General features: G+C 45.9%; 2 protein-coding genes across 10 annotated transcripts; both read left to right on the top strand.

Annotated features, from left to right (window-relative positions):
• Window positions 1-9,796: 9,796 nt before the first annotated feature.
• Window positions 9,797-72,282, top strand: LOC146050395 (uncharacterized). Of its 9 annotated transcripts, XM_083167383.1 has the most exons (23): window positions 9,802-9,988; window positions 16,854-16,994; window positions 18,239-18,346; window positions 28,622-28,888; window positions 33,573-33,629; window positions 33,982-34,038; window positions 36,308-36,421; window positions 37,957-38,040; window positions 39,635-39,664; window positions 40,770-40,814; window positions 48,673-48,738; window positions 50,636-50,719; window positions 52,482-52,547; window positions 54,261-54,326; window positions 56,033-56,098; window positions 57,622-57,705; window positions 57,789-57,848; window positions 63,198-63,287; window positions 65,105-65,160; window positions 65,353-65,415; window positions 68,925-69,011; window positions 70,381-70,440; window positions 70,946-72,282. In XM_083167383.1, exons 1-22 carry the CDS (start codon window positions 9,925-9,927, stop codon window positions 70,405-70,407), a joined length of 1,782 nt encoding a protein of 593 aa, XP_083023509.1. In that variant the 5' UTR covers window positions 9,802-9,924; the 3' UTR covers window positions 70,408-70,440; window positions 70,946-72,282. The 9 variants fall into 9 exon arrangements, 7 of the variants coding, with proteins under 7 accessions (XP_083023514.1, XP_083023512.1, XP_083023513.1 ...); XM_083167386.1 differs by lacking the exon at window positions 56,033-56,098 and having other exon boundaries at window positions 9,800-9,988; XM_083167385.1 differs by lacking the exon at window positions 54,261-54,326.
• A 17,044-nt stretch (window positions 72,283-89,326) lies between these two features.
• On the top strand, window positions 89,327-100,423 carry LOC146049840 (immunoglobulin lambda-1 light chain-like). The gene is made up of 6 exons (XM_083166484.1): window positions 89,327-89,502; window positions 93,334-93,669; window positions 95,201-95,503; window positions 98,410-98,529; window positions 98,860-98,903; window positions 99,681-100,423. Exons 1-6 carry the CDS (start codon window positions 89,469-89,471, stop codon window positions 99,735-99,737), a joined length of 894 nt encoding a protein of 297 aa, XP_083022610.1. The 5' UTR covers window positions 89,327-89,468; the 3' UTR covers window positions 99,738-100,423.
• The last annotated feature ends 43,756 nt before the right edge of the window (window positions 100,424-144,179 follow it).

The raw sequence follows: 144,179 nt of genomic DNA on the forward strand, positions 1-144,179 counted from the left end.
GGAGGGCATTCCACAGCGTGGGTGCAGCCCGAAGAAAGTCCTGCAGTCGGGAATGGGAGAGAGTAATGAGTGTGAATGAGAGACGCAGATCTTGGGAGGAGCGTAGAGGTCGTGTTGGATGATATTTTGAGATAAGAGAAGATATGTATGTTGGTGTAGTTTGGTTTATGGCTTTGTGTGTAAGTAAACTAATTTTTTATTGAGTATGGTAGAATACAGGTAACCAATGAAGTGACTGACAGAGAAGCTTTGCAGACCATGAACTTCTGGCTAGGGAGATTGGAACCCAAACACAAATAACAGTAAATAGAAAATAAACAGAAAGACACAAAAACTAGCGACCGTGTGCCACATTCTTAGGAAGTCATTATGAGAAAATACGTGAAAGGCAAAGTCACTATTCGTGGTAGTTTCAAAGAACCAATGGTTCAAAGAGAAGTGGGGTCAGATAGGCCTCATGGTGCAACACCAGGGTTAATGGTCGACACAGTGGGTATGACGGTGTGTAGGTCATCCTGCACAAGGTCGACAAATGAAAATGCCAACATGAGTGTCTCACATTATTATTTTGGTATCCATCAGACAGATATGTTTAAAAGACTGTGAAATATAAAACCAAAAAAGAATATAGGGGTAAAGAAACAAAATAAGTGAATCTAAAAAGGATATTCAATCCTCGCGAAGGGGGGGCCCCAGTGTCAATGTCCCCCTACTGTATTATTATTATTATTATTATATACACAAGAATGTCAGTGCGTCTTATCATATGTCTATATGTATATACGTGTATGCATAGGCAGTTTCAGCTTAATAATCACAGAATGACCCGGGGGTATTTCTGTTTTGCTTCCCACAGATAAGTGGTGCTATTACTAGTGTTTGGAGTGAAATTCTCCTTCTGCGCCTTCTCTGTGGGTCTAAAGGTCCATACACACTGGGAGACTGTGCCCTGTATGGACAGCGATGATTGCATTCATCGCTGTGGGGAAAGCCACTCAGTGCATACACACTGTGCAGCTTTCCCCCTGCCCGGCGCCGACGGAGGTGGGGAGGACGGCGTTGCATAGCGGAGCGCTATTAAGAGGAGCTTTCCCCTAACTATCGGCAGACTGAGGACTCAAAGGGTCGATTGGGAGCAAAAATCCCCCTTGTACACTCTGGTCCAACCCACGGACATTCACAAGCAGCACAGAGTGTTCCCCCTGCCGACGCTGATACACGGAGGACCGTGATCAGCCAGTCTGCTTCCTACAGCAGCACAAGTCTACCCAGAGTTGCGCCGCCGGAGACTGTGTACTTTAGCCTACAGTCGGCTTGCTGGCCGCTGCAGCAGCTGTAGCTTGCGCACCAAGGCAAGGCATATTGGTCAAGTGTGCCCACCCACTCCGCACTACACACTGTAGATTTGTGAGACCGTGTCAATCCTCCAGCCAAGCGACCAAGGCACCATCCCCAAACGGTCACCTGTAGCTGTGAGGGATTCACTCCATTTTTTCCCAGCGTTTACCCTTGCCGGGAGGATTACAAAAAAATATTCGACCAACACAGACTGTATTTGGGATTACCCCCCATGGAGTGACTGCTACTACTGTCCCATTTGGTCCAATCCAGGACTTGGTAACTATTTGTTACACATTTATGCTAACGCATTGATATGGCCTTCTTTTAATTGAATAGTGCATGCATGCAATTTATCCAATACCTTTTATCCTTTATTTTATTTTATTCTATGTGTGTTATTTAGTGATTGTTAATTGTGTATTAAATGTATACTGATATACAGGAGGCGCCTACTGGTTCTTGTTTCTGTGTGTGGGTTGCAGGTAGTGAAATAATGGTTGTGACTTAATAGGCTGCAGCATTGCTTATTACATTCAGGTGTATGTGTTTCAGTAGTAATCAGCGTTAATTAGCAGACCCAGGCGTCCGCTCTCATGCGGTATCTCTAGGGGTGGTCTGGAGGTATCGTTGGCGTCCACCTGTTTTATGTCCAAAATGCATGGTGCGTTAGCCGATCGAGCGGTTGTAGCACCGTACATTTTTGGTGCACACCCCCGTGTATGCCCATGTTTACGCCCAGTTTTCCTCATTATTTTGGCCGCTCCCCTCAACACGCCCCTATGCCGCCCACAATGACCGTGCTGTTGCGGACAGGGTTTTTTGCACGGAAAGACCTGTCCGTGAGCGTTGTGTAGTCGCCGTGCCTGCGCATTGCGAAAGGTACGCATGCGCAGAACAAAAAAAACCCCGATCCGACGGCGTACGGCCTGAACGCACCAAGCAGAATAAGGCCCCTTGTGTGGACAGACGTCCTATCACTTCAATGTTGCCGCCCGCAGAGACACCAGCGTACTACCAAGTGCCAGGAGGATAGACGAGATCACGGTGAGTATGAAGCATCGTGTCTCTAACCCTGCAATCACCGTAAAACACAGGAACCATGTCCGTGCGCACTATAAGGAATAAAATGATTATGGCAGCTCAAAATGCATTTCAAAGGGGAAGGGACACTGGGCACACACAAAAGGTGAGCTTCGTCAGGACCACAGGAGGATTTAGGGGGGGGGGGGGGGCACTCGGGCAGGTGCCCCCCTGTCACTTAAAAAAAAATTTAATCCGTAGGGACACGAAGCTCCTGGCCGACGCACACTTACATGAGCCTGCTGTGGAATGCTCCCGAACGCTGCTAATACACATTGACATGAGTTGGTGCTGCTGTGGAAAGCTGAAGGAGGCCTCCTCCAGCTTTCCAGAGCAGCACCAGCTCATATCAGTGTGTGGCAGTGGCGTCACTAGGGGGGTGCGGCCCGCACCCGGGTGTTACCCTCCACTGGGGTGACACCAATAGAGCCGCAATCGAACCTGCACCCCCAGGGCCTTGCTCAGTAACCCCTGTCCCCCCTCTGTAAGGGCTACCCACCACGGATCAGATCTCTATTACTGATCCGTGACGCTGCACTGCGCTCCTTACTGACAGCTATAAAGGCTTCCAGCACTGTGCAGACTGGTAAGGACAGCTGAGCGACAACTCAGCTCTCCAGTGATATGATAATCTGCAGCCTGCGGCTCTGTGATTGGCTGGAGCACAGGCTGCAGGGAGGAAGAGAGGTGGGATGCCCGCCCCAGCATGGCTAACCTGGTGTGTGGAGAGACTGAACAACTGGGTGGAGGTGCGGTACTTGTTTCCTAGCACGGCGCCCACGATTTTGAGCTTATGCCATTGGGTCGATCAAAGCGCATGCGACCCGAACGCATGTGATGTGATGCGATCAGATCCGATTTTTAATTGTACAGCCACCCTGATGGGTGATTACTATATTAAATGCACCCCCATTGTTAACGCCACCCCCACTATCAACGCTAACCCGAAGCGTGGCGAGCGCAGCGGTACGCGTCCTCCGACCTTTTCATACCCCCACTATCCACGTCAGCGTGGAGTTGACTTTATATAGTGTGGCGAGCCCCGTGAGGGGACGCGGATGACTTCACATGTATTCCACGTTCCCTCGCGGGCCTCGCTGCGCACGCCACGCTTCGGGCTCGATGGCTCGCTGCGCTCGCCACACTATCTAAAATCAACTCCTCACTGACGTGGATAGTGGGGGTATGAAAAGGTCGTAGGACGCGTACCACCGCCCCTTGCGGGCTTGCTGCACTCGCCACGCTTCGGGTTCGCATTGATAGTGGGGGTGGTGTTAACAATGGGGGTGCATATAACATATTAATCACCCATCAGGGTGCCTGTACAATTAAAAATCGGGTCTCATTGCATCGCATCACATGCCATTTTAATGGCATTCGATGTTAAAATTGTACAGTCAGGTCTTAGGACCCGAAAATCGGGTCCCATCATATGCCATTGCATACCTTAATTAGTGGTATACGATGCATACGACGGGCGCCGTGCTAGGAAACCAGTACCAGAGGTGCTAACAGGACGAGAGAGGAACATGGAAGCTATCACTCTCCTCCTGTTTAAAACAGCAAAAGTAAGTATTTTTTTTATGTTCATTTCTCTTTCGTCCATCCCGGTGACACAGCTAACCTTGGGATGTATGAGGGTCCGCAGGAGCCAAGGCACCTATGCTGAAAAGCTTTCCACTGGATGCAAGCTCCTCCCTTCTGCATCCCATCATGCTCCAGTTCATTTTAGGTGCCCATAGGAGTGGGTGCTATGCTGATCGGCTGCTGCTGCAGCAGGATTTTTTTCTGGATTTTTGACTAGAATAGCTGGTTTTTTATTGTTTTATTTACTTAGTGTTTTAGTGCAGGTTTTTCTCCAGGGGTGGACAAGAAAGTGGAAGGTTGCCTTAAATCAGTTTTAAGGGAGTGGGCTATACACTCCGCCCCATTATTGCCTCAGCTTGGGTAGCGAAAGCTATGATTAAGTGGGCTGAGGCTTTGGGAGATCAGCTGCGGCCTGATTCTGTGGTGTTTATCCTAGCAGAAAAACTCAGATGTGCAGCAGAGTACATCACTGAGGCTGGGGAAGAAGGCGCTAAGATGGCATCCAAGGTATCCGCCACATCTGTGTCTGCTAGGCAAGCCCTCTGGCTTAAGGCCTGGGATCAGAGCCGGATTAACAATGGGCCTGATGGAGCTATAGCTCCAGGCCCACTCTCCAAATAGCTGAGGGTCAGGGCTTTCCAATGAGACCAGCCCCGTGTCGCTAGCCCCCCGGGAACCAGAGATCCTGCCTGGCAAACCTGGAACGTTTTCCCCATAGGATAACATGTGACCCGCAAATTCCGACCTCCACCCGGTTCCAACGGCTGCCAGTTCCCCTACAGCATCACAGAAACTCGAGGTTGATCTCAGTCGAACCCAAATCGCTGGGCCTTCAATCTGATACCTGGTCCATATGGGTTCATTGGTTCTAGAGATATTGCAGGTAAAACTATTTTTTTTTTTCATTTCTGAAATGTAATTTCATGGCTGTTCATGTTGTTTGAAGACAGATTTCTCTGGAACCAAACGGCCCAGTTTCACGGGACCAAAATCATTCGAAGGCTACATGTAAATGGGTCAGTTGGTTCTGAAGATATAGCTGGTTGTTTAAAGGGGGGCGGGGGTGGTTTTCTCTCCCCCTAAAACCAGAAAATGCAGGGACTAGGCTGGTGTAAAAGGGGCCAGTCCGAGAATGTCCCTGCATGATCCTGGGACCATATTCCCTGCATTTTCTGGTATCAAAGGGGTATTATTTCAAATAGCCGGGACATGCAGTCGGGCATGCAGCCAGGTAGCCCCCTGCTCTCTGCCCAGCTGTTAATGGCTGTCATTTCTGCCCGGCGGCGACTGTCCCCCAGTTACTGCGAGCATGTATTCCCCCTTGGCAATGAGCATGTAATCCCACATGGCAACAAGCATGGAACCCCTGGCAATGAATATGGAGCCCCTGGCAATGAATATAGAACCCCTGGCAATGAACATGTAGGTAAGCAACACTTATGTAGCATAATTTTTAATAGGTATTATGGTGTTTGGCTTAATACATAATGGAGATTATGGTGTGAGGCTTAACATGTAATGGGCATTATAATGTAAATTTTTAATGTGCGCCTTTGGCGCGCAATGCCCCTATTTATGAAGCATATTGTGCATTATTGCTCAATCTGTTTGGTATAGTGCAGGCATGTCCAAACTATGGCCCTCCAGCTGTGAAACTACAAGTCCCATCATGCATTGCCAGTTTTGCAATTAGGGAATGCTAAACTATGTCAAGGCTTGCTGGGACGTGTAGTTTCACAACAGCTGGAGGGCCACTGTTTGGACATGCTTGGTATAGTGTGTATTTTGGCTCAATCCATGTGGCAAAATGTGAATTTTGCCTTAATCTGTGTGGCATAAGGTGAATTTTGACTCAATCTGTGTGCCATAGTGTGAGTTTTTGCTCAATCGGTGTGAATTTTGTCTCATTCCATGTGGCATAATGTGTAAGAGGCAAGTACAGTATAAGGGGGTTACTATTGTGTTGCATGATTTGTATAAGGGGTATATGGTGTGGTAAACTTAGGTGACCACATAAAAGGTGCTGACATATTGTCTACCAAGTTTCGATTTTCAGTATTTTTTTTACGACTGGAGTGCCGCCTCACCCCACAAGTATCTTAGGATATCAGCGTCCTGCGGGTGCACCTTTAGAGTGCACCCGCCAATATATCTCCCTGCATTTTTTTATGCCAGCCCCCTGCCTTTTCCAGGCATATATAATTAGTTGAAAGTATTTACACAAATAGAGACACACCCATGAGCAGACCACCCAACCAGAACACTGGTCATGCCACCCACATTATTAGGTGCTGGCCGCAACCCCTATTATTGCGCATAATAGGCCCTTGATCATTTTCAGATCCAGGCCCATTTAGACCTTAATCTGGCTCTGCCTGGGATGCAGACAGCGAATCAAAGAAAGCCCTTGAGACTTTGGCATTTAAAGGGGAGCTGCTTTTTGGTTCTGAACTGGAGTCTATCATAAAGCAAGCCACAGGGGGAAAGAGTACATTTCTTCCTACCACTGCAAGAGCTTCAGGCTCAAAGTTTGGAGTGTTTAAGCCTACTTTTCACTCTTCCTTTCGAGGGGGAGCATCCGGCCGTTGGTAAGAAGCAAGTATCAAAAGGAGAGGATAAATCCTCTGCGTGACGGGGTGGAGGCTCCCCGTTCTGGTCTCAGAATGGGGGGTTGCCTCCTGCAGTTTCGGGACAGGTGGAATATTCCAACCTCAGACCTTTGGGTCCTTTCAATTGTCTCAAGAGGTTATCGGATAAATCTCAGGGGGATCCTCCACAGAAATTTCTTCCAACCCCTTTGCCAAGGGAAGCCAGTTTGTTCACGGTCCTTTTGGGGGCGGCGTTGGCTCTCAGGGAGAAGGGGGTTGTGGTCCCGGTTCCTCAGGAGGAACACAAGAAAGGTTTTATTCAATCCTCTTCTTGGTGCCCAAACCAGACGGGTCAGTCAGACCTATACTAAATTTAAGGTCTTTAAACCAACACCTTTGGGTGGATCACTTCCACATAGAGTCCCTGCACTCAGTGCTTGGCAGCATAGAGCCAGGGGAATTTTTGGCATCCGTGGACATTCAGGATGCATATCTGCATATACCCATATGCAAAGAACATTAGTCCTTACTTCGCTTTGCGTTAGGGGAGATCCATTTACAGTTCCAGGCCCTACCCTTTGGTCTGGCTACAGCACCGAGGGTATTCACAAAGGTGATGGATGTCATGGCAGCGTCACTCAGGCTGAGGGGGATAGTGATTATCCCCTACTTAGACGATCTGCTATTCAAAGCAGAGTCAGAGGAAAAATTACAGAAACATCTATCAGTGGCGACACAGTTCTTGCATCAAGCAAGAGAGTTATTTTGGGAGCGCACTTCAAAGGAAAAAAAATATAAATAAAATTTAACTTTTAATGTGTCATGTTCTTAAAAATCCCATTATAGGAAATACTTCTCCTGAGGAAGCCGCTGAGAGGTCTGTGAGGCGGAGAAACGCGTTGAGAGGGGACACTGAGGCTGCCAATAACATCGGGCTGATTACCAATCTCGGATATGACCTATTGCTAAAGGTCGGAGAAAATCGCCATTATCTGCAAGCCATACTTCACATACTTATTACAAAATAAGTATACCACTTTAAAATGTGCACATTTCTGTGGGGACTGAACTCAGTACTAACCTACTAACTGGCTCTATATATGAGTAAAAGCTACTAACTGGCTCTATATATGAGTAAAAGCTACTAACTGGCTCTATATATGAGTAAAAGCTACTAACTGGCTCTATATATGAGTAAAAGCTTCCGCAATTGCATCTAACAAAGCCTAACCAGCACCAGTTATATAAGGGGGAGTTCTGTGTTTTATGTATGTAAGTCTTGTCTGTCTATTATTGACTGTTATAATATGTAAAATTGCAATTTTTTATTAAATTTATATATATTCAGTACAGCGCTGTTCCTACCTCTTTTTTTCTTGGATATGATAGGAGGCCGCAGTGAATTTTTAGGGGTTAAAACCACACATACAAACCTATATACACACAGATGGTGTTTTAGTGAAAAATTAGAAGAGAAAAGTGATCTTAAAAAGATATGTAACTAAAAATGTCAATTTTATTTATTTCCAGCATATTCAGTGATTAATAGATTTCTTCGGTAATAAACTTTTTTTTTACTCAATATGTCTACTGTTTTTACTGGTGCTCTTGTATTTTATGATTTTAATTGCCCTCTGCTGGTCAGCTGAGGGATCTTAGGCACTTTTATGTACAAGAGCCAGGAATAGATATATATGTATGTCCCTGTGGTATAGTCTAATATAAACAGCTAAATTCAGTCACCTAAGTCAGGGACTGGGTGGTTTTAGTAACTCTGGCTATGTTGCCTCTATTATTGCCACTAAAAAGCTGTTTTTATAATCAGATCTAAGCAAGCACAGCAGTGTACTGGTTAAAATACTGTACAGGCAAGGGTGCCCTCTGCTGTTTAGAAGGAGAACATAACCTCAAATCTTTTCCAAGAATAGATATACTGTATGTATGTCCCCTTTAGTATAGTTTAATGCAAACAACTAAATTCAGTCATCTAAATCAGAGACTGGGTGATCTTAGTAATTCTGGCTATATTGCCTCTATTATTGCCACCAAATAGTTGTTAACAGGTTTAGACAAACGCAGCAGTATAAACCTATCTAAACCTGTTAACAACTATTTGGTGGCAATAATAGAGGCAATATAGCCAGAAAGCTGTTGATATCGCTAATGTAGCTGACTCCCCTTCTTAGCGGGACCATAGACATCACACTCTCTTTATTTTAAACATAATATGCATGCATACATAGACACATGCATACATGCACGCATGCATACACACATACATACATACATACATATACACACACACACACATGCATATATATTTATATAAGGTGGTGTGGGGGTGGGGGGACACCAATATTTATCTTGCCTCCGGGCAATTGGGACGAACTTACACCACTGATGAGTCTAGCGAGGGTATTCACTACAATAATTGGGGGTCCATGTCCACAGATGTTTACTCAGACACCAATAAACATAAAAAACTCCTATTTTTCCTTTTCTGGTATTGACAGTCACCATGTCAGCCTTTTTACTTTTGTGCAGTGGGGATACGGTCGCTAGGTTTACAGCACGATGGTCGACAAGCAAGAAGGTGTTAGGTCGACAGGGTCATTAGGTCGACACAAGCATTAGGTTGACATGGGGAAGGTCAAACAGTCGACACAAGGTTTAAAAAAAAAATCAGCCGACATGTGCCGACAGGCGGTATTTCTTGCCCTACCGTCCACTAGGGTGTGGTGGGAGAATGAAGTAGTGTGCCTGAAGCATGGCGAGCACACGTGGTGTTACGTTTCAGTGTCCATGTCAACTGTGTAGAATATTTGGGACAAAAAAAATGAGAAAAACCCCATGTCGACCTTTTGACTGTGGACCTTCCCCATGTTGACCTAATGACCCTGTTGAGCTAACCCATGTCGACATTTTGTCATGTCGACCGAATGGTGTCTAGTTAATGCTTGTCGACCATCCTCCTGTCTATCCAATGAGCCATACCTGTGCAGAGAACATGAAGAGATCAATGTTGCTGGACTTGCATTCACTGAGTTCCTGTGTTGTCATAATTGCATGGGGGCAGGGCTGGGGCGGGTCTGGGGCATGATGAGCTGATTGGCTGGCACTATACAGAATATTATATTAGCATTCCACTCCCACGGCTTCCTGCACGTAGCTAGGAACTAGGAAGTACTTTACTTTAGAGCACGCAGTAATCTGTCTGCACTGTGCAGGAAGAGACGTCATGATAACAGAGTTCCGGTGAACACGTGACAGTGGGGCGAGTTAGAGACTGCTGTGCCTCCATTTATCGAGCACTGCCAATGTTTCCATTATGGGCGTTAGACAGATTCCTGCGTATTTCACACTGGGTGCATTGATCTTCCTCCTTAATATTGGTGAGTAACATACTGCAGTTATGATATCAGGGGCGGATTGGCCATTAAAGTCACCGGGAGGTTTCCCGGGAGGCCGGCTGCCCCTGAGGCCGAAAGCTGTACTGCAGGTGACGTCATGCTCCTCTTCCTGGCTGCTTCACGCATATGCACAGTGTGAGCAGGAGGAGGCCAGCCAGAACGAGCAGCAGCTCATCAGGTAGTGGAGCTGCTGCTGGGAAGACAGCGGGGATGCCACAGGGGGATTGGGCAAGTATCATCACACCCCCCCCCCGTGACACACAGGACCCCCTTTCCTTTCCCCCCTGCTGCTGCTGCACTCGGTGGCTGCCGATGTCTGTCACAGTACAGGCAGCAGCATCAAGCAGAGCAGACAGCAGAGGCTGAGCTGAGAGCTAATTCCCAGCTCCCAAGTTCCAACACCCCTCATCTACATCAGTGTCTAATGCTGTGTACACACTAGTACAATCTGCATAAGATCCAGATGCGATTACAATTTAGACTATCTGCATACAATTTACACTATCTGCATTCAATTTAGACTATATAGTGCAGATCTGCACTATATAGACAGGGCAGCCAAGACTTTCTGGTTAAGATATGGGAGCGCGCATCTTGAACGCATCTGGATCGCTTGGGATAAAACCCATACAATCTGCATGAGATCCAGATAAGATTTGGACTATATAGTCAAAATCTTATCTGGATCTTATGCAGATTGTATCAGTGTGTACACAGCAAAAGTCAGCAAAGACTGGACAGGGGGCGGAGCTACACGGGACGCGAGTGGGCGGGGCTACACGGTCGAGGGGGCGGAGCTACACGGGAGAACACCAGCAGGGCTGATGAAAGGAGAGGGTGAGCTGCCTGGCTGCCACACAGATTGCAAGGTAAAAAAAAAGTTTGTGAGAGAGAGTGTACTGTCATATTGGTGTGGGCATTATGTCCAGAAGAAGCCATTCTCATTGTACCTGTCCCCAGCGTGCCAATCGCCACGGTGCGCTGAGGATTCTAACATGTGTGCGTCTCCAATGCCCGCCCCATTCCCGGCAATGGACATGCGAGTGTCCGAAACGTTGGCGTGTCCATGTATGCTGGTGGGCCACCTGCTTTTTTGGAGCATCTGGCGCGCCAGCAGCAACATTGAGGCTGGCTCCATCTGTAAAAGTAGCGTAGTACTGTGGGCAACTGGTGTGGGCCTTGCGTATAGGCAGCGCTACTACTGTCATCAACTGTTGTGAGCATAACATATAGGCAGCACTACTACTGTCTGCAACTGGTGTGGGCACTACATACAGATGGAGCCGGGCTCTTGCTGGCGAATCGCCAGAACGTCACCGCTGGCGATCCGCCAGCAGCCCGGCGTCCATCTGACTGAGATACGCGTCTCAGTATGCGGGCGGCTGGGCGACGGGAACCCTGTCCGTCTCCGCTTCACCGAGACGGACAGGGTTAGGGGGGAGCGGGGAGGCGGTGGGGACCCCGGGTGACCGCCGACAAGCCGGCGGAGACCCGGGGGAAGCCGTTGGAAGGGGACGCGCATGCATCTCGTTCGCGCGTGTCCCCTTTCGCATATACAGATGGCGGCTGGCATCGCCATCCCCTGCAAAGAAGAGACCCTCTCCATCTGTATAGGCAGCACTACTACTGTCAGCAACTGGTGTGGGCACTAAATATAGGCAGCACTACTACTGTCAGCAGCAGGTGTGGGAATAAGGTATAAGAAGCGCTACTACTGTCTGCATCTGGTGTGGGTGTTACGCATCACTACTTCTATCGGCAACTGGTGTGGGCATAACATATAGGCAGCGCTACTACTGTCAGCAACTGGTGTGGGCATAACATATAGGCAGCGCTACTACTGTCAGCATTACGTATAGGCAGCACTACTACTGTCAGCAACTGGTGTGGGCATTAGGTATAAGCAGCACTCCTACTGTCAGCAACTGGTGTGGTGCATGTATAATGTACGTTACGTATGTGCGGGCTCGGATTGCCGGGGATCCAAGCGTCGTTCGTAGTTTTATTTTTATTCTTATTTTTATCTTTACTTATTTTTATTTATTTTTATTTGCACCTTTATAATTCTTTCTCTGTATTATCCTTACCCCTCCAACCCTTATCCTCCACCCCCCCCCCCCCCCCCCGACAAGCGCCTAATAATCCTATTGCTTTCAGCAATAAATACCCCGCACTGTATAGTTTACTCATTGGGCTGCTCCACCACAAAGCTCAACATTGTTTGGGAAACCCCCAAAATCTGCAAGTCCAGTGTACCATATCAGTCCAGCTGTGCTACCCAGTAGTATCAGTCCAGGGGTGCTGCCCAGTGTCCCCATTTTTTTTATTTAAATAAAAAAAATTTTTTTTTTTTACCTGCAAGGGGTGTTAAGTGTCCCATATCAGTCCAGCTGTGCTGCCCAGTGTCCTGTATCAGTCCAGGGGTGCCCACATGTGTGACGTATAATTCCATGGGTGCCCCCATGTGTCCCGTATCAGTACAGGGGTGCCCGCATGTGTGCCGTATAATTCCATGTCTGCCGCTATGTGTGCCTTATCAGTCCAGGGGTGCTGCCATCTGTGCCGTATAATTCCAAGTGTGCTCTATCAGATCAGGGGTGCTCGCATGTGTGACGCATAATTCCTGGGGTGAGCAAAGTGTGTCATATAATTCATGGGTTGCTGCCAAGTCGGTTGTATAATTCATGGGGTGCTGCTAAGTGTGTCGTATCAGTCCAGGGGTGCCTGCATGTGTGTCGTATAATTCCAGGGGTGAGCCAAGTCTGACATATAATTCATGGGGTGCTGCCAAGTGTGCCGTATTAGTCCAGGGGTGCTGCTGTGTGCCGTATCAGTCCAGGGGTGATGCTAAGTGTGCTGTATCAGTCCAGGGGTGATGCTGTGTGCCGTATTAGTGCAGGGGTGATGCTGTGTGCCGTATCAGTCCAGGGGTGATGCTAAGTGTGCGGTATCAGTCCAGTGTTTGTGCCGCCCACTTGTGTCGCTTATCATAGTCATCCAGCTACTTCGGTGCAACCTTTTGGCCTAAAAACAATATTGTGAGGTGTTCAGAATAGACTGTAAATGAGTGGAAATGAATTCTGCGATTTTAGCAGTTTTTATGCTTTTTTTTTTTTTAAAAAACCTGAAGGTAATCAGAACCCAAAACATGAAAAGTGTCCGGTGTACACCCCTATATATAAGTAAATGTAATGTGAATAAGGGGCACTAGTTGCTGTACAGGGCAATAACTAGGTGTGTGCCAGTAGTGCCTTGCTTATTTGCACTGTGGGTACATCATGTGCTCCAGCAGCTGCAGTTATTGATTGGCTGTCGGACCGAGAGCTCTGATTGGCTCAAAAGCTGGTGCCCTATTTGAAAATCAATTCAGTGCCTCTGCTGGGCTCAGGACTGGACAGGACTGTATTACACAGTGAGCAGTACTGAAGGCATACTGCAAAAGGCACTTCTCTGGCCATTGTGTGTATAAGCAGGAGTACTTGGGGCATTACGCATAGCATAATGTCATATGGGCATTAAAGTGTGCAACATATTGTGTAAGGGGAATTTCGGTGTGTGGCATAATGTGTAAGCGCATCACAATGTGTGTCATAATGTGAAATAGGCAGTACTGTGTGGCATTACCATGTGTGTCATAATGTGTAATGGGCATTACGGTGTTATTGGTACTGTTATGTTGCCACGCCCCTTCCCCATGAAGCCTAGGTGGAAAAGCATGCATCTTTCAGCTTCAAGTTTGGCAGCTATACTGATGTAGTAACCCCGCCTACTGCTATGGTGGCCCCACACATTTTGTTTTGGTGCCGCCCACATGAGGCCGCTTCCTGAGATTTTCCAGGGCCACTTTTGGTCCCCAATCCGCCCCTGTATGATATAATTATGTCTCATAGACTTTATCCGGGCTATCTCGTTCCAGGAGTTGAATGTTTACTTGTGAAGGTTTTTTTTTGTGGTTTTCATTGCTGCAGTGTAGCGAAGGTTACACCTATGTTCCGCATGTCTGTAATGTAAACAGCAGCCTCTGATATACAGTATGTAGTACAGTATATTAGCAGCGCTTCCCTTGCCTCTGAGCTTGTGGTCTGGACACACAGTTTTTTTTTCTTTTAATTTGGTGGCGAGAGCGCCGGGTCTGAGTGCGCCGGAGTCAGCTGTTCAGCAGCGGCATTGGGAGTGCGGATGTGGGCTGGGGTGGGGGCAGCAGCATCACAGAGGTCCTTCTGAGTGTCGTTCCACTCTCAGACTCCAGGGCATAACTTGGGAGTTTACCGTGGCTCGGTGACAGGAGGATACTTAGGGTAGGTAGTTCCTGGGTGCCGGGAGGAACTGGGTCAGAAAGAGGCCACCCCCCGCGGGAGTACCACCCACTCCGCAGAATCCAGCCCGCTCCGCTCCCCACATTTCCACCCCAACCGCCACCAGCAGCAGGTGCCAGTGCCATATCTCCAGCCCAGCAGTCCCAGACCACCCACCCATGTCCAGGTCACTGTGTTCCAAGGTGGATGGCTGGTTTCTCTGTGTCTGCTGCCTCCCTGCATGCTGCTGGGGCTGAGATCCGACTCTGGAAGTCAGCATGTAACCCCTGGCAGAGCATGTACTGTAAATCCATGGTATGAGCATGTTAACCCCTGGCAGAGCATGTAACTCCTGGCAGAGCAGGATAATCCCATGTCAATGAGCATGTTAATCCACTAATTTGCAATGAGCATTTACGGTGTGTGGAATAACGTGTCATGGGCATTATGGCATGTGGTAAAATATGTAATAGGTATTACGGTGTATGGCATAATGTGTGCTGCCCACTATGTAGTGTGGCATAACGTGTAATGAGCATTATGGCATGTGGTATAATATGTAATGGGTGCAGTGGCGTAACTGTGGGTCCGCAGAGTGTGCAGGGAGCTTTGTCCGTGGGGCCCCAGGAAGTTGTTCTCTTGGCGGCCCTGATACTAGGAATTAGTTTTGGAGTCTTATAGGCCAAGAGATAAATCCGATCGATTCGAGACATAGGCGATTCTCTTGGCTACAACTCAAAGTAACATAATCTGTATTACTAACAAAACTCCCATAAGTCATCAAAAGTGATTTTTGGAAATCAATGAGGGTCTGGTTTTGGGTTTGGAAGTAACTGGTGCAAATCATGTGAGGGGTGCAAACACCTTTTCATGTGTACCTTCTAACACTCCCTAAATATTGGGGAGACTTCCTGCAATAGACTCCCTAACTCCCTGCAGAGTCGAGCAATCTCCCTGATTCTGAAGTACGGTTGCAAAAGGAAGCGATAATTTTATTTATCAATGCTGCTGACACTCAAAGTTCAATGAACACTGGACAAGTGTATTAATGTCAAAGTTTCGGGCTGTTATGCCCTTTATCTTCTTGTCTTAATAAAGGGCATAACAGCCTTTCACGTTGACATTAATACACTTGTCCAGTGTTTATTGAACTTTGAGTGTCAGCCAGTAGCATTGATATATTTTTCTTATTTGGAAGGTGGGTACCTGGGATAGATAGATATGTATATATTGCACATCCCAGCATGCCTTGCATCAGTTTCAGCATGGCCACATAGCAAAACTAATGCAAAGCATCCTGGGATGTGTAGTTCCTCAACATCTGGAGGGCCGCAATTGCCCAGCCCTGTATTATCCCTATAGATTGTAAGCTTGGGAGCATGGCCCTCCTACCTCATATAAGAACTCCTACCCTCCCACCTCATATAAGAAGCTGTAAATAAATAAATAAAAATTATAAATTATATCATATTTATTTATATTTATAATATATTTATTTATAATATATACTGTATTTGCTGGCGTATAAGACTACTTTTTCCCCTGAAAAAACATGTAGTAGGGCAAACAGTAGGGGCAACGGCTGTTTCAAATGCATAAATTGCACTACGTGCAATTATATGGAAACAGGCGATACCCTCCGCCATCCATTCACTGGCAAATGATACAAGATCAACTGGCCTCTCACCTGCACTTCACGCTATGTGGTATATGCCATCATGTGCCCATGCGGGCAATACTACATAGGCAAAACGGAGTGCCAGTTCAAGACACGCATGGCACAACACAGGCAGGCCATCAGGGCCGCTCTCAACTCTGGCGCAGGGGAACAGCCGGTAGCACGGCACTTTGCCGAAGCTAAGCATAGTATGGCCATGTTAAAATACAAGGTCATTGACCATGTGCCCCCCAGTCTACGTGGGGGGGGGATCAAGGTAGGAAACTCCTCCAGCTCGAGACACGCTGGATATATAGATTGGGCACAATGCGCCCCAAAGGCCTTAATGAGCATCTTGGCCTCATCAATTTCATCTAGAGCTAGGTATCTGACAAGTCCAGGCAACCCTCGCCCCATATGCCTCAATGTAAAAAAAAACATGGGGACCGCATATATCATCAGGGGGACAGTATAAAGCAACAGGGCGACATATGGGAGCAGGCACCGTGCCTGCCTGCCAGCACCATTAGCAACATTAATAGTAGCTTGGAAGCTACAGCAGTTTTGCATGGCATTCTTTAGGCACCCATCACACTGTAAAGCATATACCATGACCACCGCCAATGAAGAGGGGACGACATTGCGTGTCGACAGCTGCCAGCAAGTACCGAGGCTGTACACCTACAGCTCCGGAGAGGCTGGGCATAATAGATAAAGCCAGTCTCTCAGAATTAAGAAAAGTTTTTATGAGCACTACAGTGGGCACAAGTAATTCTTATCACGAAAGCGGCACAGCGCCGCCATCCCTGGCAATGCATAAGAGATGAATTTTAGCCACATGAAGCACGATAAAAACTGTTTATGATAATCTTGGGGTTTTGTTGTTGTTTTTTAGATTGTAAACCCTGCTGTAACCATGGGAACCTGCAAGCAGGGGGCGACGCGCATCCGCCGGAAGCTCCAGCTACGAGACGGACACGGGACCGCCTTGCCAGGCCGGAAGCCGGGATCTACGGGAGGGGCAGCACGGAGGGTGGTAAGTTGATTGTCTATTTAGATTTGGTTGTTAGCACTGTGTATTTATCCTGACGAAGGGGGCATGATCCCCGAAATGTTGAGTGGGCATTAAAAGCACTTGTTTTCTACAAACTCCACGTGTGTACTTGTGCAGTCTCCGAGTGCCACCTGCACTGTCTATATATATATATATATATATATATATATATATATATATATATATATATATATATATATATATATATATATATATATATATATATACCTAGCCTGAAGAACACCAGATTACAAACAGGCTTTATTAGAGGCAGGAGTATAGGGGACAGAGTAGTAAAAACTGACATTTCAAAATTGCAAGTACAGGCCAAACACTTCCTTTCCCACAAAGGGGGCAGCTACAGGTGTACCGGCTGTGTCACGTGCAGCTATATGATCTCTGGGACATCCTTCCGACATCCCTACACGGGCAAGATTTTTAACATTAAACCAATCTTGACCTGTATGTCCAAATATGTCATCTATTTGTTGACATGCCCGTGTGGGTTAAATTATGTCTGCAAGACAATCGGCACCATCAAGGAGCGCATGGCAAATCACTGGACTGCCATCCGCTCTGCATTAGAGAAGGGCCACAGTGAGCAGACTGTGGCCAGACACTTTTTGGATGCCAGACATGGGGTGGCCAATTTACGATTTCAACTAATTGATCAGGCTCCAGAGTCCTTAAGAGGGGGAGACAGAGGTAAAAAAACCTCCTGCAAATTGAGAGAAGGTGGATCCACACCTTGGGGACCCTAAAACCAGGAGGCCTCAATGAAAGAATGAATCTGGGCAGTTTCTTGTAGAACATGACAGATTGCTTTGCAGATATTGACGTAAGCAGTTAGGATCCGGTGAGGAGCAGGAGAGCTCTCTCTGCATTTTTTTTATATAGTATTACAGTGCAATCATCAAGCATGCACTAGTTATCTAGATCCGAGTAAAACACCTTGCTAACACAGAATTAGACAGTTACAGAAAAATTATAATAAGCAATAGTCATATGTGTAAAATCTGGAATATGTCGTGCCACATCGCCATCTAGTGGCCGGTTGGGAATAAGACTAGGAAAAGTCCATTTTTTATGTAACTATTTTAGTACATGTTGTTTTGTTATTCTCTCACAACCGCATTAGCACTATATATTACTAAGTAAGTTTGTATATATGCACAAAGCACTTTATGATGTTTATTAAAGTACTGGCACTGTTCACTTTTCCCTAGTGTGGCCTCCTCCGCTGCCAGGACGGACGGGTCACTTCCGGGAGAACCCGGAAGTTGTCATCGGGAGTCCCAGACGGAGGAGGGCGCTACACGGCGGGTCCCCTATAAGTAAGTTCATTTTTTTGTTACACACTGTTGTTGCACATTGTTATAACTTCTGGTCCTGCCGAAGGGTTAATACCGGAAACGGCGTTGACCGTAAGGAAGGAATAAACTTCACTTTGCTTCACCAAGTCCCGGAGTGACGCCCATCATATGGAGGTTGTATTGGTGGTGAGAGTGCCACAGGGGAAGGCACCCGTGCGCACTATAAAGTCAGCAAGCGGGGAGTGCCGGACATATAAAGGCTATATATATATATATATATATATATATATATATATATATATATATATATATATATATATATTATAATAGTACCAATAATCCTCTCCGTGCTATATATGCAAATCTAATTCAGATACTGTAGTAAATGGCTGCCTAACCACAAAAATCCCTAGAGGGTTCAGGGACAATGAAAACAACAGAAAAGACAATTGTGGTATGGCGCCTAGAATTGATAAATAAAGTCCATATGTATGGTGATCACAAAAAGCAGTGAAGCAGACCAGAAGATTTCATCCAATTTCTTGTTTATTTTCGTCAACTTTGTCATCGGCAAAACCGTGAGAAGTATCCCAACGCGTTTCGTCTAGAGCGACTTCATCAGGGGTAACATCATAAAATTCTCTTCATTCCAATGATAGGAGAAAAGTGTTTTTACTCCTCCAGTAAAATCGGGGAGAAGGGGCTGTTCTTCCAGACCAATTATCGCTTTATCTCTATAGAGTAGAATATAAGCTGGTGATACGCTTAATCGTATACGTGTGTGTGAGCACCAATAAAATTCTGGAAAAAATACTTTTCTTCCCTGTGTAGTGTACCTTTTTCTAAAGGATCTATCTCCAACAGGGAAGAACAGCAGACCATTTTATGATGTTACCCCTGATGAAGTCGCTCTAGACGAAACGCGTTGGGATACTTCTCACGGTTTTGCCGATGACAAAGTTGACGATAATAAACAAGAAATTGGATGAAATCTTCTGGTCTGCTTCACTGCTTTTTGTGATCACCATACATATGGACTTTATTTATCAATTCTAGGCGCCATACCACATATATATATATATATATATATATACTACAGTCCCATTGCGCCGATTTCCAGCTCCAATAAGACAGGCGGCACTCCAACGGATAGAGGTATGAAAGATAGTTTTATTCCATAAATGCCTTTGCCGGGCAAAGGCATTTATGGAATAAAATAATCTTTCATACCTCTATCCGTTGGAGTGCCGCCTGTCTTATTGGAGCTGGAAATCGGCGCAATGGGACTGTAATCTACATTATTTGAGGAAGGCACCACGGGCAATTCTTGTATTCAGCAAGAGTGTCGGATTACAAATACCTGTGTGTGTGTGTGTGTGTGTGTGTGTATATATATATATATATATATATATATATATATATATATATATATATATATATATATATATTGATGAGGCTAAAGCCTAAGGGCCCCAGTGATTAGGAGCCCATCAATTTTTTGAGGCACTGTCACCGGTGCGCTAGTGCTACAATGGTTAAAGACACTTTGTGCCATAGACAGGAAGTGCACTAGAGCTATTTCAAAATACAAAAGGAAGAACAATTGGCCCCAGCCCCGATGGTCAGAGTTTGCGCACTTCTGCGCATGTGCAACCCCGGCACCCAACGGCTTTGGTGAGGGAGGGCCAGGGGCAGACGAGGGGTGGAAACAGGTCTGGAGCAAGGGAACACCCAGTATTTTATGGGTGCCCCCATGAAACCGCTGGGCGTTCACCTGGGAACACAGGTGGGCGGCTGACGTCACAAGACATGAAATGCCCTCAAATCGCCACATGATGTCAGTGCCCGCCGCCTCTTTGGCGGTACCAGAAGGAAATAAGTCAGTTTAGACTGACTTTTACTCCTGAAGACAGGCCAACAAATGATTTTTATTGTTGGTGGATGCATGCGATGGGATGTGTTAGCGAAAACATCTCCTCGCATGGTACCGAGGGGATTTGGCGGGGGTGGGTGTTCCAATGCTGGAAGAAGTATATACAAACTATTTCTTTCCAAACCAAATTGGCGGTCAAAACCACCAATCCACCTCACTTATGGTACACTTATCAACTTTTGATACCTCATTGCTATTTAATTTCCTCTTCTATTTTCACCCTCTACCTCTCCATTCTCTTTTGACTCCCTTCTTTTGTACTCTTTGCTGCTTGGATGGATCGGCCCATGGATGTATCAACGACTCTGGACTTTGGGTAGGCATTTATACAGTAAGTCTCTAAGGGCCTTATTCTGGTTGAGTCGGATGGCTCTGAATGCGGACGGACGTGTTGTTTGCGCATGTGCAGAGGCGTATCTGTGCATGTGTGAATGCCGCGCACATCCGAATACAGCGTGAATTCTGTACAGAAAACGATCGGTTGGAACAATCCGAACAGGGGGTGGAGAGGGGCGTGAAGGGCTGTTTGGGCTCATTACCATATGCGTATGCCCCACGTTTCATGGACGTTCACATGAAAACGCTGGGCGTACGTATGGTAATGCGGCCGTGACGCACGTGTGGGGGGGGGGCGACATATGACATAGGCAGATGCCAGCTGCCCGCCCATATGCCTGCTTTTGCACGGAGAAATGCCCGAGTGGTCTGGAGCACTTGGTGCTGCCTGACCACACGGTCGAATGATGGGGGAGGTTCCCACAGATGGAGGAGGTGTTCACATGAAGAATCCACTCGCGGTCCATTCGGTCGGCATCTTACCGCATTCGGACAGTGTGAGAGATCCGTACGGAAGGCGGGGCTAAGAACACTCGGTTCCTGTCCGAAAAATATGCATCCGATTCAACTAGAATAAGGGCCTAAGTTACTTAATTTAGTTTTGTGATTATTAATTTATTTTTATTTTCTTTATATCACATCATAATGGCTGTTAGCTAAATGTTATATGCTAAGTATATGTTTGCTAGAGCCAGTTTTCCTCTTGTTTGAGATATTCATTTTTTTCTCTTTACTCATGATGTAAGGCAGTGATTTTCAACCTTTTTACCTTGTGGCACACTAATACCCCTTTTCCACTTGCAGTCCCGGGTCAGACCCGGGAATGTGTACCAGGATGCTTCCCGGGACACTACCCGGGAATGTACCCTTTCACACTGCATTCAGACCCGGGATCGACACGGGACAGCCCCATTCATACTGATTCATACTGATCCCGGGAAATCACTGCAAATACCATATGAAATGGTCATTTTAACTAAAAAAAAAAGTGATGACAAGGGTGTTTAAAATTATAATTTTTTTATTTGGTTTAGCACCTTTGGATTATAGGTGCAATTTTTATTTGCCTTTCATTTTGCCTTTGTATAGACACTACAATAAAACAATAAAACAATAAAGAAACCCTCCTCCACCCGTACCACCCCCATCCCAACCGCCCCCGTCCCAATCCCCCCATACCAACCCCCCGTCCAAACCGCCCCCATCCCAACCTCCCTCGTCCCAACCCCCCCATCCCAAACAAGAATTGCTTGCAGTTTAGCATTTCAAGCTAACCGAATGCACAACCAGTTGTGCATTAACACTTTAGTCAGGCATGTCCGACGTTGGCCCTCCAGGTGTTTTGAGGCCGCACATCCCAGTATGCTTTGCAATAGTTTTTGCATTCTCTAATAGCAACACTGTGGCGGAGCATGCTGGGATGTGTGGTTTCGGAGCGTCTGGAGGGCCAACGTTGGACATGCCTGCTTTAAGTGCAAAACAATGAACTACAGGTACATAAACGCATGCCCTCCAACATGGCCCATTCCATTAGGTACAAAATGCTCTGTTTCTGGACTTTCCTGCAAGTGGCAGTTGCAGAGTTGGAGCTGCAGCACAATCCAATGTTCAAAAAGGGGAGCCACACCTAATGCCACTCCAAACATCACTGTCCTGGACTCACTGACAGTTGATGTGACCCCCCTCTTTGAATTGTGGACTATGCCGGAGTCCAACCTCTGTAACTGCCACTGGCAGGGAAGTCCAGGAGCAGAACATTTTGTACCTAATGGAGTGGGTCATGTTGGAGGGTATGTAAACACTGAGGTAAACTAGTGCCGAGGCACTTTAAGTGCAACACAAAATGTACTAGTAGTGCATAAACACTGAGGTAAACTAGTGCCGAGGCACTTTAAGTGCAACACAAAATGTACCAGTAGTGCATAAACAACGAGGTAAACTAGTGCCGAGGCACTTTAAGTGCAAAACAATGAACTACAGGTACATAAACACTGAGGTAAACTAGTGCCGAGGCACTTTAAGTGCAAAACAAACAAAAAAAATTAAGTATGTGCCTATAGCTTTAAGACAAATTGCGAAAAACTGAAAACTCTGAGGTTTGCTCATTTGCAGCATTGCTTGAACCAAAGTATGGTCCATGATGATATGTGGAATAACCCGGTTCAGGGTATTGTGAGCTGTGGTGTTGGCTTGGAGCTTTTGGATTATTGAACAAACGTTCCAGGAACGCCATGTTCATTTGCTGCAATTCCCTATGACGCTCAAGAGCCTCTCTATTCATGCGTTCCTGCATTGACAGGATTTTAGAAAGAAATGAGTCCTGCATTTCACGCTCGGCCTCTAAAAATTTGTCGATCCTTGCATTCTCCTGTGTGGACATAGCATTGTCCATTTCTCGGAGCTCTTCAACAAGGGCACTTGTCATGGCTCTAGCTGCTTGCCCCGCTTTGTTCATTTTCTTCGTTCTAGGTGGAACGTTGTAAACTGTAAAGATAAGATATAAATTCAAAATGACCATACATAAAAATAGCAGCTTTGGCAAACTACACTGCGACATCACTGCAGGTTATACTTTGATAACTGTATATTATGTCACCCCCCCCCTTCCCACAGCCTACAAGTCCCATCATGCCTTGCCACAGTTTTGCTATTAGGCAATGCTTAAACTGTGCCAAGGCATACTGGGATATGTAGTTCCACAACTGCTGGAGGACCACTATGCTGTGCATAACCCTATGCTCCACCTCCACCCCACCCCCAACCTAACCCTATAGTGTGCTATGTGTCTTTAAAAAATAAACTTACTGTTTCTCTGCAAAGTTGGGGAGACGGCACTTTGTGGAAACCCACTGTCAGTGGTCGCAGCTTCCACGACCTCTTCAACGGTGACGGATATGCTGCCATCAGGGCTGGGCAGGTGGGTGGATGTTTCATGCTCACTACAATCAGGTGTGTCCTCAATTAGCAGGGGTGATGAGTGGCAGACTTCACTTGTCTGTGTATCTTCAGGGCCTTGGCTGCTTTCTGCAGCAATGTACTGTGAACTTGAAGACAGACTCACAGGATTGCAGAGAGCTGTGTGCCCGAAGACGGTTGCGCAGATGCATACCTCCCAACTTTTCATGTGAAAAAATCGCCGAAAAGGGGGCGTGGTGTATGCAAATGAGGGCGCGGCTTATGCTAATTAGCCGCGACCTCATTTTCATACGAGAATAGACGCTGTGCGCATGCGCACAGCGTCTATTCTACTACATTGGGGGGTCTCCCAACTGCCACCCCCCGCAGCGGGACAATGCCTGCCGCGGGTGGGACGTCGGGACAGGACCTGAAAATCGGGACTGTCCCGACGAAATCGTGACAGTTGGGAGGTATGCAGATGTCATAATATTCCCACTCGATGCGGCCAGCCCCACTCTTTTTACGGTTGTTGTCATGCACCTTCATGAACTTCTTTCTCAGGGTCTTCAGTTTATTGACAACTTGCTGTTGTGTCCGGATCATGCCTCTGGCTTCAAGCAGCTTTGATATGTTTTTATAAACCACGGCATCTTTGACTGTGCCAGTAATTTGGCGTTTTATCTCCTCCTCGCCCCTTATGCTCAGGAGCTCTTTCACTTCCTGGTCCGTCCAGTTTGCCATGATGCCCGTCTGCTCAGATCTGCACATGTCCAGGGCTTCTCTTCCGCTTTCCAGTGCGATTACAGATGACATCAGCATTGTGAGCCCAAACAAAGCTCCAATCAGCAGCTTTTTTAAAGTCCCGTGTACCCGATCCCGGGTACGGGACCATTCACACTGGCCGCATCCCGTGTCGATTCCGGATCCTACCCAGGTCAGGACCTGGGTAGAGATCCCGGAATGCTGAACACGGGATATCCCTCAAAGACCCTTTCACACTGCACTAAATCCCGGGTTGATGCGCGTTCATGTGCAAAAACCCGGGATATTTTTGCAAGTGGAAAAGGGGTATAAATAAGATTTTAAAATTGCCAAGGCACACCATGAGATCCCCACAGGGCAAAACACATTCGCCCCCACAGGAAAAAAAATAAAACTATTGGCCCCCATATAGAAAAAACAATCACACTGGTCCCCACAAGTAACAAAAAAAATAAAAGTACATTGGTCCTTTAGAAAAGAAGAGACCAGTAAATAACAGTTGAACTGGTGGTGGCTGTAAACTGGTTTGGGCATCTCTAGATCTGGGGGCACACTTGAGAACAGCTCAAGGCACACTAGTGTGCCACGGCACAGTGGTTGAAAAACACTGCTGTAAGGTTTTGGAATATGTTAAAAACTGTTTTTTTGTTCTTTGTCATCTCAATTACTCAAATACATGATTATATATGACATTTGAGGCTCAATCAAAGTTTGCCACCCAATATTGAATAATTTTACCATGGAACTACAATTGTTTCCTACCATTGATGGTAGCTGTGGGGCAAATGTTTGTGATGCAGCTGCTACACAGGGGTACTAAATGGTCAGCCAGCTGCCCAGCACCGACCCAAGTTTACACACACACACACATAAAATGCATAATGGGCGTGATTCTGGTTCACTCGCAAATGAAAATTCTCTCTCTAATGGACAAACCATGATGCATTGCAGGTGGGGCAGATGTAACGGAGAGATGACTTTGGGTAGTTATTTTGTTTCTGTGCAGGGTAAATACTGGCTGCTTTATTTTTACACTGCTATATAGATATCCATTTGAAGTACAAACCCCACCCAAATCGAATCTCTCTGCACCTGTTACATCTGCCCCCTGCAGTGCAGCACGGTTTTGTCCATTAGAGAAAGAATTTGCTTTTGTGAGTGAACCACAGTCAGGGCCTATGTGTGTTTGTATGCCGTGATGTGCTGTACACCTGGGACTTGCATCTTATCCATACCCTTTGACCCTATTTGGTGTCATCCACATTTCTAACTAGGGCTTGTATATTCATACATGTACCTGTGAGCTCTCTGTTGGGATAACTAGAAATTTGCATTTTGCAGGTGACTTTGCTCCTCGCACTTTCCCATAATTGTGAAAATATGGCACACAGACCAAATACCAATTGGCATATTTCCAATGTCCAGCTATATACACTTTTAGTAGATCTTGCAAAGTTAGACAGCCGACTTGATTACGGATAGCTCCCAACTGTCCCAATTTGCTCAGGACAGTCCCGTTTTTTGGGGACTGTCCCACATCCCACCCACGGCGGAGGCAGGGAATAGATGCTATGTGCGCATCATCTATTCTCAGAAGCAGAGAGACAGGGGACATGGCCAGCAGTTCACAAGAGCGCTGGACTTGCCCTCACTGCAATCAAAAAGTATTAATGTGTTGCCAACATGGAAAATTCACATGCCAATAACTTGAAAAAACATACTTACGACCTAACACAAGCTTATAAAAATTCAAAGTGAGGCACGTCCTCCTCTGCCTCCAGCATAGCGGAATATATGCCTGAGGAGAAGGTGGGTTGGCCAGCGGCCTAGTCAGCAATAAGGCTGAGGTCTGGGGTAGGTGAAATCTCCATTTCCAAACTTTCACTCTGTGATGTGAATACAATAATAATAATACAACATGTTTAAATACATATATTCATTATTTCACTTTTTTCTTTTAACTGCTCCCTGCAAGCACTTCAGAATGGCTAGCCTTGGCAGAGGAGTTTGCCACCACCTGGCATTCCCATAACTGTGGGAGAGCACATGATGTATCTAATGTGGTCCCAGCTAGTTTTGTTGGATCCAATAAATCCTTAAGGCCCCCATACCTCGAGGCGATTTGGTCCGATTTTCGGCCGATTGCGACCAATTGGCCTGTTAAATCGGACCAAATCGCCTCTTCCTGACATGCCGTCAGGTCCGATGCGTGGTCCCGTGCGGTAGGCTATCCGACCACCCGTTCCTCCAGGCGGCGAGGCGGGCGGGAAGCAGGGACGCATGCGATCCATCGCAACGGATCGCGTGTCCCTGCCGCAGGGAAGGTCCCAGCGGCTCGCACTCTGTCGGGTGTCCGTACACTGCTGTGAGACGTAGCAAGCAGTGTATGGCGCCTTTAGTGTAGCACTTGCGATCACCGACTCCGATTCAATGCACACGGGACAGCACATCTGATCAGAATCAGAATAAAACACATAATATCTGATCATTTTCACATGATTTCTTGTCTGGATCGATTGAAATCTGGTGAAAATGACCTAAATTGGGAATGACTAGTGTACAGGGATACAATATTTCCCTCAGGCCAATAGGAGGAGTTAAATCAGAGCATCCAGGTGATAATTGCACAGCGCGTACACTGCAATATTGGAGCAATCTCTTGCAACGGCCAGATGTATCAAGCTTCAAAAAGTGATAAAATGAAGAGTGCTAAACAGCCAGCCAATCAGCCCCTAACTGTCATGTTATAGGCTGGGTTCGAAAAATGACAGGTATTGTAGGATCTGATTGGCTGGTTGTTTATAACTCTCCACTTTATCACTTTTTGAAGCTTGATACGGTACAGCTGGCCCAAAGTGAGAGTTTGTTGACCTTTGAGAAACATACAGCATGACCCAGCTCAGTGTTTTGTTGCAATATAACTCAGGAATAGTATAAAACAGTAAATACGGAGTGTACAGCTTTAAGAAACTTACTTTCCTTTATCTGCTCAGCCTCAGACATGTGTTACAACTTCCTGGATCCTTCCCACACACACACCACACACACACACACACCACTGCAGTTTAACCCAAGAGCTTCCAGGTGCCAGGATCGGATTCGGTATGAAATCCCGACGGTCAAAATCCCGACGGTCATAATACCGACAGCAATTGACAGAAAGTCAAAATCCCGACATGGTCAAAATCCCGACATTTAAAATCCCGACATGGTCAAAATACCGACAAGGTCAAAATACCGACATTTAAAATCCCGACAAGTTCAAAATACCGACATATAGAATGTAGACAGGTGAAAAAGTCAACATGACTTTCGGGCGACAGCTCGCGAGGTCAATATGGGCTTTTCACAGTTTTTTTACCTGAATGTCGACACAGTCGACATGGACACAGTTGGAAGTCAACCGCAGCCCCTCGCATAGCTCGCTGCGCTCGCAATGCTTCGGGCACGGTGCCTCGCTACGCTCGGCACACTATTTTATTCTCCCACCACGCCCTAGTGGATGGTAGGGCATGAAATACCGCCTGTCGGCACATGTCGGGTCAAGAAACAGTGAAAAACCCATGTCGACCTCGCGACCTGTCGCCCGAAAGTCATGTTGACTTTTTCACCTGTCTACATTCTATATGTCGGTATTTTGAACTTGTCGGGATTTTAAATGTCGGTATTTTGACCTTGTCGGTATTTTGACCATGTCGGGATTTTAAATGTCGGGATTTTGACCATGTCGGGATTTTGACTTTCTGTCAATTGCTGTCGGTATTTTGACCGTCGGGATTTTGACCGTCGGGATTTTGACTGCATCCCGCCAGGATCCCGTCCTACACACACACACACACACACACCCCACGGGAAACGGTCATCCATCAGACCAGACTTAGGTCGACTAGCCCCAAGGTCGACAGGGTTAAAGGTCGACATAACTTAAGGTCGACATGGCCCAAGGTCGACATGGGGTTAAGTCGACAGTCATTAGGTCAACATGGGTTTTTTCACTGTTTTTTGAGCCGACATGTGCCGACAGGCGGTATTTCATGCCCTACCATCCACTAGGGCATGGTAGGAGAATAAAAAAGTGTGCCGAGCGTAGCGAGGCACCGTGCCTGAAGCATGGCGTGCGATGCGAGGGGCTGCGGTTCAACTTCAACTGTGTCCATGTCGACTGTGTCGACATTCGGGTAAAAAAAAAACAGTGAAAACCTCATGTCGACCTAATGACTGTCGACCTAAACCCATGTCGACCTTAGGTCATGTCGACCTTGACCCATGTCGACCTTTAACCCTGTCGACATTGGGGCCAGTCAACCTTCCTGGCAGTAGGTAACATGCGGAGATAAAACTAATGTTGTTCATTTTATTCTTTTTAGGTGAAAACAACTCCTGGTATAATGTAACCGTCATTCGGAACCAGTCTGTGGAAGTTACACTACCGTATTCCATTAATGATTGTTATCTCGTTTTGAGCATTCATACTAAAGAAGGAACATTTAGAATAAGAGATCTACAGGTGGACCCAACTGGCCGAGTACTCCATTTCCAAGTTCTGAGGCTGGAGCACAGCGGGATCTGTACTCTTACAGTTACTTTTCCAAACCATTCCATCGACGAAATACATTTCCCCCTCCCGGTACATGGTATGTCTACTCCTTATTATGTATATAGATATAAAATGCAATAATCACTGTGCAATGATTCAGGATTTGTACAGTATTATGCAGCTCTATGTAGAGACATGCTGGTGCTGTATATATGGGGCACTGCTTGTAAGTTTACACTGCTGCTGGCCTGCAGGAGACGTCTCCTGAGAACCCAATGCCAGGTTTTTGGGATGACATCACAGCACTGTACATAAGTGGGCGAGGGCTGTGTGCTGTGTCCCCCGCGTAACCTCACTCCCAACCCCAACCAAAATCATGCACAGAGACAGTACCTGGGATTGAATCATTGGCCACAGTTTATTTAGAACCTCCTACTTACATTTTGCAGGGTAGGGACAGAGAACGGTGGTCAAACCAAGCAACCTGTCAATGACCTTCAATGGCCTCTGATGTGGGGCGTGCCCCCTGCCTATGCTGTAGGCCCACGGCTACTCCCCCTTTACCTGTGAGCCACCCCCTGCCTGGCGCGCAGCCGGCCGGCCCACCGTCGACAGCTAGAGCCCAACCGAGGGTGAATCTGCAAACCTCAGCTCGCTCCTCCTGTCCCAATGACTTGCACACTGCTTCTTCCCACCACTGAGGCCGCCCTTAGCTCAAACCTCCCGCGCCTCATGCTGCGCATTGTTGAACAGGACTATACCGACCTCTGATGGATGCACCCCCGTCGCCCCTGCTGCACTGCTGGTCACCGGACTTACATATAGTTTGTAACGATCTGACTTCCACCTGCCTATTGCCCTCCTAATCCGCCTTGGATCCATGCACTTCTAACAGCACCGCATTGCTGGTTACCCATGTGGGTGGCCACACCTGCGCCCACCAATCTCCTTGTCCGTATGCCCCTAAGCCTGTGGCCCTTGCGGCATCCGTAAATATATGCATCACATACCACATCAGGTCTTCCCTGAGCTCCCTAGTGATGCGAACAAAGTGGTGTCTCTTTGCTACCCTGGCGGTAGCTTGCTCCCGCCACCTCTTAAGTATCCTGACCCTGGGGATCACCCAGCATGTGAAATTGAGGCTTCCCAATAAAGACTGCGGGTGCCCCAATGTCATTTTCTTTTCCCCAATGCCCTTCCCTATTTGCCATCAAAGCTCAGACCCGTAAGGCTAAAGCTTTCCGGATGCGGGGAGAGCAACGTAAAAGCTGATTCAATGCCTAACTTCGCCCTCAGCGCTCCCCCGCCCTGTGCCCATGCACCCTGTCTGCCGAGTCAAAGGACTGCTACTTCACTGAACATTACTCCCTGTCTAGTGCGTCATTTACCGACCCCTCCTCAGGATATGACTGGTGTTGGAGGCTTCCAAGCTGCCTTCTTTGGGACCCCAAAGGTGATATAATCAGCCCTGGAACTGGCGGGCCAGGAATGGCCCTGCCCTCCTGCCCAATACAAGTTACTTGCTCATTTTCCAGCGCACCACCCCTGGCTGTTCCGTGATGGACTTTAGGTTACTCGAACTGCCTGTGGACGCAACCCCCTGGTGATTGGTATACCTCAACCCTCCCTCAACTCTACCCGTAGCACTTCGGCTTCTTGCCCTCTGGGATATCTGGCTAGCCACGCCAGTATCCTGTCGACATTGACAGGGCTAACTGCTATTGTCACCTCCTGCCGATGCGGGTACCTTCTTCCTGTAGTTACCCCCTTGTCTGTACACTCCTTGGCTGCGTGGTTAGCTTGAACTTGCACTGAGTGCGGGTGCAGCGCATATCGTTTAATGCCCAGCATTTAAGATCCTGCTCCTGCGTGCTAGGCCTCCCTGTGGCCTAATTTCTGCGGCGCTGCTGCCTTCTCTGCTAACCCTGCCACCTGCGCATTAAGCCATAAGTCAACGTCCCTAGAACCGAAGTCTATGGGCTTTCCGCCCGCAGCCTTTGCCCTAAAATCCTTGTCGTATTTACGCCATACCATTCCCCTCAGCTCCTTGTATGCAGTGTAAATAATATCTGTATACCTTGATAACCCTAGCCATGCCTCGGGGTAAGCCTCAGTATATCAAGCTGTGTAAGCGAACATGCTGCTCAGCCAATGCTCAATTGTCTTATAGCTCTGTGTCGTGGACAGGACCTGCTGTATTACCATCTCTGCTTCAGCTGAATGCAGCCTCCCCCGCCGACTCGGCCATTTAACCCCCTCCTGGCTCAGCTCCCCCTGACTGGCTGGCCGGAGCCCTAGGTGTGAAAGGGGGTCAGACATACCTGCCTGCCCCCTGACCTTCCTGCCGTTCGGACCTCGGTCCACCACTGACCCGCCCACCTATGCCTCTCCAGGCTCCATCTTTAGCTGCTACGTTCCCTGTAACTGTGGTGTACCGCACTAGTGTTGCACTGCTACCGGCCTTGCATGCTTGGGAAACCTGGTGGGAGTTAGGCTAAGTTCTAACATTTGACGAGTGAAGGAACATGAGTATTGCAAAGCTCAGCAGCTGCAGTTATCTGTAACGGAAGCTAGGTCATGTGTGCCTTGTAGGTGCTTCTTGCTGGAGGACATGCAGATGACTGGTTTGGGGAGGATGTGGTTCTCTGCATCATTAGGTATATATATATATATATATATATATATATCCAACAGTGTCCGGCACAGCCTCTTTAGTAGGTAACTTGAATGGGTGCCCGTGCAACAAATACATACAATACCATATAGTCACGGCACTCCACTACTGCAAACACAACTTTTAATGACAGACAGTTTCAATTCTGTAGTATTGTCATCAGCCATATGTGGTCTGTGGTGGGCGCCGCTGGCTGAACTGACAGGCGACCCAGGCAGCAGTGAGCGCTGAGCTGGTCCCGCCCTGTACATATCTAATGAGCAGTGCAGTGCATATTGAATGAGCGAGTCCCCGCCCAGTGCATATGTAATGATTATGCACTGCACTGGGTCCCTGCTCATTATATATGCACGGAGCGGGACCAGCTCAGCGCTCACTGCTGCCTGGTTCGTCTGTCAGCTCAGCCGGCGGTTCATGTTGTCCATCGCCTCGCCCCTTCTTGGGGCACTGGTTTTTTTTTTGGCAGGGGGGAGAAAAATTTCTAGCTACGCCACTGAGCGCACGCATATTCCGCAGCGCTGTACAGAGAATAGTTGAATAGTCACATCAGTCCCTGCCCCAGTGGGACTTACAATCTACCACAGGGGTGGCTGGACTTTTACAGTCCGGGAACTACTTTTTGTACACTTACTTACCGGGGATCTACTGGCATCTAACCCTGTGTAAATTTTACCCTCCAAATGCAATACGTTCCTTACACATTATGCAACACGGAATGAGACAAACTTCACACTACAGTAATGCCACACAGGCAGCAACTGGGATGAACATTTGTAAACAGAGCCCCTCCCCCTCCCACCGCATAACACAGTTTATAACCCCCCCCCCCACCCCACATGCAGCGCACTTAAGTAAACTGTAATGCCGCCATTTGGGTGCAGCTTTTCTGCTGCCACTGTGTTCTGCGCTCCCAAGTCCCGCCGCTGATGAGCCTCCAGTCCCTGCTGCCACTGTGCGCTGCGCTCCCAGCTCTGTCCCACCCCCGCTGAGCCTTCCAGTCTACTCAAACATGGGCTTCCTGCTTCTCACCTGCAGTGCACGGTTGACGTCGCACGTGCACCCGCGCTCTGCATTCCTGGGAACACTGAAACCTCTGTTCTGTGTCAGAGGCTTCAGCAGCTATGTGTGAACATGATTGCGATCTACCAGCGGGAACTCTGTGATCGTGATCAACCTTTTGGCTACCCCTGCCCTACCACATGTACACACGCCATGTACAGCTGGGCATTTTCAAAACTGACAGTACAAATACAGGTATTGATGGTGATGGGGAAAGTTGTTGCAGATGTCAAACAAGGTGTTATAATGACTGAATATCAGATTAAGCAACCAGGGGTTGTATGTTGCTTGTAAGGATAAAGTGAAGTCACTCAAAGTAGTCCTTTGGTTGTCAGAGTTGTGGTTGTTTTTGTCCTTCTGTTTCACTTTGGTAGAACGCCGGAATAATGCTGCAGTTAGGTTTCAATTATGCCAGGCATGTCCAAACTATGGCCCTCCAGCTGTTGTGAAACTACAAATCCCAGCATGCCTTGCCATAGTTTGAGCATTTCCAAATAGCAAAACTGTGGCAAGGTATGATGGGAGTTGTAGTTTTCCAACAGCTGGAGGGTTATAGTTTGCCAGTCCAGCACATGGGGAATTAGGGTTTTGGCTATGGGGGAATTAGATTTAGGAGGTGGGGTATTTGGGTAACAGTTAGCCAATAGTTGGGAGGGTTAGGGTCAGGGGGAGGAGATTAGGGTTAGGCTGTGTCGGGGTGGGGGTGTTAGGTTTAGTCAATGGATTTTCAGGGGGTAACGGTTAGATGCTATTGGGGAGGGTAAGGGTCAATGTGCAGTTGATATTAGGGTTAGGCTGTAAGAAAGGCGGGTCCCGTCAGGATGCCAGTGTTTGCATTCTAGCTGCCAATATCTTGACTGTTAATCATCCATATATACCTTATCTTGATAAAGGATGTTACTGCCGTAATGGTCATGTTATGCTGAAAAATGTTTCTCTTCTTACTTGCTCATATTGTATTTATCATATACTGTATGTGTACTTGGTTTTGGATTAATAAGGACTTAATGACCCTACAGAAACTATAACAATCTGTTGTTGATTTCAGATTTGTTGGCTAATGATAATGTTGGAAACCTGACGGAACGCAATACTCATGCAAGAGGTAGGACATCAATGGATTTTCAGGGGGTAACGGTTAGATGCTATTGGGGAGGGTAAGGGTCAATGTGCAGTTGATATTAGGGTTAGACTGAGAGAAAGGCTGTAAGAAAGGCGGGTCCCGTCAGGATGCCAGTGTTTGCATTCTAGCTGCCAATATCTTGACTGTTAATCATCCATATGTAACGTATCTTGATAATGGATGTTACTGCCGTAATGGTCATGTTATGCTGAAAAATGTTTCTCTTCTTACTTGCTCATATTGTATTTATCATATACTGTATGTGTACTTGGTTTTGGATTAATAAGGACTTAATGACCCTACAGAAATTATAACAATCTGTTTTTGATTTCAGATTTGTTGGCTAATGATAATGTTGGAAACCTGACGGAACGCAATACTCATGCAACAGGTAGGACATCATCACTGGCCAATCACTGGACAGGAGGCTAAGCTGTATCTTCCACTACACATCATATAGCCCAGTTGGAACTGGTGGCCCAGGATACCCTTACCGATAGTTTCCACAACTCCACCACTAGAGTCCTGGTTTTATAATAGGATATCCATGCTTGAACACAGGTGATATACAGATGTAGAACCTGTCATTCTTGCAGGGGCTGGCGGTAGATTCGCCAGCCGCCGGAGGGGAACGTGCGTGCCTCCTTACTATGGAGCTCCCAGCCGGTCCCCACCACTTCAGCACCGGTCCCCGCTGCCCGATCTCAACTCACCGCTCCCCCCTTAACCCTTCACGTCTCCCTGAAGTTTAGATGGGCAGGGTTTGCGCCCCCTGCTGCCCGGCAACTGGGACACGCGTGCGTCCCAGTCAGAGCGCCAGCAGTGGCATAACTATAAATTTAGCTCCCCCCTCCCTAGCCCAAAAAATTGTGGCACCCCCCTTCTAGTAAATTATGACAATGGTGCAGACTGGTTACCTGGGTGGCGCCATGTGTAGTGCTGCAGCTCCCCAGGAGTGACGTGCGCCCATGCGGCGTAACAGGGAGGACATCCCATCCGCTGACATACAGTAGCCTTCCGTCACCAGCCTCAGCTTCCAAGGACTGACCGGGGATACTAGCAAAAGTGTGTGCGGGTAATGACACTGGCCGCCCCCAGGAGCAGAGGAGGCAAGGAGACTGGGGAGGGGGGACAGGCTGTCACCTACAGTATGCAGCTACAGTACACAGCCACCTGCCGCCCACTACTACTGAGTGACAGCAAACTGTGTAATCGTATAGGACAGCAGGTATTTTTCAGTGCGCCCCGAGACCACTGGCTCCCCCAAGCCACAGCTGGGGCTGTAACACCATACTTACGCCACAGAGTGCCGGCTCACCAGCGGCGGCATTCTGGCAAGTCCCAGCGCTGGCTGAGAGGCGCTCCATCTGTAGTGCAGTCAATTTGATTTAACCATCTGGCCTCAATCATGGATATCCATAAAATTTTGACTGTAATGTCGAAGGTTTTACAAATGTTTATCATTTTCTCTAGGAACCAATGAATGATGCCCCCTACCAGTATGTTAATTTATAATCCATTTATTTTCTGTTTATGGCGATATCAAAGCCATCCAAACATAAAATAAAAATAAAAAGAATAATCAGTTCATAGAATGTAGAGTATTAAGTTCATCAAATAAATTCAACATCTGACAATCATCTACCGTCCAGCTAGAAAGGTAATCCAGAAAGTGAAAATAAAGCAAAATATTTAAACAAAAATTGGACCATGAAGCATACCTACCTACCCTCCCCAAAACTGCAGGAGGTTCCCAGTTTTTTGGGGTAGTCCCCGACAGCCCCAGAAGGGTAGAAAGCTCTCCCATATCGTGCCAGCTTCCTAGTGAATCACCAGCAAGGAAGCAGCAGGGCTAAATGACTTTGCACATGATTTGGATCCACCTCTTCACAGCAGACCCCACAAACAGCAGGTTTTTTCCCTATGTTGTTAGTAAAGACACTCTTTGGCCCCTCCCCCCAAAGTGCCCTGCAGTTGTCTCCTCCCGATTCTTCCAGAGAAGAGATTTACAAAGTAGGTAAGTATGTGTTAAGCACATTTGCCTATATGACCCTCTCCATGAGGAAAAAAATGCTCTGTTCCTGGACTTCCCTGGTAATGTCTGATTGCCATCACCTGTGGGGATCTAGGTAATGGATAAGAAAGGTGTCACCACAGGTGATGGCAATCCTACATTACCAGGGAAGTCCAGGAACAGAGCATTTTCTCCCTCATGGAGAGGGTCAGGTAGGCAAGTATGGTGTTAAGTATTTACACTCCAGTATATATAACTTGTGTCTGCTCATTCATTATTGATTTGAAACCTCTGCATCATACAGTAATAAGAATAAGCTTCTGACCAGAAAGCAGTGTGGTAGTACTGCACTATCAGAGTGCTCCCAACTCTTCATCAGGACGGTGAAAATTGTAGTCACATCTGCATTAAAAATATGGGTTGAAATACATAGAGTTTAAAGTTTAAGCTCCTACCATTGGATGATGGTAAGTGGGGCTTATTCAGAGTGGTGCTTATGCTTTTCACCAATATTCTGTGTACAGCCACGAAGAACTAGGTATGGATCTTAATATACATTTTATAATATTCATTAATATCTCTCTCTCTCTCTCTCTCTCTCTCTCTCTCTCTCTCTCTCTCTCTCTCTGTACTTCACTAACTACAGATAATGTTGGCCATAAAATTTTCAATAATGTGATCATCTCGCTGGTGCTGGTGGCAGGGCTCATCATCTTCATCACCATCATTGCGGTCCTGGTTTCGAAAAAAATGAGAAAAGGTATAATGTACAGATTTATTACATACAGTAGCATCATCATTTCCTTTTTTAATGCCTGGATATACTGTAAATCACGCTAAGGATGGAGAGGCCAAATTACCGGCACCCCGACTTGTTGTCCAACCAAATAACTGAGACGAGATCACGTAGCTTTGGACAATTTAAATCAATCACAGATTTATTTATTAATCACATAAATCCCAACCAAAACCAATCGCAGGGTGAGGAAAGGGAAGCGGTTTGTAAAGTCTCCTCCTATGTTGTACCACCTGGGACGTGCCGTCCCCACATAGGGGGTACATGCCCATGCCCCCTACCACCTGAGACATGCCTGTCCCTACCTTGGGGGTACAGAACCACGCCCCCTACCATTTTAGGAGCAACTACCATCTGCACAGCACCCTCACCTGTCGCGCGACCCGTATGGCCATGTAGGGTTACACCTGTACAACAGCCTGGATAAGCGCCATTCCTCTTACTTCAATTGACTTATGGGACTCCCTCAACACTGTAGTTAACTGCTATGCACACTATCTGTGCTACAGATCTGAGTGTCCTTAACCTGACCCCCTGTCGCTAACAGCAACCGCATTACATATGATGATATGAGGAGGAGGGGGTGGGCGCTCACTTAGTGGTATACGGTTGCAGCAGCTAGGCTCCAAAAAGAGGGAAGCCACCCTCTTAGAGGTAGAATAATAAATGGAATAATGGAGACCTGTGCTTGATGGACGTGTGTGTGACAGGATGACACTATCAGCATCTATAGACTACAATGGGTGAAGGACAATAATGTCTTAGTGCAAAAAAACTCTTTATTGGTCACAATGCCAGTAAAATACAAGTGAAATTGCAAAAACAAAGGGAAATGATCGAAGTCTCACAATTACCGTTACACCAAAAGGGTGTCTGCAGTCTAATTGTCTGGTGTGCTGTGTGGGTACTGTATGTCGTGGGCACCTTGCCAGCGCTTGCAAATGAGCCTGTGTCTCTTCACAATTCCCCCATCCGCTTACCTACTGCACATGCTCGTTGTCATAGGGGGTTATATCCTTGTGGACAGGGGTTCCATTCTCGTAGCCAAGGGAGATTACATGGTTGTTGCCAAGGGGGACTTAAATGTGCGTTGTTTACCATATACCTGGGGTCCCTCCTTGTGTACTGTACTGGGGTGCCGGACGCGGTCCCGGCAGTCGGGATCCCGACTGTCAAAACTCCGACAGATGGTTGCCCGACAGCCACCCGCTATACTCCATCGTTGGGGTCCACGACCCCTATAGAGGGAGAATAGAATAGGTGGCGAGCATAGGGAGCCACCGTGCCCGCAGCATGGCGAGCACAGCTAGCCCGCAAGGGGCTTTGTTGCACTCACCACGCTGTCTGAGTCCAGCCAGTCGGGATCCCGACTGTCAGAACCCTATACCACAGCCACTCTACTGTACTGTATAACACCTGGGGGTCCCGCCTTGTGTACTGTATAGTACCTGCGATCCAACCATTTACAGTACTGTATGTTTATTTTGTCTGTTTTATAGTTACACCAGCAGAGCACCCCACCCCCACCCAGGAGGCAGAGGCGGAGGACCATTGTGGGCAAGTGGAGGGAAGCTCCGACATTGGTAATCATTGTTACAGTCACTATTTTCCTACAGAATTATTGTCATTTGCTTATTTTACAATACTTGGTGTCTTTAACACACAGAACGCCTCATTACTGTAACTGTGGACAAGGTAAATGGTTGCTAAGGAACTGTGCACTCAGCTATGTAACCCTGTGTCTTTGCTCTAATGTTCCTGCCTGGCTGCTGCAGCGATCAGTGGCGCCTCTGATGGCTGCCTAGGCGCTGTGCAGCTCGGCGGGTATGTGTTCCCTATGTGATAAACTGTACCGTCCCTGCTTATATTGTCACCTACCGGCTGCTGCAACGACCAGTGGTGCCGCTGATGGCTGCTCAGCAGGCATGTGTTCCCTGCATGTAATGTTTTAATGTAATATTCTAATGTAATGCATGCAATGTCCTCTCCCCCCCCCCCCCCCATCCCTGCTTGATGCTGCACTGTAATCCGCAAAAAAATTCCTAGTGTGCGCATGGCCAATAAAGTGGATTCAATTTGATTTGAAAGTTGATTCGATAACTGTAAAAAAAAATCTATAGATATATTTGCCCAGATCGGTCACTCTGTGACTGTGTGTATAACACTGGGTGGTGTCATAGTGACAGATTGGGGGGCGCAATCACCCCTCCCCACTCATGCTGCCTCCCTTCCCTGCAGCTTGCCGTGCTGGCTGCCGCTAGTCATGCTGTATCAGTGTGGGCGTGATTGTGCCCTGCTGTCACTACACACATTACAGTGACACACACTCACAGCCCCATTACCTTACATGCTGAGTACACTCCCAGCTTCTTGACACGGGGAGCAAAGCTGCCCTTTCTTCGCAGCAATTCTGAGTGTGCTGCCAACACTGCGCCTCTCCCAAACGGACTCTCTGCTCTCTGGGGTGATCCACCAACTGCTGCTGGGTCTACCATGGCCGGAGACACCGTACTGGCTGAGCTGCTACCAGAGCCTGCCTCTGCAGCCACCTCCGACATGGCAGAAGCCCTGGACCTTGCCTGAGGAGGAGAATCCCCCCTTTCCCTCCTCCGGTGCACAGATCTCTGGGGAAGGTGACGGCACCACCTGCTGCTCCCCCAGCAGTGAGGCAGCTACAGCAGCACATCACCGCCTCCCCCGCCTCTCCTCCTCCCCTCCAGGGCTGCATCCCCAGACAGACTCTCCGCTCCCCGGGGTGCTCCATCAACTGCCGCTGGGGCTCCCATGGCCGGAGGCACCACACTGGCCAAGCTGCCACCAGAGCCTTCCTCTGCAGCCACCTCCCACTTGGCAGAAGCCCTGGAACCTGGCCAGGGAGGAGAATCCCCCTTTCCCTCCTCCAGTGCACAGTGCATAATGAAAACAAAACAAAAATCCAATGATATGTAATATACCATATATACTCGAGTATAAGCCTACTTTTTCAGAACATTTTTTATGCTGAAAAAGCCCCCCTCGGCTTATATTCGAGTGAGGGTCCCACTTGAGTCAATAAGTTTTCCCAGTTTTTTGTTGTAAAATTAGGTGCATCGGCTTATATTCGGGTCGACTTATACTCGAGTATATACGATACTTGGAATTATTTTCTAATGTTTCACTACCTTTCTTTTTTTACAGGTTCTTCTTCTGTCTTTTACCACAATTGCGGTAAGTATAAGTAGTTTATTTTATACTAGGTAATTAATCATAAATATGCAACATTTAAAGCATTCGAGCTGTCACAAACTATGCAGCGGAATAATTACAATTTGGGTTATGTGACAATACATTACATATTCACTTATCTTGAAAATTCAGTATTAATGACTCAGTAGTTACCTTCAACACCCATAAATAGTATAATACAACCAGCTTTATACAGTTACGGTACACTGTCCTCCCAGGGTTCTGGGTCTCCTGTTAACTGGCTTTATAGTTTAGTTCTGCTGCTACTTTGTATAAGTCTTGTAGAAAAGTCCATTAACCCCTTCCCGACGCAGCATGTTTTTGCCTTCCAGACAGAGGCCTTTTTTTCAAATCTGACATGTATCACTTAAGTGGGGATAACTTTTTTTTGCTTTTACTTATCCCAGTGATTTTTAGATTGTTTTCCCGTGACACATTGTACTTTAAATTAGTGGTAAATTTTGGTCGATACAATTTTTTTTTTTTTGTGAAAAATACCAAAATGTCGTAAAAAAATGGAACATTTTGCTATTTGCAAAATGTTACATTTTCTGCTTGTGAGACAAATAATCATACCACTCAAAATAGTTAATAACTAAAAAGACCATATCTATACTTTATTAAAAAATCATTATTTTAACCTCCTTTATTTTTTTTGGACACTAGGGGGCAGCAGCGTCTAATTTTTACACATCACACATTTTAACGCTGTTTTTGGCTGTTGGGCAATGAGGGAGGATGTCTGCTGTCACCGCGTCTCTGGACGCGGTGGCACTTTAAAGTCATGACGTATATATACGTCATGTGTCGGGAAGTACATCCCGGCCATGACGTATATATACGTCAAATGTCGGGAAGGGGTTAAATAACAAAGTATTAATTACACACTATGCTCTGGGATCCTTAACGAATTTCTCTCTGAAGTGGCAATACTTTTGCTACAATGTATAGTCCTGTAATCCGGAGTGTAATAAGTCACTAGTCCTTGCTGATTACAACTGAAGAACAATGTATCCTTTCCCTTTCTATTTGTATCCCAACAATTTGTAAAATGCTTTGCTTTATCCTGTCTGGCTTGTATTTGCAGTAACTGAAATCACCGTTCCTGAGGATATGCAACCGCTCCTGTCAGGCAAGTATCCCGTGTAATAACAGCAACCCGTTATCTTTCACAGGACGGATCACCAGTTCAATAACAGCCTCTATCTGTGTTCCTCTTTCGATACTCCCTGCGACAGCATTCGTTCACATCTTTTTACATCAAATAGGACAATCTTGCAGATTCACACTCTGGGCGGTATTCAATGAGCATTTTGGCGGTGTGCAGCGAATCTCTGTTTAGGATTCGCTGCACATTCGCCTTTGCTCGCCGCGTTCCGGAGCCTCGCCGGCTCCAGTATTCAACGAGTCAGGGGCTCGCTGCCCCTGACCGGCGAATTTTAACTCCTGCGGCGATGCCGCAGGGAGCCTGAGGACGGTGGCAGGCAGGGAGATGGAAGTCTCCCTGCCTGCCCCAGAACGTTTGTGGGGGGGAGGTGGGCTCCCCGGGAGCCAGGCAGCACAGGCTGCCCCCTGGAGGTGCCAGCAGGGGACGGGGATATTCACTACACCCGATCATGCATATGTAATGATCGGGTGCAGTGAATATATGAATATCTAATGAGCGGCTTGGCTCCCAGCCCCCTGCTGGCTGGTCTGTTTAAAAAAAAAAAATTAAATATATATTCATGTGCTTACAGCACATGAATAAAAATAGCATGCCCCTCCTCAGAATAAAATTCCTGATTTTTTGACACCAAATGTAAAAAACAAAACACTTTATTTTAATAGTTCACATTCCACTTCACCATAAAAAGATAGCGATTGCTACTCGGTGAATCATGGCGAAAAAAAACCTTGAAATGTATTCGCCATCTGGTCATTGAATAGAAGGATTCACTGTTTTAGTCAAAAATTCACCTTACAGCACAAAATCTCCATAAAAACCTGGCGAATCAGTCTCATTGAATACCGCCCTCTAACTCCTGCATCAGTGAGGTTAACTGCACTGGGTTAACTGTACTGTGACTGTAGCAAAGTCTATTTCTATGGTCGTATATTCTATGGATAATCAACCGTAGCATTGCTATATGCAGCCTGTCTCCCTTTCAGCTACGTGCAAAAACTGTGGCAGTGGGCTGCAAATTTGCTCTCTTTAGCCTGTCACTGTCACTGGAATAGGTTGTTTTAATAAGTGGCTTGTCTTAAGCTGGGCGCCTCCCTAAGTGCTCAGTAACACTGCTATAAACATAGTCCTGGAATGGCTTTATTACCCCTCTAATGAGAAGGCAGATAACTACTATTCTGCAGGGCTTGATCTTTCCCCAAGTCTATCAGCAGGGGGGAGGGCCTAAGTGCGTCACTGCACCTTCATCCTTCCAAGGAACATCGGTCGGTTGCAACTCTGTTCTTACAAGACCATGGGTGGATATTAAATATCCCGAAGTCTCCTCTGATTCCCACCCAGAGACTGAAGTTTTTGGGAGTGGTTCTGGATACACACCAACATCGTGTTTTCCTCCTGGAAGCAAAGGCCAGAGACATCCGTCTGTTGGTGCTTGCAATTCTCCAGTCTCCTAATCCTTCGTTATGGCAGTGTTTGAAGTTGCTGGGCAAGATGGTGGCAACCTTCAAGACCATACAGTATGCAAGGCTTCATTCGAGGCCCTTCCAAGCGAACATCCTCTCCAGTTGGTCAGGGAATTGGGTCACTCCCTTCGGTCATGGGATTGGTTGGTGGTCACAACCGATGCCAGTCTCAGGAGCTGGGGGAGCAGTGACCCTGAATCTAAGTATACAGGGTCTGTGGTCCAGCTCGGAGACAACTTTGCTGATCAATATACTGACACTTCTGCAGGCAGAGGAGTTTCTGAAGGGGTCTCCCATTCGAATTCAGTCAGTCAATACCATGACTGTGGCATATCTCAATCATTAGGGGGACACTCGCAGCAGGATGGCGATGCTAGAAGTCTCTCGGATATTTCCGTAAACGGAATCAAATATTCCTGCTTATTGGCGGTTTTCATTCCGGGAATTCTGAATGTGGACGCGGACTTCCTCAGCAGAGCAGATCTGCTGGAAGGGGAATGGGCGTTATATCTGGAAGTGTTCCAGGACACTGTATCCCTTTGGGGGCTCCCAGAGCTGGATTGATGACGTCCAGACACGATTGTCAGGTAAACAAGTTCTGTTCGAGAACCAGGGATCCGACAGCATGGGCTGTGGATGCCATGATGGTTCCGTGGTGTTTCAGCCTTGCATATGTCTTTCCACCATTTCCCATGATTACTCGGGTAATTAAAAGAGTGAGGACGCAGGAGTCAAGGGTCAACCTGATAGCTCCAGATTGGCCCAGGAGGTCTTGGTATTCCGACATACTAAGGTTGTCGATAGCGTCATGGTCTCTCCCTTTTTGACCAGAACTACTCAAGCTAGGACCTTTTCTTCACCAGGACCTAGCTCGTCTCAATTTGATGGCCTGACTTTTGAAACTTCCTTGTTAAAGAAGAAAAGTTTCTCGGATGCAGTTAGTACAAAAAGGAATAGTCTCACTTGCGCTGAAAGTAATGTCCCAACAAAATACTGATCCACTTGATTTCCAACTTTCTCTCCAATTCAGACGTTTGAATATGTGGAAAAAACAAAAGAATATACAATAGTGTAATGCACTGTACCTTAAGCCCAGATAACACATACATGACTGTGTCACATTCATAGACACTGTAGTGCAGATGAGGATATTCCCTATATTAGCCCGGGAGTCCGCCGCTGCCGCTCTCACCCTGCATCACACAACCAGATGCCGCCAGAAGACAGCCTAAGTGACGGGAGCGTTTCTGCCACTGCCTGCAGAAGGCTGCCGAATCGCCCACTGCTCCTCAGCTGGTGGTAAACAACACAATCAAGCCAGATAGTGGTCTTATTAGATATTAAACTGATAAAAACAGATACACAGCTCAGCAGACTCGCAGACCAACTCAGTGCTGCACCAACCGCCCACTGATCCTCGGCTGGTGGTAAACACGATCAAGCCAGATAGTGGTCTTTTTGGGGCCTAGTTTTTCAAACTGCCATCCTGTCATGCCACTGCAGTGCCACTCCTAGATGAGCCACGTGTTTGTGCCGCACACTTATGTGGCTTAGCATAGTTATCCAGCTACCTCGGTGCAACGTTTTGCCCTAAAAACCATAAAGTGAGCTGTTCAGAATAGACTGGAAATGAGTGGAAATGAATGTAGGAGCAAAACACAATAATTCTGCAATTTTAGCAGTTTTTATGCTTTAAAAAAAAAAAATCAGAACCCAAAACCGAAAACGTTTAGGGTGTGTTTTGGCAAAACCCATTAGAACCCAAAACCTGAAGGTAATCAGAACTCAAGACCCAAAACGCGAAAAGTTGCTTGTGATAAAATGAAACAAAGCCCTTTTATGAATCGAACTCAGGCCTACAACATGCAGAGCAGAGCGCTTATTCCCTAACCTACGAAGAGCGGCCAGAGCTTCCACTCGGATGCATCCTAGCATTAGCGTCTGTGCCCGTGCAGATGAACGGAAAGCTTTATAGGGAAGCAGGATATTTTGTGTGATAAATATACTGACCTCACATGCACTCGTGCCATATTCTTGGCGAAGTACTGTATTACTGTAATTGTTCGCTCAGCATTTCCCACTCCATAGCAAGTTATAAAATAGTGTAATGATATGCTCTTCAATGCAAAACAAATTTTGTGCGTGTCTGAAGTTTTGCGCTAAAAGCAGCTATAAATAGTCTCTGGAACTTGATAGGACCTACACCAAAAGGTCCTGAGGTTGTTTACAAATGGAAAAGGTTTTTAAGATCCAGAAACAGTTCACAGCGCTAATAAACTAAATAAAAAATCAAAAATAAAATATAAAAATAAAAATAAAAAACTCGTGAAAAATTAAGTGGACAAAATCAATGTGCACAAATGTAAGATCTAAGGTACTTCCCTTTCATATGTTTCAATGGGAGGGAGGTAAAGGTATCGGTCCTTTGAAGAAATTCTTTTAAAGTGTTAGATCCGTGTGTTTTCTTATTTTTCTCAAAAAAAGCATGAAATGAAGAAAATGTACATTGTGTAAACAAATGAAATTCAACACAATTAAAGCATGAATAATAAAGTTCAAAATGTTGGCAGAGGAATTGGTTTTCTCCTGATTTCTAGATTTTGTCACGAAGTTTACTTCAGGGGCGTACCTCTACTCACTTAAATATTATATATTATAATCCCATAAAGGTATCTTTTCCAAAAAACACAATTTTCTGTCAAAAGTGATGAATAAGCGTACCCCCACTCACTGGTTACTCGGTGGGTTAACCAACACCCACATTGAGAGATTCTCTGTGGAAATAAAGATCCCCTTTTTGAAACTACAAAGAAACCTTGATGCGTCTGGCTCCAGTCTAAAACACCGTGAGTGTGGTACGCCATCTTCTTTAAGATTTCCATCCTGAATTTATATAAAAGATACCTTGATGTGCTTTTGTCCACCATCTTGGATGTGAGTGGGGGTACGCCAAACATACACTCATTCATCTGATATATAAAGTTTTGGGATAACCCCCACAAAAGATACCCTGATGAGATTTAACCCACCGAGTAACCAGTGAGTGGGGGTACGCTTATTCATCACTTTTGACAGAAAATTGTGTTTTTTGGAAAAGATACCTTTATGGGATTATAATATATAATATTTAAGTGAGTAGAGGTACGCCCCTGAAGTAAACTTCGTGACAAAATCTAGAAATCAGGAGAAAACCAATTCCTCTGCCAACATTTTGAACTTTATTATTCATGCTTTAATTGTGTTGAATTTCATTTGTTTACACAATGTACATTTTCTTCATTTCATGCTTTTTTTGAGAAAAATAAGAAAACACACGGATCTAACACTTTAAAAGAATTTCTTCAAAGGACCGATACCTTTACCTCCCTCCCATTGAAACATATGAAAGGGAAGTACCTTTGATCTTACATTTGTGCACATTGATTTTGTCCACTTAATTTTTCACGAGTTTTTTATTTTTATATTTTATTTTTGATTTTTTATTTAGTTTATTAGCGCTGTGAACTGTTTCTGGATCTTAAAAACCTTTTCCATTTGTAAACATGCTCTTCAATGCAATTGTATTTAAAAGTGTCTACAGTATGTACAGTACTGTCGCTTACTGAACAGTACAGTAGTAGCAAAGTAGTTCCTGTGCTGCAGAGCTTGTTAATGCTGTAGTCACTTCACGCACAATCAATACGGTTTCTTCCACTAAAGCTGTGCAGCGCACATTCCATGCATGCCCAGAGAAGATTTCAAAAAGTGACATCCTAGTGGATGATCACTGGTATTGCACTCATCCGGTAACGCCATAGCCAATCGCCAAGCTGTGAAATGTTTGAGCTGCCTTGCGCTGTGGTTTACCATAGGAAGGCTGAATGAGAGGTTCTACATCTGTATCGTGTACTAATTTATTATATACAGTACAGTTGAATTTTATGTGTTTAAAAAGTGCAGTTTGCACCTGAGTAGCTGCTCTTTAGTTAAAGAAAATGGGAAATATTTGAAAAAAAAAAAGCGCTTGGTTATAAATGGTATAAGTACTGTGATTTAGAATGTGTGCATGCCTTAATAAAAACAATATAATGTACGCTACTTTGCATTATGAAAATCCAATAAAAATCATTAAAAGAAAAATACTAAAGTCACTGAGATCCACTCTGTGATACCCCCTTTCACACAGAAAACCAAATTACCGGGTGAAGCACTAAACTCACCATCGGCAATCTTTATGCTCCACACTTTAATAAACTTATCTAAAACCTTAACTAACGTAACACTAAAATAACGAGACAGACACAAGTGCTGGCGTTTCAAAATATGATGTCAAATTTAGTTATTGACAGCTATAACTTGACTATAAAGGGTGGCGGCCCTAAAGAACCGTCATAGAAAAGAAAGATCACAACACACCATTCATACATCGTTGGTGTCCAACTCTCCCCTCGCGACCCGCCCGTGCGGATGGTGCAGCCCATCCCCTGTCCAAGGGGCATGGGTTAGCGACCTATCAATTTAGGGAGAGTGCACCCCACTATCTTCATACGATATTCATTTAAAGAAGGACCGTTCTTTACAGTCGCCAAGAAAAGAAAGTTAGGGAGGGAGGGTAGGGAATTTCCGATCATAGAGAGGCAGTTCACCTGACTTCCTGACTACTCCTAGCTCGAGGAACACCTCCCTTGATCCCTAATTGGCCAACACTGATCTTGTCATAACCCCTAGCAAAACAGCCTAAAGTGCAGGCAGCTCGAATGCCTTCAGTGGTTTATGTCACCTCTTACTTAATCAGCCCTCGGTTTTCTTTCTAACCAGTAATTTACCAGGGTCGAGGGCTCAGGATTTACGAACTGGTGTCACAGACCTGGTCGGCCGATTCTCCAGATACCTCAATATGAGAATCGCCACCAGAGACTTATGGATTCTCCAGCATGTGCGAATGCTAAAATTCATAAACTAATACTGCCACCAGCAAAAGTAAAATAAACATTTATAAAAATATGGATATCCGATAACCTCTTGCCCTTATCTGTATCTGGGCTTACCCATTGCAAATCTCACTTATGTAGCGTTTGGCTTCACCGGCGCATAGCTTTGTTAAGGACACGGAGAATACGCTAGAATTAATTATTTTTTAGTTCAAATAAAATATGCCAAGGTATGATTATAAACAGACAGGAAATACAGTACATAGAAATGTCATAAAAATAAAAAGAGAATAATATGTCAAAACCTAACTCACACCAAGTAGGAATCTGTTGTGGGGGACTGCACAGAATACACAGGGTCACTTCCCATCTTCTCGCTGATCGCCACACACTCAGGTTATGGACAGGGAGACAATTATACCTTGCAGATTTATGCCCCCACACTTTTGTTTTTAACCAGACTGCTCCCAGCAAAATGACCCATCACACTAAATGCCGGGTAATTGCTGGGTTGTATGTCTGAAAGGGATAGAACTGAAGTCATGAGAGATGAGGAATTTACAATCAAGAGCTAAGACAAAAAAATCATCTAAAAAGGATACTCGGATATGGGGAAGGTCTAACTTCAAAAGGTTGACATGGGGCTTTTTATGTGCCGACAGGTGGTATTTCATGCCCTACCATCCACTAGTGCGTGGTGGGAGAATAAAATAGTGTACCGAGCGTAGCGAGGCACCGTGCCTGAAGCATGGCGAGTGCAGCGAGCCATACAACAGGGCATGGTGCTATGTTTCTGTGTCCATGTCGACTGTGTCGAAAATTCGGGACAAATAAAGTGAAAAACTAGTTGCTGTCTATCCAGTGATCCATACCCCGGCCAAGTGTACCGTATATACATGGGATCTTGCCAAATGTATCGTATAATACCTGAGGTCCCTCCATGTGTACCGTATAAAACCTGTGGTCTCGCCATGTGTACCTAGGGTCCCGCCAAGTGTACCGTATAATACTTGGGGTCCTGCCATGTGTACCGTATAATTCCTGGGGTCCCGACAAGTGTACCGCATAATACCTGGGGTCCTGCCATGTCTACCGTATACTACCTAGGGTCCCGCCATGTGTACTGTATAATACCTAGGGGGCCGCCATGTGTCCCGTATAATACCTAGGGGGCCGCCATGTGTACCGTATAATACCTAGGGGGCCGCCATGTGTACTGTATAATACCTAGGGGGCCGCCATGTGTACCGTATAATACCTAGGGGGCCGCCATGTGTACCGTATAATACCTAGGGGGCCGCCATGTGTACCGTATAATACCTAGGGGGCCGCCAAGTGTACCGTATAATTCCTGGGGTCCCGCCATGTGTACTGTATAATACCTGGGGACCTGCTATGTGTACTGTATTTTAAACACTGTATAATAACGTGTTTATTTTGACTTTTTTACAGTTACACCAGCAGAACTTCACCCCCCCACCCAGGCAGAGAAGGGGCAGCCAGGCCCCAGCACAGATGGTAAGTATTGTATACAGTAATACCTGGGGTCCCACCATGCAGAGGAGTAGCTTATGCCTACTGAAGTGCGGTGAGGGTAGTGTCAGGTGAGGCAGGAGCTTTTAGGGAGAGTGACATTGGGGGATGGGGGAGTGACAGTGGGGGACATAGGGCTGAAGCATTACTTACTTTTGAAGCCTACCAGGGCTCCAGCGGCATTGGCAGCAGGAAGAGGGGATACAGCCACAGATCTCATCATGAAGGCAGCCAGCCCAGGCAGCGGTGGAAGGAAAGAGGGAGGGGAGCCAGGCCTTCCGGCAGGTTCTGGAGTTACCGCTGCCAATCATGAAGAGAGCTGGCCACGGCAGCTGGAGTAGGGTAGGAAGGCAGCCCTTCCGGCGGGGTCTGTGGATAGGGCCACAGCATAAGAAGAGAGCAGAGTCACCCAGCGGGGTCGAGGCCGTGGGAGGAGGAGGGAGGTTAGCCGGACCACCCTGAGATGTCGGGCAACTGTACCCGCTCCTTCCCCTCTCCGCGCCACTGCAGGCAATACAGCTTTTCCCGGGGCCTGTCTTGCACCAGATTTCCGGGCGCCCTCCGCTCCCAGCACTGCAAGTTATCGCTGGCAATGCTGAGCGTCCAGGGTAGGCTCTGCTCCAGGCCATGCTTCTGCCTTTTTAGCCTCTTTTTGTGCCCCCAACTTAGCCCGCCCCTGCTGCTGACAGTTTTAAACTGTCAGTTGGAGGCCCAACTCCCGCTGCCTCCCAAAGCTCACACAGCCTCTTACACCATAAATTAAAAAAAAAATACAAATAAGATATTAATAACACAGCATATGTGTTATAAATATCATCTTTGTATATTTTCATTATTTGACAGGTGAGGCTCTGCCTCCCCTGACTGCACATCCCTGACTGTAGGTGACATGGTGCCCGGATCAATGGTATGATCCCCCCCAGCACACACACACACACAGTCATATTTCCTTTCTATAGTAATCCTCCTTACACATTATGCCCCACAATTTGTAATGCCCATTACACATTATGCCCCACACCGTAATGCCTAGTAGACATGGTAATGTCTAGCCACATGGTAGTAATAGTAATGCCTAGCCACATGGTAATGCTTCAATAACTTTATGCCACACACCCTAGTGTCCATTACACATGCTACACACTGTAATGCTTAATTCCTTTTTATGCCACATCCTAATGCCCATTACACATTATGCCACACACCGTAATGCTTCAGGGTAATGTTATACAGGTGCAGTACACGCAATAATGTACTATAATTAAAGTATACCGCCCATTGCATTTTAATGCCATTTATACATGATGCTCCTTGTGGTGCTACTATAATTGCAGTACACTTATAATGCCCCCAGCAGGTGCCCGCTAACACACATAATGGTTCCAGCAGTGGTGCTTACACATATAATGCCCCTACTACTGCTGTTTGCAAATATAATGCTCCCCTGTAGTGTCGCTGCCTTGCACACATAATGCTCCCAATAGCGTCACTTACACATAAAGTATAATGCCCCCTGAAGTTCCGCTTCTCAACTGTACATGCTCGTTGCCAAGGGGGATTACATGCTTGTTGCCATAGGGGGTAACATGCTTGTGGACAGATGTTCCGTTCTCATAGCCAGGGGAGATTACATGGTTGTTGCCAGGGGGACTTAAATGTGCGTTGTCTGGGGGAGTTAAATGCTCGTGGACCAGAAGGCACAGGGTCTCTGTAATGCTGTCAGAGACTCTGCGCCTCTGCAGTGGACATGTGTATGGTTTATTTCCTTGGGTGACTCCAAGTGTACCGTAAAAAACCTGGGATCCCGCCTTCTGTACTGTATAGTACCTGCGGTCCAACCATTTACAGTAAGTACTGTGTGTTTATTTTGTCTATTTTACAGTTACACTAGCAGAGCACTGCACCCCCACCCAGGAGGCAGAGGCGGAGGACCATGGTGGGCAAGTGGAAGGAAGCTCCGACATTGGTAATCATTGTTACAGTCACTATTTTCCTACAGTATTATTGTCATTTGTTTATTTTACAATACTTGGTATCTTTTACACAATGCCTCATTACTGTAATTGAGGACAAGGAGGAAGAAGAGGAGGAGGAGCCATGTCTCCGTAAGTACAGTAAACCATTGGATAGTGTTGATAGTGCTGCGTTCATCTTCTTTGTAGTAGGGATGGCCATCGACCATCGTTGATTAGAAAAACGGTGTAGCACCCAGTTCTCTATGCGTCACCCTGCCGTGTTTTTATAAAAATAAAAAGGGAATAATATGTCAGAACCTAACTCACACCAAGTACTTAGGAATCTGCTGTTGTGGGGGACTGCACAGAATACACAGGGTCACTGATCCCCAAGGAGTCACACTGCATTATGGACAGGGAGACAATTATACCTTGCAGATTTATGCCCCGATGCGTTTGCTTTTAACCAGCTCACTGCTGAACAATGGACCCTGTAATTAACCAACCCCCTCACCTAAGTATCTGTAACCTGAGGATTTATATGAATGCAAAGACAGCCTGCCTGGCAGGGCTGCCACTAGGAATTTTGGGGCCTGGGACTGATTTCCAGTCTGGGCCACTCCTGGCCCCCCTATTGCCCCCCCTCATCCCCCCCCCCCTTTACCACCCGACTACTGCTCCCTCATCCTCTACTGCTGAATGCAGCAGGTCTCGCAGCACAGGGTTCTTCAATGCAGAACGCCGGTGGCCAAAAAAAATGCTGATGTTTTGTTGCCTCACAGCCTGGAATAATTAAAATGGATTGTCTGAAGGTTTGCATGATTTAATTCACAGAGCGTTATAAGTCCCATTATAAACGTAACGCAATGTTGTAATTTTAACCTACAATACTACTTGCTGACCACCAGATGTCACTTATCCTAAACAGTACAGTGCATGTCTCAACGGAGCATTGCTAGTACCACTTGCTGATTAGCAGACATTTACAGTATTGTGACAGATAAAGAACCAGTGCCACATACTGTACATATACAGCAATATATTTGTTCATGTGGTACAGTACACAGTATGGCATGCCAGATCCCGCCAAGTGTACTGTATGATACCTGGGGTCCCGCCAAGTGTACCGTATAATACCTAGGATCATGCCATGTGTATTGTGTAATACCTGGTGTCCTGCCATGTGTACCTTTATAATTCTGGGGTCCCGCCATGTGTACCGTCGAATACCTGGGGTCCCGCCATGTGTACCGTATAATACCTAGGGGGGCGCCCTGTGTACCGTATATTACAGTGATGGCTAACCTTAACAATCCAGCTGTTGTTGAACTATACATCCCAGCATGCCCTGCATCAGTTTTAGCATGTCCAAATAGTAAAACTGATGCAGGGCATTGTGGGATGTGTAGTTCAACAACAGCTGAAGTGTTAAGGTTAGCCATCACTAGTATAATACCTAGGGGGCCGCCATGTACCGTATAATACTTGAGGTTCAAGTGTACCGTATAATTCCTGGTGTCCCACCGTGTATACCATTGAATACTTGGGTCCTGCCAAGTGTACCGTATAATTCCTGGGGTCCCGCCATGTGTACCGTATAATAGTTAGGGGGCCGTCATGTGTACCGTATAATACCTAGGGGGCCACCATGTGTACCGTATAATAATACCTAGGGGGCTGCCTTGTGTACCGTATAATAATGCCTAGGGGGCCGCCATGTGTAGTGTGTATTAAACACTGTATTATAATGTGTTTATTTTTACTTTTTTACAGTTACACCAGCAGAACATCACCCCCCCACCCAGGCAGAGCCGGAGCACTCAGGCCCCAGCACAGATGGTGAGTATTGTATACAGTAATACCTGCGGTCCCGCCATGCAGAGGAGTAGCTACTGTAGGTGACATGGTGCACGGAGCAACGTTATGATTTCCCCCCCCCCCCCCCCACACACAGTAATTTTGGTAATGCTCCTTAAACATTACGCCCCCCCAATCTGTAATGGCCATTACACATTATGCCCCACACCGTGATGCCTAGTAGACATTATGCCACACGGTAATGCTTAATTCCCTTTTATGCCACATCTTAATGTCCATTACACATTATGCCACATGCTGTAATGCTTCAGGGCAACCTTATACAGGTGCAGTACACGTAATAACATACTGTAATTAAAGTATACATTTTGCACCCCCTTATGGAATTTAGTGCCATTTACACATGATGCTCCTTGTGGTACTACTGTACTTGCAGTACACTTATAATGCCCACCAGCGGTGCCCGCTTACACACATAATGGTCCCAGTAGTGCCGCTTACACATATAATGCCCTGATAGGGGGGGTATGGTTCTTGGGCTCTGCACTGGGTTATACCCACCACTGGTGGGGAAGATCAAGAGAAGTCTCCCCACCCTGTGGTGGAATTCAGCCTAGGAAGCCTAGTACCAACTATCTGATATTAAACCCCAATGATGGGAGGATGATTTTTATGTGTTGGTGGTGCTCCACTGTGCAAATATGAAGAAAAAGAGAAAAAGAAAACTCTCTTGAAAAATGTATAGTGTGAATAGAAAATAAAACTTAACTTTTATTGTTTGCTTAATTTAAAAGAGTAGGACAATATACTGTAGCTTATAATATTTGACCAAATGTTAGTGCCAGTCTTGCAGTGAGCTTTGTAGTATATATGCTATGCGCTGGTGATTTGGTATCAATTTTGATTCCCAGTTTGGCAGTGAGCTTTTTAGTATATGCTTTACCACTGGGGTATTGGTTCTAAATGTGGGTACCAATTAGTTTTGTGACGTGAGACGTAGAATGCCCTCCCTGTAGTGCCACCTCATTACACAAATAATGCCCCCACTACTGCTGTTTGCAACAATAATGCCCCCCTGTAGTGCCCTGCCTTGCACACATAATGCCCCTACTAGCGTCACTTAAACATACAGTATAATGCCCGCATGAGTGCAACTTAAATACATAATGTCGCCTGAAGTTCTGCTTACCTACTGTACATACTCGTTGCCAAGGGAGATTATATGATCGTTGCAATGTGCATTCCCTGGGGGAGTTAAATGCTTGTGGACCATGAGGCGCAGGGTCTCTGTAATGCTGTCAGAGACTCTGCGCCTCCACAGTGGACATGTGTATTGTATAATTCCTAGGGTGACTCCAAGTGTACCATATAATACCTGGGGTCCCGCCTTGTGTACTGTACTGTATAACACCTGGGGTCCCGCCTTGTGTACCGTATAATACCTGAGGTTCCGTCAAGTGTACCGTATAATTCCTGGTGTCCCACCGTGTATACCATTGAATACTTGGGTCCTGCCAAGTGTACCGTATAATTCCTGGGGTCCCGCCATATGTACCGTATAATAGTTAGGGGGCCGTCATGTGTACCGTATAATACCTAGGGGGCCACCATGTGTACCGTATAATAATACCTAGGGGGCTGCCTTGTGTACCGTATAATAATACCTAGGGGGCCGCCATGTGTAGTGTATATTAAACACTGTATTATAATGTGTTTATTTTTACTTTTTTACAGTTACACCAGCAGAACTTCACCCCCCCACCCAGGCAGAGCCGGAGCACTCAGGCCCCAGCACAGATGGTGAGTACTGTAATACCTGCGGTCCCGCCATGCAGAGGAGTAGCTACTGTAGGTGACATGGTGCACGGAGCAACGTTATGATTTCCCCCCCCCCCCCCCACACACACAGTAATTTTGGTAATGCTCCTTAAACATTACGCCCCCCCAATCTGTAATGGCCATTACACATTATGCCCCACACCGTGATGCCTAGTAGACATTATGCCACACGGTAATGCTTAATTCCCTTTTATGCCACATCTTAATGTCCATTACACATTATGCCACATGCTGTAATGCTTCAGGGCAACCTTATACAGGTGCAGTACACGTAATAACATACTGTAATTAAAGTATACATTTTGCACCCCCTTATGGAATTTAGTGCCATTTACACATGATGCTCCTTGTGGTACTACTGTACTTGCAGTACACTTATAATGCCCACCAGCAGTGCCCGCTTACACACATAATGGTCCCAGTAGTACCGCTTACACATATAATGCCCTGATAGGGGGGTATGGTTCTTGGGCTCTGCACTGGGTTATACCTACCACTGGTGGGGAAGATCAAGAGAAGTCTCCCCACCCTGTGGTGGAATTCAGCCTAGGAAGCCTAGTACCAACTATCTGATATTAAACCCCAATGATGGGAGGATGATTTTTATGTGTTGGTGGTGCTCCACTGTGCAAATATGAAGAAAAAGAGAAAAAGAAGACTCTCTTGAAAAATGTATAGTGTGAATAGAAAATAAAACTTAACTTTTATTGTTTGCTTAATTTAAAAGAGTAGGACAATATACTGTAGCTTATAATATTTGACCAAATGTTAGTGCCAGTCTTGCAGTGAGCTTTGTAGTATATATGCTATGCGCTGGTGATTTGGTATCAATTTTGATTCCCAGTTTGGCAGTGAGCTTTTTAGTATATGCTTTACCACTGGGGTATTGGTTCTAAATGTGGGTACCAATTAGTTTTGTGACGTGAGACATAGAATGCCCTCCCTGTAGTGCCACCTCATTACACAAATAATGCCCCCACTACTGCTGTTTGCAAATATAATGCCCCCCTGTAGTGCCCTGCCTTGCACACATAATGCCCCTACTAGCGTCACTTAAACATACAGTATAATGCCCGCATGAGTGCAACTTAAATACATAATGTCGCCTGAAGTTCTGCTTACCTACTGTACATGCTCGTTGCCAAGGGAGATTATATGATCGTTGCAATGTGCATTCCCTGGGGGAGTTAAATGCTTGTGGACCATGAGGCGCAGGGTCTCTGTAATGCTGTCAGAGACTCTGCGCATCCACAGTGGACATGTGTATTGTATAATTCCTAGGGTGACTCCAAGTGTACCATATAATACCTGGGGTCCCGCCTTGTGTACTGTACTGTATAACACCTGGGGTCCCGCCTTGTGTACCGTATAATACCTGAGGTTCCGTTAAGTGTACCGTATAATTCCTGGTGTCCCACCGTGTATACCATTGAATACTTGGGTCCTGCCAAGTGTACCGTATAATTCCTGGGGTCCCGCCATGTGTATCGTATAATAGTTAGGGGGCCGTCATGTGTACCGTATAATACCTAGGGGGCCACCATGTGTACCGTATAATAATACCTAGGGGGCTGCCATGAGTACCGTATAATAATACCTAGGGGGTGGCCATGTGTAGTGTATATTAAACACTGTATAATAATGTGTTTATTTTTACTTTTTTACAGTTACACCAGCAGAACTTCACCCCCCCACCCAGGCAGAGCCGGAGCACTCAGGCCCCAGCACAGATGGTGAGTACTGTATACAGTAATACCTGCGGTCCTGCCATGCAGAGGAGTAGCTACTGTAGGTGACATGGTGCACGGAGCAACGTTATGGTTTGCCCCCCCCCTCCACACACACAGTCATTTTGGTAATGCTCCTTAAACATTATGCCCCCCAATCTGTAATGGCCATTACACATTATGATCCACACCGTAATGCCTAGTAGACATTATGCCACACGGTAATGCTTAAATAACTTTATGCCACACACAGTAATGTCCATTACACATGCTACACACCGTAATGCTTAATTCCCTTTTATGCCACATCTTAATGTCCATTACACATTATGCCACATGCTGTAATGCTTCAGGGTAACCTTATACATTTTGCATCCCCTTATGGCATTTAGTGCCATTTACACATGATGCTCCTTGTGGTACTACTGTACTTGCAGTACACTTATAATGCCCACCAGCGGTGCCCGCTTACACACATAATGGTCCCAGTAGTGCCGCTTACACATATAATGCCCTGATGGGGGGGTATGGTTCTTGAGCTCTGCACTGGGTTATACCTACCACTGGTGGGGAAGATCAAGAGAGGTCTCCCCACCCTGTGGTGGGATTCAGCCTAGGAAGCCTAGTACCAACTATCTGATATTAAACCCCAATGATGGGAGGATGATTTTTATTTGTTGGTGGTGCTCCACTGTGCAAATATGAAGAAAAAGAGAAAAAAAAGACTCTCTTGAAAAATGTATAGTGTGAATAGAAAATAAAACTTAACTTTTATTGTTTGCTTAATTTAAAAGAGTAGGACAATATACTGTAGCTTATAATATTTGATCAAATGTTAGTGCCAGTCTTGCAGTGAGCTTTGTAGTATATATGCTATGCGCTGGTGATTTGGTATCAATTTTGATTCCCAGTTTGGCAGTAAGCTTTTTAGTATATGCTTTACCACTGGGGTATTGGTTCTAAATGTGGGTACCAATTAGTTTTGTGACGTGAGACATAGAATGCCCTCCCTGTAGTGCCACCTCATTACACAAATAATGCCCCCACTACTGCTGTTTGCAAATACAATGCCCCCCTGTAGTGCCGCTGCCTTGCACACATAATGCCCCAGCTAGCGTCACTTAAACATACAGTATAATGCCCACACTAGTGTCACTTAAACATACAGTATAATGCCCGCATGAGTGCAACTTAAATACATAATGTCGCCTGAAGTTCTGCTTACCTACTGTACATGCTCGTTGCCAAGGGAGATTATATGATCGTTGCAATGTGCATTCCCTGGGGGAGTTAAATGCTTGTGGACCATGAGGCGCAGGGTCTCTGTAATGCTGTCAGAGACTCTGCGCCTCCACAGTGGACATGTGTATTGTATAATTCCTAGGGTGACTCCAAGTGTACCATATAATACCTGGGGTCCCGCCTTGTGTACTGTACTGTATAACACCTGGGGTCCCGCTTTGTGTACTGTATAGTACCTGCGGTCCAACCACTTACAGTACTATATGTTTATTTTGTATTTTTTACAGTTACACCAGCAGATCACCACACCCCCACCCAGGAGGCAGAGGCGGAGGACCATGGTGGGCAAGTGGAAGGAAGCTCCGACATTGGTAATCATTGTTACAGTCACTATTTTCCTAAAGTATTATTGTCATTTGCTTATTTTACAATACTTGGTGTCTTTAACACACAGAACGCCTCATTACTGTAACTGTGGAAAAGAAGGAAGAAGAGGAGGAGGAGCCATGTCTCCGTAAGTACAGTAAAGAATTGAATAGTGCTGATAGTGCTGTGTTCATCTCCTTTGTGGTAGGGATGCCACTAGGAATTTTGGGGCCTGGGACTGATTTCAAGTCTGGGCCCCTCCTGGCCCCCCTATTGCCCCCCCTCATCTCCCCCCCCCCCCCCCCCCCTTTACCACCCGACTTCTGCTCCCTCATCCTCTACTGCTGAATGCAGCAGGTCTCGCAGCACAGGCTACTTCTATGCAGAACACCGGTGACCAAAAAAAATGCAGCACCGGCTGGTTAGAGCTTGTGTACCAGCAGCCACTCTGATTGGCTAACAGTACACAAGCTCTGATTGGCTTAAAAGACTCTGCAGCATTGTAATTGGATGCCAACGTCCTGCATTGAAGAAGCCTTTGCTTCGGGACCTGCACAGGCAGCACAGCGGAGTCAGCTGGGGGGGGGGTTTGCGGTGGGCAAAATGAACTTCCCAGACACTTCCAGAGGCCGTTGCCCGTAACAGCTGTACCCACAGCACCCCCCTGTTGGCAGCCCTGCCTGGTTGTGAGTTACAATGTTTACTCAAAACCCCCCAGGCCTAGTTTATCGAGGAGACCTGGTTTGTGATGACAGATTCTTATCTCATCCTGACTCCAGGGATCTGTTCTGTACACCCTCAAAGTGACAACTTCCTAGCCCCCCCCCCCGGGTCACAGTAAGTGCACAGGCGGTACAGAAGAAATACATTTATATCACACCTAATAATAGGAATATCCATAGGAAATATAATTTCTGCGATCAAATCAGGTGATGAATCCTGACACCCGGGTTGACCCTTTCACATAGAAGAAATATCAGTGTGAAAGGAATCAGGCTGCTCCCAGCAAAATGACCCATCACACTAAATGCCGGGTAATTGCCGGGGTCGTATGTCTGAAAGGGCTAGAACTGAAGTCATGAGAGATTAGGAATTTACAGTCAAGAGCTAAGAGAAAAATTCATCTAAAAAGGATACTCGGACCAACTCCTTACCAGAGAAATGAACAAACAACCAAAAATTTACAGGAAAGACTTAAGATCTAATACAGTGCCTTGCAAAAGTATTCACCCCCTTGGCATTTCTGATGTTTTGTTGCCTCACAACCTGGAATTAAAATGGATTGTCTGAAGGTTTGCATGATTTCATTCACAGAACATTCCTACAGATGTGTCCTCATGCATCGTTGCTGCATACTGCATAGCGGGCACTTTGCAAATCGCGACAGCTCCTTGCGTTATAAGCCCTGTTATAAATCGCCTTATAAACGTAACATTCCAATTGTAACCTGCAATACTACTGGCTGACCACCAGATGTCACTTATCCTAAAAAGTACAGTACATGCCTCAACGGAGTATTCCTAGTGCCGCCTGCTGATTGGCAGACATTTACAATATTGTGACAGATAAAGAACCAATGCCACATACCGTAAAGGTACAAGCAAATGTATTTGTTCATATGGTACAGTATACAGTATGGAATGCCAGGTTGCCATGTTCACGCTACAAGTTTTGTCTTTACATTGGTTAAAAATTACTGGATTGTTTTCGCAAGAGCAGATTTGTTTTGTCACACGTCATTGGTGCGTTCTGTAATACGGTATAATGTAACTGATACAAACATGTATCACAGGTTGCTGTGGCCTAGCAGGTAGAGACACTGGCATGTGCTGCACTACAGTATGGCACCGGTTTGATCCACAGTGGGGTACACTATTATTTTTTTATTTATTTTTTAATATACATGCTTTTTTTTATCAATAAAGCTATCTGGTACTTTTCAAATTCTCTTTGAAAAAAAAAAATACCAGGCTGCCAGGTACACGCTATAGTTATTGTCATTACAGAAGTTAAAAATTACGGGATTGTTTTCACCTTTGTACATCTTTCAAGATGTTTTTTTTTTTTTATTGTGAAGCAAACAATAAATAGGACAAAATAACCGAAAACTTCAGCGTGCATAAGTATTCACCCCACTAAAGTCAGTACTTTGTAGAGCCACCTATTACAGCTGCAAGTCAGTTTGTATAAGTCTCTATCAGCTTGCCACATCTTGCCACTGGGATTTTTGCCCATTCCTCAAAGCAAAACTGCTCCAGCTCCGTCATGTTGGATGGTTTCCCCTTGTCAACAGTAATCTTCAAGACTGACCACAGATTTTCAATTGGATTGAGATCTGGGCTTCGTGTAGGCCAGGGGTGCTCAAACTATTTTGCTCTTTGACCCCAACAAACAGTAAAAATTATTACAGGACCCAGCAAGTTACTACTAAATGGCCTCCACATGTGTGGTCAGTGAAGTGAAGTGACCGCTTTTGTGACAGGTGGGTAATGGGGGGATGGAAAAGGTGACAGGGGGATGGAAGAGGGAAGCAGTGGGTGTTTACTTAATAAGTTATACCTTGTCCCCCCTCCACAGACACATTAGCCTGATGATCAGCAACATAGAGTCGTGACCCCATGCTGAGTTGATCGAGACCAACTTTGGGGTCAGGACCCACAGTTTGAGAACCGCTGGTCTAGGCCATTCCAACACATTTAAAGGTGTCATCTTAAACCACTCAAGTGTTGCTTTAGCTGTATGCTTCAGGTCATTTTCCTGCTGGAAGGTGAACCTCCGACCCAGTCTCAAATCACAGGCAGATTGAAACAGGTTTTGCTTAAGAATATCCCTGTTTTTAGTACCATCTATCTGTCCCTTGACTCAAATCAGTTTCCCTTTATCTGCTGCTGAAAAACATCACCACAGCATGATGCATGGTGTTCTTGGGGTGATGGCATGTGTTGGGTTTGTGCCAGACGTAGCGTTTTCCTTGGTGGCCAAAAAGTTCAATTTTAGTCTCATCTGACCAGAGCACCTTCCTCCATACATTTGGGGAGTCACCAGTTGCTTTTTGGCAGTCAAAACGTGCCTTCTTATTATTAACATTAAGTAATGTTTTTTTTCTGGTCACTCTTTTATAAAGCCCAGCTCCTTCAGGGTTACCTTTGGTCTCTGTGTTGCCTCTCTGATTAATACCCTCCTTGCCCGGTCTGTGAGTTTTGGTTGGCGGCCCTCTCTTGGCAGGTTTGTTGTGGTACCATGTTCTTTCCATTTGAAGATGACGGATTTGATGGTGCTCCGGGGGATCATCAAATATTTTGATATGTTTTTCTAACCCTGACTTGTATTTCTCAACGACTTTGTCCCTGACCTGTTCGGAGAGTTCCTTGGTCTTCATGGTGTGATGGTGATGCCTCTTGCTTAGTGATGTTGCAGCCTCATGGGGCCTTTCAGAAAAGGTGTGTTTATACTGACAGATCATGTGACACTTAGATTGCGCACAGGTGGACTTCATTTCAATAGCTACATGACTTCCGAAGGTAATTTGTTGTACTAGAACTTTTGAGGGGCATTCATAGCAAAGGGGGTGAATACATATTCACATGTCAATTTTTATTTTTAAAAATATTTTTTTATAAATATCTTTTTCATTTCACTTCACCAACTTAGACTATTTTGTGCAGATCCATCACATAAAATTCAGATAAAAAAATAAATTACAGGTTGTAATGTAACAAAATAGGTAAAAGGCCAAGGGGGTGAATACTTTTGCAAGGCACTGTATAAAGACAAAAATAACACAAATAAAGACCGACCTGCACAATTCATCACTCCGATTACAAACAGATTAAAGAGATTCTTGCAAAATATTGGCATACTGTATCTAATTACTGGACACAGAACTGAAAACAACATTGCCACCAAGACCGCAAATCTATACAAGAACTGACCCACAGCTTCGTACCAACTAATGATGCCTGAATTGTGTGCAGAAGAAAAAAAAAACAATCAACAAAACCATTTTTAACATTCGCATCAAATCAAACCAAAAAAATATGTAAACAAAGACAACGCATTATGTGCAATTCAAAAGGAATCATAAATCTCCTGGAGTCAAGTGCCCTTGTGGGCCCCAAAATGTGGGCCAAACGAAAAGATGTTTAAAAACACACATGGCCAAACAGTTCTATAATATAAAAAAGGACTACAAATGCACAGTCTTTTGCAAAAAAATGTTGAAAAGTATAATGAAAATCCGAAAGGCCTAATAATTAAAGTCATTGAAAGAAATTCCTGAAAATTGGAGAGGTGGAGACCATGTGACGGCACTAAAAAGATGTGGAACTAAGTGGATTTATCTACTCAAAACACTACAACGTTCAGAACTTAACATAGACATAGAATTGGCAGCTTTACTCTTAGACACATAAAACACACATTCTATTCTTAACCACCAAAAAAGAACAACTTCCTGTTTTACTACTAAAGTTTTCAACATGAGGAATAAAAGGAGAACATCAGCTCCAGCCATGTCCTTGACAAAGAGACTCAGTTCTTGAAATGCATTGGGTTGGGAGAGGGGAAGCCCGCCCGCACATTGACCGCGCCGCACAAGTGGATCTTCCAGTTATGGGAAAGCCGCTGCCATTACCAAGAGGACGGAGAAAGATCAAACCACCTCCAGGAAGAAAAGCCAGAGGTATAGGTAAGAGCAGCGAAAGGAAGTCAGCAAGCCACCCTCACACTAGTGCTGAACACCCAATATCGGAGCATCTCACCATATCCCACGCTGGGTCCCCTCCAACTGCTCTAATTAGAGCTGTAAATAATGACAATTGTCTGGTTATTTCATATTGTTTTTTAAAGTTTTTATTTGATTTTTGTATAATGCAAAGTAGCGTTCATTATTTTGTTTTTATTAAGGCACATTCTAAATCTAAATCACAGTACATATACCATTTATAACCAAGTGCTTTTTTCACTTATTACTGTATATATACAGTAGCATCATCATTTCCTTTTTAAATGCCTGGATATAAATTACACAGCACTGAAGAGCAGGGGGACACTTCACCTCCAACGTGAGTTTATGCCCTTTTAGTCCATCTCGGCTGAGGGTCATCCCAAATGTTTCCGGACCTCGTAGTAACTCTTCCACCTTATATAAACCAAAATATAGAGAGAAATAAACAAAATATTGAGTATTCCAGGACTCCAGGTATGTGACCCTATAGAGATGGACGTGGGTGGGTAAATGGACATGTGACAGAGGTTCCGCCGCTGCCTTGGTCACATCTTAAGAAAAACGTCCCCATTGTTCTTCTCAGTTTGGGAAATTTGTAACAAAACATCTAAAAAAAAAAGACCAGTGGAGAATTTGCGCATAAAAACCTCCAGCTTCTAGATACTGTATCTCTTGTCCTCTTTAGAAGGACCAATATATCTTCCTCCCATATGTTTGTCATCAGTGTGAATTTGGGTGATTATGGTTCATAATTATAACTGTTGTTGACAGCTGGCTGTGATCGGTTCTTGAAAACTGAGCATAAAAAAGATGATGATGATGATGATGATGAAAACTTGAAGTTCCCTACTCAGGAAACAGGTAAGATACCATCAGTGGTAAGTCATTGGACAGGAGGTAGAAGCAGATCATTTATTAGACCAGTGATAAGGGGTTTGGGAGTGCTGTGGTTCCCAGATTACTTTGGCACGTGTTCATGCGGGAAGAGATCCAACCTGCAGTTACAGAAGCTCCTCTGCCAGAAGCTATATCGATGATCTTCTGTAAAATGACTCGAAAGAGTAAGTTAGGGAATTGCTAGAATATTTTTTTTTTGCTCATCAAAATACCCAGCACACATTGTAAACCAGAGGAATGCTCCTTTCTGCACAAATGCATATGCTGGGTGGGAGCAAGCATGGCAAACTGCTAGTTCACCGTCCCATTCGCACCCACCAGTGCGGGCAGGGGGGGCATGAGTTGGCGGCGAGGGAACGCGACCATGGGAACGGCCAACGTAACATGGGTGTTCCCATAAATACACTGAGCGTTCCCATGGAAATCGGGCAGTAATATGGCTGCCAGGGGCAGGCAGCTGACAACACTGGATGTCAGCTTCCCTCCCTGTTCCCGAACAAGGAACACGCAAAACTAAGGCACCTGAGAGTTACTTAGGTTTGCGTGCACACTCCAAATCATTTGGTCCCCGCAGCCAAGACTCCGAATGGTTGTTTATGCAAAACATCCATTTGCAGCCGTGCAGGAAACACGGCGAGTGTGGGGGGTACGGGCGGCTGGAAGAGTGGTGTGCGGTGTTAAAATCAACCAGATCATCTTCCGTGATGAGCCTTAGGATAAAATATACAATATTTTTAGCTTCTAGAGAAGAACCAAAGTACAGAAGTATGATACTGTAGTTATTAAAGGTTCTCATTGGGTGGGTGTGACTAGTGATGGAGCAGATCTTAGTTGGTGGGTGTGAACTTAGTGGTGTAGTAGATCTCAGTGGGCGAATGTAATAAAAGGAACAGAGTGGATCTCAATGGGTGAGTGTGCCCTGGTGTCAGAAGAGACCTTGGTGTTTATGATGAGCTTCCAGTCACATGCAGTTCAATGGATAGAACTATTGTATTAATAACTATTTGAGAAACCTTAATGGTGAATATACAGTAAATTTAAATATTTACTGCTACACATCGATGTGAAATGCAGAAGATCCCCGGGGGTATATTTACTAAATAGAGCAGTGATTTTCAACCTTTTTACCTTTCGGTACACTAAATAAAATTGCCAAGGCACACCATGAGATCCCCACCGGGCAAAACACATTAGTTCCCACAGGAAAAAAAAACAAAAACAAACCTATTGGCCCCCATATAAAATACGATCACACTGGTCCCCACAGGTAACACAAATAAAATACATTGGCCCTTTACATGAAAAGAAGAGACGGGTAAATAACAGTTGAACTTGTGGTGGCTGTAAACCGGTTTGGGCATCTCTAGATCTGGGGGCACACTGAGAACAGCTCAGGGCACACTAGTTGAAAAACACTGACATAGAAGTGCAGATGTTGCCCATAGCAACCAAACAATTTCTAACTTACAGTATCTTTTAGAAGGTGCTAGATCAGGGCTGGGCAACACCGGCCCTCCAGATGTTGATAAACTACACATCCCAGCATGCTTTGCATCAGTTTCAGCGTGGCCACATAGCAAAACTAATGCAAAGCATCCTGGGATGTGTAGTTCATCTGGAGGGCTGGTGTTGCCCAGCCCTGTGCTAGATAAACATAAAGTAGGTTCTGTCTGGTTCCTAGGTGCAACATCTCCACTTCTATAAACTCTCACGTGTCAGTACATACTGTATACCCCCAGTCTCTTATTAATGTTACTGTATTTTCTGTGCTTCCTATTCAGCCCCATTCCAAAAGGATAATTCTGATGGGTTCATTGATATTCATGCCTTAACCCGGGTAGGTAGAATTATATCTTATAATAGTTTCTTTTTGTACATTTTCTGTTATATTTCATTGTTGACGGATGTGACCATTAATAGTTGACAGACATGTTATATTTTCTGATGTATATTACACACAAACATTGTCAGCTATGTAAATGTGATAGTCAGGGGCGAGATACTGAACACTTTGTAATACTGACTGCAGATGATTGGCTATAACAAGTATGAAGATAACGAGAAACCAGAGGAGAAAGTACCTTTATATGAGGTAAGTGATACGTGGATACCCTCAATACAGGTACATTGTACTCAAACATTCATTTTCAACCTGTATCATAGCCTTAGTATGACACATAATGGCCTCATTATGGACCAGATGTATCCAGCTTCAAATAGTGATAAAGTAGAGAGTTAACAACAGCCAGCCATCAGCTCCTAAATGTCAATTTTAAAACCAGCCTGTTAGGAGCTGATTGGTTGTTCATCACTCTCCATTTTATCACCTTTTGAAGCTTGATACATCTGGAGCACTTTAAAGCCTCATTATGGCCCCACATTGCCTTAGGGATGAATTTACTAAAGCTTCTAAAAATGAAAAGAGGGGATATTTATCACAGCAACCAATAAGATTATGGGCAGTATTCAACTGGCGCATGGCAGCTTCCGGCATCCTCCCTGTCACCTTATTCAACTCATCATGGGTTCGCTGCCCCTGACAGCGAAACAGATCAAATCCGGCGCATGCCGCACACGAGAACACTGCTTGATCCTGTACTGCTGCTTCAGCACGGTTATTAATATAGATGTCAGCGCTGGGGCTGCCGGAACCAGAGGTCAGGTTAACCAGTGGCGTAACTACTGTAAGGCAGCCCCAGCTGCCGCTTGGGGGAGCAAGCCACAGTGGGGTCTATGTGGGCACCAGCACCCGCTGGATGCACTGACATTCTGCTACCTTCCACTGCCCACTGGCTGAGCACCGGAGTCATCCGCAGCGCGTGTCATGGAGAGGACAAATCCCCCACTGATTCAATTGACTGTACACAGAGCCAGCTATTGGCTACTGTGTACACAATGGGCGGGAGGATGGGTGTGCTGGGGCGGCCTGGGATGCGTCAGAGCCAGGGGAAGCAGCAGTGTCTGCTGGTCTCTTCCTCTCTCTTGCTTCAGCTTCTCAGTTATGGCAACACACTGGAGAGGAGCCCTGGGGGGGCGCCACAAACTTTTTGGCAGAGGGGAGCAAAATTTATAGTTACGCCACTGAGGTTAACCCTACCTTCCCCCTGGCAGTGAGCATGTTAACCCCTGCATAATCCCCTGGCAGAGAGCATGTTAACCCCTGCATAACCCCCTGGCAGAGAGCATGTTAACCCCTGCATAACCCCCTGGCAGAGAGCAGGTTAACCCCTGCATAACCCCCTGGCAGAGAGCAGGTTAACCCCTGGCAGAGAGCATCATGTCAATCAAATGCAACATGGTGGGAATTTTTTTTTTTTAAATATATTAATGTGGCGCTTGTAAAGAAATAAAATAGTCAAGATCCTTCAAAAAATAAGTAAAAAAAACTTGTAGACACAAAAAAAATCAATAAAAAACATTTATTTTAGAAGTAGTAATTTCAGTCCACCTAAAAAAGATGTCGAGAGCAAAACAGCGAAATTTACCAAGAAAAAAAAAAAAGTGAACACACTTCTCCATTTTAGCATTGAATACACTTTCGGCGAACTAGGAAAAATCCCCATAGAAATACAACAGCGAATAGCCGTCACTAAAAAACGGCGAATTGGCCGACATTCTCTGTTCGCTTTTGGCGAACAGTGACCATTGAATACGGCGAACATCATTTTCGGTGAAATCATTTGCCATTTTGCCAAAAATCAGCCCTGTTCGCTGAAAAAAGTGGCGAATCAAGAGCATTGAATACTTCTCTATGTCTATCATTTCTTTATTGCCTCCTAGAAAATGTTAGACAGAATCTGATTGGTATGAGGGGGTGTGTGTGTGTGTGGGGTAATGAGGGTTTTTTCAGGGGTGTAGTAATAGATATATACAGTTGTGCTCATAAGTTTACATACCCTCACAAACTTTTATTTCACTCATAGTGGTTGGGTGAAGCCATTTATTGTCAACCAACTGTGTTTACTCTTTTTAAATCATAATGACAACAGAAACTGCCCAAATGACCCTGATCAATAGTTTACATGACCCAGTTCTTAATACCGTGTATTGCCCCCTTTAACACCAATGACAGCTTGAAGTCTTTTGTGGTAGTTGTGGATGAGGCTCTTTATTTTCTCAGCAAAAAATTTCTTGGCAAAAAGCCTCCAGTTCCTGTAAATACTTGGGCTGTCTTGCATGAACTGCACATTTGAGATCTCCCCAGAGTCAATGATATTGAGGTAAGGAGACTGAGATGGCCACTCCAGAACCTTCACTTTATTCTGCTGTAGCCAATGACAGGTCGGTTGTGTTTTGGATCATTGTCATGTTGGAACATCCAAGTACGTCCCATGCGCAGCTGATGAGTGCAAATTTCCCTCCAGTATTTTCTGATAACATGCTGCATTCATGTTGCCATCAATTTTGACTCCAGTGCTTTGCATCCCGAACAATTTTCCTGGCAGTTGTGGCTGAAATTCTTGTTGGTCTACCTGACTGTGATTTGGAGCGGGATGTTCTTCCATCCGCAGCCCAGCTCTGCCCCCCTTCGCAGCCCATCGCATACATAATTATCGCATATGCTGTAACATATGCGATAATTATGGCAAAGGACAGCTCTTGCGTTAAGAGCAGTCCTTTGCGGCGGGTCCCATCGGGTCCTGACGGCTCCCACCTCCCTCCCTTACCCGGCGCTGCTGCTGCGCCGGGCTCTCCTCCTCCCTGCACCCGGAAGAGGATCATAGTGCAGGGAGGAGGAGATCACAGGTCCGGGCAGCACAGCACTGTGCTGCCCGAACACAGGTGAGGGGGGTCGGTGTGGGTCGGCGGCGGGTTGCGGTAGAAGCCCATAGGCTTCTATGGGGCAATGCCAGATATTTCTGGCGATACCCCCGGTAACGGGGTTTTTGCCGCATTTTTAGTTTATAGAATCGCCCCCTTGGTTTCCACAGAATCCCTCATTTTTCACTTCTTATTTAGAGTTTGAACACTGCTGATTAGCATTCTCAATTGCTTGGATATCTTTTTATATCCCTTTCCTGTTTTATACAGTTCAATTGCCTTTTCTCGCAGATCCTTTGACAATTCTTTTGCTTTCCCCATGACTCAGAATCCAGACTCGTCAGTGCAGCACTGGATGGAAGATGCAAGGGTCTTTCAGTAGACCAGAAACTCACTGACCTCTTATACACACACACACACTGATTACAAGCAAACAGATCACAGGTGAGGATGGTTACCTTTAGTAGCCATTCAAACCCATTTGTGTCAACTTGTGTGCATGTTATCAGGCAAAAATCTCCAGGGTATGTAAACTTTTGATCAGGGTCATTTGGGTAGTTTATGTTGTCATTATGGTCTAAAAAGAGTAAACACAGTTGTCTGACAATAAATGGCTTCACCCAACCACTAACCATGAGTGTAAGAAAAGTGTGTGAGTTATCATTCATATTCTCTGACAAATGGCCCGAAAATCTCACATTCTGCTAGGGTATGTAAACTTATGAGCACAACTGTATAAGGTAGAATGAACTGTCAAGGTAGGCCGAACTCTGCCGTACATACAGAGTGACAGGTACATGTAGTAACACTAATACTGGAATATCTTATGTATTTATATAGCTCCAGCCATCAAAAGGTTTTGTGAATGTAAGGACTCGGAGAATGAGTTTTACACCAGAGGAGACTGGTGACTTGGAGCAAGCAGAGGTATGTGTTGCAGGGGCGGATTGGGCCACAGGGATACCATGAAAAATCCCACTGGGCCGGACCCATTCCACCCTCTGTTGGGCCGGCTAGAAGTCACTAGGGCCACCTGCATTGCTTTTGCGTTCCACCAACCCAGAAGCTGATCAGCGGGTGCTGATAGATCATAGAAGCAGCACCTGTCCTGTACTCTGCTCCTTGCTCCTGTCAGCGTCTTACAGCAGCATGTGACACTGCTGCGGATGATCCTTGTCAGAGGCTCTGAGCGTGCAGAGGGGTGAGGGCAGCGTGCACTGCTTTGATCCCCACTGCTAGGATACACAAGCAAGGGGGTCCTGGAAACTCATGGGCTGCATGTACTGTAACTATCCCCCGTATATCAGAACCGAGGGTCTCTTCAATGAGCACTCCGGTGTCTGAGCCCTCCCCCATTACATGCTGCTGCATGGTAGGGATGGCCATCAAAAACATTGATGCTTGATGGTCGATGTCGAATAGTTTTGCCACAGTGAAAACATTAGGGGTACCGATAATCAGCACAGCATGCTTCACACACTCCTTAGCTCACCCCCGACTGCCATTGGTTAGTTTTACAGTCTGGAGGCGGGCTTAGGAGAATGCCGATCCCTGGGTGAACCACCCAGCACATATATTATGTATATGATCACATGTATGTTTATATGTACTGAGCGGTACCCTCCTGTGCTACATAGCCGCCGCTGACCTCTGGCTTTGCTGTATAAGATAAACAGACCTGTACTCCACTTAGTCCATCACGGGAATACCACAAAGGATCAATGTGCACAGGGGGTAACTCCCAGAGGCAATGGAGACACCAGCCTCTGGGCTCCTAGCCCTGAAGGGGGCACCTGCATGTACAGAAGCACCTGTGTGGTGCACAGCGAGATCCAAATGTGACCTCTGCTCTTCCAATGAAGTTCTGCGGCACAAATAGTTGGTTCTATCTTCTTAAATTCCACACAACAATACTATCTTAAGACAGTAGATGGCATTAACACTCTATCCATGTTTATACATGTAAATTACAGTATGTTCTACTCAATATACATCTATAAAAACCTTTCATAGCGCTTTTATATATATAACCATACATACAGTATTAATTTTTGTGTGCAATGTGCATTCTAGCTCCCTGCACCTTTTAAAACTCATGCAATTCTCCTTTCCTTCCTGGGGTATTTTTTCTCTACTGTGGTGGTCCTAGCACGGCCTGGCCTGTATCTCTGTGCTGAGTTACAGAGTAGTCTGTGCTACAATCACCACACCACATGAACTTGTAATACTACACCTACAGTATAATTTAAGTTTACAAAACATTAATAAATAAGCAATCTTTTATTTGTTTTCTCAGATTCCAGAAACTGAAGATGAATGTTGAAGAAGTGATCAATTTTGATGCATCCAAGCCACCGTAAGCAGAGATTCCTTATGTTTTGCTTTGAATACGTATTGTCCCTCTGTCCATAGTGACAGAGAATACTGTATATGCCTTCAGTGGCTACTTCACAAACATTTAAAATTGCACAAGTGAAGATACTGTTCAGTGCAACCCTGACCTTAATATAATGTGATGCATTAATTGGGGAACATGTGCTCAAACCTACAAACTGACACAAAAAAAGCATTATTGATTTGATTGAGCAGCTTTCATTTTGTTTTATAACAAAAAAGCACGTCAACCCTCTGTATTGACTTTTTCAAGCGTCGACCATTTCCCCATGTCGTCCTTTTGGAGTTTCCCTATACACTGTCGATTTATTCATTGTTGACATAATATACCGCACCCCACTTTAGGTGCTTGCATGTAGTAGCATACAGCAAGAGTTTGAGACCTTACTCGGTGCCCTGTTCTTCTACCATTACATTGGTGTATTCTGTTTTATATCATTGAGCTGTTTCTTTCTTCCATTCTTCAGGCACACGGCATGAATTGGGAAAAGCAGAGGAACACCGAGATCACAACACAGATACTCCCACATCTACAAAGAGACTTGTAAATCCCCATATGTTATCTATCGGAATAACTATAAATAGTATATAACGAGAGAGAGAGAGATTCACTGGGCCAGATGTATCAAGCTTCAAAAAGTGATAACTTATATATAAGTTTGCAAATATATAAAAATGTTTACAGCTCTTAAAGTATTTTTGCGGGTGCTAGGATTCTGCCTGGCAGGACTGCGGAGTTCTGGGAACACTAAGGTTTCCCTATCATACGTTACAGATCTTTGCTGATATTTTGGGTGTACAGGGAAGCATTTGTAGGCTGTTCCTTCAACAAACGTGTGTGGATGGCTTTTTGGGCCCCCAAAGGGTGCTATGGATGTCGTACCGTCTTACCCCACAGTATTTTGTGATTGTAGATTGTAGTCTTATACCCCTTTCACATCGCACTTTTAAAACGGTATATTGCCGTTTTTTTTTTTTTTTATTTTAAAACGTTTAAGGCTGCAATGTGAAAGTGCCAGAGTTGATTTCTTCCCAAATCTCTCACTTTCTGAATCTCTCATCCTATTAAATCTCACCCCATGAGTTGATTTACCGGTTAAAGTTAACCTGTATTTCAACACGGTTAAAAAGCAGAGTCCTACATGGTTCAAAGCCGGTTTTTTGGCAGTTTGAACAGCTCTATTTCAATGGCTTGAAACGTGTCCCTTGGGGGTTAAACGGGTTGAATGTTTGAATGGTATTAAATGATTTTTAAAACGGTTTTCACCTGCAATGTGAAAGGTCTCAAGGCTCAGACCCGTTTTAAAGTCCCATTTAAGAATACCGTGTCATTACCCATTTCTGCAATGTGAAAGCAGTATTATATGTGCCAAGTTTGGTGTAAATTGCATTCCAGAGTTCTGCTGGAACATAGCTGTACATACAAACATAAATCTGATTATTGTTTATATTCTGATGGTTGTAGCGACACAAGAATAGCACTCGCCACTTCATCCTTAAAGGGAAGAAACCAGAGTGTTGATATACTGTATATACATTTCATTCATGTTTAGGGCATTAAGGGTATGGAACCCTTGCGGAGGAGGTAGTATGGGCACGTACCTTTAAAATAAGGTTGGACCAAACATTTACTGGAAGAAAAAAATATTCAGAGGTACAACCCACAATTGTTATTTAGCTCTAAGCTACAATAGGTAGATTATATTACAGTTAGATTTGCAAAAAAGGTTGAACTTGATGTCTTTTTATTTTTCAAACTCCACTAAGTTATGTCTACATGTCCCCCCCCCCTCCTCTTTTTGCCCCCAATTTATGTTGTATGTCTTGTATGGGGATGCGGTCATTTGGTCTACTGCATTATGGTAGAAAGTCATTAGGTCGAATCCATTAGGTCGACATGCTAAAAGGTCGACATGACTCTAGGTCGACATGGGAAAAGGTCGACATGATTCTAGTTCGAAAGGTCATTAGTTCGACAGGTCATTAGTTCGACAAGGTCATTAGTTCGACATTGTCTATGTCGACATTCACAAGGTCGACATGGAGTTTTTCACTGTTTTTTGAGCCAACATGTGCCGACAGGCGGTATTTCATGCCCTACCATCCACTAGGGCGTGGTGGGAGAATAAAATAGTGTGCCGAGCGTAGCGAGCGCAGCGAGCGATGCGAGGGGATGCAGTGCACTTTAAACTGTGTCCATGTCGACTGTGTTGACATTCAGGTAAAAAAACAGTGAAAAACCCCATGTCGACCTTGTGAATGTCGACATAGACAATGTCGAACTAATGACCTTGTCGAACTAATGACCTGTCGAACTAATGACCTTTCGACCTAGAATCATGTCGACCTTTTCCCATGTCGACCTAGAATCATGTCGACCTTTTAGCATGTCGACCTAATGGATTCGACCTAATGACTTTCTACCATAATGCAATAGACCAAATGATCCCAACCCCTTGTATGTCCTATTTAAGTATATAATTACATGTAAGTGCATATTTTTTAATGTATGTTATATGACCTTTTTATTAAAAGAAGGACATATTTATTTTCCCTAAATATTGCCTCATTGTTATTTATTGTTGAGTGGAGCAGCGCCACTTGGTGGTGATTTTCATTATCCCCACATACTTCTTTGGTTTCTGTTCACAGAGATACACATGCTCTCTGTATATGTGGCAGCAGCTCTACCCAACTGTATAAATAATAAAAGGGTCTGATCCCCCTGTCAAACAGCCAGCGCTACTGAGTGATTTATTCACTCCCCTCTCCCCTACTATGTTATGTATTTAATTATATATTTTAACTTTATGATGTACATTAAATGACTGTCTATAAATATTATGCTGCTGCGGCATATGAAATGGATACTGGGCCAGATTTGAGATGGTTAGTGAATCGCTGCCTCGACTCAGTGACTCAAATTATCAAGCCAAATGCATGATTCGAGTCACTCTCTGTTGGGTGAGCCGAGACAGCAACAGTAGCAGTGTGGCTGTTTGACTCTGGCTGAGAAGAGAAAGTTTTTGTGCATATTCAGTAACTGAGATGCAACCAATGATTATTAATAATATCTAAACATAACACTGAATCTATGTTAGTATATTATTAACAATCATTGCATAAGCACTGCACAATCAATATTAAACTGAGCCTCTGCAACTCACTAAATGTGATGTGAGCCCAGCACTGTCTCTCTGCCTGCAATTCCATATGAGTTGTGAGCCCAGCCACTGTCTTACTTCCTGTTTGCCAGCACACTGAGGGACTGAGCCTCTGCAACTCACTAAATGTGTTGTGAGCCCAGCACTGTCTCTCTGCCTGCAATTCCATATGAGTTGTGAGCCCAGCCACTGTCTTACTTCCTGTCTGCCAGCACACTGAGGGACTGAGCCTCTGCAACTCACTAAATGTGAGCCCAGCACTGTCTCTCTGCCTGCAATTCCATATGAGTTGTGAGCCCAGCCACGGTCTTACTTCCTGTTTGCCAGCACACTGAGGGACTGAGCCTCTGCAACTCACTAAATGTGTTGTGAGCCCAGCACTGTCTCTCTGCCTGCAATTCCATATGAGTTGTGAGCCCAACCACGGTCTTACTTCCTGTCTGCCAGCACACTGAGGGACTGAGCCTCTGCAACTCACTAAATGTGTTGTGAGCCTTGCACTGTCTGTCTCCCTCTGTGCCTGCAATTCCAAATGAGTTGTGAGCCGAGCCACTGTCTTACTTCCTGTCTGCTAGCACACTGAGGGGCTGAGCCTCTGCAACTCACTAAATGTGTTGTGAGCCCAGCACTGTCTCTCTGCCTGCAATTCCATATGAGTTGTGAGCCCAGCCACGGTCTTACTTCCTGTTTGCCAGCACACTGAGGGACTGAGCCTCTGCAACTCACTAAATGTGTTGTGAGCCCAGCACTGTCTCTCTGCCTGCAATTCCATATGAGTTGTGAGCCCAGCCACTGTCTTACTTCCTGTCTGCCAGCACACTGAGAGACTGAGCCTCTGCAACTCACTAAATGTGTTGTGAGCCCAGCACTGTCTCTCTGCCTGCAATTCCAAATGAGTTGTGAGCCGAGCCACTGTCTTACTTCCTGTCTGCCAGCACACTGAGGGACTGAGCCTCTGCAACTCACTAAATGTGTTGTGAGCCCAGCACTGTCTCTCTGCCTGCAATTCCATATGAGTTGTGAGCCCAGCCACGGTCTTACTTCCTGTTTGCCAGCACACTGAGGGACTGAGCCTCTGCAACTCACTAAATGTGTTGTGAGCCCAGCACTGTCTCTCTGCCTGCAATTCCATATGAGTTGTGAGCCCAGCCACTGTCTTACTTCCTGTCCTGCCAGCACACTGAGAGACTGAGCCTCTGCAACTCACTAAATGTGTTGTGAGCCCAGCACTGTCTCTCTGCCTGCAATTCCATATGAGTTGTGAGCCCAGCCACGGTCTTACTTCCTGTCTGCTAGCACACTGAGGGACTGAGCCTCTGCAACTCACTAAATGTGTTGTGAGCCTTGCACTGTCTGTCTCCCTCTGTGCCTGCAATTCCAAATGAGTTGTGAGCCGAGCCACTGTCTTACTTCCTGTCTGCCAGCACACTGAGGGGCTGAGCCTCTGCAACTCCCTGATTGTGCTGTGAGCCTTGCACTGTCTCTCTGTGCCTGCAAAACCAAATGAGTCGTGACTCGTGTGCCGAGTCACTGGGCAGTATTAAATGAGGATGATTTGCCATGTTCTATGACGAATGTGTGCTATTTTCATGCTCTAAGGCGAATCACCCTATTCAACGTGCAATATTCGCCGACGGCGAACAGTGAATGACGCACAATTCGCCGTCTGATAGTCTCCGCAATTCGCTGTGGTTTTTCAATGTGATTCGCAGTGAGTGCATTCAATGATCAGATGGCGAATTGCTTTCTAAGTGATTTTCGCCGTGTGTCAGCGTGTAGCAATCGCCATCTTTTTATGGTGAAGTGGAATGTGAACTTTTAAAATAAAGTGTTTTTTTTTTACATTTGGTGTATAAAAATCAGGAATTTTATTATGAGAAGGGGCATGTTATTTTTATTCATGTGCTTACAGCACATGAATATATATTTAATTTTTTTTTTTTACACATAACAGCCAGCAGGGGGTCGAGAGCCGAGAGACGCTCATTAGATATTCATATATTCACTGCTCCCGATCATTACATATGCACGATCGGGAGCAGTGCTAGCGGCTCCTACCTGGTCGCCTGCTAGCTCTCCTGGGGGGCAGCTTGTGCTGCCTGGGCTCCGGGGAGCCCTCCTCCCCCCCACATACATTCTGGGACAGGCAGGGAGACTTCCATCTCCCTGTCTGCCGCTGTCCCCCGGCTCCCTGCGTCCGCCGCAGGGGTTAAGAATCCCCATCAGGGGTAGCGAGCCCCTGCGGCATTGAATACTGTGACAACGAGGGCTGGCAGCAAAGGCTCCAGCCCTCCGGAACACGGCGACTGTGCAGCGAATCCTAAACAGGATTCGCTGCACATGCCGAGTATTCACATTGAATACTGCCCACTGACTCAACACACTTCACTGAGCTGAGCCTTGTGTCTTAACTCATTTCAATGAATCGTTTTGCCCATGACTAGGCCAGATGCACTAAACTTCAAAAGTGATAAAATAGAGCGTGATAATCAGCTCCTGTCTGACATTTTTCAAACAAAGTCTGTCACATGGCAGGTAAGAGCTGATTGGCTGGTGGTTTATCACTTTTGAAGCTTAGTGCATCTGGCCCACTAAATTTAAAGTGGATAACGTCTTCCTACAGGAAATTATGGACCTTATTCTGGTTCACTCGCAAAGGCAAATTTGTTCTCAAATGGACAAAACCATGTGCACTGTATAATTTGTGTGTATAAGTGTTATACATACACACACATAGGATTTCCATTTCTATTCCCTATGGGAGTAAAAAAATGGTTAGTTGAATGAAGCTCTCCAGAATCTCCAGCATAATCTGAGAGGCACCCCTGAGTCTGACTATCACAAAATTAAAGATGACTCTGGGAGATGCATCCTGGTTGGACATAATTTCAAATGCATACTAGAATACTTTTTAAAAGTAGAATCTCAGGGAGCAGGGAGATTAGTTGGATGCGCTATGTCAAGGGGGTGTGTAATACTTTGCTTAAAAGGTGTGTCTAGTTCCACATATGGGCATGTCTATCTTCACCAATGGGCGTGCCTATGTGTAAATATTTGTTGTGAGATCTTTCTGTATAACCATAGCAACAAAATATAATGGGAAGTACTGTATTGATACTAACATTTCTGCCTATAATATGAAGTTTCTTGTTTACAACTTTATATTTGCTGTGAGATTTATTTTCTTCTCAGTACAGTATACATGATACATGTGATGTCTATGCAATAAATTCCAACTGCAGTTTGACCTTGTGTGAATTCATCCCTAAGCATAAAAATATGTTTTCAGCGTATTAAATGTTCTTTTATTGTTATTTTTTGGATGTTCAATTCCATTTATAGCATTAGCCAATTCAGTATGGACACCAGAAAAAATGTGTTTAACTACAGAAAGATTACTCACAAAAATTGCTACCCTGAGTTACAACTCACTAATAGAGCAGCAGCTGGCTATGGATCAGTGCTCACCAGCACAGATAAGTGTGTTATCTCTGACAGGTGTTTCCACAAGGGAGCATGAGTCTTCAGCAGGGACTCCTGAGCAGCTACAGCAAAACAGCATATCACTACAGTGCCAACATGATAAGATTGTGAAGAACACCATTCACAGTTGGTCTATGCAGCTTCCTGTCTTTAGGTTAATGTAAACCAGTGGTGTCAAACTCATGGCCCTCCAGCTGTTCTGGAACTACATGTCCCAGCATGCCCTGCCACAGTTTTCGCAATACATTATATAGAATCTGTGGCAGGGCATGCTGGGATGTCCACAACAGCTGTTGTGTTGTGAGTTTGACACCATTGTAAACAAATCTTATTCTGTTCTATTTTAAAACCATATCTATGTTTTTATAGGTTAGGTCCCACCATCTATACATGATACTAAACCCAGGGTAGAGCATTTCTGATGGAAGGGGTCATGTTAGAGGGTCTTAAATAATCTGGACATAAAAACACAAAAGTATATGAAGAAAACATGAATGCTGTTCCCATTCATATTGCTGGGCCCTCAAACACAGGCTGTAGCCAGTTTATACTGATGAATTATGATACGTATTATCATCTTACATTTATACGGCGCCACAAGGGTTCAGCAGCACCTAACAAAGTACATCAGCAAATGAACAAGACAAGAACAAAATACTTAAAATACTTACAGTATAGGACAATGTAAAACAAAGGGAAGGGTTGCAGAAATCAAGGGCTACATTAAGTGCCATTGTAGGGATTATGGTGCAGAGTATAGTGTTCGAGGAAAAGCACATGAGGAGAGAGGGCCCTGCTCGTGAGAGCTCACATGCTGCAGGGGAGGTGGTGACAGTGGTGACAGACTGGGTAGAAGTGAACATGGGACAGAGGGTATGGGGGAAATGGCTGTGTTTGATGAAGTAGTGGGGTTTAAACGTTTGTACAGAGGTGGAGAGTCTGATACAGGGCTAGATTCTCTAAGATTCAAAAGTGATAAAATGTAGAGTGATAAACAGCCAGCCAATCAGCTCCTGTCTGACATTTTTCAAACACAGCCTGTGACATGGCAGGTAGGAGCTGATTGGCTGGCTGTTTATCACTCTCCATTTTATCACTTTTGAAGCTTAGACAATCTGGCCCACGGAGAGGTAGATAATTCCAGAGGTAGGGAGCACAACAGTGAACATTTTTAATGCAGGAAAAGTGGTGTACATTAGCGGATTGAAGAGAGCAGGTGGGAGTGTAAAGGGAGATGAGGTCAGATATGTTGGTGGGAGAGGAGTGGTTGAGGGCTTTGTAAGTGAGTGTGAGGAACTTGAAATGGATTCAGTAGAGTTGGTGGATGCATTGGGTGAGGAGGATGAGCCTGGAAGCAGCACTGAGGATAGATTGGAGTGGAGAGAGAGATGGATTTCATGGAGGCCACATAGGAGACCTGGTAGCATCCTGGATGAGAAAGGGTCTGATCCTGGAAATTGTCTGGAGGTGGAAATGGGAGGACTAAGATTGTGTGTTGGTTGCTATGGGCAACATCACCTATTATTATTTTGAGAAGCTTTAGTAAATGTTTAAGTGACTATCAATATAGGAAAAGATGTCGATCTTTCGGAGCTTATAAAATGTAACTCAGTAAAATCCATGGTGTGACTTCAGCATTTCCTGCAGATTCAGGTTTTCAGCAGAAACTCTGGGGCTTCATACCTGGCTAGTAACTGTCACACGCGTGGTCTGGTTTAATACAGGTCACTGCCAGGGGTGGGCTGGGCCGGGGGGCAGGGTGCCATGTGCCCCCCAGGCCGCTCTATCAGGAGTGCTGCGTGCCGCGGCCGCCTCACCGTCTCCTCACACTGTCGGCGGCCATGTTCCTGTAGGCTTTGAAAATATGGCCACGGCTACAGGAACATGGCCACCGGGCTCCAGTGCTACGTGGAGGAGGTCCCGGCAGCCTGTTCCCTTTGATGCGCCGTGGGTGACAGACGCTGGGTGTGGGCGCATTACGATGACGCCGCCCGCCCATGCGTCTGGAGCAGCAGCCAGCAGGCAGGCGGAGGAGTGGACGGGGAGCCGGGGACTGTGGCCGCAGGAACTTGGAAGCAGCAAACGCTGTAGAAAAACTGGGAGCCGCCGCAGCAGCAGGTGAGGATTAAACTCGCATACTGTATATATAAAAAAAATTCTGCTGTTTCCTAAAGTGTCCTCTTTTTAATGTGTTAAGTGGGATTAGCCTGTTGTGTTCTCCTGTTATTATGCAGGGGGAGCAGCCTGTGGTGTCAATAATGCCATGACACCACAGGCTGCTCCCCCTGTATAATAAAAATGCCATGACACCACAGCCTGCTCCCCCTGTATAATAATAATAATGCCACGACACCACAGGTTGCTCCCCCTGTATAATAAATTATTATGCAGGGGGAGCAGCCTGTGGTGTCAATAATGCCATGACACCACAGGCTGCTCCCCCTGTATAATAAAAATGCCATGAAACCACAGGCTGCTCCCCCTGTATAATAATAATAATGCCACGACACCACAGGTTGCTCCCCCTGTATAATAAATTATTATACAGGGGGAGCAGCCTGTGGTGTCATGGCATTATTATTATACTGGGGGAGCAGCCTGTGGTGTCATGGCAATTGGCATGATTATTATACAGGGGAGCAGCCTTTGGTGTCATTTTTTTTACTCAAGGGAGCAGCCTGTGGTGTCCTGTTCTTTATTTATGGAGGAGAGCAGCCTGTGGTGTCCTGTTCTTTATTTATGCAGGGGAGCAGCCTGTGGTGTCCTGTTCTTTATTTATGGAGGAGAGCAGCCTGTGGTGTCCAGTTCTTTATTTATGCAGGAGAGCAGCCTGTGGTATCCAGTTCTTTATTTATACAAGGCAGCATCCCGTGCTGTCCTGTTTATTTATGCAGGAGAGCAGCCTGTGGTGTCCGGTTCTTTATTAATGCAGGAGAGCAGCCAACGGTGTCCTCCTCTTTTTTTATGCAGGTGAGCAGCCCTGTGGCAGGGGCGAATTGCGGTAACGGGAAGTCAGCCAAATTTTCAGTGTGCCGTGTCCCGCACCCCTCTCAGTGGACATTCTCCTACCAAGCCAGGCTGATGCATACAAAACCTCGGCTGCCACAATCGAAGCTTCTGCACTTGCGCAAAATCTCAGTTAACCTGGAAGCATCCGCAGCCAGCTGTAAGCATGGCAGGGGGGTGGAGTGGTGTGTGCAAAAGCCCTCCGCCGGCTACTGTGAGTTTGTGTTTGCCAGTGCCTGGCTTTCCCTGATCCTTGTGCGGGTAGCAGCCTGCGGTGTCCTGATATTATACAGGGCCGCAGTCTGTGGTGTCCTGTTATTATACAGGGGGAGCAGCCTGTGGTGTCCTGTTTTTATACAGGGGGAGAAACCTGTGGTGTGGTTATATTTTTAACGAAAAACCTCCATTTTAATGATGCGCTGTTACTTATGGGCCAGTGCTCTGGACTTGCCCCCCCCCCCCCCAAGCTAAAAGTTGCCAGCCAGCCCCTGGTCACTGCCCTGTGTGCATTCACACGCGTGGTCTGGCTAATTACAGGTCTCTGCCCTGTGTGCCGTCACACGCGTGGTCCGGCTGATTACAGGTTTCTGCCCTGTGTGCCGTCACACGCGTGGTCTGGCTGATTACAGGTCTCTGCCCTGTGTGCCGTCACACGCGTGGTCTGGCTGATTACAGGTCTCTCCCCTGTGTGCCGTCACACGCGTGGTCTGGCTGATTACAGGTCTCTGCTCTGTGGGCCGTCACACGCGTGGTCTGGCTGATTACAGGTCTTTCCCATGTGTGCCGTCACATGCGTGACGAGGCTGATTACAGGTCTCTGCCCTGTGTGCCGTCACACGTGTGGTCTGGCTGATTACTGGTCTCTGTCCTGTGTGCCGTCACATGCGTGGTCTGGCTGGTTACAGGTCTCTGCCCTGTGTGCCGTCACACGCGTGGTCTGGCTGATTACCGGTCTCTGCCCTGTGTGCCGTCACACGCATGGTCTGGTTGATTACAGGTCTCTGCCCTGTGTGCCGTCACACGCGTTATCTGGCTGATTACAGGTCACTGCCCTGTGTGCCGTCACACGCGTGGTCTGGCTGATTACAGGTCTCTCCCCTGTGTGCCGTCACATGCATGGTCTGGCTGATTACAGGTCTCTGCTCTGTGGGCCGTCACACGCGTGGTATGGCTGATTACAGGTCTTTCCCATGTGTGCCGTCACATGCGTGACGAGGCTGATTACAGGTCTCTGCCCTGTGTGCCGTCACACGTGTGGTCTGGCTGATTACAGGTCTCTGTCCTGTGTGCCGTCACATGCGTGGTCTGGCTGATTACAGGTCTCTGTCCTGTGTGCCGTCACATGCGTGGTCTGGCTGGTTACAGGTCTCTGCCCTGTGTGCCGTCACACGCGTGGTCTGGCTGATTACAGGTCACTGCCCTGTGTGTCGTCACACGCGTGGTTCGGCTGATTACAGGTTTCTGCCCTGTGTGCCGTCACACGCGTGGTCTGGCTGATTACAGGTCTCTCCCCTGTGTGCCGTCACATGCATGGTCCGGCTGATTACAGGTCTCTGCTCTGTGGGCCGTCACACGCGTGGTATGGCTGATTACAGGTCTTTCCCATGTGTGCCGTCACATGCGTGACGAGGCTGATTACAGGTCTCTGCCCTGTGTGCCGTCACACGTGTGGTCTGGCTGATTACAGGTCTCTGTCCTGTGTGCCGTCACATGCGTGGTCTGGCTGATTACAGGTCTCTGTCCTGTGTGCCGTCACATGCGTGGTCTGGCTGGTTACAGGTCTCTGCCCTGTGTGCCGTCACACGCGTGGTCTGGCTGATTACCGGTCTCTGCCCTGTGTGCCGTCACACGCATGGTCTGGTTGATTACAGGTCACTGCCCTGTGTGCCGTCACACGTCTAGCTGATTACAGGTTTCCGCCCTGTGTGCCATCACACGCATGGTCTGGCTGATTACAGGTCTCTGCCCTGTGTGCCGTCACACGTATGGTCTAGCTGATTACAGGTTTCCGCCCTGTGTGCCATCACACGCGTGGTCTGGCTGATTACAGGTCTCTGCCCTGTGTGCCGTCACACGCGTGGTCTAGCTGATTACAGGTCTCTCCCCTGTGTGCCGTCACACGCGTGGTCTGGTTGATTACAGGTCTGCCCTGTGTGCCGTCACACACGTGGTCTGGCTGATTACAGGTCTCTTCCCTGTGTGCCGACACACACATGGTCTGGTTGATTACAGGTTTCTGCCCTGTGTGCCGTCACACGCGTGGTCTGGCTGATTACAGGTCTCTGTCCTGTGTGCCGTCACATGCGTAGTCTGGCTAATTACAGGTCTCTCCCCTGTGTGCCATCACATGCATGGTCTGGCTAATTACAGGTCTCTCCCCTGTGTGCCGTCACATGCGTGGTCTAGCTAATTACAGGTCTCTCCCCTGTGTGCCGTCACATGCGTGACGAGGCTGATTACAGGTCTCTGCCCTGTGTGCCGTCACACGTGTGGTCTGGCTGATTACAGGTCTCTGTCCTGTGTGCCGTCATATGCGTGGTCTGGCTAATTACAGGTCTCTCCCCTGTGTGCCGTCACATGCGTGGTCTGGCTGGTTACAGGTCTCTGCCCTGTGTGCCGTCACACGTGTGTTCTGGCTGGTTACAGGTCTCTGCCCTGTGTGCCGTCACACGCGTGGTCTGGCTGATTACCGGTCTCTGCCCTGTGTGCCGTCACACGCATGGTCTGGTTGATTACAGGTCACTGCCCTGTGTGCCGTCACACGTCTAGCTGATTACAGGTTTCCGCCCTGTGTGCCATCACACGCGTGGTCTGGCTGATTACAGGTCTGCCCTGTGTGCCGTCAAACACGTGGTCTGGCTGATTACAGGTCTCTTCCCTGTGTGCCGACACACACGTGGTCTGGTTGATTACAGGTTTCTGCCCTGTGTGCCGTCACACGCGTGGTCTGGCTTATTACAGGTCTCTGCCCTGTGTGCCGTTACATGCGTGGACTGGCTGATTACAGGTCTCTGCCCTGTGTGCCGTTACATGCGTGGTCTGGCTGATTACAGGTCTCTGCCCTGTGTGCCGTCACACGCGTGGTCTGGTTGATTACAGATCTCTGCCTTGTGTGCCGTCACACGCGTGGTCTTACTGATTACAGGTCACTGCCCTGTGTGCCGTCACACGCGTGGTCTTACTGATTACAGGTCACTGCCCTGTGTGCTGTCACACGCGTGGTTTGGCTGATTACAGGTCTCTGCCCTGTGTGCCGTCACACACGTGGTCTTACTGATTACAGGTCACTGCCCTGTGTGCTGTCACACGCGTGGTTTGGCTGATTACAGGTACAGTACCTGCCTGTGGTTGGAACGTGGAAACACTGGACATTATCACGGCTTCCTGTTATTGTTTTCAGATAAATGTCAGCAGAGGTGTTAACCAGAAATGCAGAAAACACTGAGAATATAAATGACCTTTACAGTTTGCACCAACATTTTCCTAATGACCATAAATTAATATACAGTACTTATTGCATACAAATCATACAAAGGTATTTGTCTTCGTGGGTCGGGCTCATTATGTTTTTGTAACTTATAACCTGCTACTAGTCTTGCTTTATATGGTTCTAATGTTTGCCTGATTCCAGCATAATGCAAAGGCCTATCTGGAGGCAGCAGGACCCAGAGAGAGGCGGTAGTGGTGCGGCGGTGGTCTGCACAGCGTAACCTCTGACATCACTTCACACAGCCGTGGTCAGAAGCCGCCGGGCTGTGTCTGAGCGGGTGCTCAGTGCTGCCCACAATTAGATTTGGCCATGCGCAGGCTAATCCCGTAAACTGCAATCCTGGGATTCAAGTACCAAATCCTGGAATCCTGCCTGTCCCGATTCTAGGATTAACCACCCTATGAATGTTCTACTGCCAGTGAATCTGTGATCATGACTAGTGGAATTTACACCAACCCCACCCTAGGTGCAAGAGATCTATTTGGATCTACAAATTAAAATAGAAGTGACTAAAGGCCCCCATACACTTATCCCGTTTGTTTCCCGATTTCACCTGTTAGACCAGGCCAAGAAATTAGGTGAAATCTGCCCAAATGGCATGTGTTTGAAATCCTATCCGATGCGCGGTCCCATACGCATCAGAGTCTGCGTACGGACCTGATGGTACGTCTGACCCCCGACTTGGACGCCCTCTTGGCGGCTGGGAACGGGGTTGCATGTGATACTGTACATCGCATGTTGAAGGTTCTGGGTGGCTCAAAGGGGATTGGATGGCCATACTCTGCTGTGACTTCTCACAATAGAATATGGCCACCATATATGATAAATGTATCAGCAATGCAGCACACACACAGTACACACACAACACTCGCAGTACACCCACAGTACACCCGCAGCACACACACACAGCATACCTCCCAACTTTTGAAGTTGGGAGGTCGGGACGTTCGCCGCGCGCGCTCCCGAAAAGGGGGCTTGGCCTCGCGAAAAGGGGGCGTGGCCTCGCGGGGTGACGCAAAATCCGGCCACGCCCCCGTTTTCGCCGCTCGTCGTAATATTATCGTGGTTTATATCTACCAACCGTCTCGGGAAGCCGGGACTGCGGTAAGCAGTACCGGGACGACGGGACATCGGCCGTAAATCGTGAATGTCCCGCCGAATCCGGGACGGTTGGGAGGTATGCACACAGTACACCCGCAGCACACACACACAGTACACCCGTAGCACACACAGTAAACCCGCAGCACACCCGCAGTATACACGCACAGTACACCGCAGTACACACACACACAGTACACCGCAGTACTCACACACAGTACACCTGCAGTACACCAACAGTACACTCGCAGTACTCTCGCAGCACACACAGTACACACACACAGTACACCGCAGTACACACACGCAGTACACACCCAGTACACCCGCAGTACACACACACAGTACACACGCAGTACCATACCTCCCCACTTCCGCAGGTCAGTAGGCGGGATACTGCTGCTGAATTTTTCGGGGGGCGTGCCCTAATTTGGGGGCGTGGCCTATACTCGCGGCTCCCCGCGAGGCCACGCCCCCATTTTGCCGCTATGGGGGCATGACCCAGAGGCTCTGTGAGCCTCTAGCCATGCCCCCAGCCCCCTGGCTGCGGGAATAGACGCTGTGCGCATGCGCACAGCGTTTATTCCCCGCTGCTTAGCAGCTGACAGGGGGGACTCCCAACAGCCCCCCCACACCGCGGGACACTGCCGCCCGCGGGTGGGACAGCGGGACAGGCCCTGACAATCGGGACTGTCCCGATAAAATCGGGACTGTTGGGAGGTATGCAGTACACCCGCAGTACACACATAAGTACACAAGCAGCACACACACAGTACACCCGCAGCACACACACAGTACACACACAGTAGCAGTACAAACAATGGTCTTAAACCAGAAAATCTGATCTTTACAGTTTGCACCAACACGTCTTAATGACCACTTAATATACTGCACTAACTGTACACAGATGATACCAGGTATTCGTCTCTGTGCCTTGGGCTAATCCTGTTTCTCCTCTACCGTTGTTACAGATTCAGACCTCCTGCTTTGAAAACTCCCATAACATTACTCTAAATCGCCTTCTCCCACTAGATACAAAGATGTTAAAATAATCAAATAAATAAAACACATTGTCAGGTCTCTCCCTAATAATTCACACATAAAAAATTTCTTGAAACGGAATCTTTATGTAAAATGATCTGCAGGTGGGGCACAGTTTGTTGTAGTTGGGGTGAGGTGTAATGGTAGGGCTTCAATAGTATTAAACCATTATGTTTACATGCTGTCAACATTATGCCGTTGTTGATATTATGAACATGTTCATGGTGACATTTTGTACCGCGCTGGATCTGGTATAATGGGGCAGATGTAGTAAGCATTGGAGAGTGATAAAGTGGAGAGAGAGATAGTAACGGTCAATCAGCTCCATTTTGCTTTCCCCTCATGTCTCTCCCTTCTCCTCCCTCACATCATCACACTATGATACCACCGAGTCAGCCACATTCCAATACTTAGTATACACACAGAGGCGGTTTATGGCCCCCTTCTCTCCTGCAGTGAGGTATGCTCTACCAGAGTCTACTGCACAAGGCAGATCTCTGGGAAAATGGCACCTGTGTCTTGTTCTTGAGGACATCTCTACTGTGCATGCAAGAATCACTGGGGAAATGGCTGCGACAGCCATTTTCTGGTTGATGTCTGCATCCAGCACCGATCTGAGAGAGTATAACTGTATGGGAAAAGGATTTGTGTTGTGTTGGCCTTGTTGGACCCATCTGAAGTTGAACCACACACTGCACCCATTACTGATATGACAATGAGCCTCACATGACTAAGGGCTCAATTCTACCCAAAGCCCTATCTGTTTGCATACCTCTCAACATGACCCATGCCAGGAGGGACAAACTACTCTGCTACTGGACTTTTCCTTTAATTTATGATTGCCGTCACCTATTCTGAACAGGTTAAATCATAAGAAAGGTGTTTCCATACAGGTGATGGTAATCATAAATTAAAAGGATAGTCCAGGAGCAGAGCATTGTGTCCCTCCTGGAGAGGGTCATGTCGGGAGGTATGTGTTTGGAGTTTGTACACCCTCCCTGTGTTTGTTTGGGTTACCTCCGGATGCTCCAGTTTTGACCAACATCCCAAAAACTTTATGGTAGGCCAACTGGTTTCTGAGAAATATAAACTCGAATGCATCTCTACATAATGACAAAAATTCTCTGTAAAGCACCATGGAACATGTTTGCTCTATATAATAGGGTCAGTGGAGTAACTATAGCCCCGCAGCCCACGCGGTGGCGGGGAGGAGCTGAGAAAGTGTGGGCGCCGGGGGGTCTGCGGGGCTATTGTTACCCACTGCTGCATACATTCCCAACAGTCCCGATTTACCGCGGGAATGTCCTGGTTTTCGGGGACATTCCCGTGTCCCTCCCACGGCCGGCAGTGTCCCGCGGTTAAGGGGGGCTTTTGGGAGTCCCCCCAGTCGGCTGCTGAGCAGCGGGGAATAAACGCACAGCGTCTATTCCCACAGCCAGGGGACTGGGGGTATGGCAAGAGGCTCGCAGAGCCTCTATGTCATGCCCCCATAGCGGCAAAACGGGGCGTGGCCTCACTGGAGAGCTGTGAGTAGACAACGCCCCCTTTAATTATGCCACACCCCCAAAAAATTGACGCGCATCCCTCTGTCCCTCCTCTGTCTCTTTGTAAGTTGGGAGGTATGCTGCTGTCTGTCACCGACGCTTTGTTCTGTAGTCATGGCTCTTCCGACTCCTGCTGCTAATAAAAGAATGTGACACTCAGAAAATGGCTGCCCCCATACTGCAGACAGGTTTTGAGTATGCAGCGGCCTCCTCTAGCATCCTTAAAAATGGTCTGCTGTATGGTGGCAGCCATCTTCTGTGTGTTACTTTTCATTAGCAGCAGGAGCCGGGACTGCAGACAGATGCGGCAGGAGGTACCAGCATGATGCGGAGGGGTAAGAGGATTGGGGGTTGTTAACCCTGCTGGGGGGCACTGCCAAAATATGCGGCAGGGGGGGCATCTTTAATAGTTACGACACTGAATGGGGTTCCTCAGTAAGAAAGGTAACAATACCTCTCAAGTGTGTTTTGTTTTCTATATCGGTCTACATTCCCGCCAGCCAGAGCATGTAGACCACTGCTTCAGCTCACGGCCATTAGGTTGCACCACATAACAGTCATACTGAGCCAGCAGTAGATGGCAGGGCTGGCAGGAACATGGTCACACATTGAGGGGTGTAATGTGATCAGATTTCTGAGTCGAAAGGGCAGAAAACATTAATCTACCACTTCCGGGTGTATAGCGATAAGGTCCCATCACAAAACCAGCTTTGGGTTTGGTGCACTGCCTGTAGTCCTGCCAGCAGGACATTCAAGATGAGCGGTTATACCACTGGAATGACCTGGACCATCCATCCTAGAGCCCCGACCTGGCACAGAGTGATTGCCATCTCTTTCCACCACTGAGGAAGGCAATTTGCAGCAGACACGTCCTGGCTTCAGGTGCTTGGCATTTATCTCCTCTATCCATCCCGGATTACTCTGGTAATTAAGACCGTGCCCGGAAGAGTGGCATTCCCGGACTAGGTGGTAACCGTATGTATTGCTGGGACCAATTCTCAAGTATGGGGGAGTACTGTATGTGGCTTAGACTCGATGGAACTTCCCCGTACAGTCCAAGAGGCCCAAAAACATACTCCAGACTTTCCTGTTTACTCAAGCTTTTCCATAATTCCATTAAGTATCATTTATGAAAAACTTTCCGGTACCTCTCTGTTCCTGTACTGTATTACATCCATTCCATCTGTTAAGCGCCTTGATTCTTTTTGGAGAAAGAGCACTATATAAATAAAATAATTATTATTATTAGCATGGCCATAGTGTGGATCATACACGTACAAATTGAACACATTTACACAAGGAAAGTTCTTGTTACATTATTTAGTGAAACACCTTCGTAACCCTTTGAGCGCCAAGTGAATTTGTCAAAATAGGTGTGAAAATTGCCAAGCAAACATTGGGCCTTATTCTAGTTCACTCTTTCTGACAGAAACCTTCTTAGATGGACAAAACCATGTGCACCGCAGGTGGGGCAGATGTAACATGTGCAGAGAGAATTAGATTTGGGTGGGGTTTTACTTCAAAGTGAGATCTATGGTGCAATGTAAAAATAAAGCAGCCAGTATTTTCCCTGCACAGAAACAAAATAACTCACCCAAATCTAATTCTCTCTGCACATTTTACATCTGCCCCCCTGCAGTGCACATGGTTTTGTCCATCTAAGAAGGATTTTGTCAGAAAGAGTGAACTAGAATAAGGCCCATTTTTATCCATCATTATGAATTGTAATGTTACCTTACTGTATATGGGATATTATAATCTTTTTTTACACAACATTTTTTATTTGAATTTATATAACAAATATGAGCAATTTTGGCATTTTTAAGGGATATTTTGAGCATCTCTCACATATGTTGGCACTAAAAGGGTTAAATGACTTGGATTAAATAGAATAAATATATATTTCTAAATAAACTTGATAAACAAAATAAATGCATCATTTTCCAACAGTTTGTAGTGGACTATAGCCAGACTCCGTTCTGACCTTCTGAGTAACATCAGCTTATTATGGGGTCACATCACTGCAGATACAGACTGGTAAGGCTGGTGACGTATTTCATGCACAGAAGGCGGGGATACGCCCCTGTACAGTTGGCTGTCTCTGGGATAGACGTACAGGACTGAAGAAGGAGTGTGATGTATTATACAGTATCACTGGGAGACAGATATGTACCTGCTCATCTTTCTCCTGCTTCCAGAAGGTAAGAACCTATTCCTCTATCAGTCAGTCAGTGTTACACCTGTGTACTCTCAGTGATCACCCCAGGTAATGCTAGCTGACTACCTACACAGCACTGCTCAGACTAACAGGGGGAATCTTATATATGTTATATATTATATATGTTTTTATTTAGAAATAACCAGTACTGTTTTAAAAATGCCTTATTTTTGTTTTCTTATAAATGTTGAGTCACACAATATATACCTATTTACTTTAACTGTGTGACATATACAGTATATATATATATATATATATATATATATATATATATATTTGATACACGCAAGTAGAGTATATAGCACTATGAAGTCTATGTACTAAGCCTTGAGCAGAGCGATAAAGTGAACGGAGATAAATTACCGCCCGTTCAGCTCCTAACTGCCATGTTACATGCTGTGTTTGAAAAATGACAGTTATATCAGCTGAGTGGCTTCTATTTAATCTCCGTGGCTTAGTAGATAACTAAACCAAGATGTGGCCGTCTGCTTACAAATCCAGGTTTTAGAAGCCCCAATATATTTACACAAGTCCTTTATTCAAGCAGTATTAAGACGTGGATACTCAACCACATCCAACGGGACAGACAGACAATAATGAAATGGCCTGCGATAGAATAATGATGGGGTTTTTTTTTTTTTAAGAAAAAATTAACAAGAAAAAAAAAATCCTAAACCTACTAGTACGCACAATTCTTATTAATATCAGTATTGGATCATCCAAACAATGAATGCAATGAAAATGCCGACACATATAACGACACACTTAATGAAAAGAGATAGAATAATAATCGATGTATTGCGCTCCAGTCGGAGTCTTTCTAGTAATATAAATTGTGTGTAATAGTAGGTTTATGATTTTTTTAAAAAGTTTTATAAAAAAAAAAAGTAAAAATCTTTATTCTCGTGTAGTCTATTTCATCATTGTCCATTAGTACATACCTGTCATTCTGCTCATAACGGTACAGCTGTAAGGAACTTTTTTTTATTAACCTTTTGAGTGCCATCGTTGCTGTGAGGGATCCTTAAAATATCCCCTAAAGATGTCAGCGTCACTCACAGCGAATGTTCTTTCTTTTGGGTGCAATAGTTAACTAAACTTCTGACTTGGCCGTATCACCTGACTTGGCCGTATCACCTGACTTGGCCGTATGAACTGACTTGGCCGTATTTGTATTTATTTATACTAGAAGAACAGTCGCTGTGAGGGACGCTGACATTTTTAGAAGTCATACTGTAGTTGGAGCATTGCTCACGGCAACATTGGCACTCAAAGGGTTAAACCCTTTCAACTATGAATTGAGAGCAGATTACCTAAGGATACCTAAGAATTGCATATACCGGACTTAACCATCGGAAACAAAATATATACATAATATAGTGTTTAGTAATTAGCATCTTAGTACAGTAACATATAGGTCAATAAACAACTATGAGGATTTGTCGCACTTGCAGGAGTGGAAAATGTGACCAACTTTTATAGGAGTTTGAAATAGGTCAGCATGCCTAATGTCGAAGATTATAAACAAAAGAAGAAAAAAGAAACTCGGGTGGGGTGCACTCTTAATCCCCAATCTACAATTGCTAAGCTGCTCAAAAAAGTTTTTTATGTAATTTTTTCTATGCCAAGTGAAAAATCTATTTTTATTGTTTTATATCATTTTTTAATATCATTTTTTAATTTATTTATTATATGTGCTTTGAAATCCTATAATGCAAAAAAGTTTATTTTGTATTAAAGATATATAGTATATCAATCTAATTTAATTTGCGCTGCACAGAAATTTAATAAGAACATTTGCCTCTATTTGCGAATTATTTATGGACAATTATAGTGGGGCTGGTATCAAGGATTGGTGCAATGAAATCATATGTGTGTATCACTGCCAATAATGCACATATGCACCAATACTATGTAAGGCTGACAGTCATAAATCCTTAATGCCTTCACCAATTGGCATTATAGTTTTGTCTCAATTAAATGAGATAAGGATTATAATCATTGGTCAGCAAAGTAATTCAAAATATTCAAACAAAGTATATACAATATCTACATTTGTGCACTTGCATTGGTGCCCTTTATAATTGGCTTGTGTGTTATGAGACTATAAATTAGTAAATTCGTTTGTTATGGGACTATAAATTAGTCAGTTTTGCTTAACAGAACTCACAAATCGACATTCAAACGGTCAACGTGGATTTTTCATATCTATTTTTTGAGCTTACATGTGCCGACAGGCGGTATGTCATACCCTACAGTCCACAAGGGCATGGAGGGAGAACAGAATAGTGTGCCCGGAGCTGAGGGGATGCAATGCACCAATGCCATGTCCATGTCGACCATGTTGACATTTAGGACTAAAAAAAGAGAAAATCCCACGTCGACCTAGCCACTGTTGACCTAATGCTTGTGTCCACATTCCATCTATGTCACATTTAGGTATGTTGACCTATTTCAGGTGTCAACCTAAGCCATATCGACCTTCAGTGGTTGACCCAATGCATGTTGCCCTTTGGTTGGTCCACCCAGTGACCTATACTCTGGAGTTTATGGCCATCCCAATGAACTGACCAAAGAGGTATTTTAGCAAAATTACAGGATAATATTTATAATGTCCAAATGTTTCAAACCAGTCATAACTAGACACTAAGCCTAACTCCGACTTGATCGCAGGACAAGTTTGTTCTCAAAATGGAAAAAAACATATTTTTATCGAAATTTTCTTTACTCCGGACTGCCGGCTCCTACACAGTAACAGGTGCCTGGTGCAGCATGGAATGTCATGGTGCAGCACCTGGCTCCTGTCACTGAGGAGGAGCCGGGATTTAGGTGGGTGACACCTGCGTGTGTCCCACAATCCCCGCATCCCCTTGGTGACACCACCGACAGTATCACTGCATTCCTAGTTAGATGCTATTGGTGACTAAGCAGACGTGCTGCTGGGGAAAAGGTTTTTCTACATACAGATGGAGCGTCTTCCAACCAGCCTGAAGAATCACCAGATCCCCTGAGCTGGCGCAGGCTGGCAGTCAGGTGCTCCATCTGACCGGGACACTTGAGCGTCTCACGCGTTATTATGTCCCTATCAGCACGGCGGCAGTGAGCAGATTCCGTGCCCGTCTCTGCTTCAGGGAGACGGGTAAGGTTAGTGGGGGCTGCGGGGAGCAGCGGGGAGCCGGTGGAGGGTGGCGGCGGGCTCCGACAGAATGGCGCGTGCAAGCTCCCTTCTGTGGGATGGCGAAGGGCGGAAGATGGCGATTCAATCGCCAGGAGCAGCTCAAATGAGAGCTGCTTCATCTGAATTGAATACAAAGCTTGCTGCCAGCTGTATATATGCTCTGGATAAGTGCTGGATGACCCTTTGATGGTCAGTAGACCGACGTCGGAATTATGACTGTTAAATGGCTGACAGCCAGGTTCCTGACTTACAGGGGCTATTGTCCCTCATGGGGTCCATGACCCCAATAGAGGGAGAATATAACCTGTGGCGAGAACAGTGAGCCACCGAGCCTACAAGGGGCTTCTTTGCACTTGCCCCTGTGTCTGTGTACCAGCAGTCGGGATTCTGATGTCATCTACTGACCCTCTGAACCCAACTGTCGGACCCCCATACCACATCTACCCTGGCCTCTATGTGTAGGTAACAAGAGCCGATGGGCAGGAATCCGGGAGAGGACATGGCTTTCTCTGTTGCAGCTAAAAACCCCACACTTGGGTCTACGTCCACCTCTGAATGACGTTCACAATGCTACAGTATACACCATAAGACAAGTCATTAGAATATTTTTTGTAACCCTGATGTTTTATTTTGCAGTGATTGTCACCCATCCGGCTCTGCACCAGCCTCAGGGCACTGTGTCTGCGGGTGTAAATAGCACTGCAGTTATCAGTTGTGTATCTACTGACAATCTAGAGGGTGGAACCCAGGTGACCTGGTACAGAAGGAGCTGGAGATCAGGAGAAGCTCCTCTGTGTGTTAGATCTTGTGTAAAAAATGATACATACAAATATGCCTGTAGCCATACGGAGTACACAGCTGACCTGCAGATATACAATGTACAGGTTAATGATTCTGGAGTGTATTATTGTAGCAATTCACTTTCTAATGGGCCACGACAATTTGGTAATGGGACCACTCTGATTGTTGCAGGTAAGACAAAGAATAATGTTTTCATATATTAAATATTGCACAAGAGTAATGAGATTGGGGAGTCCATGTGTGACATAGCGATAGGCCACAGGGCAATCAGGCAAAGTCTGAGCCAGACCACGAGTGATCCCTGTTGTGGGATACGGTCATTGGGTCACCACCAAGTAGGTTGACTTTAGGCCGATATGGGTTATGTTGACAGGGTCATTAGGTCGACACGGGCTAGGTCGACAGGGTCATTAGGTCATTTTTTTACTGTTATTTGAGCCGACATGTGCCGACAGGTGGTATTTCATGCCCTACCATCCACTAGGTCGTGGTGGGAGAAGAAAATAGTGTGCCCGAAGCATGGAGAGCGGACGCGGAGGTATGTTTTACTGTTTATGTTGACTGTGTCGACATAAGGGTAAAAAAAAAAAAAAACATGTAGACATTTTCACTGTCGACTTAATGACCATGTCGACCTTACCCATGTCGATATAATTACCCCGTCGACCTAACCCTTTGTGCATGTAGACCTTAACTCATGTCGACCTTAAGCCATGTCGACCTAGTGGTGTCGACCTAATGCTTGTCTAACAACTTGTAGTAGACCAAATGATCCATCCAGGCTCCTGCACAACAAACAGATCTCGCTTTCAGAGCTTCCAAAGTTAGAAACTCGTAGTTCATGGGGACTTGGAGGACCACCGATTACACACTTCTACTCTTTTACACCATTAAAAATATCTCTATAATCATTATACTAAGTGTGGTACACAGTGCCGTACAGCAGAAGGTAACACAGAACAGTACAGTAGCCAGCACACTGCAGTAAGCAAGTAACAATTGGACACTACACAATCTCAATACATTTACGGAACCATGGGGAGCATTATAAGTCTTTAGTGTAGACTGAGACCTGTATCCATATGCGTGGGCCAAGCTAAGAGCCACTGATAAGGTGCAAAGGCCTATGGGGGCATAGACGTAGGGACGTAGAGTGTAGCTGGAGTGCCAGAGAAGTCGGCTGTGAGAAGAGGAGGTACAGTAGGAGGACCAAGCTACCTGGACTTTACAATCTACAGGGAATGGGGAGAGAAACCGGTAACATGAGGTGTGAGTATAGTGAGCCAGTGAGAGGGGATCTGAAGACAGGTGGTCAGAGTGGTAGATGCGGGGAAGCAGGAGGGTGAAGAAGACTATAATGTGATAGTCAACGGGTACACTTATATGAACAGGTTGCAGGGGCGTCTTAAGAGAAGAGGAGGGCCATGTGCAGCTTCCTCAGCCGGGCCCCCTCCTCTCTGCCAGGAGCAGTAGGGTCTGAGTGCTATACCTAAACCCTAGACCATTGGGTGCCTTAAGACCCGTGTTTGGGAAACTCTAATGTATACAACTTCACCGGTACACACGCACAGGACATCACAGGGTACACACAGCAAAATGTTCAAATGAGAGAGCATGGTGATAAAGCTATTGTAGGTATCCAGCATAGATGTAACTAGCTCTGTATAGCAGATGTTACACTGCCACCATCTGATGTCCCCAGACAGCTCAGCACCCAGCAGCTCAGTCCATCTCCTGGTTCCTGCCCGAACTCCTCCTCCTAACACCCCTGTCCCTCTGGCCTGTGTGGTACATGGGGCCGTGCACACAGTCCATGTGACCTGGAAGGTGTCTGTGGAACATAACAGGAGCAGAATGGTCTCTACGGAGAAACCAGATGGGACTTGGACCTTCCTGAGCCTCATCTCACTTCGCAGAGACGCCTGGGACCACGGGGTTGACGTGACCTGTGACATCTGGTTTAATTCCACTCCTGTCAGCGTCCACTGGAAATCACCAGAGAGAGGTAACAATGCATCATGGGAAGGGACGCATTTTGTAATATGGGGTTATAAGGTTGCAGATCCAAAGTGTCATTAGTGTTGAGTCCTTAGAGCAGTGGTTCCCAAACCAGGTGATTAACAGGATTATACTGTATATTGTTCCGCAGCGGATCAGAAATCTGTATCGGTAGCGTTGCTCAGTGTGTACCTGCACCCCCCTCCCCCGCACTGAGTTGGCCTGTGTGTGTGCTACACGTCCAATGGGATTACATGATGTATTGTAAATATCACACCATCAGCCACTAGGTTGTGCAGTATATACAGAGGGTGTAATGTATCATTTAGGGGGTAATTCAAGTTTGCTCCGAAAAGGGCAAATTCAGCCCCGTTCTGATGGTAGGTGGTCTACACATGCGCAGTCCCCCTGTTGGCCATTCCCCTGGGAATGCAGGCGTGGCGTTCCCTGCTCGGGGCGGGCGGCTTATGTCACATGATGTCTTCGGCCATCAGTGGTGGAAATAAAAGTTGATTCAGACTGACTTTTATTTCCGGAGGGGAGAGAAACCATTCAATGGCCAGTGACCATCAAATAAATTATCTCCCTTTCATCCATAACAGCCCAGGTTTGATTGATATCCAGGCTTGAGCACAGGTGACCCAATTAGTACTTTATATGCTATTTAACAATCTATGCTGAAACTTGGATATCCCTAAAACCTGCACTGTTAGTGTGCCCTGAGGACTGAGGTTGTGAATACCTGCACTAAGCCTTGGACAGAGATAATGTAGCATCTAAGCTCCTAACTGCCATATAACAGGCTATTAAGATTGTCTGGTACTTTATCTCTCTCCACTTCAGCTCCCTCCAAGGCTTAGTACATAGAAACCCAAGTTTTGGAACCTCTGCCTTAGACATACCTCCCAACAGTTCTACAATGAAAAGGGGTGTGTCCTCACAAAAGGGGCATGGCTTCATGATCACTAACCACGCCTCCGTTTCCTGTAACTTTGAAGGCATGGCCATCACTCTGTGAACTGCTGGCAATGCCACATGACCTCTTATAAAAAAAAAAAAGATAACTCAATAAAAAAACTTATTGGCCTTGGGGTGCTATTAAAAAAATTCTGATACTCTACAGTGTCGAGAATCAAAAAGGTTTGGGAATCACGGTCATAGAGTATGCATGGAAATTCGTGTACTTATTGCAGAAGACACAAATACAACGCTGCCACCCAGTGGTAAATTACCAGAATACCTACATGCAATATATAGTCAATTGTAAAGGCATTACATTTAAAGCAAGGACAGTTTTTATAGGAAGATAATACAATGTAAAATAAGCAAAAACGAGTGCGCCTTGATAAAACGGTGCTGCACTCCAGTGGGGCAGATGGGTACTTGTGTATTTTGGCGGCGCCCAATTTCAGCATCGTACGATGAATGTATCGCATCGCATGCCATGTATGCGATGCGACGCGATTTTGACCCCCTATACGATAAAAAATCGTATAAGCACCCCCACGCCACCCCTCCACTATAAACGTGAACCCGAAGCGCGGCGAGCGCAACGAGCCCGCGAGGGGCGGCGGTACGCGTCCTACGACCTTTTCATACCCCCACTATCCACGTCGGCGTGGAGTTCAGAATAGATTAGTGTGGCGAGCGCAGCGGATACCTTCACAGGTAAACGTGTCCCTTCGCGGGCTTCACAGGTATCCGCATCCCCTCGCGGGGCTCGCTGCGCTCGCCATGCTTCGGGCTCGGTGGCTCGCTGCGCTCGCCACACTAATCTATTCTCAACTCCACGCCTACGTGGATAGTGGAGGTATGAAAAGGTCGTAGGACGCGTACCGCCGCCCCTCGCGGGCTCGCTGCGCTCGCCACGCTTCGGGTTCACAGTGGGGGGGTGGCGTGGGGGTGCATTTAACATTGTAAGCATCCATTAGGGTGCTTAACATTGTATAAGCACCCATTAGGGTGGTTATACAATGTTTAATCGCATCGCATCGCATCGTATGGCATTGTATGCCATGTACAATGGCATACAATTTGAAAATTGTATGCCATCGTACACTAACCAACGAAATTGCGTCGCATCGCATACCATCGCATGCGTTATGGTATGCGATGCGATGGGCGCCTCCAAAATACACAAGTACCGGTAGATGTAACATGTGCACACAGATTAGACTTGGGTGGGGCATATCCAAACTCAGATATAAATTGCAGTGTAAAACTGAAAGCCCCCATACACAGGTCCGACTTGTCTCAGGGACAAGTCAGACCCGATCTCCCGTCCTCTGCCCTGGGAGCCTCCCAGGAGGGCTACATACGATATGGCACTTGACGTGCCATTGTTAACATGCAATAAATTGTAAATAAATCCTGGGGAGTTGCTGGGGGAGTTCAAGGAAGATCGGATGCAATACATTGCGGGTGCATCGGCGATGTACCCCGATGCATCCAATTCCTATATATCATACATTCTTGCACAAATGATCTACAGCAGGCATGTCCAACCTTGGGTATCCAGCTGTTGTGAAACTACACATCCCAGCATGCCTTGTAATAGTTTTAGCATTACCTAATAGCAAAACTGTGGCAAGGCATGATGGGACTTGTAGTTTCAAAACAGCTGGATGGCCGAGGTTGGACATGCCTGAGTTACAGGATCCAATCCATGCACTGGGGAACGCTCAATGGTTCTTTATGCATGCAAAAAGCAGTCAGTGTTTATTCCGCATATAATAATTATATATATATATATATATAAAATTTATTTATTTTGTATTTTTTGCACCCCTTGCAGTGTCCAGTGCAAACGTACTTGCTTGTTCCCGCTATTTGCTCCCAAATTAGAATTAGCCCCAATATTCCCATGACAATCTGAACATGTTCTGCAGCATAATGTTCTGTTTCATCACATAGGTGATCCCAAGGAATTTACTTCTGATTGTCAGAGATTCTGGATACCTGTTGTGACCGTGATTTTGCTGCTGCTGCTGATAACTCTGTCTGCTCATCTCATCTGGGTTTACAGACAAACAGGTAACAAACACAAATCCTGGTGCGGCAGAGATCCCCACGTGTCGCACAGACAAATTTACAGATCCAAAAATTACAGGGAACCGCTGGTGCTCTTATCATTACGGGCCAGATGTATCAAGCTTCAAAAAGTGATAAAGTGGAGAATGATAAACAGCCAGCCAATCAGCACCTACCTGTGATATTACAGACTGAAAAATGAAATGCTGATGCACACTCCACAATGTTAATCTCTGCCCCTGTCTCCCCTATTTGGATCCAACCATGTCCATAACCACAAAGTATCATGATCTATGTATTAATATATCAATTCTATATTTTTCTATATTTCAGGTACTAAAACTCGAAGTTCCAGGGGCCTTGATTCTGGCGCTGAGGTAAACATATTTGCATGTACATAATGTGCCAAATGTGATAGTACTGGGTAGGGTAACAATCCCGAAAGAGAGTATATGGTAAAAGTGTTTTTTCATTTGTACAACTTGTACTTGAAGTTACAGTCTAATGCAATGTCCTGAATGGTATATTTTGCATAATTCCCTTGCAAAAGCTGAACAAGCGAAACGTGTGTTGTTGTTGTTTCCACTGCACAAGAATGTGAAGTGGAAACAACAACGCACGTTTCGCTTGTTCAGCTTTTGCAAGGCGAAGAGTCCAAGGGAATTGCTTTCAATATACAGGGAAGAGGTGTTGTACTGTGCATGATGACAGCATTCAAAAACCTGGGGTTGATTTTCCCAACCTGGGACATCCCTCTGTTGTGCCAGCATTTGTCAGTTATACCCAGGGCTATTTTTGTGCAGGCTCCAGCAGGAACTGTGGCCCTTATTCTAGTTCACTGTTTCTGACAAAATATTCCTCAGATGGACAAAACCATGTGCACTGCAGGTGGGGCAGGTGTTACTTGTGCAGAGATAATTAGATTTGGGTGGGGTTTTACACCTGCCTCACCTGCAGTGCACACGGTTTTGTCCATCTGAGGAATATTTTGTCAGAAACAGTGAACTAGAATAAGGGCCTCAGTTCCTGCTGGAGCCTGCACAAAAATAGCCCTGGTTATACCTAAACCGGAATATCAGTAGTGGAGGCAGAAAACACAGGCATTTTTTAGCTAGAGTTTGATTAATTTTTTTTTTTTTCATTTTTGTTTTTAGGATGAGATTGTGTATTCAAAACTGAATTTGAACCAGCTAACCACGGGCAGAAAGTAGTTCTAGGACGGATGACAATATTATATGTACATCTGATGAGATAGCAGCTGTTCTTCCATAAAAACAAAAATACACTTTGCACATTGTCTTTGTGTTGCGTATATGTGCAGCTTAATACTTATATTTTCATTAAATACAATATTTTCATTCATGTGTTTCCCCTTTTAATAGTTGCTGTAGTAAATCCCTGACTATCAATTGGCAATTAATCGGGCGATATATGGCTCCAAAGCGAATGTGAGCCATGTGCTCAGTGTGTACCTATGATCACACACGCCTGCTGGTTGTTCTCTGGATCGTTCTGTGGGGCGTGCTGCTTGACCAATGGGACAACCTGAAGAACAACGATAAATTCGATACATTTCCCTTAATATTTCTCAATTATAAAGACAAATTCCGGTAACGTCTATTAACATCCACACTATGCCCAATACACAAATGTCAAATCCCCTTTCCCATGATGCCACATCCAATTTCTGAGAAGTCCCACCCCTGACTTAATTACATTGTTCATGTTGGTGCACTGTTGGATAAATGTTGGCCTCTCCTATATACATTTTAACCTCCATAGTAGGAAAACAAATCGTTCCCATGACATCTATATTTTCTCTCATTTTTAACAACTCCTTTATTGGTGTGTGACATCATCAATTTGGAATTCATACAGATTAGATTTACAGCACTCAGCGGCGTAACTATAGCCCCACAGCCCCCGCCACCGCGGGGGGCGCTGTGCATGTGGGGGCGCCGGGGGCTGCGGTGCTATAGTTACACCCCCCCAATCCCCCGCAGACTTACCTATCTCGCTGGTCCCGGCGGCTCCGTTCTTCTGCTGAGGACCACCACAAAATGGCCGCCCCCATATAGCAGACAGTTCTCTGAAACTGTCTGCTGTATGGGGGCGGCCATTTTGTGGTGGTCCTCAGCAGAAGAAGAATGGAGCCGCCGGGACCAGCGCGATAGGTAAGGCTGCAGGGGATTGGGGGGGGGTTTGCATGGGCGGCGGGGGGGGGGCGCCCCCCCTAACGGCGGGGGGGGGCGCCCAAAACTTAGTTACGCCACTGACAGCACTGATATGTAATACATTTGGATTAATACAACAAAAAGCATAAATGAATGTACTGTATGTTGTAAAATTGGGAAATAAATATTATAGCTAGGAAAATATTTATTTAATATCCTGTACACAAATATAAAATACAATGCAAATAAAATGGAAAATAAAAAATAATAAAAAATGACTGTATAAAACATACACAATGCATGCAATAATAGCATAACAATCTCTATCATCAAGGTCCTGGACTTGGCATACATGCAATAATAATTATTCAAATTGTTTGCAAAGCTGTGTCAGTATTTAGAAAATGATGTGTTGCAATTTTTCTAATGTAGCGACAATAAATTAGTTTTTCTATCCATTTTGTTTATTGTATATTTAGGTGTATGATAACTGTAATTGTATAAAATATAAGCTTGTTTGTTTGTGATAGGTATACATATCACAACATAGTGCTCCCACATGTGATACAATTACCAGTACACTTAACGCACTATAACTGTAACGTGCAGCTTTCTTCCAGATGAGAAATCCACACATGGGTCCAAATCCAATAAACTGGCACTTCTACATGGGGCATGCACATTCCAGTGACGGTATCAAAACTTGCACCTGTCGCTGCCCAATCTCACCCCAGATTCCTGGATTTTTGTACACAGGGCACAGTTGTGGCATCAGACACAAGCATGCCGTGTTTTCAGTATACGCATGCATCTTAATTATTGCTACCACTGCCCCACACCACCCCCAAATGGCACTCACACCTGACCCTCACCCACCCACACCACAACCACCCACAACACACCGCACCTGCCCCTCCACCACCCACAGCACCCCCACATCCACTTGCAAAAACACCACAACCACCCCTCTCCCACCCACAGTACACCCACACTGCCCCCTTCCCCACTCACGGCACACTGGCCTTTCCCCCATCCACAGCACGCCAAGACCCCATCCCTCACTCACTCACGCCAACCTCACCCCTCCCCGGCACCTGAAACTCCATCCGCACCACCGGACACCCTCCCCCCACCTTCGGCAACCCAGCACATGCCACTCTCCCACCCGTGATACTAATGCACCCATCCACAGCACCCCTGCACCCAGACCTCCTCAACCCGCAGTACCCCTGCACCCAACCGCGGCAACACCACACCTGCAGTACCCACAAACCCATCCCTCCCTCACCCACACCACCCCCATTCCCACACCCACAGCATAATACAAATCATATTTCACGCAATAAAGGTGTTCGCAGGTTAATGGGCGGAGCTCCTTACGACGGTGTGAAGAGCGCCTGTAGGGCGCGATAAATCACCTAGTAGGCAATAAAAGTCAACTTGTAAGTTGGGTCTAACGAAAAGCTTTAAAAGGTTATTTAAAATGTCATGTTGTCTATACCACCACTATTCTGTGAAGCGATTGGGACGTGCTGGAACACCCTTTTGCTCTCAGCGAGAATATCAGTTGGAAACTTTTATTTAATTAAAATTGATACAACACCCTCAACAGTTTTGCCATGTGTAACTTTATAATGCAATACTTCAAAGTTATTTTAAAAATAAGTACCTGCCTGTGGTTGCCGTGAAGACACTACATATAATTAACACGGCTTCCTGTTTGTAGCTAATGAGGAATGCTCAGCCAATGTGTTAACCACCAAACTGTAAATATGGTCAGAAAATACTAATATTTATAGTTCATACCAACAACTGCAGCCAGCCCTCTTCTCCTGGACTGACCACATCATGTAATAGGTTTCCTGTAAATGGTGTGCTAATACTTGTCTAGTGTGATGTCTCTCATGGGGCAGATTTATTAAGCTTGGAGAAGAGAGAAACTGGAGATAAAGCAGAGAAAAGGTAAAAGGAGATAAAGCACCGGCCAATCAGCTGTGTTTGAAAAAGACAGTTGGGAGTTGATTGGCTGGTGCTTTATCTCCTTTTACCTTTTCTCTGCTTTATCTCCCGTTTATCTCTTCTCCAAGCTTAATAAATCTGCCCCATATTCACTAAAACAATATTGTAGTAAATCTATGGGTACTTGTGTATTATCACGGCGCCCATCGCATTGCATAGCATAAGGCTTAATATGGTATGCGATGAGATGAGATGCGATGCAATGGGACCCGATCTTATACAATTTCAAATTGTACACCATTGTATATGGCATACAGGGGCAGATGTATTACAGCAGCGCTTATCGCGCCGCTATAATACTTCCTGCTTCGCCTCATTAGCGAGGCGAAGCAGGAAGGGACATCGACAAGATGTATTAACATCTTGTCTGCCGAAGCGGGGGAGCGCTAACTCCCCCCTCCGGCGATGTCCCCTCCTGGAGATAGCGCATCAGTTTACACTGATGCGCTGTCCCTCGGCCGGCCGCACTGGGCATGCGCGGGATCTCGCTACTCACGCGAGATCCCCAGCGCAGCCCACAGCTGACAGCAGGGACAGCGCTGTCCCTGCTGTTTAGATAGGGCTTCGCCAGCCTGATGCCATGCGATGCTGACCGTTCATACATTCGGCCTGCTGTCATATAGATAGCAGCGCCGATATGGACAGGGCTGCTGGGGCCACTGCCTATATCCTACAATATACAATGTACAGTGTTCTGTGCTGGGGCCAGTGGCTATATCCTACAATGTACAGCGTTCTGTGTTGGGGCCACTGCCGATATCCCACAATGTACAGCATTCTGTGCTGCGGCCAGTGCCTATATCCTACAATGTACAGTGTTCTGTGCTGGGGCCACTGCCGATATCCTACAATGTACAGCGTTCTGTGCTGAGGCCACTGCCTATATCCTACAATGTACAGCGTTCTGTGCTGAGGCCACTGCCTATATCCTACAATGTACAGCGTTCTGTGCTGGGGCCACTGCCTATATCCTACAATGTACAGCGTTCTGTGCTGGGGCCACTGCCTATATCCTACAATGTACAGCGTTCTGTGCTGGGGCCACTGCCTATATCCTACAATGTACAGCGTTCTGAGCTGGGGCCACTGCCTATATCCTACAATGTACAGCGTTCTGTGCTGGGGCCACTGCCGATATCCTACAATGTACAGTGTTCTCTACATGAGCTGTAGTGTTTCCACATGCTGAGTATTACAGGAAGCTGCACAGCTGCACGGACCAGGCTGTATGCTGCTGGTAACTACAGAGAGAACATGAGAGCTGGGATAGCAATGGCTCTGTACACTTACTTCCACTGTAAGTCATTTATTCATCCACCTGTCTCCAACATGTATAAATCACTAGGAGGATCGTGGTTATATTACAACGGTGTTATATTATAACTGTATCTAGATTGTGACTATATTGTAACTGTGATCTTTGTGCTTAAGTTCTTATGTGGTTCAACTTTTAATTATTACTATATTATAACTGTGACTACAATATATTCTGATTTTGACTGTAATGCATAGGTTCTCAAACCTGTGGAACTCTCTAAAATATCAGTGAGTAATGAGTGCACCTGTACACCTGCCGGGTAACCTGGGAAATGTGTCAGTGAGTAATGTGTACACCCGTGCAGCTGCTGGGTGACCTGGGAAATGTGTCAGTGAGTAATGAGTACACCTGTGCACCTGCCAGGTGATCTGGGAAATGTGTCAGTGAGTAAAGAGCACACCTGTGCTCCTGCTGGGTAACCTGGGAAATGTGCCAGTGAGTAATGAGTACACCTGTGTGACTGCCGGGTGACCTGGGAAATGTGTCAGTGAGTAATGTGTACACCCGTGCAGCTGCTGGGTGACCTGGGAAATGTGTCAGTGAGTAATGAGTACACCTGTGCACCTGCCAGGTGACCTGGGAAATGTGTCAGTGAGTAAAGAGCACACCTGTGCACCTGCTGAGTGACCTGGGAAATGTGTTAGTTAGTTATGAGTACACCTGTGCAGCTGCTGGGTGACCTAGAAATGTGTCAGTGAGTACTGAGTGCACATGTGCACCTGCCGGGTAACCTGGGAAATGTGTCAGTGAGTAATGAGCACACCTGTGCAGCTGCTGGGTGACCTGGGAAATGAGTCAGTGAGTAATGCTGCCCATACACGGTGCAAGCTAGTCCAAAAAGTATGTGCACATACTGTACTTTTTTGTACCTTCCGATATGATGTAGGTGGGAGCACGCATCGCAGTACCGCATAAAATAGCACCGTGTATGGGCACCTGTAAAATGTCAACTATTTGGGGTCCCGGAGACCTAGCTTGAGGACCACAGCTATAATGTAATTATGACCATATTCTACTTATTATGAAGTATTCTGATATATATATATATATGTGTCCACATACATCTTGGTTTTACTGCGCCGTGTATGGCACAATTTGGCACACCTTGGACTCGATTTGTGATTTCTCTAAAAATTTCCACCTCTAATCTATTACTTTATACAAATTCTACTGCTGCAGACAATTTTCAGAATCCACCCACTTGCTACATTTGGAAAAACAGCTAAGCCGTGTTTTACATTTTGCGACAAATTGAGAAAAAAAGCCAAGATGTATGTGGACACATATATACTTATTATGGTCACATTCTGGATGTGCCCGTATCCTTACTATAATTATATACTGATTATGGCTATACTGTATGCTGATTTTTTTGCTGTAGTTAAACTGTGGCTACAGTATATTCTGATTTTAAGCACATTTAAGCTAAATTCAGTTTGATAATAAGCTATGGATCACACAATAGCAGTGTTCTAAATTTGAGTTTTTGCTACGCTAAACCTGACCCAATGTCTCTCCCATTACCAGGTGCCATAGCAGACGGCATTATCCATAAGGCATTTCTGACGCAGTTCGCACAGGTTGGTGAAGCAGCAAACATCGCATGCAACATAACGCTTACAAAGGAGACTGGCTGGAGCTGGTACAAAGAGAACAACGATGGCGGACTAGAGAACGTGCCCAACAGTTTCTGTCAGTCAAAGCCAAATAATATTTCTAAATATGTTTGCACCTGCAATGGAGATCGCACCACCTGCAATGGAGAAGATCATGCTACATTAACTATTAGGAATGTGAACAAATCCGACTCTGGGGTTTACTACTGTTCTAAAGGAGTATTCAGCCAAGTCTTCCAAATAGCCGGAACATTGGTTGTTACAGGTATGAATGTGTACAGTATGTTTGTGTATGTCTATGTCGTCCCTGGAGCCATCTCTGAATCAGGTCATTCAGAGGTGGATTGGGCCACAGGAGAGCGGATACAATCCTGCTGTTCCATTTTCAATCCCTCCTCTGCTGTGCCGCCTTAGTTTGCTGATTAATGCTTCTATGGGGCGGTTGCGGCACTTCTGGGATTTACATTCCAGCATGTGGAATGCAAACCGGAAGCTGACATCTGAACCGATTAGTGAGTATTATATGTTTTTCTGTCAGATATACTGTAACGTGTTATTCTTCTTATTGAGAGTTGATGTGTCTAATTTCTCCTGTTGGGAGCCAACATGTTTTTTTTCCCTGTGTGGGTTAATGTGTATTTTTTCTGGTGGGGATCAAATTTTTTTTCCTCTGTGACCAGTGTTTTTTTTTTGTGAGCTAATGGGGGAAATTTACTAAGAAAATTCATATTTGTATTCTTAATACGCCTGAATATGATGCAAATTCGTATTCCAGAGGAAAATTTACTAATCAGTCGTATTTGACAGTATTTTCCGATGGCGTATGGATTTTGTATTTTTGCTGATACGAATTCATATTTGAAATACAAATTCATATTATGAAATACGAATTCGAATTAGCTGCAGTGTTAAAAATAAATAAATCATTTTTAACCAGACCCAGGCTCACAGAGCCGGTCCTGGATGTAAAAAATCAGGGGAAAATTTGACTAGGGTTCCCCTGATTTTTTACAATCCAAGGGCCGGTCCTGGTTCCCAAAATACGGGGGACAAAATGACTAGGGGGTCCCCTGTATTTTAAGAACCAGCACTAGGCCCAACCAGACAGCAGGGTAATGCCACAGCCGGGGGGAGACTTTTTCCTACAAGTCCCCCCAGCTAAAGCATTACTAACTAAGTAACTAACTAAGCATTAACACCCTGACCAGTCAGCCTGGGCAGGGGTCCTGGGGAGTGGGGACCCCCCCAATGAAGAGGTTCCCCCCCCCCCCCCTCCAGAATTTTCCTACCCAGGTTGAAGCCTGGGGCTGTCCCCGGTGGCCTTGGAGCGGTGGCCACCGGGCTGATAAAAATTTAACAAAAGATTAACACTACTGTATATTGCTGTGGAACCAGCAAGCCTCCCCCCATGGAGGGACTTGGAGAACCGCAAGTCCCAGCATACGGGGCATTAAAGGGCCCGCTGGAAATTGTAGTTCCACAGCAATACAAATAGTTTTATAAACACACACCAGAAAAATAAAACTTTATTACATACAGAGCCCACACATACAGATACTTACCTATGTTGAGCCCGCAGGTAGGTCTACCTTCATCCATCCATAATTAGGAACAAGGATAAAGTTTTATTCCATATGATAAAGTATCCGTTGGTGAGTGCCTGCTTTATTACAACAAGACTATACCATGGGACTGATACTCCTTTAGTGGAGCACCGCCACTGTATCCCCAAACGTAAAAGTGCTTTCATCCCATAAGGTGCTGATCGTCGGTTCAAGCAGTGACTGCCTTATCATCAGGATATACAGTGCAAAATGTGCACTGAGATGAGAGTTCTATCGAAGATGGAATTTTGCACTGTATATCCTGATGAAAAGGCAGTCACTGCTTGAATCGACGATCAGCACCTTATGGGATGAAAGCTTTACCCCCCCCCCATAAACCGAACCCTCCCTTGCAGCATCCAAACCCACCACCACAGCCTCACTCTAACTCTCCCCAATAGTGCCTTAACTTTACCCTCTTGCTCTAACCCCACTTTGTAAATGTCTAACCCACCCTGTCTGGAGTCTAGCCCAAAGTCTACCCCTTCCCCGGCCTGACCCTAACCCACCCCAGCATACTTAAGCTGCCCATACACCTACAGTACAGATTTATCTTCAGATTTGGCTGGTTGGAACAAAATCCGGTACCGCCGCGTGCACACTCTGTTTGAAACTTGGCAGCCTGCCAGACTCTGGGCGCGTGCCGCTCTAGCTGTTCTCAGAGCTACGTTACCAGCGTAGCGTGTGCGCGTGCCGCTCTAGCTGTTCTTAGCGCAGCGCTACGTTATCAGCGTAGCGTAGGGTCGAATTCCGACTAAACTCAGCACACCGCTATCAAAGGGGGTGCCCAAAATGCAGACGCTACAATTTAGACGCTTTAGCTTCTGAATCCATATGCACTGTGCAAAACACTCTTAAACCTGTCCACAGTGACACTAGTCGATGCAACAGCTGTGGCGAGCGGCGGCGGTACGCGTCCTATGACCTTTTCATACCCCCACTATCCACGTCGGCGTGGAGTTGAGAATAGAAAGTGTGGCGAGCCCCGCGAGGTATCCGCGTCCCCTCGCGGGCTTCACAGGTGTCTGCGTCCCCTCGCCACGCTTCGGGCTTGGTGGCTTGCTGCGCTCGCCACACTTTCTATTCTCAACTCCACGCCGACGTGGATAGTGGGGGTATGAAAAGGTCATAGGACGCGTACCGCCGCCCATAGCTGGGCTCGCTGCGCTCGCCACGCTTCGGGTTGGCGTGGATAGTGGGATTTACAAGGTCGACAGCTGTTGCGTCGACTAGTGCCACTGTGGACAGGTTTCTATAGTGTACCCCTAGACCCAGCTAAATTTAGATGCTTTAGCGTCTAAATTTAGATGTACCCCTAGTCCCAACTAAATTCAGAGGCTTTAGCGTCTAAGTCCAGAAACCCCGGCTTATTAGCGGCTAGCAGGTAGTCCGGTTTTCAGATGCTAAAGCGTCTAAGTTTTAGCGTCTGCATGGGGGACACGACCCCTTCGTAGCGGCTAGCAGGTAGTCGGGTTTAAGACACTTTATCGTCTCAATCCTGACTCCCCCTTCTTAGCAGCTTGCAGGTAGTCCGGTTTTCAGACGCTTTTGCGTCTAAATTTAGCGTCTGCATGGGGGACTCCCCCTTTGGTAGCGGTGTGCAGTTTAGAAGCCCCGGCACGTCAGCGGTGTGCCCGGGGTGTCCACTTTTACATGCTCCCGTTGTCAGCGGTGCGCAGGGCTGCCTATTTCACTGTACCACAGTAACCTGTCAGCGCCTGGGCAGCGCGCTGCTGCTGCCTGGCGCTACGCTGATAACGTAGCTGACACAGCTAGAGCGGCACGAGCACAGTCAGGCAAAGCTAGAGCGGCACGCGCACAGTCAGGCAGAGCTAGAGCGGCACGCGCACAGTCAAACAGAGCCTCTGGCAGGCTTCCAAGTTTCAGAGACAGAGTGTGCGCGCGGCGGCGCCGTGAAACTACACAAGTACCCAAAATTCTGCTAATGGATGAGAGCAAATGACAGTTGACCATTTGCTTGGAAATGCTGAAAAACTGACAAACTGTAATTCAGATATTACCAGGTCTGAAGATAAATCTGTAGATGTATGGGCACCTTTACACTGGGAAGACGTCTGTCAATATTCTATCAGCATCCTGATCTCTCCGAAGTTCCAGCTTCTGTGTTTTTATGGCAGCTGGGATGCTGTAGCCAGTGCAGTGAACGACGGCAACCTGACCGCATCCAATCTGGAAACCCCCTTTAGAAATCCTGCGTTTGCCCCTGGGTTGGCTAATCAGATGCGGCTGTAACTTGTAACTAGTTAGGATGCATTGTGTATAGAGACACTGAATTGTTCACATTGGAGGCCATACTCAAATGTATGATCTACACCTAGTATCAAACGTGATTCACACGCATGGTACTCATTTTCATGGGCCACTGGACTGTAACTAGCCGCATTGTGGCATACAGTAGGAGCAAGTTTCATCTTTGCTCCTTTGGTCATGGCTTGCCATGGCTAGCCATGGCTATTCTATTGTTCTCAGCTGCAATACAATACGTATTGCAGCTGAGAACAATAGAATAGCCATGGCTAGCCATGGCCAAAGGAGCAAAGATGAAACTTGCTCCTACTGTATGCATCGCGGCACGCAGCAGTATCTGCCGCACCACCAATAGGAATAAATCTTATTCAATTCGTGCTGCTAATATAATTGCATTCATCTGTTAAATAAATCAAGGGGAAGTTCTATAAAGCCTTGGAGAGAGATACAGTTGAGAAGTTGCCCCTAGCAACCAGTCAGCTTCTGCAAAAACTGCCATTTAGTTACCACAATTTTTAAAATAACCGTTAGAAGCTGATTGGTTGGTTTGTGCACATTCCCCACTTCATGTCTCTCCAAGTGGTAGATTCACTATATCTTTTAAAAAGACATGTGGAGTAGTTTCCCATAGCAACCAGTCAGGTTTTATAATTTTGTAGAATAATTTCTAGAATACAATAGAGAAATGATGGCTAAAATCTTACTGGTTGCTTTGGGCAATAACTCCACGATCTTTAGTGACCCTACCCCCAAGGTTTGATACATCCCGCCCTGTGTGATAAAACAAGGCCAAATTCAGGGCTCACACTCAGCGATGTTGGGCCAATTCGGTTGAAATTGACTTGAATGGTTTTTTTTTTTGAATACTTAAAAATGTTTATGATCTGTTACACAGAGCGTGATCCAGTGGATCCCACATTAACTATGCTCGTTCCAGTGGGAGAAGGAAATACAGAATCCGGTAAAGGTTTACGACTGTGTGTTGCCCATAATTGGTCAAAAAATTGGAGTCCGATTATGTGGTCCATGAATGTAAGTTTGGAAGATTTGGATTCAGAAGGGAATCTGAGGAGCTTGATTGTTCTGCCTACAGGAAGTGCCCACCGGGATGGAAACGGGACCTGTTACATAGAACTGGTCTCCAAAGTCTCCAATATCAGTGTTTCAGACCTCCCACTCGCCAATAATAATAATGGTAAGTGTGATGCTAAGACGCCATTGACAAAGCCCTTCTCTGGTGTACAACCATGCGTCCGAATGCACAAGGACTGAGTAGTCCACTGTCATATGCTAAATCTTGGTAACAGGCTAAAAAAAGCTCTCCTAGATCATCTCCCAAAACATCTTCCTGCTATGGGCTGATAACACGGTCTAACTTACCACCCAGTACTAAGGGCCTTCAGTTCTTCCATCTCTTCTAACTTCCGCTCCTGTCGTCCACCATACCCGATAGAGGATGCATCAGGCAGCTTCCTTCTGTAGTACATGGTTGGACTATATTGGATAATTCTGCAGAGCAGGTGTAATAATATAACAGACCCATAAAATGTCAAGCAGTGCTCTACTTTTTAAAAAAAATGTTTATTTAAAAAAAAAAAACACCAACTTTGGAGGTTATTCTGGTTGGTGCGCAAATTTCCGAATTCTTTCGGAGCGGACCGCACGCCATGCTGTGCGGACATCGTACGAAGAAACGCCCACCGGTCCTCCGCATTCGGACGGACTCACTCTTTAAGAAGATGGCGTGTTTACGGACGACATCCAAACCTTGCGTGTGCGGTGGGCACACACATACTCTGCACGGTCTTACAGCGTCAGAACGGACGGGAACCTGCCCGTACGCACCGATGCGGTGTATTAACGCCAAACTCACGACTATTATCTGAACTCATAATTCGGTCACACGACACACTTATGCATTTATGCAAATAAAAAATGCAGCCGTGCTTTCAGCATATATTTGTGTGTTTAGTAATGGTCCATTTAGGCTGCAATGGTTCCAATTGAAGCAATGAAAAGAGTGTAATTAATGAGTAATTAGTAGAGGAGTGGATTGTATTGTGTTCAGCTGACTGTGGTTCAGGTGCGGCCGTACTAATTGGGCGATCCAAATGCCTAGCGCATGACCGAGTGGTGTCCGCAAAGTGAAACTTGCTTATGAAGACCGCATATTTCCTGGCTGTTGGTTCGTTTGCAGTCGGTGTTCTATCCGAATGCACGCCTACCAGAATTAGTGCACTCCCTCGTGTACGCCCATGTTTACGCCCAGTTTAGCCCACTTTGAAACTACGCCCCTGTGTAGTTCCAAATGACGCCCATATTACGCCCATATTTCACGAGTGAATGCGGTGCACATTTCTGTACGGTATTAGTGAGAACGAGTACGGAGACCGTGCGTGGCACATGCGCATAGTGTTGCCCACATGCGCAGACGGCTAAAAAACGCCAACCGAAAGAATTCGGAAATTTACGCATCGACCAGAATAAGGCCCTTTGTTACGTTACTATCATTAGACAAAGATGCCAGTCTGCAGTATAGTAAACACTGGGTATTTTGATTATTCCAATGTTCCAATGAGTGGGAATTACAAAATCTAAACATAGTCCAGTGTGTGCGCACTATGTTGCTCCCAATGTGCGCTTCCGTTATATCGCTGCCAGCATCAGCAAGTGTGTATGTATCACGCCGAATGAGGTCTCTCACAAGGCCTAGTGTGTACCCAGCATTATGCAACAAAACAGCAGTTACCATTTATCTGTCTAGTACAAGTATGGGTAGTATTCAATGCCGGGGGTGAGCGGCTTGCCCGGTTAGTATTCAACTGACACCCCCCCCCACCCCGCATACGGAATAGGGGGAATCGGCGTTTGCAGCTGAAGAAGCAGCGGGTCTCGCTGTTCGGGGGAATCCTCGCTGTCCTGTGACAGCGAGGATTTCACTAGAACGTAGAATAGGTTGAGCGGCCAGCGAGGGGGTTAAACAGCGAGGATCGCTGGCTTTCTGCGATCCCCGCCGTTTAACCCCCGAGCCGGACGCTCACCGCCGGCATTGAATACAACCCTTAGACATTGGAATAGAATTCCGGATTTTCTTTTCATTTACAGCATATTATACCTTTTGAACAAAGTTAGCATAACACTTTAACCCCTTCAGTGGTTTTCTTTTAGGAGTGCTCCCCACTGGGCAAGTTTTTTTGGGGTGTGCTCGATAAACCCCCAACTACATTTCCTGGGGTCAGGCAGCGCCGCTGAGCACTCCATCAGCATCCTGCTGCCCAACCCTGCCCCAGGCAACCCGGCTATGTGCGGCATGATGTTAGCAAGGTCACACCACACACAGCAGGGGGGAGGGAGGGAGGGAGGCAGGGCCGGGCCGCAGGAGCCGAGCAGCAGCTGAAGCTCAGCGCAGCGCTGATCTCAGCGATCAGCTCAGCGGCGCTGTCCAGCAGGAGGGAGCGCAAGCAGTGGTGCTCCTGAGAATTTCCTCGGGTTTGTCAGTCTGCCCACTGGAGCATAACCAGGAAAATTCTCGGGAGTACCAGTGAAGGGGTTAATATACCCTGCAATAAATAAATGTTCTAATTAGCTAATGTCATAAGATGTCAAACAGAAGCTACGATATATGTGGCCATTTCCTTTTAGGGTGGAAAAAATGACAACCTAATTATTTATTTCCATTGGTCAAGTTGTAACTGTCTGTGACTGTCAACCGCTGTAACCACAAGTCCTCATATACAGTAGACAGGCCGGATACCAGGTGTCCCAGTGCAGAGAAGGAAACTCATTCTTACACAGAAGGAAATATATATATATATGTAGGTTGGGGCTGAGGACGGGGTTGAACCCCCGAAACGTTCCCCCTTTCAAAACCTTCACTACAGAGTGCCGTTCATTCACATATCCATGGGACTCTTGGATAGTGTATACCCTATAATTAAACTGGACACTTGGAGAACTTGTGAACTGAGATTATATTGGAACCATCAGCCTAGCTGTATTACTCCATGGACCTCACACTGTATAAATCTGTGCACCAACGAGACCAGAGTTAATAGAAATATATATATATATATATATATATATATATATATATATATATATATATATACTGTATATATATAAAATATATGATTGATATATCTACAGCACGATAACATGTTTATATCGCATTAACGTGCCAACACTTTAACGGCAATTATGGCAAACTATGGCAGCAAACATGTATTCCCCCCTGGCAATGAGCATTTATCCTCCTACGGCAGCAAGCATGTATTCCCCCCTGGCAAGGAGCATTTACCCCCCTATGGCAGCAAGCATGTATTCCCCCTTGGCAATGAGCATTTACCCCCCTATGACAGCAAGCATGTATTCCCCCCTGGCAATGAGCATTTAACCCCCTATGGTAGCAAGCATGTATCCCCCCTGGCAATGAGCATTTAACCCCCTATGGTAGCAAGCATGTATTCCCCCTGGCAATGAGCATTTAACCCCCTGAGGCAGCAAGCATGTATCCCCCCCTGGCAATGAGCATTTAACTCCCTATGGCAGCAATCATGTATTCCCCCTATGGCAGAAAACATGTATCCCCGCCCCCCTGACAATTTAGTCTCCCCTGGCAACAAGCATCGAACCCCTGGCAATGACCATGGAACCCCCTATGGCAATGAGCATGTAATCCCCCCCTGGAAACAAGTATGGAACCCCTGACAACGAGATTGTAGGTAAGCAGCACTCGTGCCTAACAATGCGGTTAATCACAGTTCATCGCAAAAATGTTATGCGATTGAAAATTTTAATCATTGCCCATCACTAATAAATACAATATATATATTTCATATCCAGGTATATTTTATTGAGTTTTAGATGTTTTTTTTTTGTATTGCATGCAATGATATCTGATATGATACTGGCTGGTTAAAGGGTATTACATCTGTTTCCTAGAAAGTTTACAAGTTATAAAATGGTTATGTTGGGAAATAGCATTGCGGCAACCATATATCTACCTGTTCTGTTTCAACCCTTTCAGTGCCAACATCTCTGTGAGAGATTTCAAAATATCTGCTAAAACTGCCAACGTCGCTCACATTTGTTATATAAATTCAAATAAAAAATGTCTGGGGAAAAAAAGCTTATATTTCCTATATACAGTAAGGTAACATTACAGGTCATTCTGATGAATAAAAATGTTTGCTTTTGCAATTTTCACACCTATCTTGACAAATTCACTTGGCACTCAAAGGGTTAATCCTGTGTGATCCTGTTTCAAAGAATCTGGAAGAAGAACAACATGACTTTCCCTCAAACACCTGGGCCTGCATTTTCCCTGACTCTACCAGAAAACGCCCTGTAGTCACCAACAAACGCCGGCTTTCTGTCAATCAACTTTCTAACCGGTCAAAAAATTTGACTTAAAATTAACAAAAAAAATGAAATTGTCCATAGAAGTCTTCTATATAAATGTGTTAAATATTGTAATGATTTATTTTTCATTTCTGCCCTTGTTTAAGGTGACTGCCGTTATGTGCTGTATGTGGCGCTAGCTGTGATCATCGCTCTCCTGCTCGTCCATCAGACTATTCTGGCTTGCAGACGTCGGATGTTGCTGAAAGATACCACTTGTCCGAATGTTGGAACCGGCATCCGTCCCGATACTGACCGTGGTATGTTTACACTGAGTACGGAGATAAATAATTAACCAAATGACTATGGGTGCCGGATGAGTGACTGACAATCGGGATTCTGACAATCATTTCTCCGACATTGGAATCCCGGTACACTTTGACGGTGTCCATGTCAACTATGTTGACATTCGCAACCTTGTCATTTTCGACTTGATGCTTCTGTCAACCTTCCAACCCTATCGATCTTAGCCATGACATCCAAATATAGAACATCCCATAATATATACATTTTCATATAGTGATTTTCTAAACCCTCTATAGTGTGATTTGTTAGTCTGTTATCGTGTATAAATGCTGCATTTTTTGTAATCTATTTGTAGAACGTGCTGTGAGATTTCGTCCCGAGACTGAAACGGTAAGTATGAGAAAGTGGCATAAACTTTAAAAACAACACAGACTCTGTTTGACAGGTTTGGTCCAGGTTTGGTGTTGGTATAACAACAGACAGGTAATTGGCAGTCTTAAGGGCCCCATACATCAGCAATTAATTGTGACAATTTTCAGATATGGAGATGATTGCCACAATTAATTTTAGATGTGTGGGCTCCCCCTTTTGGCAATCCCAATCAAAATCGCCAATCGATTGCTTAATCAGGTTATTAAACATGTTTAATAATCTGGTATTATCTGCAGATCTTTTTTATATGTGGGGCATTCCCAATTCGTCTTCTTCATCTATTTACATGTAACCCCTGGGAGTGCTGCAGTTGGACTTGAGCACCCAGAGGCTACTAATAATTTCTACACAAATAAGGAGAGAGATGGACAGTGTCTTTTAACATTACAGGAAGAGAAACTACACCTCCCAGGAGGCCATTGTAAAAAGGGGGAGGAGCTAAAAACGGATCTGTGTGTGGGAGCACTGGAATCCCCCAGTGCATGAGGGAGAGGAGATAAAAGAGTATCCAGAGAGAGAGACTGTGCTGTGTGAGAAGTCCAGGAGAGGGGACCCAGTACAAGAAGGCACAATATTCTTGCTATAGACAGAACTCACAGTTTGAAGAAGGATTCCAGAGCCAGTGGGAGTGCTGTGAAGTGACAGTGAGGAGCACCAGGGAGAGGCTTGCATGCACCTCTGAGGAAGGACACATTGCTAGTCAGCCATCTTGAATGAGAATCAAGTTCAAGTCTTGTGATCCCCATGTGTGCAGATAAGTAACTGTTATTTAAGTGGGGTTTGGACTGTGTCTGGCCACAAGGGCTGAAGAGTTAGGGATAGATGGGAGGGCAGGTAAATATGCAGCAAGCATCATGCATTTGAACTTATACTCCATGGTATTCCCCTGATGATAAATAAAAGCTGTGGAACTACAAGTCTCAGGATACACCTAAGCAAGGATACAAGCTGAGGAATTACTATTTGTTGCTGCATACACGTGTACACACTGGGATTGTGCTACTTTACTGCAAAGGATTAACAACTCCTGCAAAGCTGTAAACTGGACAGAGTGTTTCCAAGTCAGGCTGACATCAATATAGAAGGGCCCCAACTTGCAGTGCACTGCTCCATTTGTGTGGTTGTGTGTGGTATCATTGTGCATGGAAGGTATTGTAGAGTTATAAGTAAATATGCTACATACAGCACATGTGGTTATTCCCATTAGCCAGCACCTGTAAGGTTAGTCTCTGAGATACTGAGTCAGTGTAAAAGTGTATGACAAGTGATGTTTATGTCAGAGACTGTTGGAATCATTTAGAGTTATTGTGCTAAGCGATTGTTCACAGTATAAGCTAGGAGCTGGTGTTATGCTTTCATCCACAATGTCCTATTATTGTATTGTTCCCATCATTCTGTCATGTCATTCCAATGTATGATTTTCATATAAAATTACAAAAGCTGCATTTAGTTGCCCCAGTTAAATAAATGTGCCAAGTTGGCTTCTGCAGCACACAGTGTGTCACAGCGTATTAGTACTGGGCAGGGGGTTTCCCGAATCTCCCCCTGGTGTACTTCCAGAACACTCCCCAGAAGAGAAAGCCGTGATTCGGGTGGAGGCACTGCCAATAAAGTTCCGAGGTGAGATCTACATCATTCGGTATATATATACCCTCACTCCGCATATTACAGTAGGGGGTGTCACATTGGAGGCACATGCTGAGATTCTGAAGACACCCTCAGTGAACACCACTCAGCACAGACGCCATGGATAGTATAAGAGAGGAAATGTATTTGTGGTGTGAACAGCAGGCTGCAGACCCAACCCAATGTTTAGGGATCTATGGGGATTCTCAAGGTGTGACCGAGGAGGAAGTCATGCAGGTGCTTCACAGGGTTTATGGGATTGAACAGCCTAAAATACTTGGACAGAAACATAGAGATGCTGACAAGACCAGCCTGATATTATGTGAGACACAAGCAAAATTGGATAGAGATTTTCTTCCCTCCATCATATTTGGGCCAAGTAAACAAAAATGGAACATTGTTATTCCTTTGAAGCCAACACACCTAGCCACAACACCTTTTATTGCTGAAGTGTCTGATGGAAGTATTAGCCAACAAGTATTCTCTGCCACCAGGGAAGAAAATTCTATGCCATCCTCCTGTACTAGTAAAACTGACAAGGGTCAAAGTGAACTGTTCCTCACTGCAGTACAGAAATTGGTGGAACAGTTAGGAAAGTCACAGCATGATGGGAGCTACAGAAGGCTCAGAATCTTCTCAGGACTAACGCCAGTCCCTGCTGGGGAAGAAACTTATGAAGCTTGGAGGGAGATGGCCTCCCAATACCTGGCAGAATGGCATTGCTCAGAACCCTATAAGAGACAACGGGTAGTGGAAAGCCTGAGAGGTCCAGCTGGAGAATTAATCCAAGCTGTAAGGAGAAGTAATTCCCAAGCCACTGCTCAAGAGTACTTAGCGTCTCTGGACCGGGAATATGGGATAGCAGGGGATGCCACTGATCTTCTATACCAGCTACGCCACACTTACCAGGAGTCCGGGGAGAAATTGTCCAGTTATATCTATCGGCTGGACAAGCTTATCCATTTTATCGTATCAAAGAAAGGGATATCCCTAGCAGAAGTGGACAACATGCGTATGCAACAGTTGTTAAGGGGAGCTTTGTCCCTTGACCCAGTAGCAATGAAGATAAGAAATTCTCAACTTTTGAAAACGTCACCTACCTTCCTTCAGCTGATAGAGGATGTTAAGCAAGAGGAAGCTATAGTCGAGTCCAGAGAAAGGGTGATCAAGAAAGTCAAGGTTGTACAGCCAAAACCTGATGCTGCCCTTCCCGGCGCTGAGCTAATGAAGATTGTGGAGAAACAAGGGGAACAGATTGCCCAGCTGTTGGAGATGCAGAAACAGATCCAGTCCCAGATGCAGAAAGGCCACCTTGCAAAACGACTACCCATATCAGAAGATATCTCTGCTCGGAGGCAGGGAGAGTGTTTCAATTGTGGAGAAGTTGGGCACTTCGCTAGACAATGTTCACATAGGTGGAGAAAGAGGAGGTCTCCTTCACCATGCCCAAGGAATGGGAAGCCGGCGGAAAACTGAGGGGGAGGACCAGGGTACCCCACACTGGCCCTCTAGAGAAAGTGAACATTAACACTGTGGGGAACTGTAACCCAGGATGGAGCCATTTTCCTGAAGGATTGCTAGGCCCTACGCCTCATGTTCCTGCATCATTGAATGGAAGATCATGTATAGCTTTGCTAGATAGTGGTTCTCAAGTGTCCATTGTGTTTGAGAACTGGTACCGAAAGAATCTGTCTGACTTCCCCATCAAGCCATTATGTGGACTGACTATCTGGGGCTTGAGTGACAAGAGTTATCCCTACCTCGGATACATCACTGTACCATTGAAGTTCCCAAAAGAAATAGCTGGAATAGAAGAGGAGGTAGAGGTGGTTGCACTTGTTTGCCCTAATAGTGAAGGAGAACCTCGAGATGTCCCAGTGATTATTGGAACAAACTCCCACCTGTTTGAGATACTAGCCAAATGGTGCAAAGAGGCAGGAGGGGCAAATTATGGTAAAACTCTTAAAATTCACCCTATGTGTTTGGATGCTTATAAGAAGAAGGAAGAGGGAAAGATTTCTTCAAAAGATACCAAATTACACATGCAAAGTTTTGATCACTGCTTTGCTGGAAGTGATGCTGGTCAAGAAGACAAACAATGGCTTGTTGAGCAGATGCTGCAAAGAGAGGCTGCCTTCTCCTCAGGGGACTGGGATTTGGGCCAAGCCAAAGGGGTGGAACACCACATCAGGCTGACAGATGACAGGCCTTTCCGAGAACGGTCAAGACGCCTAGCACCTGCTGATTTGGATGATGTTCGAGAACATTTAAGAGAGATGCTCGAGAATGATGTAATTGAGAAATCAGAGAGCCCCTATGCATCCCCTATTGTAGTAGCTAGAAAGAAGAATGGGAAAATACGAATGTGCGTAGATTATCGGACTTTAAACAAGCGCACTATTCCGGACCAGTACACAGTCCCAAAGATAGATGAAGCCCTTGACTGTCTTCAGGGAAGCAAGTGGTTTTCTGTGCTGGACCTACGCAGTGGATACTATCAGATATTGATGAGTCGGAAGGATGCTGACAAAACCGCTTTCATCTGTCCAGTTGGATTCTTTCAGTTTAAAAGAATGCCACAAGGAATAAAAGGAGCCCCAGCCACTTTCCAAAGATACATGGATGATGTTGTGGGTGACATGAACTTCAGAGAAGTGCTGGTCTACTTGGACGATTTGATAGTATTTGGCCGAACATTAGAAGAGCACAATGAAAGACTCCTCAAAGTGCTGGATCGCTTAATGAAAAAGGGGTTGAAGTTATCTCTTGACAAGTGTAGTTTCTGCCAAGCCAAAGTCAAGTATGTGGGACATATTGTGGACAGGAATGGAATTTCTACAGATCCGGCAAAGATAGAAGCAGTGGTAGAGTGGCCTCGACCAACAAAACTAAAGGACTTAAGGTCATTCTTGGGGTTTGGTAACTTCTTCAAACGGTTTGTCCCCAACTACAGTAAACTTGTCAAACCTCTTACAGATCTAACTCGGGGTTACCCAGCTCCAAGAGGCTCTCGCCAGAAAGAAAAACCATTGTTTCGGGTAAATGATGCCTTTGGTGAAAGGTGGAATGAATCTTGTGAACAAGCATTTGAGGGTTTGAAAAACAGCCTGATTCAAGCACCCGTTCTGGCATATGCTGATCCAGAGTTGCCATATATTCTTCATGTGGATGCTTCCTTCGAGGGACTTGGAGGAGTGCTATACCAAGTGAAAGAAGGAAAGCTGAGACCAGTCTACTACATCAGTCGAGGCCTCTCAACCAGTGAACGGAACTACCCAGTGCACAAGTTGGAGTTCCTGGCCCTTAAGTGGGCAATTGTTGACAAACTTCATGACTATTTGTATGGAGTACCATTTGAAGTGCACACAGACAACAATCCCCTTACATATGTGCAAACCACAGCAAAGCTAGATGCCACGGGGCACAGATGGTTGGCGGCCCTGGCCCTTTACAATTTCACCATAAAGTACAGACCAGGGAAAAGCAATGTAGATGCAGATGCTTTGTCAAGATTACCGGGCAGGTTTGTGGAGTCTCAAGAAGATGAATGGATAGAGGTGCCTGCTCCAGAGGTGAAGGGGATGTGCCACGAGGGGCGAGTTGTGGTGCCCCCAGTCAAAGAGTGCCTAACAGCCTTAGGTGCCACAATAGATGCACTACCAAGACAATATTGCTGGTTGAGTCAATTGGAGCTCAGTGATCTTCAAAAGCTGAGTCCATGCCAAGTCAGAGAAGATCAGCAGAATGACTCTTCTATAGCAGCAGTTAGGTGGTCTGTCAAACACAGACAAAGACTCCTCCAGGAGAGTTTAAAAACGGAGGAAGCTGTCTTGCTAAACCGACAGAGGGAGTCCTTGGTGGTAAAGCAGGGGATACTGTTTCGACAAACCAGTCACAAAGATGGGAGAGAGAGGAACCAGCTTGTATTACCCAAGAAGCACCGTCCCATGGTCCTCCGTGCTTTGCATGATAACCACGGCCACCTGGGAATAGAGTAAACCATGACTTTAATTTCAGATAGATTTTATTGGCCGAAAATGGAGAAAGACATTGAAGCTTATTGCAAATCTTGTGGGAAATGCATACTCCGTAAAGCACTCCCAGAGAAGGCAGCACCGTTAAAGAACATCTCCAGCAATGGCCCCTTGGAGTTAGTCTGCATTGATTTTCTGTCAGTGGAACCAGATGAGAGCAACATTTGTAACATTCTGGTGGTGACAGACCATTACACCCGTTATGCTCAAGCCTACCCAACAAAAGATCAGAGGGCTGTGACGGTGGCCAAAATCCTATGGGAGAAGTTCTTTGTCCATTATGGATTGCCTGCCCGCATTCATTCAGATCAGGGTCGGGACTTTGAGAGCAAGCTCATAAAAGAACTGTGTATTGTGTGCGGGATAAAGAAATCAAGAACTACTCCTTTTCACCCTCAAGGAGACCCCCAGCCAGAAAGGTTCAATCGGACACTTTTGGGCATGATGGGCACTCTGGACACTAATAAAAAGGCACATTGGAGTAGGCACATCAGCCAGTTGGTGCATGCCTACAACTGTACGAAAAACGAGTCCACAGGGTACTCACCATATCGCCTAATGTTCGGAAGAGAGGCTAGATTACCAATCGACATCTGTTTTGGAGTAGACACTGCTGACTCTAAAGAAAGGCCCCATTTAAAATATGTACAGCAGCTGAAACAGGAACTAAATGAGGCCTACAGAATAGCTGAATCTGCTGCATCCAAAGCTGGACAACGAAACAAGCGTCGATTTGATTTACGGGTCAAGGAGCATGTTCTGGAGCCTGGTGATAGGGTTCTACTTCGACACTTGGGCATCCCAGGGAAACACAAGTTAGCCAATCGGTGGAGAAAGGACCCTCATGTTGTGATTGCAAAATTGCCAGACATCCCAGCCTACACGATAAAACCTGAAGGACAAACAGGCCCTATAAAGACCTACCACCGACAGCATTTGCTCCCCCTTAAAGCTGAAACCAGGTTCTGGGAAGAGCAAGAAAAACATGTGCCTAAAGTGTCCACAAGCAGAAGATCAAAAAGATTCAGAGAGCCTCTCACAGAAGATAATGAGGAAGGAGATGATTGGGGTTATGATGCCCCAGGGCCATCAAGAGATATTAATTGCATACAAGATATCCCAAGGTTCTCTGGGTCTACCGAGGGGGCCCCTATGAGACATCCACAAGTAGAAGAAAGTATACCTATGGTTTCCATACCATATGAAATAGGCATCAACCCAAGGATATCAGGAAGGTTAGATTCCCAGCATTCAGAGGAAGAAGGACTTGAACCAATCAATGACATTGATAGAGATGTGATTGTTCCAGATGTGGGGAATACTGAATGCCCCAGAAGAGTATCAGGGGGAGAGGAAGGGACCCCACCAGTTCAAGGTCGGCCTAAAAGGACACCTAGAGCCCCAATGATGCTGACTTATGATAGTCCAGGTCAAATAAGTGAGGTTCCTAGGATGATTCATCCTTGCTGGGTCTACCAGTGGCCCTATTTAACTCCCATATCTATTACGACAGGGCTTGTTGAGTATGACTGTGAAAGTTTATTTAGACAGGATGTTTTAACCCCTATTAATTTTCAGGTTGTGGGACAAGCCGCATCATCTGTTGATTATGGACTTGCCCCACAGGGGGAGTGTGTAACCCCTGGGAGTGCTGCAGTTGGACTTGAGCACCCAGAGGCTACTAATAATTTCTACACAAATAAGGAGAGAGATGGACAGTGTCTTTTAACATTACAGGAAGAGAAACTACACCTCCCAGGAGGCCATTGTAAAAAGGGGGAGGAGCTAAAAACGGATCTGTGTGTGGGAGCACTGGAATCCCCCAGTGCATGAGGGAGAGGAGATAAAAGAGTATCCAGAGAGAGAGACTGTGCTGTGTGAGAAGTCCAGGAGAGGGGACCCAGTACAAGAAGGCACAATATTCTTGCTATAGACAGAACTCACAGTTTGAAGAAGGATTCCAGAGCCAGTGGGAGTGCTGTGAAGTGACAGTGAGGAGCACCAGGGAGAGGCTTGCATGCACCTCTGAGGAAGGACACATTGCTAGTCAGCCATCTTGAATGAGAATCAAGTTCAAGTCTTGTGATCCCCATGTGTGCAGATAAGTAACTGTTATTTAAGTGGGGTTTGGACTGTGTCTGGCCACAAGGGCTGAAGAGTTAGGGATAGATGGGAGGGCAGGTAAATATGCAGCAAGCATCATGCATTTGAACTTATACTCCATGGTATTCCCCTGATGATAAATAAAAGCTGTGGAACTACAAGTCTCAGGATACACCTAAGCAAGGATACAAGCTGAGGAATTACTATTTGTTGCTGCATACACGTGTACACACTGGGATTGTGCTACTTTACTGCAAAGGATTAACAACTCCTGCAAAGCTGTAAACTGGACAGAGTGTTTCCAAGTCAGGCTGACATCAATATAGAAGGGCCCCAACTTGCAGTGCACTGCTCCATTTGTGTGGTTGTGTGTGGTATCATTGTGCATGGAAGGTATTGTAGAGTTATAAGTAAATATGCTACATACAGCACATGTGGTTATTCCCATTAGCCAGCACCTGTAAGGTTAGTCTCTGAGATACTGAGTCAGTGTAAAAGTGTATGACAAGTGATGTTTATGTCAGAGACTGTTGGAATCATTTAGAGTTATTGTGCTAAGCGATTGTTCACAGTATAAGCTAGGAGCTGGTGTTATGCTTTCATCCACAATGTCCTATTATTGTATTGTTCCCATCATTCTGTCATGTCATTCCAATGTATGATTTTCATATAAAATTACAAAAGCTGCATTTAGTTGCCCCAGTTAAATAAATGTGCCAAGTTGGCTTCTGCAGCACACAGTGTGTCACAGCGTATTAGTACTGGGCAGGGGGTTTCCCGAATCTCCCCCTGGTGTACTTCCAGAACACTCCCCAGAAGAGAAAGCCGTGATTCGGGTGGAGGCACTGCCAATAAAGTTCCGAGGTGAGATCTACATCATTCGGTATATATATACCCTCACTCCGCATATTACAGTAGGGGGTGTCACATACATTATGAACAGCTGAAATGACAATCGATTGGGCAATTTCCAGATATGAAGATGCAATTTTTAGATGGAAAAATCTGCCGATCACTGAAATAAATCTGTAATGTGTGGGCAAAGTCAGATACTGTAGATTGTAAAATCCATTTATCTGGCCAAAAAATCCCTGGATCTGGAAATCCATAAATTGTGATTGCTGATGTATGGGGCCCATTACACCTCAGTTCAGGGCTCCTGATGCTGAACAAGTGAACAAGCTGGACAGGCGAAAGGGCGAGGGGGGGGGGGGGGGGTTGGGGGGGTTGTTTGTAAAGAACAATAACTGCTAGCTAGAATTCTGAGAAGATGTCTAATTTTCATTGTGACAAATAAAGTTTACTAGGGCAAGTATTTTTAATATCCATAAAGGGGAAACCCGCAGTGCGGGGACCGCAACCACCATTCCACCAGCCTTAGGTCAGTTGGTATTAAGGTTGAGTTCATTAGGGGATCAAACTCACAGGCAAACGTGCAGCCCCTCCTAATTATTACCCAGGGCAGTGGATCTGGAGGTAATATTTGGTTAATACATATATGACCTTGGTGCTGCATACAGAAGTAGCGATGCTCATCGTTGTCGCACCCCCAGCTGTAAACCACCAGGGAACTGAGTAGGAGGGCACAGTGGTGACATGGGATGTGACAATGTCAGAGAGATTTTGTAAACATTTATATTTTTATTTTACAGGTTACTTATGCAACTTTGAAACATTGATGAACTATATGGGGCGTCTCCCGACCATTCCGTGGTTACCGTTCTTCCCGGCGTACTTGGAGTTGCATCTATGACATTGGCAGACTAGCCATTTATATTCTGATAATTCTGTATCCCTAAAAACTTTATACCCTTTGGCCCTGATTCTGGTTCGCTTGCAAAAAGCAAATTCTCTCTCTAATGGACAAAACCATGTGCACTGCAGGTGGGGCAGATGTAACATGTGCAGAGAAAGTTAGATTTGGGTGAGTTATTTTGTTTCTGTGCAGGGTAAATACTGACTGCATTATTTTTACACTGCAATATAGATATCAGTTTGAAGTAAAAAACCCAGCACCCAAATCTAACTCTCTCTGCACATGTTACATCTGCCCCCCCCCCCCCCCCCCCGCAGCACAAATGGCTTTGTCCATTAAATAGAGAATTTGCTTTCTTCTTCGTAGTCTTACTACCCCATAGTTTTATGGTGTCCTTTTTTTTATAGTATGTCTCTCCGCTTTCCTCCTCCTTGTTATAACCGTGATGTATATGCAGTCATGTCCCAGGCTCACTCCCTTCCCTGCTCCCAGCCACATCTATTGCAAATCACAGGATAGTCATCCTGTGATATACAGTAGACCCCACAACATTAGGGAAATGGTCATTGAGTCACTATCATGTTGGTCGACATGAGTCTAGGTTGACATGCAGGAAGGTCGACATGGGTTAGGTCGACAGAGTCATTAGGTTGTCATGGGTAAGGATGACAGTCAAAAGGTTGACACAGGGTTTTCACAATTTTTTTGAGCCGACATGTGCCGACAGGCGGTATTTCATGCCCTACCATCCACTAGGGCGTGATAGGAGAATAAAATAGTGTGCCCGAACCATGGCGAGTGTAGCGAGCCATGTGAGGGGACGCGGTGCTACGTTTCAGTGTCTATGTCGACATCCAGGACGAAAAAAATGTGAAGAATACCATGTCGACCTTTTGACTGTTGACCTACCCCATGTCGACCTAGTGACTTGTCGACATAATGATCCTGTCGACCTAGACTCATGTCGACCTAGACTCATGTCGATCTAAATGCATGTCGACCTAATGGTGTGGACCTAATAACTGTCGACAAACATGATGGTGACCTAATGATCCCCACCCCCAACGTAAATAGTCATTATTTGCAAAGCCGGCCTTACCCAATTAGATGCCGTAGGCAGGACTCAGGTTGGTGCCCTCCTAGCCGCACTAAATAAATATATAGCCCGCACAGGAAAAAATTCAAGCAGATTGCCATAACAGAAAAAACACATTGCCGCCACGGGGAAAAAAAACGAACACATTGCAGCCAATGAAAAAAATTAAATAAACCCATTGCTGCCACATATAGACTTCTGCTCCCGTCTCTGTTATGAGTTCCTCAGATCCACTGGAAAAATAAAAGCCGTGAAAGATTATAATATGACAGTCAGCAACGTCCTCCATCCACAAGAATGTGCTTGGTACCACATATATCTTACCAGGCAAAAGCTCCGCCGGCGGTCTGGGATACCGCCGGGAGTCACAACCTTACGCTGCTGCTTGTAAACGTAACCACCGCAGCATGGCCGAAACCGGCTTGGCAAGGGATAAAGTGGAGAGAAATAAAGTACCAACCAATCAGCATCTGTCATTTTTATAGCAAAGCCTGTAACATGGGTGTTAGAAGCTGATTGGTTGCTACTTTTAGGGTTTATTTCCTAAACAAGATAACGTGGAGGGAGATCGAGTAAAAGCCAATCAGCCACTAACTGACATTTTTCAAACACAGTCTGTTACATGTCAGGTGCTTTATCTCCATCTACTTTATCTCTCTCCAAGGCTTAATACATACTGTAGATTCCGTAACTTCTCCAACGCAGTATTGTAGGTGTGATCTCACCAATCATCTACATAGTTTCATTACCCACGGGTGTGAATCATTAGGTCGACAAGTATAAGGACGAAAGTGAATAGGTCGACAGGCAGTTGACACATGCATTAGGTTGACATGGTCCAAAGGTCGATGGTAAAGTTGTTGTTTTTTTGTTTTTGTTTTAAATATTGAAAAACTCGTGGACCTTACCTTTGCTTTCCTGCGATGTCTGTTGCCTTTATGTCAGATTAAATATTTGCCTCCGTATTTGTCGTTTTTGTGCATCCATTACATTTTTGAGAGTTTATCGCATCTTGTTACCCCCTAATGCAGGCATGTCCAAACTGTGGCCCTCCAGCCAGTGGCGTAACTATGAAAATTTCGCCTCACCCCCAGGAAATATAACAACCCCCCCCCCCCCCCCCGCCCCCGCCCCCGCCCCCATGCCTTACCCTCTGCTGCTCCGCTGTGCTGCAGATTTTGTCTGCGGTCCCGGCTCCCCTCCTGCCCTGACTTCTGCTGGTATGAAAACAGACCATCACAAAATGTCCGCCCCCATTCAGCAGACAGTTTTAGAGAACTGTCTGCTGTATGGGGGCGGACATTTTATGATGGTCCATTTTCATTTCAGCACTGCAGAAGCCAGGGCAGGAGGGAAGCGTTGACCGATGCGCAGACAGGTAAATCTGCGGGTTCCGGCCGCAGCACAGAAGCATTACAATAGCCCCGCAGACCCCCGGCGCCTGCACTTACACAGCGCCTCCCCGCGACCATGGGGTCTGCGGGCCTGTTGTTACGCCACTGCCTCCAGCTGTAGTGAAACTACACATCCCAGCATGCCTTGCCACAGCTTTAGCATTCCCTAGTAGCAAAACTGTGGCAAGGCATGATGGGACTTGTAGTTTCACAACAGCTGGAGGGCCATAGTTTGGACATGCCTGGCCTAGTATGTTTACCATAAACAAAGAGAATATTTCCCTTTAATACCAGTAGTAATGTTACCACTATAGACATCAGAAGATGACTGGTCCAAGTTCAGTTATTTGCTCCGTCGTCTGAATATGTTACATTTACTATAATCTTGTGCTGCCAATTCTTCAAATTAGTTCAATCTATTATTCTAAAGTGTAAAACATCTTAAGGCAGGGTTGCCGACTTCAACATTCTCCTCTCCGGGAGAAGCCCGGAGAGGAGAGTTTCAGCAGCCGCTCAGGGGGCGGGGCTTACGAGTGACATCACTAAGCCCCGCCCCCATACTGGTAAAAGCAGCGAATTCAGGGATCTCCATGGAGGGGGCGGGGCTAAAATGACGCGATTGTGTCGTTTTAGCTCCGCCCCCTCCTCTGAGACCCGAGGATTGCGGCATTTTAATGCCGCGATCCGGGGGTCAGCGGTGGTCCCCCCTGAATCCGGGAGGGTTGCCCACCCTTCCGGGGGCCGGGAGGGGGTACCCGATTTTCGGGAGACTCCCGGAAATTCCGGGAGCGTCGGCAACCCTGCCTTAAGGTCCATTCGCCCTTCCAAGCGATATATCGGCCTATCCTGCTGTGTGGACAGGCGACAGTAGGAGGTGATTGGCAGCTCCACTGGGCTGGTGTGTTACAGGGTATTTACACTGATAGACTATGTTATACATATTTTTATAGTATATTTTACCAATTTATAATATAAATATCTATATCTATCTATCTATATCACAGAGAATCCCAAACTGGATCAACAGGCTAATTAACATATAACTAAGCCTATTTGCAATTTTGCATATGTTAAGAGAACCATGAACCAATGGCTTCCACTCACTTCCTGTGTACACACCCACCCACCCACAGGAAGTCACCTAAAGACCATGAGGAGTTTGTACAGGGCAGTTATTCACTGGCCTCCAGTCTGGGAACATGGAGAACACATCACACAGAATGATGGTTGTTATCTCTATCCATTATGACACGGACAGAGCAGATGAATGGGGCTCTCCACATCTTCTCCTCCAAATCTATGCTACTGTAAGTATCAAATGCTCAACTTTATATATAGGTAACGCACCAATGGGTGGAATGACATCGTGTAGTGTAAATATGGGTTTGTGGTAGTTTGAAGCAGCTGCAATTTTGTTTATTAAGTGATCGTATTTGTAGGTTTGACAATATATATATATATATATATATATATATATATATATATATATATATATATATATATATATATTATATATATATTTTTTTTTTTTTTTCGATTTTTACCAACATGACCTGTTCCAGGAGGGGATACATGCTCTGTTCCTGAACTGGCCTCTTAATTGTTGATTGTTATCCCAGGCCTTGGACAGGGTAATTGATAAGAAAGGTGTTCACCCCAGGTGATGGTAATCACTAACTATGAGAGAAGCCCAGGAACAGAGCATGGGAGAGAGAGGCTCATGTTGGGAGGTATGTAAGTGATAGATCAATGTCTCCTGTGATTGGTTTGTAGTGGAGCATCTTTGCTAAATCAAGTATTTATTTGGTAAATCATGGGCATTGCCATGTGCTTTGCTTTGTTTCTGTATGCATATATTTAGAAGCATGGAATTCTGGGACTTGTAGTTAAGTAATGGTTGGAGGGCCTGTTACTGTGAAATGAATTACTATAGGTTGGTGTATGGAGGAGTTCAAGGGCATATCTAGATATGGCCCCCCTCAGCTCTGGGCCCCATAGCAGCTGCACCCCTTGCACCTATGGTAGTTATGCCCTTGGAGGAGTTTAGAGATGATGAATTATTGGCTACATTCTGCAGTCTTTCTGAGGATTGTGGGTTATAAGACAAGATGGTCGCTGTACATTTGAATGATAGTTTTTCTTAATTTTTTTTCTACAAAATGCAGTTGGCTAGCAAATTGTAGTCTACACACATAGGCGCACACACACACTATAAACTATACCGGGGGCACTGACTACTACCAGAGCCAAATATACTGTATGAGCCAGAGGGTTTATGTGGGCGTTGTACGCAGGTGCAGCGGTATATATATATATGTGGGTGTTGTACGCACGTGCAGCGGTGTATACATGTGGGCGTTGTACGCAGGTGTATACATGTGGGAGTTGTACGCGGGTGCAGCGGTGTATACATGTGGGTGCACGCGGGCGCCGCGGTGTACTGAAATATTCGTATGATGGGAAAGGCTCTACCTCAGGGCTGGGCAACACCGGCCCTCCAGATGTTGATGAACTGCACATCCCAGCATGCCTTGCATCAGTTTCAGCATGGCCACATAGCAAAACTAATGCAAAGCATCCTGAGATGTGTAGTTCACTAACATCTGAAGGGCCGGTGTTGCCCAGCCCTGCTCTACCTCGTACCCCTGCAGTCACTGTTCTCCCTCTCCCTCCATTGTATTTGACTAATATACTGTTGTATCCTATATGTGGATGTTACCCAGAGTAAATTGTTTATATAAATATACTCCTAATTTCTATATCATGCGATCTTTCTTGATCAGAAGTTTAACTGTGTATTAGGAGGTCCTATAGTATAACAGTACATTTTCTTTATGATTGATAAGAGGATAAACTCCCTCTTCACCGGGTACATGTTAGTGCGCCCCCCATAGTTGTTACATTGGGCGGGATGAATCGGGTGGTTTCTAAAGAACATGCTGCCCGATCCGATGACCTATATATCTGCCACTGTGCACCCAGCTGTAGATTCTCATTCCAGCCATGTGCATAGTTAACTGGTCGGATCAAAAATTGGGTAATGAGGTTTGTTAAAGCCACAACTGGCCATTGCTCCCAAATGCCATATAACTGAATCAAGTAGCCAATGAAACCAGTAATTATATTAACCCTTTGAGTGCCAACATCTGAGATGCGCAAAAATATCTGCTAAAATCTCAGAGATATGTAAAATATTGGTTAAAAATGCCAGTGTCCCTCACATTTGTTATATAAATTCAAATAAAAAATGTTGTGGGGGAGAAAAAAAATATATTTCATATGTAAGGTAAACATTACAGACTATGACAGTGGTTCCCAACCCTGGTCCTCAAGTACCCCCAACAGTGCATGTTTTCCAGGTCACCCGGCAGGTGCACTCATTATTCAGGCACATTTGAAAAGATCCACAGGTGGAGCTAATTATAGCACTTGTGAGTCTGTGTGGAGACCTGCAAAACATGCACGGTGTGGGGTCCTGAGGACCAGGGTTGGGAACCACTGGGTTATGATGAATAAAAAAATTTACTTGCTAATTTTCAGACCAATTTTGACAAATTCACTTGGCACTCAAAGGGTCATACAGATTTAACCATCGTTGCTTGTTTTCAGGCATTTGGGAGCAAAGGACCAATTGTCATTTACTCACATACTGTAATACAAAAAAAGAAGGGATGAGCAGCGCTGGCTTTGTGGGTGTATGTAATGATAATTGGACTGATTGTACAAGTTAAAAAACAGTAGGTTTAATATGACCAATAAAATTGATGTAAACAGGTATACATTAAGACTGGTTTGGGGGATTTAAAATGCAGTGTGTGGACTGTCCATTCCTATTATGCCTGGAGTTAGGACCATAAAGTGCAAATGCAAGTGCAAAGATTTTGGGGTTACCGTCCACCTGTAGATCGGATGCTGGGGTGTGCGGTTTGTATCTCCCTGGGACTCAAGGCCTGAGTTGGAATTAGGGCCGAGTCACCTTCCAGAGTGAGGGAGTCACCCAGAGCTGGATTGTCCAATTGACATGGATGGAGTCCTTCCAGGTGGTGGGCAAATCGCCAAAGTGCAGCAAATGATGGTCCACAAGGGAAAAAGGGGTCCAAGGCTGGTCTGGAGTAGTCCAATAAAACTGGCTGTAGGCAGACACTGACGCGTTTCGCCGTCTCAGCGGCTTTATCAACCTTTGATAAAGCCGCTGAGACGGCGAAACGCGTCAGGTGTCTGCCTACAGCCAGTTTTATTGGACTACTCCTGGCCAGCCTTGGACCCCTTTTTCCCTTGTGGACCATCATTTGCTGCACTTTGGCGATTTGCCCACCACCTGGAAGGACTCCATCCATGTCAATTGGACAATCCAGCTCTGGGTGACTCCCTCACTCTGGAAGGTGACTCGGCCCTAATTCCAACTCGGGCCTTGAGTCCCAGGGAGATACAAACCACACACCCCAGCATCCGATCTACAGGTGGACGGTAACCCCAAAATCTTTGCACTTGCATTTGCACTTTATGGTCCTAACTCCAGGCATAATAGGAATGGACAGTCCACACACTGCATTTTAAATCCCCCAAACCAGTCTTAATGTATACCTGTTTACATCAATTTTATTGGTCATATTAAACCTACTGTTTTTTAACTTGTACAATCAGTCCAATTATCATTACATACACCCACAAAGCCAGCGCTGCTCATCCCTTCTTTTTTTGTATTGCTCAGTTCGGGTCCAACTAACCCGACACCTACAGCAGCTGCTAGTGAAGCAGCCCAGGTCACAGCGCCACCTTCCCCTCTCCTTCCTTGTGGAGGAGCACTTTTTCACATACTGTACATTACCAGACTTCTGTTCCAACAGCCAACTATTTAGCTGGTCGGAAAATCATCCTAAAGGTGCGTTTTGTGGGTGTGATACGCTCTCCGGCGCACATCCATTGCACAATTCCAAAAGTATGCGCTGCACATACTTTTTGGACTAGGTCCCGATCACTTTACACGCAAATTGCATGCGATCTAGACCAAAACGCATGCGTTGATCGCACCGTGTATGGCCAGCTTAACTTGCGTGGCTGCCTATTCAATGCCTGTATTTAATATATACTCCGGAATAATGACGTCTACCTGTAGCCCTAACACTATTGGGCTCCAGCTAGATGATCTGGAAAACATGCACTATAAAGGTGCCCATACACGGTAGATTTGTTGGGTGCGGTGAGATGCGCGGAACGCGCATCTCACATCTCATCGCACAGCACAAAAAGTATGTTGCATACTTCGTACTAGATCTCATCTCATTGCATTGTAAAACCAATCCGATGCGATCTAGTCCAAATTGTATACAATAATGTATGGGCACCTTTAAGCCGAGACACACATTTAAAAGTTTCTTTCCAACCAACTAGTTGGCAACAAAACTCTGGTAATGTATAACAACAATTGCTCCTTCGCTCCAAATCATAAATATCAATTATTAAAAGATAACTGGCATAATCCCTTAGATCAGAAGTGCGGCAGAGGTGTGGCGCCCCCTGCTGTTTCCTTACCATAACAGTGCTAGTGATGTGTTTGTTAACTCCAGACCGTTTTGTGGAAGCACCTGTGAGGGGCTGTGCTGGTGGCTTTCTTTCTCCGTATTGATATGATAGTGGTTGGATTTACTAAAGCTGGCCATACACCTAAAGATTTATTGTCCAATCTGGCTGGTTGTAACAAAAATCTGGTAATGTATGGGAACAAACGACAATCGACCATTTGATCTGAAAATTCCACACAACTGACACTCATTCATACAAATTGGTTTAAATGAAATGAGTTTCTCATGTGTTTTATTGAACGTTTTTGCCAGTTTTTCAGTTGTTGGGAGCAGTGGTGTAGCTAGGTGCCACAGTGCCCGGAGCAAGGGCATGTTTCGCGCCACCCTACGCCCCCTCCCCCAAGATTTGTAACATTATACCTCAAACCGTAATGCCCATTGCACATTTTGGCGAACTTTGTAATACCCATTACACATAAAGCCACATGCCATAATGCCAATTACACATAAGGCCACACATGATGCCCATTACATACTATATAACAAACTGTAATGCCCATTACATACTATATAACAAACTGTAATGCCCATTACACATTTGTCACATAAGTGCCACTTCCCTAGATGCTCATTGCTAGGAACTTCATGCTCGTTGTCAAGGGGGACTGACCTTGCTCGTTGTCAAGGGGGACTGACCTTGCTCGTTGCCATGGCCGCTCCCCCGTCCGCCCATCTCTCCAGCTCCCCGCTGTGCCCGCCTGCCCAGCTGAGCCAGAGATCAAGTCTCCCACCGAAGGTGCGCGGTGGAAAAGTGGTCATGGGCTTGGCCATATGACACTAGTTAGAGTGGCTACATGACAAAGGGTCAGGCTGCTCCCCCTGTATAATAAAAGGACCCCACAGGCTGCTCCCCCTGTATAATAATAACAGGACCCCACAGTCTGCTCCCCCTGTATAATAACAACAGGAACCCACAGTCTGCTCCCTCTGTATAACAACAACAGGACCCCACAGATTTCTCCCTCTGTATAATACTAAATGAACGGTCCCCCACAGCCGCTCCCCACTGTACCCGGCATCAGTACCCCGTACCGCCAAAAAAACCCGGCAAGCGCTTTCACTGCGCATGCGCCGGCTAGGGATGCCGGTGCCAGGGATGCGGTGCCATGACGTGACGTCATGGCGCCGCTTCCCTGGCACTGGCATCCCAAACCGGTGCATGCGCAGTGAGAGCGCTCGCTGGGTTTTTGCTGATCTAAGGACTCCATATGCCCATACAGAGCACACTAATCAGGAATACCAAAGACACCAAGAAAGCCAACCTTCAGCTGTAGGATGGCCGCGAAAAGAGAAGGCGGTGGCTAGTGATAGGGTTCAGCTATACTTATCAACCTTCGATGTCAGCCAGAGAATTCATCTTCTAAGTGACGGCCGGAGAGAACATCTCTTGAAATTAGCTCGAAGTTTCCATCTTATGCTGAAATTAAAATCTGTTCTTACATCTTAAAGGGAAAGTGCTGTATATAAAACTTAAACCTTATATGTATATAAAAGGTGAGAATCATATCTATACTCTATCATTAGCACACCACCAAGTGCATACAGGAGGCTGACAGCAAGAAGAACACCCAGTATTAGATTACTGCGCCAATTGTCTTCAGGAGATGGGGGACCTCAGGACTCCAAGAATAATATTATGCCAAAGGATTGGATAACCTGGCTACATATAGGGTTTCTAGCACATAATGGAGGGTGACTGACATGATATAAAGTCTGACCAGCAGTAAAGATTACCTTGTGCACAAGCAATGGCTTTCAGTGTTCAGTGTAATAAAGCAGGAGACAGCCAGACAGGAAGAGCAGGGGTTCCCAGTGTGAGGACACAGGCTGCACCGTTACATTCACCCTACTAAGGATAAAGGTGATCTTGCTCCAAGTTCTTATAGTGTCCCTGTCACAGAGGTCAGTGGACTTGCCGAACAGAACTGTGCGTCCCCTGCCTGAGGGGAGGGAGAGAAAAAGATGTGGAGCCACTCACAGGGGCACAGGAGAAGAAAAGGCCGCAGCGCAGGCAGGAGGCTGCAGGAATCTTCGCCGACGGAGCCCTCCAAAATTGCGCCGCCGAGAGCCAGGGCAGATGGAGAAACAGGCTGCAGTGCACCCCACCACCACACCCGTCGCTCCACACCTCCCGCCGGCCAGGCCACGCCCCCCTCGCTGGGTTTTTATGGCGGTACAGGGGTACGGATGACGGGCACATCGGGCGAGCAGGGCGGGGGAGCTGGCGGCAGAGTGCACGGCTCTGGCGCCAGGTGACATTCCTGCGCCCGGAGCGTGTGCTCCGCCCTAGCTACGCCTCTGGTTGGGAGAAAATTATCAAATGTTATTTGCTCCCATACTGTACATTACCAGAATTTTTGTTCCAATCAGCCAGATTGGAGAGCAAATCTTTAGGTGTATAGAGGGGGTGGTCAGAAGAAACACCCACACCGGGCCCGATGTCTTGTGGGCCCCAAGTTTCTGAGGGATTCAGGGGCTGTAAGCACGACTGGTTTAAGCGTGGCGGCAGACCAGCCTGGATTCCTGGATGGGAACTTACTCCTGGTATGGGTCATTTGGTTGACCCATATTTGGTTGATATGCATTGGGTCCAGGGCCGTCTTAACAACAGTGGGGGCCCCTAGGCAAATCAATGCACTGGGGCCCTTACCCATTCTCCCCTCCTAGGTGTGGGGGGTGCTATCAGCAGCAGCTTTGATGTCCCACGGTTGGCAGGGGCTGCTCTATCTTCCATTTAACATGTAGGACCTGGAGCAGTAACTTCTGCTAATTACTCCATTACTGCACAGGTGGTGGGAGGGTGAACACTAACGTGTGGAAGGGGGCACTGAGCTGTATGAAGGGTCCCTTGTAAATGACTTCCAGGGAGGTAGGGGGTGTTTTATACACAGGGGACGGTTGGATAATGGAGTGGGCTTAATATTCGTCATTTTCCAGTGGAAGGGCAGCTTGTTTGACTGCAGATATCGCCGTTATCTGGAAATAGATTTCTTAGCCTTCAATAGTATTAAAACCTAGAGTCCCAACTTTCAGGAGGTGCTGGGAACTTGGGGATCAGAGATCAGGAGCCAGAGCAATCCATTGACACAAATATAAAACTGTACACCAGACGTTTGGAGCTGGAAGGCTGATATCTCTGGTTCTGGGCATGATAGAGACAAGCCGCTAGTGTTGACAGAAAGGGGAGCGTCCCAGCTTTTGGAATATACTCTGTCAGAGAGAACCTGACTGGGAAGTGCAATTAACAGGTCGTATCTGGACTGCTGCTTTGAAGTTGGATATCTCCAGTTCCCCAGGGCCGATTTTTCAAAATTCTGGTATCCCTGGAAAAAGGGGATCCTCAGCTATAGGGCCCTTATACACCTGGGGCCCCTGGGCAGGTGCCCATTAAGCCCATATGAAAAGAAGGCCCTGATTGGGTCGATCACAGAAGGTTGACATGGCATAGGTTGACAGGGTTGCAATGTTGATACAAGCATTAGGTCAGCATGAGTTAAAAAAAATTTTTTTGTCTTGAATGTCGACATAGTCAACATGGACGCTGTCAGTGTACTGCATGGCTCGGGCACACTATTCTCCCTCCACGCCCTAGTGGATGGTAGTGTATGAAATACCCTCTGTCGGCTCAAAATGCACATGGTGTACCTTACGTCATAGGCCTTGTTGACTCCTCTCCAAATGTAACTTTTTATGTTGTGGCCAAAAAGTTAAATTTTGGTCTCATCACTCCAAATGACTTTGTTCCAGAAGTCTTGAGGCTGGTCTCTGTGCTGTTTGGTGTATTGTAAGCGGGAGGTTTTGTGGCATTTGCATAGTAATGGCTTTCTTCTGGCGACTCGACCATGCAGACCATTTTTCTTCAAATGCCTCCTTATTGTGCATCTTGAAACAACCGCACCACTTTTTTTTCAGAGAGTCCTGTATTTCAGCGGAAGATATTTTTGAATTTTTATATTTTTTTGCATCCCGAACAATTTTCATGGCAAATTTTTGTTGGTCTACCAGAACGTGATTTGATTTCAACAGAATCCCTCATTTTCCACTTCGTAATTAGTTTGAACACTGCTGATTGGCATTCTCAATTGATTGGATATCTTTTTATATCCCTTTCCTGTTTTATACCATTCATTTACCTTTTCCCGCAGATTCTTTGACAATTCTTTCACTTTCTCCATGACTCAGAATCCAGATACATCTGTGCAGCACTGGATAAAAGATGCAAGGGTCTTTCAGGAGTCCAGAAACTCACTGACCTACACACACACTGATTACAAGCAAACAGATCAGGATGGTTACATTAGTAGACATTCAAACCCATTTGTGTCAACTTGTGTGCATGTTATCAGGCCAAAATCTCCAGGGTATGTAAACTTTTGATCAGGGTCATTTGGGTAGTTTCTGTTGTGATTCTGATTTAAAAATAGTAAACACAGTTGTTTGACAATAAATGGCTTCACCCAACCACTAACCATGAGTGAAAGAAAAGTTGTCATTCATATTCTGGCCATAAAATTACAAACTCTGCTAGGATATGTTAACTTATGAGCACAACTCTATATAATGCACAGATTAAAGGGTTCAATGTATCTTATAGAGAATCAGTGTTGTTTCTAGACAATTTATCACCCGATGCGAAGAAAGAAAATGTGCCCTGCCCCCCATACATAATGTGGTAGTGAATAAAATTGTGTGCCCTGCAAAAAGGGTGTGACTTAATATAAGGGGTGTGGTCTTGCAGGAAAACAATTACCTTACACCTCACTTTTGCAACCTGCATGACCAAACATTGGTTACCGCAGGAATGGTCATTGCCCTCCCACGCTTAAGTTGGTGGGCTGAAGGCCACACAATGACATATAAATATAAAAGCCCACACGGTGACCTAATACACCTCACAAATTAAGCCCAAACAATGACAGGCTACATAAATCAATATACACTGTTTAGCCGCGATGCCCATTACACATTACGCCATGCACCACGATGCCCATTACACATTACGCCATGCACCACGATGCCCATTACACATTACACCATGAACCACGATGCCTATTACGCCACGCACTGTGATACACAATACGCCGCACCTCGTAATGCCCATTACGCCGCAACTCGTGATGCCCATTACGCCGCAACTCGTGATGCCCATTACACATTAAGCCGCACCTTGTGATGCCCATTACACATTATGCCGCACCTTGTGATGCCCATTACACATTATGCCGCACCTTGTGATGCCCATTACGCCGCACCTTGTGATGCCCATTACACATATGCCCCCCACAGTGCCAGAATATCCCACCAGCAGTGCAACTCACTATTGCTGCTGCTGCTATCACCATCTGCTGCTGCTGTTATTGTTGGGGTGGGGGTGGGGTGTAGTATGCACCTCACCCCAGTCCATTGTCCCACCGCTTCTAAGGGGTGGGGAGCGCTCATCACATTGTGTGTATTTCCTTCCCCTCACTGTGTCCACTGTCCCTGGGCCATCAGTCAATCATACTTTGTGGGCTGGCTCCTGACTGGCTGCCGGCCCGCAAGCTCTGATTGGCTGACGGCCCAGTCAAACAGATACAGTGAGGGGAAGGAGAGCCGTGTGATGCGCTCTTCTCCCCTCTGAAGGGTAGCGGCGGCGGGGGGGAGCTGGTGCCCCAGCTGTTTTAACAGTGGCGGACAAGCCAAGCGGTGCCTCGGGTGGCAGCACGGCTAGTCTGCCTCTAGAAAATGCCCTGTATAGAATAGATCATGGAGTATAGTCAGTGCAAAAATCTGCATGTGTTTTGCCTATGCATAGTATACTATGGTATATGTAGACTCTTCTGTATGATTTTGCAGAGAACACAATTTTTTTTTTTTTTTTATTGTACAGAAGTTGTTCAGGCATTATAACGGTGTTACAACAAGATAATAAAAATTGCCATTCTCTGACCGTAATAAACAGAGTATTTTTCAAGACCATTGGTGTGGTCGTGATCATTCAATAGGAGAAAGACATAGTAATGAATTATGCAGACCATGCTATGGACACAGTTTGTATTTTTCCAACTTTTAAAACTATAAGAAAAAACCCTCCCCCGCCCCTAATTAAAGGTACTAGCTGTTTTATAGACAAAAACATTAAGGCATGAATATAGCATAAAAAAAGGCTCAGCTGGCACACTATATATCAATAATACATGCTGTATAATACAATAAATGACACCTCTAAAGCTGTGTACACACAGGGGCGACCATATTGCCAGTGATGGGAATATGGAAACACGCTAGCGACCATATTGCCAGTGATGGGAGTGTGCCACGGTGATAAATCGCCGGGTACGCGCTCCCGTTTTAAGCCCCGTTCTAATCGCTGGTTGCAGGAGCTTGCGTCTGTGACCCGCTGATTACCTCTGCGGCACTGCCGGTTCCCTTTCATCAGCGACCATCTCTGGTCGCTGATGAAAAGGAGAAACTGAGCAATATATTGCTAGCAATATATCTCCCCCGTGTGTACCGGGCTTAAGACTGATATCAATGGTTGGTAATATTTTGCTGACGACGGCTGAGGCAAATCTAGAAGAGGTCCATCTGCTCCACTTGTTAAAAAAAGGGGCAAGGTGTCCCGATACCTCATTTACAAGAGCCCTCCAGTTATATATATTTGGGTATGTAACATCGAACCATTTCCTAACAATAAGAACCTTGGCTAGAGATGTCAAGCATAAGACGTATTTATAAATTGCGGGTGAGTGTTTCTTCTAGATCAAGAGTAAACATACAGTATTTAGGGTCAATAGGGGGGACTATGTAATACATAAAATGAAATTTGTTGGTACCTAAGACAAGTGGTGGTGTATTTGACTGACTAGAATCTGACTCCATTGCTCTCCGTGTTGGGCACCCTCTTGTCCTTGAGAGTCAAGGCTATTTATATCTATCTGTCTATTAAGGTTGTTATACAAAGTAGAAATCTGGCCCTTCGTGTTTAGATTTTTAAGGAGAGTTTTAATCTGGAGTCGGAAGTGGAGGCGGATAGAAGAGCCTATTTGACAGTCGGAATTCTTCAGCCAGTTGCTGGAATGACTTAAGGTACTCCTCCAGAAATAACTGGGAGACAGACGTAAGGCCTACCCGAAACCAAAAACCATCAGAGGAGCGCTGCCTAAACTCTGGGAATGTCCTATTGTACCATAAGGGGGTCTCGGAATCCATACCCCTCCAATTCCATAGCTTGTGGGCTTGGCGCCACACTAACAGCGCTTGTCTGAAGAGGGGAGAGAGTGGGAGTAAACGGAAAGGAGAGAAGAAATTGGATAGGAGAGAGACGAGACCCCACACACTCGGCATAGGAGCACTCAAAAGTAGACCCAGAGCGTCCCAAGATCCATTCTGATAGGTGCATCAGTTGAGCTGCTATATAGTAGGCACGAAAATTCGGGAGGCCCAATCCTCTGTCCGTACTGAGTTTGACTAGTGTTTTTATGGGCTATTCTAGGTGGCCTATTCCCCCAGATAAAGGATGAGAGTAAGCTGTTTATGCCCGTGAAGACATGCTTAGGAATGTAAACTGGGGAATGCTAAAGCCGATATAGGTATTTAGGAAGTTACGTCATTTTTATTAAATTGACTCGGCCCGTAACAATGAGAGGGAGCTTCTTCCACTGGTGAACACGCCCCTTAAATTCAGTAATGACAGAGTCAATATTAAGTGATACAAACTCCGTCATCTTAGGGATGATCCATACTCCCAAATATTTAAATTTAAGGACCCACTGCAGAGGAGAGGAGGGAATCTGTTCACTCTGAATTGTATCCGACAGAGGCATAATGCTTGACTTTCCCCAATTTACCAGAAGGCCGGAGAATGAGCCGACTCTATCCACAATCTGCAGCACCGCCTCAAGGGAAGCTTTAACATCGTTAAGAAACAGGAGTGTCATCTGCATATAGAGCAACAACATCCTCTCGCCCGCCAAGGGGAATGCCCCGGACCACTGGGGTGGTGCGGAGAATGATAGCTAAAGGCTCTATAGCAAGGGCAAAAAGGGTGGGGGACAGGGGGCAACCCTGCCTAGTCCCCCTACCGAGTGGGAATGCAGAAGTCACATAGCCGTTAACCGATATACAAGAAAGCCATCGGGGAAGAATAGAGCAGTCGTACCCAATTAATAAAGCCAGGGCCAAAGACAAAGGAGCACAAGACCTCCCATAAGTAACCCCACTCCACGGAGTCAAAGGCCTTGGCAGCGTCAAGTGACACCACCACTGCCCCCGACCCACAGTCCGCACCCCCCTGTAAATGACAGAAGAGTCTCCTGAGATTCCGAGTGGTAGAGCGGCCCGGCATAAAGCCGGACTGGTCATCATGTATAACAGAAGTGACTACTGCATTCAGTCTGGTTGCAAGGATTTTTGCTAGTATTTTCACATCTGTCGACAGGAGTGAAATAGGTCGATATGAGTCTGGGAGGGAGGGGTCCTTGCCAGGCTTTGTAGAGAACACAATTTGAATGATTGTCTATTATTTGTGTCTTTGAGAGTATAATCATGTCCTTTCCTTATAGCACATGTTACATAAACATCTGCAGCTTCTCCAACATGACCCCTTCCACGAGGTACAAATCAATGTAGGATTGCAGTGACTGCAATCAGCTGAGAGTGAGGTCCAGGTGCAGAGCATTGTGCATCTTATATAAGGGGTCTGAGATCATTGGTGTATCCAAGAGATAACACAAGATGTACATTTTAAAAGGAAATACATGATGCATTCCTGGCAATTCTTGGCCTCATCTGCTGGGTAATGGGTCAGGCTATAAATCAATGGTCATCCCCCCACCCCCATCAATGGTGTGGCATTGGTGATGAGCCATTGATGAAAAACACACTTGCCATAGGCAATATTTATTTATTTAGTTTCTTATTCCACAGTGCTGTACAGAGAATATTTGAACATTCACACCAGTCCCTGCTCCAGTGGAGCTTACAATCTATATTCCCTACCACATGTACATGCGCACACACAGAGACATTCTAGGGTTAATCTTTGTTAGGAGCCCATTAACCTACCAGCATATGGGAGGACACCGGAGTACCTGGGGGAGAATATACAAATTCGCACAGTTAGGGCCATGTTGGGAATCGAACCCATGACCTCAGTGCTGTGAGGCAGTAATGCTAACCATTACACCGTCCGTACTACTGCCCCAATAGACCATTGATGGTTGCATACCATTGATAGTAAATAGTCCTCCTTTTGCTAAACAGGGTTCAAATTGTCCCTCTCCTCCAGGGAGCATGGCAACCAGAGAGCAGTGTGTGAAGGGCTCCCGGGTCACAGCGGCTGCAGGCTGAGATCTGCATAAGGAAGGTCAAAGGGACGAAGATGGGAGGGTCACTGAGATAGTCTGTGTGCAAACATCCCCCACTTTCTGTATAGAGGAGCTTTTGTTTTGCCTGGTCATTATCTAGACAAGCTGTGTACCTGAGGGGTTGTAGTTAGTCATGAGCGTAGGTGTAATTGAGCTACCAATGAGGAGTGAGACACATGGTAGTACTAGAGGTCCCAGCAATAATCCAGAGAAAAGTGCCCGAACAAAGATTTCTGAAAAATAATTTGGTAGCGAAAAAAAAAAAGCACTGCACTATATATACAGTATAAAAGGGCAATCAATTACAGAATTATTTAGTTAACACTACTCCTCCCCTCTATGGGGTTAATTTAAGTGTTGTGTGCCAGATGCCACTAGATGGCGCCTGTAAGTGCAATTAAGTTTTGCACTGTTTGGAGACTCACAACTTTCATTCTAGCACCCGCTATCTGTGAAAACTCGTGCAGTTCCACTTTCCTGCCTGGGGTGTCGCTGTCTGATGTGGTGTTTCTAGCACAGGTCTGGTTTGCATATCAGTGCTGATATACAGACCACACTTTGCTAGAAGCACTACAGCAGACAGCGACACCCCAGGCAGGGAAGAACTGCATAGGTTTGCAAATATGGCGGGTGCTAGAATGAACACAGAAGGACCATTGTAAGCCCACCCCCCTTTTTTTTTTCTCTCTGACTGTGTTTTATGGGTATAGCGCTAGTTATCAAAATGATTGTGTTAATTCTATTCTGCATGATGCTACTGTACTGTATGTGTGGAGAAGCCAGCCACCTGTGCTACCCAGATCCCTTAGCAATACAAGTTGCCCAGTGTGTATGGGGCTTAAGTCTAATGTCTCCACTAATCTGCTCCAGGAACAGGCTGTAAGTGGTCATCGCGACATCGGAGATCCACTCATTTATGCCAGACCATACCTGCTTTTTCACAAGCACACCCAAATGCCATGTTTTAGTCCTTTAATGCTGTCTTTCTGTCAAACACCGATGGATGCTCTGCATACGGATATGTATTTGCTATCTATGGACACGAATGCACAACATGAACGCTGCACACTCGCGGTCATCAGATCATCTGGACACCAAATATTGTGAATATCAATCCTTGCTGAATTATGCCCTGTGTGTGTGTGTGTGTGTATAGACTTAGAGAGATCACAGGTTCCTGTAGAACTTCAATCTCTCTATCTCAAAGTAAAAGACGTGGGCACTCCAATAGTGTATTACCACTTTTAAAACTTTTATTGAAATAAAAAATCAGAACAAACAGGTAGGGTCACGTACCGCAAACTGCGGATGTTACCTGCCTCTGGTGTGTACAGCATGAACCGAGTACTCAGCACCTGGAGACAGTTGGAGAGGTTACACTCTTCTCATGGCTCCAAGGCACAAGATCAGAGACTCACCGGGGTACGCAAATCTGTACCGGATGTCATTATCAATTCCAATTTAGTAGGGGGAGTGTCTACAATGAGTTGGTTTGTTAGGTCCTTGTAAAGAATTTGTTCAAAGGAACTCAATCGCTTTTTTTTTCACTCAGAGGCGTAAGAGCCTCTCAATTTTCACAAATAGATACACCTTAATAAGGTTCAAAAATGTATTGACTGCTTTGTGTTTGAAATGGAC

This window comes from Crinia signifera, chromosome 12, assembly GCF_055691185.1.
Source record: "Crinia signifera chromosome 12, ASM5569118v1, whole genome shotgun sequence".
Classification (NCBI taxonomy): domain Eukaryota; kingdom Metazoa; phylum Chordata; class Amphibia; order Anura; family Myobatrachidae; genus Crinia; species Crinia signifera.

Bases quoted from the DNA above. Each gene is read 5' to 3' on its own strand.
- LOC146049840 (XM_083166484.1), top strand. From the start codon at position 89,469: ATGTACCTGCTCATCTTTCTCCTGCTTCCAGAAG. The intron at 89,503-93,333 runs GTAAGAACCTAT...TTTATTTTGCAG, and splicing joins CTTTCTCCTGCTTCCAGAAG to TGATTGTCACCCATCCGGCT. The intron at 95,504-98,409 runs GTAACAATGCAT...TTCATCACATAG, and splicing joins CTGGAAATCACCAGAGAGAG to GTGATCCCAAGGAATTTACT.
- LOC146050395 (XM_083167383.1), top strand. From the start codon at position 9,925: ATGGGCGTTAGACAGATTCCTGCGTATTTCACACTGGGTGCATTGATC. The intron at 16,995-18,238 runs GTAAGTTGATTG...ACTTTTCCCTAG, and splicing joins GAGGGGCAGCACGGAGGGTG to TGTGGCCTCCTCCGCTGCCA. The intron at 34,039-36,307 runs GTAGGACATCAT...CACTAACTACAG, and splicing joins ACGCAATACTCATGCAACAG to ATAATGTTGGCCATAAAATT.